We start from the raw sequence: 123846 nt of genomic DNA on the forward strand, positions 1-123846 counted from the left end.
GCCCATTTCGCTCCGTCTTCTCCGTTGTTATCTTTAAGTGTTCTGCACTCCTGGTATCATGTTGTGTTGTGTGATGTAACCATTGTAATGATGTACACAGAACATATAGTTGATTAACTACATAGATGATTTATTAATAAACACATGGAAAAGGTAACTAAGGAATTACTATACAGACGATTGCTACTAAATGAATTCAGTGAATTCTCCTGGAGCTACTCTAAGTGCGACTGCCAGCTTGTACATCTTCCTGCCAATGGGCAGATATGTTGAGTCACGCAATGGATCGCTTTCGCCACCATCTGGTAGAACGTCGCATGACTAACTATATGCAGAACTGTGCACAGGCATATCACAGACACATCACCACACTCTGTATCTAACCTGTTGCTGTACCTGTCTTGGGAGTGCTTGATGGGAACAGTGCAGTGGAAGCTTTACCTGTATCTAACCCATGCTGTACCTGTCCAGGAATTGTTTGTGGGGACAGTGTAGAGGGAGCTTTACTCTGTATCTAGCCACATGCTATACCTGTCTTGGTAGTGCTTGAGGGGACAGTGTAGCGGGAGCTTTAGTCTAACCCCTTGCTGTACCTGCCATTGGAGTGTTTGATGGGAACAGTGGAGAGGGAGTTTACTCTACATCTAACACTGTGCTTACCTGACCTGGGAGAGTTTGATGAGGACAGTGTAGAGGGAGCTTTACTATGTATCTAACCTCGTGCTGTACCTGTCCTGGGAGTGTTTGATGAGGACAGTGTAGAGGGAGCTTTACTATGTATCTAACCTCGTGCTGTACTTGTCTTGGGAGTGTTTGATGGGGACAGTGTATAGTGCTCTTCACTCTGGTTCTAACCCCGTGCTATACCTATCGGTGGGAGTGTTTGATGGGGCTGTGTAGAGGGAGCTTTACTCTGTATCTAACCACGTGCTGTACCTTTCTTGGGAGTGTTTGATGGGGACAGTGTAGCGGGAGCTTTACTCTGTATCTAACCCCGTGCTGTACCTGTCCTGGGTGAGTTTGATGGGGACAGTGTAGAGGGAGTTTTACTCTGTATCTAACCCCGTGCTGTACCTGTCCTGAGAGTGATTAATGGGGACAGTGTAGAGGGAGTTTTACTCTGTATCTAACCCCATGCTGTACCTGTCCTGGGAGTGTTTGATGGGTCAGTGTAGAGGAAGCTTTACTCTGTATCTAACCCCGTGCTGTACCTGTCTTGGGAGTGATTGGTGGGGACATTAGTGAGGTAGCTTTACTCTGTATCTAACCCCGTGCTGTACCTGTCTTGGGAGTGATTGGTGGGGACATTAGTGAGGTAGCTTTACGCTGTATTGGATTCAACAATTTTTCGGCGGTCCTTTAAGAGAATCAGCTAAAATATACTGGAAACTAAAATGATTCTTGAAAAATTACTGAGTCTTCAGAAATATGATTGAGTTATAAAAAATTGACTAAACTATTGAACCCTGACCATGACTGTCTATAGATGCTGACAAATGTTGCAAAACGATGTTCTGTACTACCATGTCCAGAGAAGGGATACTTGGGTACATTCAACAAATTTGCAACAACTTGTAACAATGGTGTAAGCAGAGACTAGACTTGATATAAGGAGTTTGATTGTGGGACAGAATGCATGAGAAGCATGCAATGTCAAAGGAAGGATAATTAATTTGGGGTAATTGATTAATGTCTAATCAACCAATCACCTGTTAATTGACTGACTCTTCCCTGAAAGGATCAAGGGTGGTCTCAGCAGAGAATTAGAAACAATGAAAGTAAATAAGGGGCTAAACCATAGATAAGAATTTCTTTAAGCATGTAATACGTATAACTGATTCGTAGAAGAATTATAGCCTTCTGAGGTTCTTGAAGCATCCATGAAAATTACTTTTGAAACCTTTGTTGAAATTACATTTATTTTGTAGCCTTTTCCAGAACTTCTGGCATGATAGCACAATGGTTAGCAGTGTTGCCTCAGCTCCAGGGTCCCAGATCGGATTCCCGGCTTGGGTCACTGTCTGTGCAGAATCTGCACATTCTCCCCGTGTCTGCGTGGGATTCCTCTGGGTGCTCCGGTTTCCACCCATAGTCCAAAGATGTGCAGATTAGGTGTATTTGCCATGCTAAATTGCCCTTAGTGCCCAAAAAGGTTTGGTGGGTTTACTGGGTTACGGGGATTAGGGTGGCATTTTGGGCCTAAATAGGATGCTCTTTCCAAGAGCCGGTGCAGACTCGATGGGCCGAATGGCCTCCTTCTGCACTGTAAATTCTATGATCCTATGATTTTGAAGCCTTTTCTTTTACTCTCCCGTATCTCACGGACTTTTCACTGTATTCTGAAAAGTTTTTCGATTTAATTTTGTGCAAACGTATGACGTGAATTCTTGACAAATGAAGATGGCTCTTCAACCGGACTGAGTACCTTATCCCGAGAAGAGATAAGATCTTACACTCTTCATGTGATCCTGTTGCATACATGTCCTGGGAGTGTTTGATGGGGACAGTGTAGAGGGAGCTTTACTTTGTATATAATCCTGTGCTATCTTTTTCCTGGGAGTGTTCGATGGGGAGAGTGCAGAGGGAGCTTGACTCTGCATCTAACCCTGTGCTGGAGCTGTGCTGGGAGTGTTTGATGGGGACAGTGTAGAGAAGGTTTTACACTGTATCTAACCATGTGCTGTACCTGTCCTGAGAGTGCTTGATGGGGACAGTTTAGAGTGAGCTTTACTCTGCATCTAACCCCATGCTGTATCTGTGCTGGGAGTGTTTGATGGGGACAGCGTAGAGAAAGCGTTTCTCTGTATCTAACCCTGTGCTGTACAGTCCTCGGAGTATTTGATGGGAGCAGTGTAGACGGAGGTTTATTCTGTAACTAACTGTGGTGATACCAGGTATTGCGGTACCTGAGAGGTACCATTGGCTAGACCCAGGAGTCTACCATTGGCTGATGTACATAGCTCCACCCTGAGAGGCGGAGTATAAGAACCGATGACGTCCCAGCAGCCTTCACTTTCTGTATCGAAGCTGCTGGGTACAGTTCTAGCTGATTAAAGCCTATTAGTTATGACTCACCGTGTCTTGAGAGTAATTGGTTGCGCATCACTAACACCGTGTTCTACCTGTCCTGGGAGTGTTCTACCTGTGATGGGGACAGTGTAGAGAGAGCTTTACTCTGTATCTATCTCCGTGCTGTACCTGTCCTGGGATTGTTTGATGGGGGCAGTGTAGAGGGAGCTTTACTCTGTATCTAATCCCATGCTGTACTTGTCCTGGGAGTGTTTGGTGGGAGCACTGTAGAGGGAGCTTTCCTCTGTATCTAACACCGTGTCCTAACTGACCTGTGAGTGTTTGATGGGGACAGTGTAGAGGGACTTTAATCTGTATCTAGTACCATGCTGCATCTGTCCTGGGAGTTTAAGATGGGTAGACTGTAGAGGGAGCTTTACTCTGTATCTAACTGTGGTAAACCACTCTGTTCCTATATTAAGGGTTGTACGGTAGAACCTGCACTACAGCTTCACCTGGGCCCCTGCGTGCTAGCTCCGCCCAGGAGCCGGGTTATAAATATGCGTGGCATTCAACTAGCAGCCATTTTGTCAGCTGCTGTCGGAGGCCACACTTCAGATACTAATAAAGCCTCAGTTTGAATTCAACTTCATCTCCAGCCAAATTGATCGTGCCTCAATTTATTAGTATCTGATTCAGAAGGTGGACCTCCGAATTAAACCAGATCGACTGCAGCTGGATCCACATGCAAGCGATGCCAGAAAGGACTTCCAGCACTGGCTCGCTTGTTTTGAAGCGTATATCAACGCGGCGCCGACCCCTGTTCCAGAGGCTCAGAAGATTCAAACCTTGTACTCCAGGCTCAGCTCTAAAATCTTCCCGCTGATCCAGGATGCGCCCAATTACGCTGACGCTATGACTCGACTCAAAGAGAGTTATGAGCAGAAGACGAACACGCTCTTCGCCAGACACGCGGTCGCAACGCGTACTCAACTACCTGGTGAGTCAATCGACAACTTCTGGAGCGCCTTGATCCCACTAGTTCGGGACTGTGACTGCCAGGAAGTTACGGCTAAGGAGTACTTAGATCTCCTTATGAGGGACGCTTTTGTAACTGGGATTGGGTCCGATGTTATCAGGCAGCGGCTCCTAGAAGGGGCCACGTGCGACCTCGCAGAGACTAAAACACCTGCGCTTTCCATGACGGTCGCCCTGCGCAATGTACAGTCTTACGCCCCCAACCGCGCGGCCCACTCCTCCTAAGCTTCATGGGCCCCACAGGCAGCCGCCCCAGTGGGGGCGCTACCCACCCAGTATGCCTGCGCTACGCACCAGCCAGTGATCTCCGGGGGGCCCCGATGCTATTTTTGCGGCCAACAAAGACACCCCTGCCAATGCTGCCCGGCCCGCGCTGCCCTTTGTAAGGCCTGCAGGAAGAAGGGCCACTATGCAGCGGTGTGCCAGCCCGCTCAACGGCAGCGGTCGCCCCCCCCACCCCACCCCCGGTCACAGACAATGGGCGCCGCAATCCTCCCCTCCTCCCAGGCTATGTACGAGCAATGGGCGCCGCCATCTTCTCCCTCGCACCAGGCCCGCTCAGCAGCAGCTGTCGCCCCGACACCCCCCCCCCGGTCACGGACAATGGGCGCCGCTATCCTCCCCTCCACCCAGGCCATGTGCGAGCAATGGGCGCCGCCATCTTCTCCCCCGCACAACACGTGCGTTTCATGGGCGGCGCCATCTTGCTCCACCCTGGCAACCTGTGTTCCATGGGCGCCGCCATTTTCTGACCCCCAGGATCACCGGGCACCGCCATCTTGTCCACCCCGCAGCACACGGAGACCAACGGCGTTTTAGGACCCCGACGCAGCGGCCGCCTCAACCATGACAATGAACCACGACTCGCATCCATGATAATCGACCAGTCCAGAACACACACTATGACCAACGCATCCACCAGCGTGAAAGTCAACGGCCACGTGACCTCCTGCCTACTGGACTCAGGGAGCACCGAGAGCTTTGTACATCCAATACGGTAGGGCGCTGCTCTCTTAAGGTACACCCTCCCAATCAAAGTATCTCCCTGGCCTCCGAATTCCATCGGGGGTACTGCACGGTCACGCTCACAGTCCAAGGCGTAGAGTTCCACGGTTTTCGCCTCTACATCCTCCCTAACCTCTGTGCTGCACTTATCCTTGGCCTGGATTTTCAGTGCAACCTCCAGAGCCTGACCATTAAATTAGGCGGACCCTTACCACCCCTCACTGTGTGCAGCCTCGCAACCCTAAAGGTCGATCGTCCTTGTTTCTGCCAATCACACACCAGATTGTAAACCGTCGCCACCAGGAGCAGACGGTACAGCACTCAGGATAAGGCCTTCATCAGGTCCGAGGTCCAGCGGTTGCTTCAGGAGGGAGTCATCGAGGCCAGCAACAGCCCCTGGAGAGCTCAAGTGGCAGTGGTTAAGTCTGGGGAGAAAGATCGAATGGTTGTGGACTACAGCCAGACCATCAACAGGTACATGCAGCTCGACGCGTACCCCCTCCCACACATATCTGACATGGTTAACCAGATTGCACAGTACCGGGTCTTCTCAACGGTGGATCTGTAATACGCTTACCACCAGCTCCCCATCCATAAATCGGACCGGCCATAAACCGCCTTTGAGGCAGACGGCCGGCTATATCACTTCCTTAGGGTCCCCTTCGGTGTCACCAATGGGGTTTCGGTCTTCCAAAGGGAGATGGACCGAATGGTCGATTGGTACGGCTTGCGGGCCATGTTTCTGTACCTAGACAATGCGACCATCTGCGGCCATGATCAGCAGGACCACGACGCCCACCTCGCTAAATTTCACCGCACCGCCACTCTCCTCAACCTCACGTACAACAAGGAGAAGTGTGTGTTCCGTACAAACCGCTTAGCCATCCTCGGCTACATGGTCCAGAACGGAGTTCTGGGGCCCGATCCCGAATGCATGCGCCCCCTCATGAAGCTTCCCCTCCCCAACTGCCCCAAGGCCTTCAAATGCTGCCTGGGGTTCTTCTCGTATTACGCTCAGTGGGTCCCAAACTATGCGGACAAGGCCCGCCCACTCATACAGTCCACTCATTTCCCCCTGACGGCCGAGGCCCAACAGGCCTCCGCCTGAATCAGAGCTGATATTGCCAAAGCTGGAATGCACGCTGTAGACGAAACACTTCCTTTCCAAGTAGAAAGCGATGCATCAGATGTCGCCCTTGCCGCCACCCTCAACCAGGCAGGCAGGCCGGTGGTATTCTTTTCCCACACCCTCCATGCCTCCGAAATTCGGCACTCATCCGTCGAAAAGGCAGCCCAGGCTATCGTTGAGGCTGTGCGACATTGGAGGCATTACCTGGCCGGCAGGAGATTCACTCTCCTCACTGACCAACGGTCAGTAGCCTTCATGTTCGACAACACGCAGCGGGGCAAGATCAAAAATGACAAAATCTTGCAGTGGAGAATCGAGCTCTCTACCTATAACTACGAGATTAAGTATCGCCCTGGCAAACTCAACGAGCCCCCAGATGCCCTATCCCGAGGTACATGTGCCAGCGCACAGGTCGACCGACTCCGGACCCTGCACGACAGCCTTTGTCACCCAGGGGTCACTCGGTTTTACCACTTCATTAAGGCACAAAATTTGCCCTACTCCGTCGAGGAAGGAAGGACGATCACCAAGGACTGCCAGGTCTGTGCGGAGGGCAAACCGCACTTCTACCTGCCGGACCTCGCGCACCTGATGAAGGCCTCCCGCCCCTTTGAACGCCTCAGCGTGGATTTAAAAGGCCCCCTCCCCTCCTCCGACCGACACACGTATTTCCTCAGTGTGATCGACGAATACTCCCGTTTTCCCTTCGCCATCCCATGCCCCAACATGACGTCTGCCACCGTCATTAATGCCCTTAATTCTATCTTCACACTGTTCGGCTTCCCCGCCGACATCCACAGTGACAGGGGGTCCTCATTCATGAGTGATGACCTACGCCAGTTCCTGCTCAGCAGGGGTATCGCCTCCAGCAGAACGACGAGCTTCAACCCCCGGGGAAACGGACAGGTAGAAAGGGAGAATGGGACGGTATGGAGGGCCGTCCAGCTGGCCCTACGATCCAGAAATCTCACAGCCTCCAACTGGCAAGAGGTCCTCCCTGATGCACTACACTCCATTCGCTCATTACTTTGCACTGCTACTAACAGTACACCGCATGAATACCGTTTTGCCTTCCCCAGGAAGTCCACATCCGGGGAATCACTCCCAACTTGGCTCACAGCTCCGGGAACCGTGCTTCTCCGTAAACCTGTGCAGCTCCACAAGGCGGACCAGTTGGTGGAAAGGGTGCACCTGCTCCACGCAAACCCACAGTACGCCTACGTGGCGTTCCCCGACGGCCGCCAGAATACCGTCTCCCTCAAGGACCTGGCACCAGCAGGTTCCGCACCCACACCACCCCCGTCGCCCCCGGTGCCAGCCTCCCCTCTCCCGCCACCCCCATCACCCCCCCTAGGACCGTCCATCCTCCCCCTGCCCACCCCCGTTGATGAAGAGGATTTTGGCACGCTCCCGGAGTCAACTTCGATCACGACAGCACCAACATCGCCGGCTCCACTTCGTCGATCCCGGAGGATGATCAAGGCGTTGGACCGGCTGAACCTCTGACCGGCCCACCGGATGACCAGAGACATTTTTTTTTCACTGTTCTGTAAATATTAAAGATTGCGAATTGTATATAGTTATCCACCACCCCCGCCGGACTCAATTTTAACAGGGGGTGAATGTGGTAAACCACTGTGTTCTTATATTAAGGGTTGCCCGGTAGAACCTGCACTACAGCTTCACCTGGGCCCTTGCATGCTAGCTCCACCCAGGAGCCCGGTTATAAATATGCGTGGCCTTCAGCTCGCAGCCATTTTGTCAGCTGCTGTCGGAGGCCACACTTCTGATACTAATACAGCCTCAGTTTGAATTCAACTTCGTCTCCAGCCAAATTGATCATGCCTCACTAACCCCATTTTGTATCTGTCCTGGGAGTGTTTGATGGGGACAGTGTAGAGGGAGCTTACTCTGTAACTAACCCCATGCTGTACCTGTCCTGGGAGTGTTTGATGGGGACAGTGTAGAAGGAGCTTTATTCTGTAACTAACCCCATGCTGTACCTGTCCTGGGAGTGTTTGAAGGGACAGTGTAGAGGGAGCTTTACTCTGTAACTAACCCCGTGCTGTATCAGTCCTGGGAGTGTTTGAAGGGACAGTGTAGAGGGAGCTTTACTCTGTAATTAACCCTGTGTTGTACCTTTCCTGGGAGTGTTTGATGGGGACAGTGTAGAGGGAGCTTTACTCTGTAACTAATCCCGTGCTGTACCTGTCCTGGGAGTGTTTGATGGGGACAGTGTAGAGGGAGCTTTGCTCTGTAACTAACCCCGTGCTGTACCTGTCCTGGGAGTGTTTGATGGGGACAGTGTAGAGGGAGCTATACTCTGTAACTAACCCCGTGCCCTTAATACCCATTCCAGCATTTGAGGAACCTTTTTCAAGGTTCAATTGATTGCGTAGGACCGCTTCCTAAAATGAATAATGGGAAGCAATATCTTTGACTGTAATGGATGTGTCTACTAGGTTTCCAGAGGCCATTCCAGTACGTAATATTACAGCTATAAAAATTGTGGGAGAATTACTTAAATTACTTTAATAACCCACAGAAAAACAATCGGATCAAGGATCAAATTTTACCACTTTTCATCCACCTGCATATGTAAAGGTCTCCATTTTCTCATCAGGTCATCACTTTTACGGTAATAACACTCTGGTATACACGCAGATTCCTCTTCCGTGTATGCTTTCTGATACATCTGGTTAATTTCTACATCTTTCTGTTGTAACTCCGCCAATTTTCCTGAACTAAAAGTATCCGCCACATCCTCCACCTGTTCTTGTTCTTTTTCAACCATCTAATCAAAAATCGTTTTTGATAATTGCACTTTAACTTCATCTTCACTCTTTGATTTTTCCTCTTGTCTTAACCTGTGACTTTGCGAGCTTGTTACTACACAATCCGGAAAAATCCCAGGATATTCGTCCTTCAACACTTCAGTTGTCTGATTTTCGAGGTTATTCAAAGAAGTTATGGATAGCTTCGGAATAAAACAATTTAAATCAACTGCGTACTATCCAGAATCGCAGGGTGTGTTAGAAAGGTGGCATCAGACATTAAAGACACTGTTGAGGGCTTATTGTCAAGGTTATCCAGAGGATTAGGATAAAGGAATTCCATTTGTACTGTTCACAATTAGGAATGCACCTAATGAGTCAACCAAATTCAGTCCTTTTGAACTAATTTTTGGTCATGAGGTCAGAGGACCACTTAAATTGATTAAGGAAAAATTGGTGAGTGAGAAATCGGAAATTACGTTATTGGATTACGTGTCAAATTTTAGGGAATGATTAAATAGAGCAGGTGAATTGGCTGGACAACATTTAAAAGTTGCTCAAAATGTGATGAAATGGGTAGCAGACAAGAAATCCAAAGTTCGTAGTTTTGCAAGTGGAGAAAAAGTTTTAGTATTGTTACCAGTGGTAGATGAGCCTTTAAAAGCAAGGGTTTTGTGGACCTTATCAAATTGAAAGGAAATTAAGTGAGGTGAATTATGTGGCAAAAAACACCAGATAGAAGGAAGACTCACCGAGTGTGTCATGTGAATATGCTTAAAAGGTACTTTGAAAGGGAAGGAGAGATAAAGGAGGAGGTTTAAATGATTCTAACTCAAAGTGACGAACCAAATCCAGATGACTGTGAATTTGACATAACACAAATTAAATTGAAAAACGAGGATGTTCTTAAAAATTGGGATAAATTGTTGAGTTACCTTCCAGAGGAAAAACGAACTGACCTTGAAGAGTTATTGATATCACATGGGCAAGTTTGTGGAGATAAATTGGGAACTACTAAAATGGCTATACATGATGTAGATGTGGGAAACGCTGTTCCAATCAAACAACATCCAGACAGACTTAACCCTTTAAAATTGGCACAGGTTAACAAAGAGATTGAAAGTATGCTTAAAAATGGCATAATTGTAGTGGGTTGCAGCCAATGGAGCTCACCCATAGTGATGGTACCAAAACCGGACGGTACCCAACGGTTGTATTAGGACTATAGAAAGGTTAATACAGTTACAAGAACGGACTCTTATCCTATCCCACGTTTGGAGGATTGCATTGAGAAAGTGGGACAATCAGCTTTTATTTCCAAACTGGATTTACTTAAAGGTTACTGGCTGGTATCTTTATCCGAAAGGGTGAAGGAGATTTCAGCTTTTGTCACTCCAGATGGTATATACTAATTCAAAGTTATGCCATTTGACATGAAAAACGCCCCAGCCACATTTCAACGGTTAACTAACAAAGTTGTTTCAGGATTACCCAATTGTGCGGTGTACATCGACGATCTGTTAATTTTCAGCCAGACATGGAAAGAACATTTACAACATCTGATGGAGTTATTCGATTGACTTCAAGAGGCGGATTTGGTGATAAACTTAGCCAAAAGTGAATTTGGAAAAGCCCAAGTCACTTTCCTTGAGGAGTTTCCGATACCTCAACTCGAAGGGAAATACTGCGATTTCTTGGCAGGAGTGGATTTGATCGAACATTTGTGAAAATGTTTTGTAGTGTGGTGGCTCCACTGATGGACTTGCTGAAGAAGAGTAAAAACTTTCAGTGGACGGTGGACTTTCAACAGGCATTTGAATGCCTGATTGCTGTGATAACCAATGCTCCTGTGTTGGAGAATTACAAGGGACACTGTGATCAGATTGAATTAAAGTATCTGACTTTAAAGAGAAATGCCGAGGCGTAGAGAAATGGACGGACCGTGCAGAGACCTTCTTGTTCAAAGAGACTGTCAATCGAGAAGGATTTCAGTTGGAGGAAGAAGAACGAAAAAAAATGGACTATATTATTATACCTTTTTGCGTCTGTTGTTCTTGAAACGAAAACGTATATTTGCTGTGTGCATTTCTTAAAGGATAGTGAAAAGGTGAAAAATGAAACCATCTTGAAGTTGATGGTTTCTTTTCTTTTCTTGGGGGGAGGTGTCATGTGAGAGTGCCTTTAAGAAATGGGTGTTTAAGAAATGTACCTTTAAGAAATAGGTGTTTATCAGTGATGTCAGAGTGTGGGTGGAGCTGGGCTGTCTGTCAGGTTTTTACTTTCATTTTAGACTGTTTGCTGCATGGTGTGCTTTAATTTCATTTTCAGTGTTGGAGCTGAAGCCATACAAAGCAGGTGTCCTGCTGTTCTCTCTGCCATGAAAAGACTATCTCGTGATCATTTGGTGAATTCAGAATTATAAATGTTCTCAGTAGTGAATGTAAACCTAATGTGCTTCTGTTAAAATGTGTTTCTTTTGTCTTCTGGATATTGTTTGGGAAGTTATTAAGGATTACTTAGTTTTGTATTCTTTAGGGGTTGTATTTCAATTGATGGTTGCTAAGATGTTCACTGTATGTTTTTAAAAAGTTAACTTGAGTTCTTAGAATAAACATTGTTTTGCTTTAAAAATTACTTTTCCATTTCTGCTGTACCACGCCTGTAGAGTGGGCCGTGTGCTCCCTATACCACAATCTATTAAAAGTTGTGGGTCAGGTGAACTCCATGATACACTTTGAGGTTCTCTAAACCCTGGCCCGTAACACATTCAAGTTTTTCTTGTCACTATTTTCAAAGCTAAATGAATTGAACAGTTCTATGGCTTCTTGCCCAGCCACAGTGTGAAACATCCCAACTTTTCTGCTGGTCACTGGCTGACCAAGAGCTGAAGCTGAGAGATATAATTGAAATTGTTGCTTAACCCCCGGGAAATGCCTTTAGATATATGCAGGTGAGGGCTTTTGTGAGGCAACAGGTGAGGGAATTCCCGTTGCTCCCGGCACAAGAAGTTCAAGATAGGGTGATCTCGAGTGTATGGGGCGGGGAGGGCAAGGTGTCGGAAATACACCAGGAGTTGAAAGAAGAGGGGGAAGCGCTGGTAGAAGAGTTGAAGGGTAAATGGGAGGAGGAGCTGGGGGAGGAGATCGAGGAAGGTCTGATGCCCTAGGTAGGGTTAATTCCTCTTCCTCCTGTGCCAGGCTCAGCCTGATACAATTTAAGGTGGTCCACAGAGCGCACTTGACGGGGGCGAGGTTGAGTAGGTTCTTTGGGGTAGAGGACAGATGTAGAAGGTGCTCAGGGAGCCCGGCGAACCATGTCCATATGTTTTGGTCATGCCCGGCACTGGAGGGGTTCTGGAGAGGAGTGGCGGGAGCAATATCTCAGGTGGTGAAAGTCCGGGTCAAGCCAAGCTGGGGGCTAGCAATATTTGGAGTAGTGGACGAGCCGGGAGTGCAGGAGGCGAAAGAGGCCGGCATTCTGGCCTTTGCGTCCCTAGTAGCCCGGCGAAGGATCTTGCTAATGTGGAAGGAGGCGAAGCCCCCCAGCCTGGAGGCCTGGATAAATGATATGGCTGGGTTCATAAAGTTGGAGAGGATTAAGTTCGCCTTGAGAGGGTCTGCGCAGGGGTTCTACAGGCGGTGGCAACCGTTCCTAGACTATCTCGCGGAGCGTCAGAGGAAGGTCGGTCAACAGCAGCAGCAACCTTGGGGGGGGGGGTGGAGGGGACGTCCTGGGAGGGGGGGGAGGGGGGGAAAGGGGGGACTGCCTGGGAGGGTGGATGAGCAAGAGATAACATGAAGGGTTGGGGAAACTGGCACGTACGGGTGAGGGCCAGTGTACAAAGCTGTGTAAATATATCATTTCGCCATGTATATATCTTGCTCTGCGCGATTTCTCGTTTTTTCTTGTTACGAGGGTGGGGGGGGGGGGGGGTTATTGTTTGTAAGGGAGAAAAATTGTGTGAAAAAACTTTAATAAATATATAGCTTTTTTTAAAAAAGAAATTGTTGCTTAAAACCTCTCCAATTCACACCTAGTTTACCAGAGGTTTTGAAGTGTTTGGGAGGCTGCAGATCTTCCATCTCTTCTTGTTTCACTCTGTGCTTCCAGCTGAGACTGGCTTGTAGAGTGCAATGTTTTTTTTTCGAAGATTATTTTGACAACGTTTTTTCCCCCACAATCTTCTCACTAATCTAACTAAACCTAACTAAAAACCCTTAGCAATCACTCCTAGTACCATGTTGTGTTCTTTGTTTTAGGTCTTTCACGATGGTGAAAGTTGGAGTGTTAACAAAGAACAGCAAGCTGAGTTTAAAAAGAAAACTAATTTATAACACCACACTGAATTAGATTCTGACATATTACTAAGGAATCAGTTAATTAAAGATTACACTACACAACTACAATTCTAAACTATGCTATCAGTTAAGCTATCACACGCTTACTCTGTCTTTACTTCTCTTGTTGTCTCTCACCCTCGCCCAAAAGACAAGGAGGCATGTGATATTTATATGGTTGCTCTGTAGCACCATCGAGTGACTGCAAGACAGCCATTTTCTGCACACCTCACTGACACCCACTGTGGCCTGTGGTTCTGCAGAGTGCCACTGGAATACAATGTGGATAAGTGTGAGGTTATGCACTTTGGAAGGAGAAATGGAGGCATAGACTATTTTCTAAATGGGAAGATGTTTAGGAAATCAGAAGCACAAAGGGACTTGGGAGTCCTTGTTCACTATTCTCTTAAGGTTAACGTGCAGGTTCAGTCGGCAGTTAGGAAGGCAAATGCAATGATAGCATTCATGTCAAGAGGGCTAGAATACAAGACCAGGGATGTCCTTCTGAGGCTGTACAAGGCTCTGGTTAGACCCCATTTGGAGTATTGTGAGCAGGATGTGCTGGCCTTGGAAAGGGATCAGAGGAGGTTCACAAGAATGATCCCTGGAATGAAGAGCTTGTCGTATGAGGAACAGTTGAGGACTCTGGGTCTGTACTCGTTGGAGTTTAGAAGGATGAGGGGGGATCTTATTGAAACTTACAGGATACTGCGAGGCCTGGATAGAGTGGACGTGGAGAGGATGTTTCCACCTGTAGGAAAAACTATAAGCAGAGGACACAATCTCAGACTAAAGTGACGATCCTTTAAAACAGAGATGAGGAGGAATTTCTTCAGCCAGAGGGTGGTGAATTTACGGAACCCTGCCGCAGAAGGCTGTGGAGGCCAATTCACTGAGTGTCTTTAAGGCAGAGATAGATAGGTTTTTGATCAATAAGGGGATTGGGGTTATGGGGAGAAGGCAGGAGAATGGGGATGAGAAAAATGTCAGCCATGATTGAATAATGGAGCAGACTCGATGGGCCGAGTGGCCTAATTCTGCTCCTGTGTCTTATGATCTTATGGCCGTATGGGTGGCCCCACCCCACCACCATGCACCCCAGGCCCACTCTCCACCCCATCACCTCCACACACAAGCTCCCACTCTCCACCCCACCACAATCACACTCCACCCCAACCCCCATCCCTGCACCCCACCTTCCTCCATACCACCCCCCCCAATCGACCACCACCTGCTGGTGGGGCAGCATGCGGTCCACCCAAGGGCAATGCCACAGTAGCCCCTACAGGGCGTCGCCATTGGGGACCATGGGCCGTACCGCTGGCAAGAGTGGCATCAGCCGACGGTAACCTTGCCAGCTGGGATGGGCGCCAGGGACATAGGCCCCCATGGCGCCGGGCACCAATGGGGCTAGGAGTGCGGGGAGGGGGGGGGGGGAGGGGGGGAACATTTGGGGGCAGGGGCAGCAGTGCAGGGGGCCACCTTGAAGCCCGGTGGACTTGGCTGGGCAATGGCGGAATGCGCCATGCTAACATATCGTCCTTTCACCCCTGCAGACAATGGATATTGGCATACAACCAGCAATGGTGGCCTTCCTCCCAGGTGTTGCAGTCCTGGGGGACGCACTGAGGCTGTATGAGCTGGAGCTGCTCGAGGAGGAGGAGGCTGCAGCAGCGGAGTCTGCCCCAGGGCAACACAAGGCAGCTGCTGAGGATTGAGAGTCGACCTCCCAAAAGGCCGAGGAACAGGAGTTGGGAAGCAGGCACCACATGAGGTCTTGTGTGTACTGGCAGCGCCTGTCATTCGAGGACCTGCTGGACCGGACATGCCATCGAAGATTCCGGCTGAGTCGAGGGACAGTGCGACATATCTGCCAGATCGCGGTGCACCTGGCACCGCGGGAGAATGGGGGAGGACACCTGCTATGAGTGATGGTCGCCTTCAATGTTTATACAACACGGTCCTTCCGGGCGCCGAGTGGGGATCTGTCTGGAATCTCACAGAGTTCAGTTCCCGATGCATCCGTACCATCACAGATGCCCTAAATGCCCAGTTGGCACAATAAATCCACCTAAATGTGGACCGAGCCTATCAGGATGCCGGGGCAGCAGGTTCACCGCCATTGCCGAGATACCCTGGATCCAGGGGGTGATTGATGGGATGAATGTCCCCCGATGAGTACCTGCAGATGACAGACCGGTCTTCACAAACCGAAAGGGGTTCCACTCGATGAACGTGTAACTGGCGTGTGACCATCAGCTGCGCATCATGCACCTCTGCGCCCAATACCCGGAGAGTGTGCATGACACCTTCATCCTGGCACACTCAACAGTTCCTGGCCTCTTCAAGGTGCCCCCCAACGACCAAGCTGGGGAATTGCCTCAAAGAAAAGTACAGCACGGGAACAGGCCCTCTGGCCCTCCAAGCCCGGAATATAATAATCGCTTATTGTCACAAGTAGGCTTCAATGACGCTACTGTGAAAAGCCCCTATCGCTAAATTCAGGGAGGCCGGTACGGGAATTGAACCCGTGCTGCTGGCATTGTTCTGCATTGCAAGCCAGCTGTTTAGCCCACTGTGCTAAACCAGCCCCTTGGCTAATTAGTAGGTCATCCGCGTAAAGCGAGACCCTGTGCTCCACCCTCCCCCTCACGATCCCCTGCCAGTCCTTCGACACTCTCAGCGCCATCACCAGTAGCTCTGTGAAATGAAACGAAAAGCCTCCTGGGTGACTGGGGCTATCCTCTGCGGTTGTGACTGATGACACCTATCTGGAGGCCGACATGGAAACCCGCTACAATGACGCCCATGCCATGACCAGGGGCATGATCGTGCGGTGTTTATGGCATCCTGAAGATGTGATTCAGGTGCCTGGACCGCTCTGGAGAGGCCCTCCAGTTTGGTGCTGGGGGAGGGTCGCCCGTATCATGGTGGCCTGCTGCATCCTTCACAACATCATGCAGCAGAGGGGCGACATACTGGAGGAGGAGGATGAACGTAGTCCTAGTCCGACGAGGTGGATGCCGGGGAGCCAAGGATGGGCAGGACATGGGGTCCGGGCAGGCACGAGAGGCCGCACAACGTGTACACCTGGGCCAAAGCGCACGGGACTCTCTGATCGCCTGCAGGTTCACCGGCGAGGGAGGGGACTAGCCAGGGGCACAGACACCAAATCCCAACTCCCGCCACTTGAAACTCCCCTCGTGATACGTACCTACCTCACTATGGGGTGTGGGCCCTGGGTTGACAGCAACAGCGGGTCTGGCTTATGGGATGGAGGATGATGACAACCCATTCTGGGGTGAGCTCTGGGACTCCACATCGTTTGACAATGTCTGACTCCTGTCCACGGTACCACTTTCCACCGTCCACGTGGGTGATCCCTGTTTGCGAGCTGGCCATTCCATCACATGGTCCTATCGGATCACTGGGATGGCAGAGGTAGGAACAGTGGTTGGGGAGGGGCGAGTTTGGTGTGGGGATGGGGTGGGACACCAGAGTGGTGACTGGTGGCTGAACTACGATCCCTACAAGCCCACACCACGTCTATTTCCCCCGCACTCCCCTGTTCTGCCTGCTGCCCACCAGATGTGCCAGGGACAGGTTTGGGGGGGGGGCGTGCGGGGAGTCCTAGGTGCTGCGGTGTTCTGGCACCTCCCCTGCAGGAGTCAACGACGCGGGCCCCATCACTTCCTACTCCCTCGGGGTGCCCGGTTGCTACCGGGAACAGGGGTGTGAGCAGAGCTCAGATCCCTGTGGCTCCCCCATCACCTGCCGCTGCCAGTCCTGGATGTCTGCTCTCATCTCGACCAGGGTCGGCACGCTCACGGCCATAGTGCACAGGGAGTGGGACCATCTCCGTCTGGGTCTCCACCACATCGCACTGCCACTGTGCCACCACCTTCTAGGTCTGTGCCACATCAGCCAGTGACTGCACCATCGCCCTCTGGCACTGGGCCACCTCTCTCCTTGTCTGTGCCATGACGGCTAGCGCCTGGGCAATGCCACCAATGCTCTCAGCCATGACGCTCACGACTGGGCCAAGCTCTGGAGCATCGCTGCAATGTCCAGGTGGCTCTGGTACGTTTGTGCATGTGAGAGGGCCTGTCCTGGGCCTTAGTCAACACCTGCACAGATTACCCCAGGCCTTGGACATCCTGACCCATGGCCGAAACGTTTTCCCCCAAGGCCTCCACTGTGGTACGCCACCCATGCGGTGTTGGCCTGGGTGGCACGCATGATTGGCACCATTTCCTGCTGCTGCATGTGGTTGGATTCGTCCAACTGCATCTGCAGGTGTTGGATACTCGCCGACAACACCTCATGTAGTCCCTGGCTCTGCGGCTGCATCTCCACTATGGATGGGACTGGCCATTCCATTTCAAGCCTCAAATCCATCGGGACAGCAGCTAGTCCCTGGGGTTGGCCCGCTCTCCGACCCCTCAAAGATTCCTACCTCCATCTATTGTACTGCAGCATATGTGTGGTGCGCACCAGATAGTTCCCCAGGAGCCTCTTCATTGAAGTGCCCAAGCGAGGAGAGTGTCCCTGGCAAAGTGGAGGGTGTTGGAGGTAGCCGTGGCGTAAAGTCGGTGTCTTCCCCGTACTCGACCCCGAGGAGTTTTGGCATGTGGGTCGATGGCTTCCATCCGTCGCGTCGTTGGCCAACACACGGGTTTCTGGCTGTGGCGAGGATCGGGGCGGTCCCTTCACCAGGAGCAACTGCAAGACACAAGACAGGACGTATGATTGTATCACGGGCGGGCTGTGGGGGGAGTTGGTTTATATTGGAGAGCTGGTGTGGAGGTGGTGGTGGTGGTGGTGGTGGAGAGGGAATGTGGGGTGGTGCTGGGTGTTGGGGTGGTGTGGGTGTGGGAGTGTTGGTGGAAGGGGTGACATGGAGAACCGCAACTTAGCGGAGTCTCACTGCCTCACCCCATGCCGACCTCTGCCTCGGTGACTGCCCTTTCTTTAGGCCCACCGACCACGTCCAGGGCCCTCTGCTCTGCTGCGGTGAGGGGACGCAGGTCCGGCGGTCCCTCTCCAGTCTTCCCTCGCTCCCGGCAGTTGTTCACTGGAGAGGGGGGGTGAACAGAAAACAGCAGTGTTAGACAGTCCGATGCATGCAGCCCAGGGGGTGGGTAGCTGGTGGCTCAAGTGGCCAGGGCACCCGGCCATGGGGTGCTCGCATGTGGTGCATGTGGAATGGGGGTTGGTGCTGGACCTGACTACACACTCTGGCCGTCCTAAGGAGGTTGTGCAGTTTTTAAGGCTCTGCTGGCAGGTCGGGTGATGTTGCCCACAACGCAGACTACCCCTGCCGCCTGCGTCCAGGTCCGGCGAACAGCGGCATCTGGCAGCCACCTCTCCTTCACAGTATCCAGCAGGATCTCCAGTTCCGCTTCGGTGGATCTCGGACCGCCAGTCCTGCTGCCATCGTGTTGGCTGGGATGGTGTGTGTGCTGAAGCTTGTCAGCCTCCTGTGTATCAATTCCGGAGCCAGCGAATTCAGCACCATTTGTCATTGGAATCTATTGTGTTCCACGTGGCATCGGTTCCAGACCCTTAACAATCATTGAATTGGTCCAGGTGGGGTGCCAGTTTTGCTGTCAGAGAACTCCACTAATCCTGACCTGGCGCCAACACTCTCAGGAATGGAGAATCCAGATGTATAATCCTCGGTCTGAACAAAGAACAAACAACAAAGAAAAGTACAGCACAGGAACAGGCCCTTCGGCCCTCCAGGTCTGCGCAAACCATGCTGGCCGTCTAAACTAAAATCTTCTACACTTCCGGAGTCCGTATCCCTCTATTCCCATCCTATTCATGTATTTGTCAAGATGCCCCTTAAATGTCACTATCGTCCCTGCTTCCACCACCTCCTCCGGTAGCGAGTTCCAGGCACCCACTACACTCTGTGTAAAAAACTTGCCTCGTACATCTACTCTAAACCTTGCCCCTCGCACCTTATCCTATGGCCCCTAGTAATTGACCCCTCTACCCTGGGGAAAAGCCTCTGACTATCCACTCTGTCTACGCCCCTCATAATTTTGTAGACCTCTATCAGGTCGCCTCTCAACCTCCGTCGTTCCAGTGAGAACAAACCGAGTTTATTCAACCTCTCCTCATAGCTAATGCCCTCCATACCAGGCAACATTCTGGTAAATCTCTTCTGCACCCTCTCTAAAGCCTCCACATCCTTCTGGTAGTGTGGCGACCAGAATTGAACACTATACTCCAAGTGTGGCCTAACTAAGGTTCTATACAGCTGCAACATGACTTGCCAATTCTTATACTCAATGCCCCGGCCAATGAAGGCAAGCATGCCGTATGCCTTCTTGACTACCTTCTCCACCTGTGTTGCCCCTTTCAGTGACCTGTGGACCTGTACTCCTAGATCTCTCTGATTGTCAATACTCTTGAGGGTTCTACCATTCACTGGATATTCCCTACCTGCATTAGACCTTCCAAAATGCATTACCTCACATTTGTCCGGATTAAACTCCATCTGCCATCTCTCCGCCCAAGTCTCCAAACGATCTAAATGCTGCTGTATCCTCTGACAGTCCTCATCACTATCCGCAATTCCACCAACCTTTGTGTCGTCCACAAACTTACTCATCAGACCAGTTACATTTTCCTCCAAATCATTTATATCTACTACGAACAGCAAAGGTCCCAGCACTGACCCCTGCGGAACACCACCACTCACAGCCCTCCAATTAGAAAAGCATCCTTCCATTGCTACTCTCTGCCTTCTGAATGGCTGGGAAGAACCCAAACTGAGAACTCTCTTGATAATGCAGCCCCTGATGTATGACTACTGGGCAGCGAATGTGGCGAAGGTGCGGAGCTGGGTCAGAGGGGTTGATTCCCAGTGGGTCAGAATGGAGGAGAGTTTGTGCTGGGGGTTAGGATTGAAAGCACTAGCAACAGCGCCGCTCCCGATAGCCCCGGGGAAGTACTCAGGGAGTCCGGGAATAATAGCTTCATTGAGAATTTGGAGGCAGTTTCGCCAACATTTCGGGTTGGGGGCAGGGTCAAGGGAAATGCCGATTTGGGGGAACCACAGATTTGAGCCAGGGAGGTGGGATGGAAATTTTCAGAAATGGGAGGAGAAGGGGATTAAGACACTAAAAGATTTGTTTCTTAGGGGTCGGTTTGCAGGATTGAAGGAGCTGGAAGCGAAGTCTGGGCTGGAGCAGGGAGGAATGTTTAGATACATGCAGGTTTGAGATTTTGCCAGAAAGGAGATACAGAGCTTCCCAGTGGAGTCGGCCTCCCCATTGCTGGAGGAGGTGCTGACGACAGGAGGACTGGAAAAGGGGGTCGTGTCAGCGGTGTACGGAGCTATTTTGGAAGAGGAGAAGGCACCACTGCAAGGGATCAATGCAAAGTGGGAGGAAGAGTTGGGAGGGGATATGGGGGAGGGGTTCTGGTGTGAGGTGTTCCGGAGAGTGAATGTCTCCACCTCGTGTGCGAGGTTGGGGCTGACACAGCTGAAGGTGGTATACAGAGCACACCTCATGAGGGTGAGACGGAGTAGAAGATGTGTGTGAACGTTGCGGGGGGGGGTGTGCCCGCTAATCACGTTCATATGTTTTGGTCCTGTCCAAAGCTAGAGGATGACTGAAAGGAGGTTTTTAGGGTAATTTCCAAGGTGGTGCATGTGAAACTGGACCCGGGCCCCCGGGTGGTCATATTCGGGGTGTCGGACCAGCCAGGATTGGAAACGGGTGCAGAGGCAGATGTTGTAGCCTTCGCCTCGTTGATCGCCCAGAGGCGGATCCTGATGGGTTGGAGAGCAGCCTCTCCACCCTGTGCCGTGGCGTGGCGGGGGGACCTGTTGGAATTCTTGACTCTTGAGAAGGTTAAGTTTGAACTGAGGGGAAGGATGGAGGGGTTCTACAATTCATGGGCATTATTCATAATGCACTTTCAAGAACTGGATAACAGGGAACATTAGTTGGAGGGGGGCATGGGAGAGTTGGGGGGAGGGGGGCTGTGTGTGTTGATGGTGACTCTGGGTGATTCCTGATTCCTTTTTGTCATTTGTTTATGTGAACATGCGGGCTAATGTTTGGGTCTGGTGGGAGGATGGGATCGTTGTTATTGACATGGGGATTGACATATTTGTTACTGATTATTGTTTATTGTTGGTGGGTGTAAATTTGGGAGAAAATGTGAAAAAGGAGGAGAATAAAAAATATTTATTTTAAAAAAGATAATGCAGCCAAAGTTTCTGCTCAGAGATCAGGTGAATGTAAAGGTCTGTGATTCCTCAGGTTTATAGCTCCAGTAATACCTCCAGGAGACAGGAGCTCCATCTGGTGATCGAAGGTCAGAATTGCACCAACCTGAATCTCCTGTGTATAGCTCCATCTGGTGGTCGAGGAACAGAATTGCACCAACCAGAATCTCTTGTATAAACCAATTCCCCAGAAGGGTGCATTCGGAGAAGACGGTGCCTATTGAGGCCATGACGGCAGCAGCAATGATACATCTTCAACATTTTCCTTCAATTCCCATGTTTTAATTCTTCCCCTCCCCTTATCATGTGTCTGTCTTGTGTGTGTCTGGGTGGAGGGTGGGACTGGATTTTGGGAATAGGTATTTCCTTTCTCAGTTCATCTTTTACTTTTAGAACATAGAACATAGAACCATACAGCACAGAACAGGCCCTTCGGCCCTCGATGTTGTGCCGAGCATTGTCCGAAACCAAGATCAAGCTATCCCACTCCCTGTCATTCTGGTGTGCTCCATGTGCCTATCCAATAACCGCTTGAAAGTTCCTAAAGTGTCCGACTCCACAGCAGGCAGTCCATTCCACACCCGAACCACTCTCTGAGTAAAGAACCTACCTCGGACATCCTTCCTATATCAACCACCCTGAACTTTATAGTTATGCCTCCTTGTAACAGCTACATCCACCCGAGGAAATAGTCTCTGAACGTCCACTCTATCTATCCCCCTCATCATCTTATAAACCTCTATTTTAAAAAATATATATATTTTATTCAAGTTTTTTGGCCAAACATAACAATACGTAATGTTTCTTTTACACAACAATGAAGCAATATAAATAACCGTGGCCAGTTTTAAACAAATAAATAAGTAATATATAAACAAAAAAAAAAAAACTAAATGGCAACTGCCTTGTCCAAAATAAATACTCTCCAAAAATACAATCCAACAATCCAATATACAACTACATATACCAAATACCTATACATATAGAATAACATCCCTGAGAGTCCGTCCGATTCCTCCCCCCCCCCCCCCCCCGCCCTTCCCCCCCCCCCCCCCCCCCTACCCCCTGGGTTGCTGCTGTTGTCTACTTCTTTTCCATTCCCTCTATCTTTCTGTGAGGTAGTCGACGAACGGTTGCCACTGCCTGGTGAACCCCTGAGCCGAACCCCTTAACACAAACTTAATCCGTTCTAACTTTATAAACCCTGCCATATCGTTTATCCAGGTCTCCACACCCGGGGGTTTGGCTTCCTTCCACATTAACAATATCCTGCGCCGGGCTACAAGGGACGCAAAGGCCAACACGTCAGCCTCTCTCGCCTCCTGCACTCCCGGCTCTTCTGCAACCCCAAACATAGCCAACCCCCAGCTTGGTTCGACCCGGACCCCCACCACCTTCGAAAGCACCCTTGCCACCCCCACCCAGAACCCCTGTAGTGCCGGACATGACCAAAACATGTGGGTGTGATTCGCTGGACCTCTCGAGCATCTCGCACACCTATCCTCTACCCCAAAAAATTTACGAAGCCGTGCTCCAGTCATATGCGCACTGTGTAGCACCTTAAATTGTATCAGGCTTAGCCTGGCACACGAGGACGATGAATTTACCCTACGTAGTGCATCAGCCCACAGCCCCTCCTCAATATCCTCCCCCAGCTCTTCCCATTTCCCTTTCAGCTCATCTACCATGATCCCCCCCTCGTCCCTCATCTCCCTGTATATGTCCGCCACCTTACCGTCCCCCACCCATGTCTCTGAGATCACTCTATCCTGCACTTCCTGCGTTGGGAGCTGCGGGAATTCCCTCACCTGTTGCCTCGCAAAAGCCCTCAATTGCATACACCGAAATGCATTCCCTTGGGGCAACCCATATTTCTCCGTCAGCGCTCCCAGACTCGCAAACGTCCCATCTACAAATAGATCTCTTAGTTGTACTACCCCAGCTCTTTGCCATGCTCCAAATCCCCCATCCATTCTCCCCGGAACGAACCTATGATTGTTTCTTATCGGGGACCGCACAGAAGCTCCCATCCCTCCCCTATGCCGTCTCCACTGCCCCCAGATTTTCAATGTAGCCACCACCACCGGGCTTGTGGTGTATTTCTTTGGTGAGAACGGCAACGGCGCCGTCACCATTGCTTGCAGGCTAGTCCCCCTGCAGGACGCCCTCTCCAATCTCTTCCACGCCGCTCCCTCCCCTTCTCCCATCCACTTACACACCATTGAAACATTGGCGGCCCAGTAGTACTCACTTAGGCTCGGTAGTGCCAGCCCCCCCCTGTCCCTACTATGCTGCAAGAATCCCCGCCTCACTCTCGGGGTCTTCCCAGCCCACACAAAACTCATAATGCTCTTCTCAATTCTTTTGAAAAAAGCCTTTGTGATCACCACCGGGAGGCACTGGAACACAAAAAGGAATCTCGGGAGGACCACCATTTTAACCGCCTGCACCCTACCTGCCAATGACAGGGACACCATGTCCCATCTCTTGAAATCCTCCTCCATCTGTTCAACCAACCGTGTTAAATTGAGCCTATGTAATGTACCCCAATTCTTGGCTATCTGGATCCCCAGGTACCGGAAGTCCCTTGTTACCTTCCTCAACAGTAAATCCTCTATCTCTCTGCTCTGCTCCCCCGGATGCACCACAAATAACTCACTTTTCCCCATGTTCAGTTTATACCCTGAAAAATCCCCAAACTCCCCAAGTATCCGCATTATCTCTGGCATCCCCTCCGCCGGGTCCGCCACATATAGCAACAAATCATCCGCATACAGAGATACCCGGTGTTCTTCTCCCCCCCTAAATACTCCCCTCCACTTCCTGGAACCCCTCAGTGCTGTGGCCAGGGGTTCAATCGCCAGTGCAAACAATAACGGGGACAGAGGACATCCCTGCCTCGTCCCTCTATGGAGCCGAAAATAGTCAGACCCCCGTCCATTCGTGACCACGCTCGCCATCGGGGCCCTATACAGCAACTGTACCCACCTGATATACCCGTCCCCAAAGCCAAATCTCCTCAACACCTCCCACAAATAATCCCACTCCACTCCATCAAATGCTTTCTCGGCATCCATCGCCACCACTATCTCCGCTTCCCCCTCTGGTGGGGGCATCATCATTCCCCCTAGCAGCCTCCGTATATTTGTATTTAGCTGTCTCCCCTTCACAAACCCAGTTTGGTCCTCATGGACCACCCCCTGGACACAGTCCTCTATCCTCATTGCCATTACCTTGGCCAGAATCTTAGCATCCACATTCAGGAGGGAAATGGGCCTGTATGACCCGCATTGCAACGGGTCTTTTTCCTTCTTTAGGAGGAGCGATATCGTTGCCTCTGACATAGTCGGGGGCAGCTGCCCCCTTTCCCTCGCCTCATTAAAGGTTCTCATCAGTAGCGGGGCCAGCAAGTCCAAATATTTCTTATAGAATTCAACTGGGAATCCGTCTGGTCCCGGGGCCTTCCCCGCCTGCATGCTCCCAATCCCTTTCACTACTTCTTCCGTCTCAATCTGTGCTCCCAGCCCCACTCTCTCCTGCTCCTCCACCTTAGGAAATTCCAGCTGATCCAGAAAGCACATCATTCTCTCCTTCCCGTCCGGGGGCTGCGCTTCATATAATCTTTCATAAAATGCCTTGAACACTCCATTCACTCTCTCCGCTCCCCGCTCCATCTCTCCCTCCTCATCTCTCACCCCCCCTATCTCCCTCGCTGCTCCCCTTTTCCTCAGTTGGTGGGCCAACAACCTACTCGCCTTCTGCCCATATTCGTACTGTACACCCTGTGCCTTCCTCCATTGTGCCTCTGCATTACCCGTAGTCAACAAGTCAAATTCTACATGTAGCCTTTGCCTTTCCCTGTACAGTCCCTCCTCCGGTGCCTCCGCGTATTGTCTGTCCACCCTCAGAAGTTCTTTCAACAACCGCTCCCTTTCCCTACCCTCCTGCTTTCCTTTATGTGCCCTAATAGATATCAGCTCCCCTCTAACCACTGCCTTCAGTGCTTCCCAGACCACTCCCACCTGTACCTCCCCATTATCATTAAGTTCCAAGTACCTTTCAAGACACCCCCTCACCCTTAAACACACACCCTCATCTGCCAATAATCCCATGTCCATTCTCCAGGGTGGAAGCTGTTGTTTTTCTTCCCCTATCTCCAGGTCCACCCAGTGTGGAGCATGATCCGAGATGGCTCTAGCCGTGTACTCCGTCCCCGTCACCTTTGGGATCAGTGCCCTTCCCAAAACAAAAAAATCTATTCGTGAAAATACTTTGTGTACATAGGAGAAAAACGAAAACTCCTTACTCCTAGGTCTACTAAATCTCCAGGGATCTACTCCTCCCATCTGCACCATAAAATCCTTAAGCACCCTAGCTGCAGCCGGCCTCCTTCCGGTCCTGGACCTCGATCTGTCCAGCCCTCGGTCCAGCACCGTATTAAAGCCTCCACCCATTACCAACTTCCCCACTTCTAGGTCCGGGATTCATCCTAACATACGCCTCATAAAATTGGCATCATCCCAGTTCGGGGCATACACGTTCACTAATACCACCGCCTCCCCTTGCAGTTTGCCACTCACCATCACGTATCTGCCCCCACTATCCGCCACTATAGCCTTTGCCTCAAACATTACCCGCTTCCCCACTAGTATGGCCACCCCCCTGTTTTTTGCATCTAGCCCCGAATGAAACACCTGCCCCACCCATCCTTTGCGAAGTCTAACCTGGTCTATCAGCTTCAGATGCGTCTCCTGAAGCATAACCACATCTGCCTTAAGTTTCTTTAGGTGTGCAAGTACCCGTGCCCTCTTAATCGGCCCGTTCAGCCCTCCCACATTCCACGTGATCAACCGGGTTGGGGGGCTCTTTACCCCCCCCCCCCTTGACGACTAGCCATTTCCTTTTTCAATCCAGCTCCTCACCCGGTTCCCACGTAGCTGTGTCCCCCCCAGGCGGCGCCCCCCTGCCCCGACACCCCCCTCCCGTACCAGCTCCCCCTTCTCCCCAGCAGCAGCAACCCAGTTAACCCCCCCCCCCCCGCTAGATCCCAAGCTAGCGTAATTGCACCCCCCATGTTGCTCCCAGAAGTCAGCAAACTCTGGCCAACCTCGACTTCCCCCCGTGACCTCGGCTCACACTGTGCGAGGCCCACTCCTTCCTGCTTCCCTGTTCCCGTCATGATTACCATAGCGCGGGAACCAAGCCCGCGCTTCCCTTTTGGCCCCGCCCCCAATGGCCGGCGCCCTCAGCTCCTCATCCTCCCTCACCCCTCCCCCATGACATGGGGGAGAGAGAGAAGTTACAGGGTCGCAGGTTTAACAACTTGGGAAGTCCTCTCTTCCCCCTTTTCCTCCCTTCATCCCACAAATTCACCCCCCCACTTTTGTCCCAAACGTTCTTTTTCTGGCCCGCTCACTCCAGCTTCTCCTCGACAATAAATCTCCACGCCTCATCTGCCGTTTCGAAGTAGTGGTGTTTCCCTAGATGTGTGACCCACAGTCTTGCCGGTTGCAGCATTCCGAATTTGACCTTCCTTTTATGCAACACCGCCTTGGCCCGATTAAAGCTTGCCCTCCTTCTCGCCACCTCCGCACTCCAATCTTGATATACGCGGATCACCGCATTCTCTCACCTACTGCTCCGAGTTTCCTTTGCCCATCTGAGGACCATCGCTCTTTCCTTATATCGGAGAAATCTCACCACTATTGCTCGAGGAATTTCTCCAGCCCTCGGTCTTCGCGCCATAACCCGATAGGCTCCCTCCACCTCCAGCGGACCCGTCGGGGCCTCCGATCCCATTAACGAGTGCAGGATCGAGCTCACATATGCCCCAACGTCCGCCCCTTCTGCACCTTCGGGAAGACCAAGAATCCTTAGGTTCTTCCTCCTCACATTATTCTCCAACACCTTCAGCCTTTCCACACATCTTTTGTGTTGTACCTCGTGGATCTCCATTTTCACCACCAGGCCCTGTATGTCATCCTCATTCTCAGCAGCCTTTGCCTTCACGACCCGAAGCTCCTGTTCCTGGGTCTTTTGCTCCTCCTTTAGCCCCTCAATCGCTTGTAATATCGGGGCCAACAGCTCCTTCTTCATCTTCTTTTTGAGTTCATCTACGCAACGCCGCAGGAACTCTTGTTGGTCAGGGCCCCATATTAAACTGCCTCCTTCCGACGCCATCTTGCTTTGTGCCTGCCTTCCTGGCCGCTGCTCTAGAGGATCCACCGCAATCCGGCTACTTTCCTCTCTTTTTTCCATCCATGTCCAGGGGGGATTCCCTTCTGGATTACCGCACAGTGTTATTTGCCATTAAAATTGCTGATGGGGCTCCTATTAAGAGACCAAAAGTCCGTTCCACCGGGAGCTGCCGAAACGTGCGACTCAGCTGGTCATTGCCGCACCCGGAAGTCCTATAAACCTCTATCAAGTTGCCTCTCATCCTCCTCCGCTCCAAAGAGAAAAGCCCTAGCTCCCTCAACCTTTCCTCATAAGGCCTATCCTGCAAACCAGGCAGCATCCTGGTAAATCTCCTTTGCACCCTTCCCAATGCTTCCCCATCCTTCCTATAATGAGGTGAGAAGAACTGCACACAATACTCCAAATGTGGTCTCATCAGGGTCATGTACAGTTGCAGCATAACCCCGCAGCTCTTAAACTCAAGCCCCCTGTTAATAAACGCTAACACACTATAAGCCTTCTTCACGGCTCTATTCACTTGAGTGGCAACCTTCAGAGATCTGTGGACATGAACCCCAACAACTCTCTGTTCCTCCACATTCCTCAGAACCCTGCCGTTGACCCTGGAATCCGCATTCAAATTTTTTCTACCTAAATGAATCACCTCACACTTATCAGGGTGAAACTCCATCTGCCATTTTTCGGCCCAGCTCTGCATCCTATCAATGTCTCTTTGCAGCCTACAACAGCCCTCCACTTCATCCACTACTCCACCAATCTTGGTGTCATCAGCAAATTTACTGACCCACCCTTCAGCCCCCTCCTCCAAGTCATTGATAAAAATCACAAATAGCAGAGGACCCAGCACTGATCCCTGTGGTACACCGCTGGTAACTGGTCTCCAGTCTGAACATTTTTCATCCACCACCACCCTCTGTCTTCTATGATAGCCAGTTACTTATCCAATTGGCCAAATTTCCCTCTATCCCACACCTCCTTACTTTCTTCATGAGCCGACCACGGGGAACCTTATCAAACGCCTTACTAAAATCCATGTATACGACATCAACTGCTCTACCTTCATCTACACACTTAGTTACCTCCTCAAAGAACTCAATCAAATTTGTGAGGCAAGACTTACCCTTCATGAATCCGTGTTGACTATCCCAGATTAAGCTGCATCTTTCCAAATGGTCATAAATCCTATCCTTCAGGACCTTTACCATTAATTTACCATGATGTGGAGATGCCGGCCATCGAAGTAAGACTAATCGGCCTATAATTGCCCGGGTCATTCCTATTCCCTTTCTTGAACAGAGGAACAACATTCGCCACTCTCCAGTCCTTTGGCACTATCCCCGTGGACAGTGAGGACCCAAAGATCAAAGCCAAAGGCTCTGCAATCCTCCCTTGCCTCGCAAAGGAGGCCCTTGCCTCCCAAAGAATCCTTCGATATATCCCATCTGGCCCAGGGGCCTTGTCAACCCTAAGATTTTTCAAAATTGCTAATACACCCTTCCTCAGAACATCTACCTCCTCCAGCCTACCCGCCTGTATCACACTCTCATCCTCAAAAACATGGCCCCTCTCATTGGTGAACACTGAAGAAAAGTATTCATTCAATGCCTCTCCTATTTCTTCTGACTCCATGCACAAGTTCCCACTACTGTCCTTGACCGGCCTTAACTTCACCCTGGTCATTTTTTTATTTCTCACATAAGAGTAAGAAGCCTTGGGGTTTTCCTTGATCCGACCCACCAAGGACTTCTCATGCCCCCTCCTAGCTCTCCTAAGCCCTTTTTTTTAGCTCATTCCTTGCTACCTTGTAACCCTCAAGCAACCCAACTGAACCTTGTTTTCTCATCCTTACATACATTTCCTTTTTCCTCTTGACAAGACATTCAACCTCTTTTGTGAACCATGGTTCCCTCACACAGCCATTTCCTCCCTGCCTGACATATCAAGGACACACAGTATTTGTTCCTTGAACAAGCTCCACTTTTCATTTTTGCCTTTCCCTGACAGTTTCTGTTCCCATCTTTTGCTCCTTAATTCTTGCCTAATCACATCATAATTACCCCTCCCCCAATTATAAACCTTGCCCTGCCGTATGGCCCTATCCCTCTCCATTGCAATAGTGAAAGACACCGAATTGTGGTCACTATCTCCAAAGTGCTCTCCCACAAGCAAATCTAACACTTGGCCCGGTTCATTACCCAGTACCAAATCCAATGTGGCCCCCCCTCTTGTCGGCCTATCCACATATTGTGTCAGGAAACCCTCCTGCACACACTATACAAAAACTGCCCCATCCGAACTGTTCGACCTATAGAGGTTCCAATCAATATTTGGAAAGTTAAAGTCACCCATGACAACTACCCTGAGACCTCCACACCTATCCATGATCTGTTTTGCAATTTCTTCCTCCACATCTCTATTCCTATTTGGGGGCCTATAGAAAACTCCTAACAATGTGACCGCGCCTTTCCTATTTCTAACATCGGCCTATATTACCTCAGTAGGCAGATCCCCTTCGAACTGCCTTTCTGCAGCCGTTAAACTATCCTTGATTAACAATGCTACTCCTCCATCTCTTTTACCACCTTCCCTACTCTTACTGAAACATCTAAACCCCGGAACCATGTCTCCGTAATGGCCACAACATCGTAGACCCAAGTACCAATCCACGCTCCAAGTTCACCTACCTTATTCCGGATGCATTGAAGTAGACACACTTCAACCCACCTTTCTGTCTGCCATACACTCCTGCTGTTGAACCCCAAATTTCTTTATCCGTCAGTCTGGCCTCAATAAAAGTCGAGATGGATTTGCAGGTATAACATTAGTTATTTTATTCAGCTTGCAAGCTACCTAGTCCACAGTGATACAGATAACATGTTGCTCTCTGCAGCCCCAGGAACTAAGTGAATGTCCCAGACAAAGAGATCAGTACTGATACATTCAAATGGCATCAAGTTTCACATACTCGACGCCCATAGGTCATCCTATGTCCCTCCTGACTTGTTTGATCTATTCTGATTGGCTCACTTCCAATCCCTTTCTCCGGCCCCTATCAATCCAGCATCACTCTCGTAGACACACCTCTTCCTGCTTTTTCCATGCGGTCTAAAATCCTTTGTCTCTACTTGCCAGAATCAAAGTGGCTTATTTCTACATTACATTAACTAATATCTCTAAAGTAACTATTTTATATCACATTCGTCATTCCCTCCTTTTATCATTCCATGATAACCGGACTATCCAATCCATAGCTACGGTTCCCCATCTAAAAAGATCCGTCGCTGCATTTCCAATTCCTGTCTTAGCCCCCCTTCATCTGCTTCACCCTCATGGATTTTAACAGTTAAATTTTTTGGGGCGGTGATCTGATCCAGTGCACCCCGCATTCTACCCATCACACATTTAAGGATGGCCAGGCCCACAAAGATGCAGCCGATAGCTACCACTAGATACATGGCCATATTTATCAACCAGTCCTTCCAACCTCCAAATCCCCAGTTACCCCAAGAGCCAGGATCCTGCATCCCGTCCAAGTGATCCCGTATGCGATCCATAAATTTAGTGATGTTAGCGGTCAAGTCTTGAACTCCCATGATACACTTGCCCTGCACTATGGCGCATACCCCACCCTCACGGGCCAGAAGATAGTCAAGAGCATACCGGTTCTGCATTGCAAACAACCGTAGCTGAGACAACTCCTTGGTTATTGCCCCGAGGGCTCCCAAGGTTCCATTTCCCAAGATGGTAAGGCCGCAAATAAAATAATTCCTATCACTGACAGCCAAGGAACCCCCCACACCTCCCAGTGTCAATACGCTCAGAATCCCCCACCCGGCTGAGGGGCCCCGGTTGGGTGCAAGAACCTGGGTTTTTTTTCCAGTTCGCGCAAAATTCAGCAGAGACTGCCCAGCGTGCTAACTGATTATGCAGGTTCCACGCCGAAGGGCAGGGGACTGTGGTAGGGACTAGAGTCCCTATAGCAATTCGGCGGGGAAATGGGGGTGACAAAACGTTGGTCGCTGTACCATTAAATAAAAAGTAGTATCCTTGCTCCGTGTGCAGGCTAGCATCACAATCAGCATATCGGTTGCGTAAGGACCCCCCAGTAGCCCAGTTTATCCAACTTTGAAACACCCATTCGGGCCGCCTAGCAATGCGGAAAGCCCTAGTCCCAACAGTGATACGAGAGACATTCGCCCAGCCACAAAGGAGCTGGAGGCCGGCGTTCAATGGAACGCAAGTGGTGTTGTAACAAACGCATTGGCCAGACGCCTGGGTGATATGGCACCTCCTGTCCGTACAGGTGGGAAACAGACATGTTATATTTGTGTCCACCTCTACCAGCAAACAGCCGTATCCTTCACTGCTGAAGCAATTCTCGTACGACCGGGAATCCCTATTGGGAGTGAAGTGGCTAGGTATGTACGCCCTCCACCGTCGCAGCCTATCGTACTGTGAATGGGAATTATCCCGAGGAAGGGGAAGGCAAATAGCCGGTGGTGCTGAACCCGGATCGTAAGGAAGAGTGACCTGATTGGGCAGTGGCTCGGAATGCTGACAATGAACCACCGTTTGGGGAGTGCCCCAAAGCGGTGAAACAGAAAATAACCTAGACACCGCTGCGGGGTTTGGGTAGCAGACAACCCGTCCCTGGCCATACAAGCGGTGGTAAATCTGGTAGAAGAGATTCATACTACCCGGGTTTTCCTCAGTTTGGCCTTTAACTAACTTAAGTGTATCTCCCGGTAACCTACGTTCTAGCTGTACTTCCCTTCTCATACGCCCCGTCCTCTCTCTAGTCCCTTTCACTTTCTCATAGCCTCTTCCTACGCTCTTCTGACAGCCTGATTTTACCTTTATTGCACCACTCTTAACACATCCAAAATCGAATTTACATGTATTCCAAAAACAAGGCAATGTCCATATAATGTTCCCTTCCCATCGCCGGGACCGGTGCAACTGCTTCATGACTCCTGCATTCTCCTTAACTTTGATGACCTTCCATGAGTCGATACCATGTCCTCGTATATGGGGGCAGCGAAGAACATCACCTTTGCATAGGTGATGTATCCTTGTAGATTGGTTGGGGCTACACAGATACATAATATTCCCCTTTTCTATGTCCATCGCCAATAACACGCCAAGCGAAGTGAGACCAAATATCATACAGACGATGCGTAGCCACTCCATCATGTTCCACACCTGTAAAATAGCACTGGAGAAGGGAGGCAGGTTAGTATCCGACCTTTTACAGTAGTGGAGGTGGACTCAATTTACAGTTATGTAGGTGGACCCAAGCACTTTGCCCCTCCACTTTAACTGCTGTGGGGGTGGTAATGAGAACTTGGAAGGGCCCGTCTCATCGCGGCTCCGATCCCTTCCTAGTCCAATTTTTGACCATGACATAACTACCGGGCTGGACTGAAAGTGAGCTAGGTACTGGGGGCGATGGCTGGTGAGCTGCGCGGACCTGGCCATGGAGTTCCTTGAGCACTTGCGTGAGGGCTAGAACATAGGTGGTCATCTCTTCAGTCATCTGATGAAACTGAACCAGTCTGGGAACCTGCAGGCTCCAGGGAGTTCTAAGAGGCCTGCCATAAAGAATCACGGCGAGAGAGAGCCGGGCCGGTCCCGCAGGTGTAACCCGCAGCTGGAAGAGGGCAACGGGGAGCAACTTAAGCCATGTCAGTCCCGTGTCTGCTCTTAATTTAGCCAATTTAGTTTTGAGGGTCTGATTGTGTCTCTCAACCAACCCGGCCGCCTGCGGTCTATAAGCACAGTGTAACTGCTGGCGTATGCCAAACTGGGAGCAAAACTCCTTGCTAATTTGTCCAATAAAATAAGGCCCATTATCAGAACTTAACTGAGCTGGTATACCGTACCGGGGAATGATTTCCCTCATCAAGACTTTAACCACAGTAGCAGCTTTATTATCGATAGTCGGATACGCCTCGACCCATCTGCTGAACACATCCACAATGACCAAAACATATTTATAACATTGACACCTTTCCAACTCAATGTAATCCATTTGGAGCGTCTCAAAGGGACCACTGGGCAACGGGGTTTGCCCCATCCCACAAGGGATACCTTTTCCGGTGTTATATTGCTGACAAATCAAACACCGATTACTGATACTTTGGCCCAACCCCTGCATTTTAGGGTGCCACCAAGTGTCCAGCAACAAATCACTAGTCCCTCGAGCCCTACAATGAGTTGCAAAGTGTACACATTCAATGACCCATAAAGCCAGCACATCAGACATACAAGTCTGATGTGCAGGCGTGGTCCATAAAGAGGAAACAGAATCATATGTACAACCTAACCATTTCCACATTTGTTTATCACTCTCAGGAGCGTCCTCCTGTAATCTTATGACGTCTTGGATGGTTGGCATTGACTTGTCAGAAGCAGACATATTTATAGTAGATCGTTTAGTCTGACTTAACATCTTAGGCACCATCACTTGCTGAATTTGCGCGGCTGTTCGCGCTGCACAATCTGCTCGTTCATTACCAACGTCAACTGGGGTTGTACCATTCGTGTGGGCAGCGCATTTAATAACGGAAATCTGCGCGGGCATAAGGAGGGCCTGCAGTAAGTCATTAACTAAACCCCGGTTGGATATTTCTGTGCCTGCCGAGATAAGGAATCCCCTATTCTTCCAGAGTTGTCCGAAGTCATGAACTACCCCGAAAGCATATCGGGAGTCAGTGTAGATATTTACCCGGCGATCTCCCCCAAGTATACATGCACGGGTGAGGGCAAAAAGTTTGGCTTGTTGTGCTGAGTAAGGGGTCTGGAAAGCTGCCGCTTCTAGAGTCAGACCATCCTGATCTATGATTGCATAACTGGACAGTCTCCGGCCAGTGGGGCTTACTAATGCACTGCCATCAACATACATAATCATGTCAGGTTGTTCTAACGGAATATCACTCAGATCGTCCCTTATTGTTGTAGTTTCCTGAATCAAGGCTAAACAGTCGTGACCAGGCGCGTCCTCATTGACAGGGGGACCGCTAAGAAAACAGGCTGGATTGATAGTGGTACAGTATTTAAATGTCAGACGTGGATTGTTCAAAAGGTATATCTCATACCTATTCTGACGAGCTGCGGTAAGATGCTGAGTCTGCAGTTGCCCCAATAGTGCGATTACCGAGTGGGAGCTATACACCGTAATATCCTGTTGGAGAGTGATGTTGGCAGCAGCCTGCAAACTATTGTATATCGCTGCCAAGATCTGGGTGCAAACAGGGTGGCCCAACGCCACTGGGTCGAGTTTGGAAGAGTAATATGCTACGGGCCGGTGCTTGTCCCCATGTTGCTGGGTGAGTACCGCTGTTGAACATCCTTCCAGAACAGTACAGTATATCTGGAATGATCGGTCGTATAGGGGCCTACCGAGGGCCGGTGCTTGTAGCAAGGCCTGCTTCAGGCAACGGAAGGCCTCGAGTGCCTCGGTGGTGAGAGTAAAGTTCCCCTCTTCACTAGTGTAAGGCATCAGCAGCTTTGTATAGACAGCGATGTTTGGTATCCACTGCCGACTATAATTCATCATACCCAGCCAATGACGAACCTCCTTGGCTATTGTAGGGGCGGGGAATTGGCATATTGGTTCAATCCTACTGGGTTCGAGACTTCTTTCTGTGGCTGTAAGTAAAACTCCTAAGAACTTAACTTTTCTCTGAGCCACCAAGACCTTTGCTTGTAAAACAACATAACCCAACGAGGATAGGTGGTTTAATAACTGGATCACATCATCCCTATTACTGGGCTCGTCAGGACTTGCCACCAATATGTAATCTACATACTGCACTAGAGTGGAACCATGCTCCAATGTCAAGGCCTGGAGTTGGGTCTGCAGACATCTGGAGAAGAGTGTAGGTGAGTTGACGAACCCCTGTGGCAGTCGGGTCCAGGTATACTGCTGTCCATTGTAAGTGAAGGCAAACAAATATTGACTTTCAGTCGCAAGTGGGAAGGCAAAGAAGGCGTGCTGAAGGTCAATTACGGCGAAGACCCGGGCTTGAGCTGGAATTTGAGCCAGTATGTGGGCAGGGTTAGGGACGAGAGCATGTAACGGCTGTACAATGGCATTAATTGAACGTAAATCCTGTACTAATCGGTACTGGTCTGGTTTGGCTGGTTTAGGCACAGCAAGTATGGGGGTGTTACATTCTGATTGGCAAGGGACCAAAATACCCTGTTTCAACAGCTCTTGAATTAATTTATCTATTGATGGAGCAGCTTGAGATTTCAGGGGGTATTGTCGAATGGAAGGTAGCTTTACATGATCCTTAATCATCACCTTAATAGGTGTAACATTTGTCTTTCCCACTTGTGATGGGTATTCCGCCCAGACCTGTGGATTGACATATTCCAACACATCATGTCCCCGGTGATGCTGCAGTCGAGTGTTAATCGTTTCAGGGACCTCAAAATATTTTATGGTAGTGCCGTCCGGCATGACTTGAAGTGCGTAGTCTGTTGGATCCGAATGATCCACTGCCCTCCTGACCATTCGTCCCATATCCCTGGCATGTAACCTTGACTGGCCATTCGGTCTCAAGTAATGGCCGGTATTTGTCCTCCAACTCCCTGTTTCGTCCAGTTCTGTCATAGGCCAGGGTAACGTGGTGCAGTGACTGTTCAACGTCTAACGTCCACCACTGGGGGGTGATAGAAATATAGCACTGTTGTCTCATCCTCCATGATGTAACCGTTACCCCCTCATCTCCGCACTCTAGCTGTAGCTGGAAGATACACAGTAAATCTCGGGCCAACAAGTTACAGTCCAATCCAGTAGTCACTACAAACTGATGCTCCGCAGACTTATTCTCGTAAGTGACTGTCACAGGTTCAGAAATAGGATACTCACACACCTGTCCTTGGAACCCTGACAATTGCTGCGTGTGGTCGGATAATGGTAATTTAAGTGCTGATTGCACAGAAGACATGGCTGCCCCGGTGTCGATTACAAATGAGTGATGTTGATCTCCTATCTGCAGAGAGATAATAGGTTCCCTTTCCGATTGGAGAGTCCTTATGGCTAAATTAGCTAGTCAATCCTGTGTTGGGAAAGGGTTTTCCTGGGAGAAGTCAGTGTATCTCGTCTGTCCTCCCCTTGGTGGGTACCCTCTCCTTTGGGTCGAATAATCTCCTTCTACTGCCTGTCTTTTAAAGGGGCATTCCTGTTGCCAGTGATCTACACGGCCGCAATTAAAACATGCATTGCTCCCTCTATTTCTGCCCTGTCCTCTTCTTCCAGTAGACCAATGGCCCCTCAGAGGGGGCTGCGGTTGTAGAGCTGTTGATTCGTTTGGTGGGCCATAAAAAGGGGGTGAGGGTCCCTTTGGGTGGGTTTGGTATCCTCCTCTTCGCTGATCCACCCACCCAAAGTCACTATATTGGGGCTCCTGCTGGTAAACTACCATTTCTGCCGCTTGTTGGGATCGCCAATCATCCTTTTTCATTACATACTCAGTCTTAACCTTTGTAACTGAGCCTCCTTCTTGGCCTACACCCTCCTTCCAATAAAATCTGACTGCCCTTGCCATCTGGGAAGGGTCGTTCTCTGTCCAATTCATGTTATTACATTTCACAGCAGTAACCACAGAAGGTGGTAGGCAATGCATTAACATAGCACAATATTGAGGGGAATTCTGACCATTTTGATACAGCAAGTTGCCTGATTGCCCACGGTAGATTTCATTAAAATGCTCCAGAAATTCCTCTGGCTCTTCAATCTTCTTAGGTTTTAGGTCTAAGATAACAGAAAGATTTATGGGCCTTTGAAATGTGCTATTCAACGCATTCAGGATCTGTGTCCTTCTATCGTCGTCTAACGCATAGGCCTGCTGAAGTGCGGCATGACTAGCATAATTCAGGTGGTTAAGATAATTGCGGTACTCTGCTGGGGTTAAAATCTGCTGGACTAGGGCCCGGAGGTCCCTTGAATCAGCTTGAAAAATTGAGATGGTAGTTCTCAAGGAATCCACGAAGGCAGCAGGAGATTTCTTTCTATCTGGGATTGTAGACATAATAGCCATCATCTCACTGGGTGTCGATGGGAAGTAAACGTCTATCGTGGGGTTCGCTCCCGCAGTCACTGCGTCAGGGTTTCACATCTTCCTAATCGGTAACTGTCTCCGAATGTCACCAGGGGGCACTCTAGCTATTTCCCCTGGTTGTTCCAGGATTTCAACATCTCTCCCTGTCACTAGGGGGAGTTCTTTCTCTTCAAAAGAACTTGTTTCAGCTTCCTTTGTTCCGGAACCTTGTGGTTTCTCCTTAGTTTGGAGAGACTTAGGTGATATGCTTAATTGTTTCTGGTGAGGGTCAAGCCCCTCTCTCGCTGTCCGAGATCTTGTCCTAGAGCTAACTGGGCTTGTGGGACAGAGTTCCTTTTGTTCTTCTGGTCGTGAAGTTGGTAAATCAGGACCCACACTATCACCCAAAAGGGCTTGAGTTACTGGCATATTTGGAATCTGGGGAGCAATGACTGGGTATATATTATTATACTCTGGTGGTTCTGGAATGAGCGCAGACCATGCTACGGGTGCTGACGGAATTTTTACTGACTTTTCCAAATTATTGAATTTTTCTTTTTCTGTCAATTCAAAGCCAGCCATTGAACTACGTAGCTCATCTCTTGTTTGACCCGCGTCTTTCCTGTCTCTACTTGCGCTTTTTTTAAATGCACATTCCTTTTTCAAGATCTGTAATGTTTTTAGGTTACCCTGTTCACTAATTGGAATCCCCATTTTAAGGGCATTGTCCTGCCAGCTAGACAACATAATCTTATCTCTTTCCTCTTGACAATATTGCCTCCATAATCCAATTAATTCTTTAGCTTTCATACTTTGACTTTTTCTCCAAATTTGTCCCTGGATTTTCTTAACCATTTCTAGGTCTTTGGTGCCCCCTAGTGGCCATTCATCTCCCATTTTAGTTCTTAACTGTGCTGACAATTTTCCAAAATCCTTCGCTTTGTCCGGATACTTATCACATAATATTTGCAGTGGCATGCCTGGATCATTTGTGCTATCCAAGGAATTCCCCATAATCTCAACTAGTCCTCGGAACTGCGTTTTTCGCCACTACAGTCCAAGGAGACAATTTTAGCTTAATCAACTATATTTTTAACACACGCACACATGGAGGTGAACCATTTTCAATTTCAAATGTCGCATCGACATCCCATAACCTAACCCAACCGAATTAACTCACAAATGAAGTTGAACCATTTATAGTTTTAAATGTCCCATCAACAACATAGCCTACCCCAGCCGAATTAACAATATGAAATCCCATCAATTAAAATGCTAATCCCCAGACTGACCTGTGATTTCGTCGAGGCGGTCTTTCTGTGCCAACCGCGAGTGACCAGACTAATCAGACGATAAGAAGAGGGGAACAATCAATGCGCGGTCATTTTCCAGTTCTACATCGAGGGCCCTTGTTCCCCATCCTCCTGTTCATAATCAGTCTAATTCTGATTTCGCAGTTGGACCAGGATCGCCCTGAGAAATCCCGGTTTTCGGCACCAAATGTTGAATCCCAAATTTCTTTATCCGTCAGTCTGGCCTCAATAAAAGTCGAGATGGATTTGCAGGTATAACATTAGTTATTTTATTCAGCTTGCAAGCTACCTAGTCCACAGTGATACAGATAACGTGTTGCTCTCTGCAGCCCTGGGAACTAAGTGAATGTCCCAGACAAAGAGATCAGTACTGATACATTCAAATGGCATCAAGTTTCACATACTCGACGCCCATAGGTCATCCTATGTCCCTCCTGACTTGTTTGATCTATTCTGATTGGCTCACTTCCAATCCCTTTCTCCGGCCCCTATCAATCCAGCATCACTCTCGTAGACACACCTCTTCCTGCTTTTTCCATGCGGTCTAAAATCCTTTGTCTCTACTTGCCAGAATCAAAGTGGCTTATTTCTACATTACATTAACTAATATCTCTAAAGTAACTATTTTATATCACATTCGTCACTGCGACCTTGATACCCTCCTCAGTACCTCACTACTCTCAACACTGGCTTCTGGACTACAGCTCGTTTTCCCATCCCCCTGACAAATTAATTTAAACCCCCCCGAAGAGCCGTAGCAAATTTCCCTCCCAGGATATTGGTGCCCCTCTGGTTCAGGTGCAAACCATCCTGTCTGTGCAGGTCCCACCTTCCCCAGAATGTGCTCCAAATATCCACGTACCTGAAACCCTCTCTCCTACACCATCCCTGCAGCCACGTGTTTATCTGCACTCTCTCCCTGTTCCTCACCTCACAAGCACGTGGCGCCGGCAACAAACCAGAGATGACAACATGGTTTGTCCTGGCTCTCAGCTTCCACCCGAGCTCCCTAAATTCCTGTTTAAAATCCCCGTCCCTTCACTTACCTATGTCATTGGTACCGATGTGTACCACGACTTGTGACTGCTCCCCCTCCCCTTCAAGGATTCTGACAACACGGTCCGAGACGTCACGGACCCTGGCACCCGGGAGGCAACATACCATCCGTGAGTCTCTTTCGCTGCCACAGAACCGTCTACCTGCACCTCTAACTATCGAGTCCCCAATAACTATTGCTCTCCTGCTCTCCTTCCTTCCCTTCTGAGCAACAGGGACGGACGCAGTGCTGGAGATCCATTCACCGTGGCTTACCCCTGGTAGGTCGTCCCCCTAAGCAGTATCCAAAGCGGTATACTTGTTACTGAGGGGAAAGACCACAGAGGATCCCTGCACTGATTGCTTCCTCCTAGCTCTCTCACCGTCACCCTCTATCTTGATTCTTTGGAGTAACTACATCCCTGAAGCTACTGTCTATGACCACCTCTGCCTCCCGAATGATCCAAAGTTCATCCAGCTCCAGTTCCAGTTCCCTAACGCGGTTTCTGAGGAGCTGGAGATGGGTGCACTTCCCACAGGTGAAATTAGCAGGGACACTGACGGCGCCCTCACCTCCAACATTCTGCAGGAGGAACATTGCACTGCCTTCCCTGCCATCCCCTCTGGATAAAACAAGAAAAAGAAAGAAAGAGCTTACTTGTTACTCACTCTACCCCTTAGGTTAGAGGAGGTGGAAGGGTGGGGGACACTACAAGTGTATTGTCTAGAGTTTAGGAACCGCCCAACTTAAATACAGGTAAAAATAAAACACTTAACTAGCAACTATTGCCCCTCGCACGAGAACAGTAATCAGCTGTTATGGGCCCACGGACAACAGCTTCTCCACAAACCACCTTTTAGATACAGTGACCGCAATGAACTGATGCAAATTATCCCCACAACAGCCAATCAGCATCTCCACTCTGCTGCCCTCTGCTGGATGCTTGCCTTCACTTGAACATGAAGGGTGTCTTGCTCAGGTCCATGTTCTGGATACAATGACCACAATGCACTGATGCAAATTCTCCCCGCAATAGCCAATCAGCAGCTCCGCTCTGCTGCCCTCTGTTTAGTTAGAAATAAATAGTTTGTTAATATTTGACTTATAACTCTGGTGTCTGTTGTTATGGGCCAGGGTTTAGAGAACCCCAAAATGTATCATGGAGTTCAACTGACCCACGACTTTTCCGAGATTGTGGTATGGGGAGCACACACCCCACTCTACAGGTATGGTGCAGCAGACATCTAGCAGTATTTTTTAAAGCAAAACAATGTTTTTTCTATGAACTCAAGTTAACTTTTTTAAAACATACAGTGAACATTTTAGCAACCATTAATTCAAATACAACGCCCAAAGAATACAACACTAAGTAATCCTTAAACTTTCTTTTTAACATCCATAAGACTTTAAAAAAAAACTTTTAACAGAAGCACATCTGGTTTAAATTCACTACTGAGAACAGTTATCACTCTGAACTTACCAAATGATCAAGAGATAGTCTTTACATGGCAGAGAGAACAACATTACACCTTCTGTGGCTGACTGCAGCTCCAACACTGAAAAAAACCCAAAAATACACAGACACACCAAAGCGTTTCTCAAAGTGAAACTAAAAAGCTGACAGACAGCCCAGCTCCACCCACACTCTGACATCACTGCAGTAATTTGAGCAGACAAACATTTCTTAAAGTGACATTCTCATGACACTGTAACTCATTGGAGCAGTCAGGGGTTAACTATCTTAGGAAAACACAAATTATTGCTAATTCACTTATGTTGGGACTCCGGGGTCTGTGGAGCTGGAACTGACCGCATACACGCTCAGGGTGCCGTACCACAATGTAGAGGTCTATATCTAACCCCGTGCTGTATCTGTCCTGGGAGTGTTAGATGGGGACAGTGTAGAGGGAGGTTTACTCTATATCTAACCCTGTGCTGTACCTGTCCTGGGAGTGTTTGATGGGGACAGTGTAGAGGGAGCTTTACTCTATATCTAACCCCGTGCTGTACCTGTCCTGGGAGTGTTTGATGGGGACAGTGTAGAGGGAGCTTTACTCTATATCTAACCCCGTGCTGTATCTGTCCTGAGAGTGTTTGATAGGGACAGTGTAGAGGGAGCTTTACTCTATATCTAACCCCGTGCTGTACCTGTCCTGGGAGTGTTTGATAGGGTCAGTGTAGAGAGAGCTTTACTCTATATCTAACCCCGTGCTGTACCTGTCCTGGGAGTGTTTGATGGGGACAGTGTAGAGGGAGCTTTACTCTATATCTAACCCCGTGCTGTACCTGTCCTGGGAGTGTTTGATAGGGACAGTGTAGAGGGAGCTTTACTCTATATCTAACCCCGTGCTGTATCTGTCCTGGGAGTGTTTGATGGGGACAGTGTGGAGGGAGCTTTACTCTATATCTAACCCCGTGCTGTACCTGTCCTGGGAGTGTTTGATGGGGACAGTGTATAGGTCACTTTACTCTATATCTAACCCCGTGCTGTATCTGTACTGGAAGTGTTTGATGGGAATAGCGTAGAGTGAGTTTTACTCTGTACCTGTCCTGGGAGTGTTTGATGGGGACAGTGCAGAGGGAGTTTTACTCTGTACCTGTCCTGGGAGTGTTTGATGGGAACAGTGCAGAGGCGATTTAATCTGTATCTCACCCCGTGGGGGGAGTGTTTCTAAATTTTTATATTTTTTATATCAAGAAAATAATATCACACTATTCCACCAATACAGAAAGGCACAATGCAAATATAACGCTGTCGATACTCAACAACCCACTGAACCCAGCCCTTGAAACATAAATCTAACATCTCCAAAAGCTGATGGTGACTAACTCTCTGAAAATGGAAAAATAAGTCTGCCACCTCGAGTAGAACCCCTCTACCGACCCCTGAATGGTTTACTTGACCTTCTCCAAGAGTAGGCCAAGGGCATTGATCGGAACACAGGGACATAAGACATCGGAATTAGGAGCTGAAGTAGACAATTCAGCCCTTTGAGCCTGCTTCCCAATTAAATCAGAAATATATCTATTTCTTTCTTGAAGTCATTTAATGACTCAGGTTCTACCGCTCTATGGACTAGCGATTTCAACAAATTTACCACTCTCTGTGAAAAGTAGTTCCTCCTCATCTCAGTTCTAAATCTACCACCTCTCAACCGATATCTGTGACCTCTAATCCTAGATTTCCCCACAAGGGGGAACATTTGGACTACGTTTACTTTATAAATCTCATTTAGTATTTTATCAGGAGGAGTCAGAAGGGCTAGAAGGGGTCACGAAAAGTAATTGGCAAATAGGGTTAAATAAAATCCCAAGGCTTTTAACACGTACATAAAAAGCAAGAGGGTAGCCAGGGAAAGGGTTGGCCCACTGAAGGATAGGCAAGGGAATCTATGTGTGGAGCCAGAGGAAATGGGCGAGGTATTAAATGAATACTTTGCATCAGTATTCCCCAAAGAGAAGGAATTGGTGGATATTGAGTCTGGAGAAGGGTGTGTAGATAGCCTGGGTCACATTGAGATCCAAAAAGACGAGGGTCGTTTAGGTGTCTGGTGACAGTGGGGAAGAAGCTGTTTTTGAGTCTGTTCGTGCGTGTTCTCAGACTTGTGTATCTCCTGCCCGATGGAAGAAGTTGGAAGAGTGAGTAAGCTGGGTGGGAGGGATCTTTGATTATGCTGCCCGCTTTCCCCAGGCAGCGGGAGGTGTAGATGGAGTAAATGGATGGGAGGCAGGTTCGTGTGATGGACTGGGCGGTGTTCACGACTCTCTGAAGTTTCTTGCGGTCCTGGACCGAGCAGTTGCCATACCAGGCTGTAATGCAGCCTGATAGGATGCTTTCTATGGTGCATCTGTAAAAGTTGGTAAGAGTCAATGTGGACATGCCAAATTTCCTTAGTTTCCTGAGGAAGTATAGGCGCTGTTGTGCTTTCTTGGTGGTAGCGTCGACGTGGGTGGACCAGGACAGATTTTTGGAAATTTGAAACTGCTAACCATCTCCACCTCGGCCCCGTTGATGCTGACAGGGGTGTGTACAGTACTTTGCTTCCTGAAGTCAATTACCAGCTCTTTAGTTTTGCTGGCATTGAGGGAGAGATTGTTGTCGCTACACCACTCCACTAGGTTCTCTATCTCCCTCCTGTATTCGGACTCTTCATTATTCGAGATCCGGCCCACTATGGTCGTATCGTCAGCAAACTTGTAGATGGAGTTGGAACCAAGTTTTGCCACGCAGTCGTGTGTGTACAGGGAGTAGAGTAGGGGGCTAAGTACGCAGCCTTGCGGGGCCCCGGTGTTGAGGACTATTGTGGAGGAAGTGTTGTTGTTCATTCTTACTGATTGTGGTCTGTTGGTCAGAAAATCGAGGATCCAGTTGCAGAGTGGGGAGCCAAGTCCTAGGTTTTGGAGCTTTGATATGAGCTTGGCTGGGATTATGGTGTTGAAGGCGGAGCTGTAGTCAATAAATAGGAGTCTAATGTAGGAGTCCTTGTTTTCGAGATGCTCTAGGGATGAGTGTAGGGCCAGGGAAATGGTGTCCGATGTGGACCGGTTGCAGCGGTATGCGAATTGCAGTGGATCAAGGCGTTCTGGGAGTATGGAGGTGATGCGCTTCATGATCAACCTCTCGAAGCACTTCATTACGACTGAAGTCAGGGCCACTGGTCGGTAGTCATTGAGGCACGTTGCCTGGTTCTTCTTTGGTACCAGTATGATGGTGGTCTTCTTGAAGTAGGTGGGGACCTCGGAGTGGAGTAGGGACAGGTTAAAGATGTCCGTGAATACCTCTGCCAGCTGGTCCGCGTAGGCTCTGAGTGCACGACCAGGGATCCCGTCGCCTTCCGAGGGTTCACTTTCAGGAAGGCCAATCTGACTTTGGAAGCTGTGATGGTGGGTATGGGTGAATTATGGGCTGCTGGGGCACTCGCCAGCGGATTGTTGGTTACCTGCTCGAACCGAGCATAGAATGCATCGAGTTCATCAGGGAGTGGTGCGCTGCTGCCAGAGATACTGTTCGGCTTCGCTTTGTAGCCCATTATGTTGTTTAGTCCTTGCCACAACCGCCGAGAGTCTGTCTGTGACTCTAGCTTGGTTTGATATTCTCTTGGCATTCCGGATGGCTTTGCGGAGGTCGTACCTGGATTTCTTGTATAGGTCAGGGTCGTCTGCCTTGAACGCCTCAGATCTGTCCTTCAGTAGGGAGTCAATCTCGCGATTGAGCCATGGTTTCCGGTTGGGGAACGCACGTACTGCTTTCTTTGGCACGCAGTCGTCCACACATTTGCTGATGAAGTCTGTGACGGTGGTGGCATACTCATTTAAGTTGGTCGCTGAGTTCTTAAATATGGACCAGTCCACTGTCTCTAAGCAGTCACGTAAGAGCTCTTCTGTCTCCTCGGACCAGCACTGCACAACCTTCTTCGCTGGATTCTCCCGTTTGAGTTTCTGCTTGTATGCCGGGAGAAGGAGCACCGTCTTATGGTCTGATTTCCAAGGTGCGGTCGGGGGATGGAACGGTAGGCGCCCTTGATTTTTGAGTAGCAGTGGTCAAGAGTGTTGTCGCCCCTGGTGGGACAGGAGATGTACTGGTGGAATTTTGGCAGTACACTCTTGAGGTTGGCCTTGTTGAACACGATGAACAAGGCCTCCGGGTGTTCTGTTTCGTAGTTGTTTATTACTGTGTATAGTTCGTCCAGCGCCTTCCTCACTACTGCCTGGGGTGGGATGTAGACCGCTGTGATAATGGCTGAAGTGAACTCACGTGGAAGATAATATGGGCGGCACTTCACGGTAAGGTATTCCAGGTCCGGGGAGCAGTAGGTCGCCAGAGTCGCCACATCCAAGCACCAGGAGGAGTTGAGGAGGCAAACCCCTCCACCCTTCGGTTTGCCTGATGATGCCGTGCGGTCCGCCCGGTGAATTGAGAAGCCTTCAGGTTGTATGGCACAGTCCGGTGAAGCAGGGGTGAGCCATGTCTCTGTGAAGCAGAGCACACAGCAGTCTCTTACTTCCCTCTGAGAGATAAGTCTGGCGTTAAGTTCATCCAGCTTGTTTTCGATCGCTTGGACGTTTGCCAGGAGTATGCTGGGGAGAGGGGTCTTGAAACCGCGTTGCTACATAATACTAAATCTAAAATAGCTTGCTCCCTGGTTGGCTCCATAACATATTGCTCTAAGAAACAATCTTTCATACACCCCTCAAGGCTACCCTTGCCAATTTGATTAATCCAATCAATATGCATATTAAAATCACGCATGATAACTGTTGTGCCCTTCTCACAAGCCCTTATTGGAATAGGAGACCTCCATCCCAGCAGAACTCACCTCCGGCCTATTAACAAGGCAAAGGTGAGGACGTCCATCTTCACCCCTGTCTGCAACCCCGGCTAGTTCGAAACCTGTAAATGACCACCAGAGGACAAGGCTCCAGCTCAAGAGTGGACACCATTACCGGAACCAAGGTATATTTTGGGCAGCACGATAGCTCAAGTGACTAGCACTGTGGCTTCACAGCACCAGGGTCCCAGGTTCGATTCCCCGCTGGGTCACTGTCTGTGCGGAGTCTGCACGTTCTCCCCGTGTCTGAGTGGGTTTCCTCCGGGTGCTCCGGTGACGGTCGCATATCAGCTGCACGGGTGCTCCGGTTTCCTCCCACAGTCCAAAGACATGCAGGTGAGGTGGATTGGCCATGTTAAATTGCACTTCGTGTCCAAAAGGTTAGGTGGGGTTATTGGGTTATGGGGATAGGGTGGAAGTGAGAGCTTAAGTGGGTTGGTGCAGACTCGATGGGCCGAATGGTCTCCTTCTGCACGTACTATGATATCAAGAATCTCTGACATGGAAATGCAACTAAAGGCTTGACCAAAAACCACAGGTGCAGGACAAATGTGAACAGAGCCAGGTAGGCCCAGCTGGCCACTCCCAAATGTTCTGGTCCTGTCCCAGACTTGTTGGGTAAAGGACCACCTTTTTCGAGGCCATGTCGAGGGTTGTTGGGGTGAGGGTGGAGCCGTGCCCACCAGTGCCGGTCTTTGTGGTGTCAGAACAACCAGAACTCCTAACAGAGAGAGGGGCAAATGCCTGAGTCTTTGTCTCCCTGATTGCCAACCGGAGACGCCTGCTCAGCTGGAGATCGCAGCGCCACCCAAGGCAGACTGACTGACCGACTTTGTGGAATTCCTGAATGGAAAGGATAAAATTCTCCATCGAGGATCGGAGGGAGGCTTTCAGCGCACATGGAAACAATTCACCAGCCTGTTCCAAGACCTGTTTGTGACCAGCAGCCAATAAGGGAAGTGGGTAGGGGGGGAAAGGGGGGGGGGGCCATGATAGAAACAGACAATGGAGCAAGACTAGAGGGTGGGGGGGAATGGGGAGTGGGGGGAGAGGAGGGTGGGGGGGAGGGGTGGGTAAGCAGCAACCAGGCCCAGGACAGGAAAGGCAGGGGAGCCTGGGGGGGTAAAGGGCAAGGAAACACATGAGAGCGATCACAACAACGCCAAAAAGGCACGCTCAGGTGGAACCAAACACGTCCGTGGTACGTTTTAATCCCAGGAGGCAACATGCATAAAGTTAATACGGTGCAGTTGTGGCAACCACTCTCTGGGGGCCCAAAGTGAGGGCCCCACATCTGTACAAACATTACCTTTGTATACAAACCTGTTTATATTCCAATTTTAAAATTTTCTTTCTGCCTCATATACCCACTATAGGACAGAGGTCAGAGGTAGGTTCTTTACGCAAAGAGTAGTGAGGCTGTGGAATGCCCTACCTGCTACAGTAGTGAACTCGCCAACATTGAGGGCATTTAAAAGTTTATTGGATAAACATATGGATGATAATGGCATAGTGTAGGTTAGATGGCTTTTGTTTCGGTGCAACATCGTGGGCCGAAGGGCCTGTACTGCGCTGTATTGTTCTATGTTCTATGTTCTATCTTTGCTTCTGAGCAGACCGTCGATGAAGAAAGCACACATGAAACTGGATATGGAACAGGATAAGGCAACAGATTTTGTAAAGACGGTGGACTTACAATTTACACAGTCGGGACACTATTGTATTCCATTACTGACAAATAATATTTCAAGTAGAGTGGTTAAGGATGTGTTAATGGCAGTTGAAAATGGGACTTTAGCAGGTAAAAAGCTTGTGGTATTAAAACTGCATAGGCAATTTGCACATCCGTCTCCTCGGAGGCTGAAAAATGTATTAAAGGATGCAGGGGTAAGGGATGCCGACTATACTAAACTGATAGAACAGGTTAGTGACCGCTGTGAAGTTTGTAGGAAGTACAGAAGGACACCAGCACGACCGATAGTAACCCTACCTTTGGCCAGGGATTTTAACAACATTGTGGCCATGGACCTTAAGATCTGGGATAAAGCAAATAATATATTTATTTTGCATTTTGTAGATTTAGCAACCAGATTTAGTCAATCAACGATTGTACGAAGTAAAGAAAAGGGAGTAATTCTGGATCAAATCGTGGAAAAATGATAGGGACAGGAATGGGTCCACCGGCAAAATGGGTGGTACATGCAAATAATTCATTGCAGATAGTTGGGGGCTACAGTCCCTATCAATTAGTGTTTTGTAGAAATCCTAAAATTCCGTCCATGTTGGATGACCAGCCTCCAGCTTGGGAGGGGACTACAATTAGCTCTGGTTTTGCTGAACATTTAAATGCATTACATAGCAGTAGAAAAGCTTTTTTGGAAGCAGAACTCTCTGGAATAATTCGAAAATTTTCAAATTAAGACAGAGCAGACAGACATGACGAGGAACCAGAGTCATCTAGTATGCATGTATTACAGAACTGTGAGGACCAGTTAACTGATATAGACAGGGTTTCTGTAGAGCAACACAACACTTCTGATGAATTAGAACAGGCCATTTTTCTGAAAGGGCAACTGCCAAAAGTTGGTACAAAAGTGACATACTTGCCTGAAGGGTCTAGTCAATGGAAGGATGCAACTGTTATTAGTCGAGCAGGGAAGGCCACTGGAAAGTATAAACATTGGTTGAATGTACAGCATTCAGGGGAAGGAGTCAAGACAATGGATTGGGAAAACGAAGTTCAAAAATGGAGGGCACAGAAACGCAGTGCCAGTTCAGATAGTACATCGGATAGTGAACAGGTCCGCAGGAAAAGGTCGAGAACTATTGAAAGGACATCCCACAGAACGAGATACCAGGCGGGAGAGGGGACGTAGTTTATCAAGATCTCGGAACATGAGTAAGACTAGGAAACTACGAAAAGACTAGAAGTGGAAGCCCACATGCACGTGAGATTTTGGTGGCTTCAAATAAATTAGATGAAAAAGTAATCAAAGAAGCTAAACAGCAAGAATTGCATAGTTGGAGTGAATTTGGGGTATACTCGGAAGTACCGGATAGGGGACAAAGAGCTCTATCCCACAGATGGATTTGCACAGAAAAGGTTCTTTCAGATGGAACTTATAAGGCAAAGGCCAGGCTTGTAGCAAGGGGATTTGAAGAAAACTGAGAAGATCAGGATTTAAGGGTAGATTCACCTACAGCAGGAAAGGTTATTTTAAAGATCTTCTTGGCTCTATTAGCCACAAAGGCATGGGAATGCAAACCTATAGATATAAAAGCTGCCTTTTTGCAGGGGCATCAGCTCCAGAGAGACATTTTTCTCTGTCCTCCGAAAGAAGCACCTAACACAGAAGGGGTACTCTGGAAGTTGAACAAATGTGTATCTGGATTAAATGATGCATCTAGAGTCTGGTATTTTTCTGTAAGGTCAGTTTGTTAAAGTTAGGCTGTTGCCAGTTGAAAGCAGATCGTGCAATGTTTTACTGGCACTATAAAGGAAATCTTTCTGGCATTTTTATGATGCATGTCGATGATTTTTTGTGGGGTGGGACTAGTGATTTTGAAGCTATTGTCATCTCTGGTTTGAGGAAAGAATTCAGGGTTGGAAGTCAGGCTACCGGTGCATTTAAATATATTGGACTGGAAATTGGACAGACTAAGTTTGGGGCAACTTTACGTCAGCAATCTTATTTGGAAAGCATCAGCCCAATAGCAATTAGTCGTGGCCGAGTTTCACAAAAAGACACAATGGTTTCAAAGATAGAAAAAGAGCAACTGCGAAGTTTAATTGGGCAACTGACTGCACCGGACGTGAGTTTTGATGTCTTAGAGTTGAGTACAAAAATGAATGATCCCTAAGTGGAAGACATAATAAGAGCAAATAAAGCGTTGGCCAAACTAAAAATGCAGGAGTGTGTTTTGAAGTTCCCGGTTTTAGGTGACCTTAGGCACTTGAAACTGATAGTTTATAGTGACGCGTCCTACGCAAATTTATGTGATGGGGTTTCAAGCGCAGGAGGTTTTATAATTTTCCTTTTGGGGAACAATGGTAAATGTTGCCCGCTTGTGTCGTCTAACAACCTGGGTCCCCTTTGGGCCAACCGGGCTTGGATGGCCCGGCTGCTGCTCGGGTGTTCCAGGAGGCATGGTACCGCCCTGTTCTGGCCACTGCCCACCAGGGACAGGAGGGGGGAGTCCGAGGTGCTGCATTGTTCCGGCACCTCCCCTGCGGGAATCCACCAGCACGAGCTCCAGCACCTCCTCCTTCCTCGGGGTGCTCGATGGCCCCACTTGCACCACATCATGCTGCAACTCAGCCACCACCTTCTGGGTTTGTTCCACATCAGCTAGTGACTGCGCCATCTCCCGTTGTGTCTGCGCCACGTCGGCCTGTGCCTGGGAAATGCCGCCAGTGTTCTCAGCCATGGCCCGCTGGTCCACCCTTAGGAGCACCACTGCAATGTGCAGGTGGTTCTGGCACATGGCTGCCTGTGATGGGGCAGCCCTGTCCCGGGCCTCGGCCACCGCCTGCACAGATTACCCCAGGCCTTGGACAAGCCAATCCATTGCGAAAACCGTCACCCCAATGCCTCCACTGCGGACGTTACCCCTGCGGTGTTGGCCTGCGTACCGCACATGGTTGGTACCATCTCCTGCTCCCGCACGCAGTTGGACTCCTCCAGCTGGATGCTCGCCGACAACTCTTCTTGTAGTCCCTGGCTCTGCGATTACATCTCCACTATGGATGGGATCATAGAAGCCCGAGACCCGTCTGGACGGCAGCTAGTTCCTCGGCTCGGCCTACCCTCCGACTGTTCGCCTCTCGGTTGTTCCTACTTCCACCTGCTGAAGCGGAGCAGCTGTGTGATGCGCATCAGATAGTGTCCCAACCGAGGTGAGTATCTCTGGGATGGTGGAGGGTGTTGGACGGGAAATCAATGTTAATCCTTGGACTCGAGCTCCAGGGTGTCTTGGCTCTCATGTTGAGGACTGCCGCCCGTGCTGCTCTCCTCATCATCTGGTCGGCACACCGTGGGGGGGGGGGGGGGGGGGGGGGGGGTGTAGGGGGTTAATCCGGCTGTGGCACTGGCTCGGGCAGGGACACCAGATGGGCTCACCCCATCACCAGCGGGTCCTGCGAGACACAGGAGAAGATGCATGATTAGGCCGCGGGCTGGGATGGGAGAAGTGGGGTTGGTGGGGGTGAGGGTGGTGGGTGTGGGGGTGGAAGGAATGACACACGTGGCATGCGGAACCATAACTCAGCAGGGTCTCACTTCCTAGCTCATAGCCTATCTCCACCCCGGCGACCTTCCTTTCCTCGGGGCTGCCAACCATGTGCAGGGTGCTCTGCTCAGCCACAGTGAGGTGCCACAGAACCAGGGGTCCCCCTCTAGTTTTCTTTTCTCCCGCTTCAGACGTTTATTGGCAGCCTTCTCCTGGGGGTGGGGTGGGAACAGAAAATGCCAGTGTTATACAGTCCGACGTACGCAGCCCAGGGTGTGGGTGGCTGGTGGCCTCAATGGCCATGGCAGCTGGTATGGGTGCCAGCATGTGGTGTAGGGTGGGGGTTCTGCTGCACTCTGGATGGGGAGGGCAGCGGGACGGGGGTTGCTACCAGGGGCACAGCGCTGCCTACTCACCCTGGCCACCCTGAGGAGGTTGTGCAGTTTTTTACTGCAATGCTGGCCAGTCTGGACGGTGTTGCTGGAGGCGCTGACCACCTCTGCCACCTACTCCCAGACGCGATAGACAGAGGCAGCTGGTCGCCTCCTTCCTGGGCCAGAGTACAGGGTCGCCCGTATCTCCTCCACTGCGTCCAGAAGGGTCTCCAGATTAACGTCGCTGAAATGGGGTGCCACTCCCCTTGCTGCCATCTTGTTGGCTGGGATGTGTGTACGTGGGGGGTGCAGTGTATATAGGCAGCTGCAGCTTGTCAGCCTCCTGAGTGTCAATCACAGACCTGGCGAATCCAGCACCATTTCTCATTGGAATAGATTGTGTTCCACATGGCGTCAGTGCTAGCCCCTTGACAGTTGCTGAATTTGTCCAGGTGCGGCACCAATTTTGCTGCCGTAGAACTCCGCGAATCCTGTCCCAACATCAACACTTTGTCTCAGGAACGAGCAAATACCCTCAACCATTTCGCTGGTCCATTCAACCCCTTACATTCCAGGTGACCAACCGAATTAGGGGCTTTCAACCTCCCCCAACCACCAACTTGATCCGGAGTCAGCCATTTCCACCAAAAGGTGAACAAAGACACCTATACCCTACCTCAACTACCTCTAACCACAGACAAAACAAAAATGGTAAGATCATCATCAGGAAGGACAGAATGGATGGTAAGGGAGGTGATGTAGCTCTGTTATTTAAGGATGACATCCAGGCAACAGTAAGGGATGACATCGGTGCTATGGAGGATAAGGTTGAATCCATTTGGGTGGAAATCAGGAATAGTAAGGCGAAAAAGTCACTGATAGGAATAGTCTAAAGGCCACCAAATAGTAACATTATGGTGGGGCAGGCAATAATCAAAGAAATAACTGATGCATGTAGAAATGGTACAGCAGTTATCATGGGGGATTTTAATCTACATGTCGATTGGTTTAACCAGGTCGGTCAAGGCAGCCTTGAGGAGGAGTTTATAGAATGTATCCGCGATAGTTTCCTAGAACAGTATGTAATGGAACCTACGAGGGAACAAGCGGTCCTAGATCGGGTCCTGTGTAATGAGACAGGATTGATTCAGGATCTCATAGTTAGGGATCCTCTTGGAAGGAGCGATCACAATATGGTGGAATTTAAAATACAGATGGAGGGTGAGAAGGTAAAATCAAGCACTAGTGTTTTGTGCTTAAACAAAGGAGATTACAATGGGATGAGAGAAGAAATAGCTAAGGTAGGCTGGGAGCAAAGACTTTATGGTGAAACAGTTGAGGAACAGTGGAGAACCTTCCAAGCGATTTTTCACAGTGCTCAGCAAAGGTTTATACCAACAAAAAGGAAGGACGGTAGAAAGAGGGAAAATCGACCGTGGATATCGAAGGAAATAAGGGAGAGTATCAAATTGAAGGAAAAGGCATACAAAGTAGCAAAGATTAGTGGGAGATTAGAGGACTGGGAAATCTTTATGGGGCAACAGATAGATTAAAAGAGTAAACTTGCTCAGAATATAAAAACAGATGGTAAAAGTTTCTACAAATATATAAAACAAAAAAGAGTGGCTAAGGTAAATATTGGTCCTTTAGAGGATGAGAAGGGAGATTTAATAATGGGAGTTGAGGAAATGGCTGAGGAACTGAACAGGTTTTTTGGGACGGTCTTCACAATGGAAGACACAAATAACATGCCAGTGACTGATGGAAATGAGGCTATGACAGGTGAGGACCTTGAGAGGATTGTTATCACCAAGGAGGTAGTGATGGGCAAGCTAATGGGGCTAAAGGTAGACAAGTCTCCTGGCCCTGATGGAATGCATCCCAGGGTGCTAAAAGAGATGGCTAGGGAAATTGCAAATGCACTAGTGATAATTTACCAAAATTCTCTAGACTCTGGGGTGGTCCCGGCGGATAGGAAATTAGCAAACGTGACACCACTGTTTAAAAAAGGAGGTAGGCAGAAAGCGGGTAACTATAGGCCAGTGAGCTTAACTTCGGTAGTAGGGAAGATGCAGGAATCTATCATCAAGGAAGAAATAGCGAGGCATCTGGATGGAAATTGTCCCATTGGGCAGATGCAGCATAGGTTCATAAAGGGCAGGTCGTGCCTAGCTAATTTAGTGGAATTTTTTGAGGACATTACCAGAGCGGTAGATAACGGGGAGCCAATGGATGTGGTATATCTGGATTTCCAGAAAGCCTTTGACAAGGTGCCACACAAAAGGTTGTTGCATAAAATAAAGATACATGGCATTAAGGGATTTGGATAGGCTAAGTGAATGTGCTAGGGTCTGGCAGATGGAATACCATGTTGACAAATGTGAGGTTATCCATTTTGGTAGGAATAACAACAAAAGGGGTTATTATTTAAATGACAAAATATTTAAAAATGCTGCTGTGCAGAGAGACCTGGGTGTGCTAGTGCATGAGTCGCAAATAGTTGGTTTACAGGTGCAACAGGTGATTAAGAAGGCAAATGGAATTTTGTCCTTCATTGCTAGAGGGATGGAGTTTAAGACTAGGGAGGTTATGCTGCAATTGTATAAGGTGTTAGTGAGGCCACACCTGGAGTATTGTGTTCAGTTTTGGTCTCCTTACCTGAGAAAGGACATACTGGCACTGGAGGGTGTGCAGAGGAGATTCACTAGGTTAATCCCAGAGCTGAAGGGGTTGGATTACGAGGAGAGGTTGAGTAGACTGGGACTGTACTCGTTGGAATTTAGAAGGATGAGGGGGGATCTTATAGAAACATATAAAATTATGAAGGGAATAGATAGCATAGATGCGGGCAGGTTGTTTCCACTGGTGTGTGAAAGCAGAACTAGGGGGCTTAGCCTCAAAATAAGGGGAAGTAGATTTAGGACTGAGTTTAGGAGGAACGTTTTCACCCAAAGGGTTGTGAATCTATGGAATTCCTTGCCCAGTGAAGCAGTAGAGGCTCCTTCATTAAATATTTTTAAGATAAAGATAGATAGTTTTTTGAAGAATAAAGGGATTAAGGTTTATGGTGTTCGGGCCGGAAAGTGGAGCTGAGTCCACAAAAGATCAGCCATGATCTCATTGAATGGTGGAGCAGGCTCGAGGGGCCAGATGGCCTACTCCTGCTTCTAGTTCTTATGTTCTTATTATCTAAAACTACAATAAAATAATGAGCTATAGTTACCCCACCACTCCGTTCCGTCAGCTATTTCTTCAGCTGGGCGACCCTACCTAGATTAAAGACAAAGAAACAGCCATAATCATTTTTGTTCTCCATTTTGGTAGGAAGAACAGCAAAAGGGTTTATTATTTAAAATATAAAATATTAAAACTGCTGTGCAGAGGGACGTGGGTGTCCTGGTACATGAGTCGCAAAAAGTTGGTTTGCAGGTGCAGCAGGTGATTATGAAGGCGAATGGAGTTTTGTCCTTCATTGCAAGAGGGATGGAGTTTAAGATAAGGGAGGTTATGCTGCAACTGTTTAAGGTGTTAGTGAGGCCACACCTGGAGTATTGTGTTCAGTTTTGGTCTCCTTACCTGAGAAAGGACGTACTGGCACTGGAGGGTGTGCAGAGGAGATTCACTAACTTAATCCCAGAGCTGAAGGGGTTGGATTACGAGGAGAGGTTGAGTAGACTGGGACTGTACTCATTGGAATTTAGAAGGATGAGGGGGGATCTTATAGAAATATATAAAATTATGAAGGGAATAGATAGGATAGATGCGGGCAGGTTGTTTCCACTGGCGGGTGAAAGCAGAACTAGGGGGCATAGCCTCAAAATGAGGGGAAGTAGATTTAGGACTGAGTTTAGGAGGAACTTCTTCACCTAAAGGTTTGTGAATCTCTGGAATTCCTTGCCCAGAGAAGCAATTGAGGCTCCTTCATTGAATGTTTCAAGATAAAGATAGATAGTGTTTTGAAGAATAAGGGAATAAACGGTATAGTGTTCGGGTGGGAAAGTGGAGCTGAGTCCACGAAAGATCAGCCATGATCTCAGTGAATGACCGAGCAGGCTCGAAGGGTCAGATGGCCTAGTCCTGCTCCTAGTTCTTATGTTCTTATCACCAGGCCCCCTTGCCCAAGTCCAACTTTAATAAAAAAAAATAATATCCGTCTGACAAAGGAAGAAAAAAATATAAACTTGCACAAGAAACTCCAACAAATGCCCGTAACCACATGCCCTCCCAAAAAATATAAAGGCCTCGAGAATATTATGAATAACTCGCACACGCCCATGCTTCTGATAGTCACTCTTTTGGATTGGATTGGATTTGTTTATTGTCATGTATACCGAAGTACAGTGAAAAGTATTTTTCTGCGAGCAGCTCAACAGATCATTAAGTACATGAAAAGAAATGGAAATTAAAGAAAATACATAATAGGGCAACACAAGGTACACAATGAAACTACATAAACACCGACATCGGGTGAAGCCTACAGGGGTGTAGTGTTAATGAGGTCAGTCCATAAGAGGGTCGTTTAGGTGTCTGGTAACATAGAACATAGAACAATACAGCGCAGTACAGGCCCTTCGGCCCACGATGTTGCACCGAAACAAAAGCCATCTAACCTACACTATGCCATTATCATCCATATGTTTATCCAATAAACTTTTAAATGCCCTCAATGTTGGCGAGTTCACTACTGTAGCAGGTAGGGCATTCCACGGCCTCACTACTCTTTGCGTAGAGAACCTACCTCTGACCTCTGTCCTATATCTATTACCCCTCAGTTTAAAGTTATGTCCCCTCGTGCCAGCCATATCCATCCGCGGGAGAAGGCTCTCACTGTCCACCCTATCCAACCCCCTGATCATTTTGTATGCCTCTATTAAGTCTCCTCTTAATCTTCTTCTCTCCAACGAAAACAACCTCAAGTCCATCAGCCTTTCCTCATAAGATTTTCCCTCCATACCAGGCAACATCCTGGTAAATCTCCTCTGCACCCGCTCCAAAGCCTCCACGTCCTTCCTATAATGCGGTGACCAGAACTGTACGCAATACTCCAAATGCGGCCGTACCAGAGTTCTGTACAGCTGCAACATGACCTCCCGACTCCGGAACTCAATCCCTCTACCAATAAAGGCCAACACTCCATAGGCCTTCTTCACAACCCTATCAACCTGGGTGGCAACTTTCAGGGATCTATGTACATGGAAACCTAGATCCCTCTGCTCATCCACACTTTCAAGAACTTTACCATTCGCCAAATATTCCGCATTCCTGTTATTCCTTCCAAAGTGAATCACCTCACACTTCTCTACATTAAACTCCATTTGCCACCTCTCAGCCCAGCTCTGCAGCTTATCTATATCCCTCTGTAACCTGCTACATCCTTCCACACTATCGACAACACCACCGACTTTAGTATCGTCTGCAAATTTACTCACCCACCCTTCTGCGCCTTCCTCTAGGTCATTGATAAAAATGACAAACAGCAACGGCCCCAGAACAGATCCTTGTGGTACTCCACTTGTGACTGTACTCCATTCTGAACATTTCCCATCAACCACCACCCTCTGTCTTCTTTCAGCTAGCCAATTTCTGATCCACATCTCTAAATCACCCTCAATCCCCAGCCTCCGTATTTTCTGCAATAGCCTACCATGGGGAACCTTATCAAACGCTTTGCTGAAATCCATATACATCACATCAACTGCTCTACCCTCATCTACCTGTTCAGTCACCTTCTCAAAGAACTCAATAAGGTTTGTGAGGCATGACCTACCCTTCACAAAGCCATGCTGACTATCCCTGATCATATTATTCCTATCTAGAATATTATAAATCTTGTCTCTTATAATCCCCTCCAAGACTTTACCCACTACAGACGTGAGGCTCACCGGTCTATAGTTGCCGGGGTTGTCTCTGCTCCCCTTTTTGAACAAAGGGACCACATTTGCTGTCCTCCAGTCCTCTGGCACTATTCCTGTAGCCAATGATGACATAAAAATCAAAGCCAAAGGTCCAGCAATCTCTTCCCTGGCCTCCCAGAGAATCCTAGGATAAATCCCATCAGGTCCCGGGGACTTATCTATTTTCAGCCTGTCCAGAATTGCCAACACCTCTTCCCTACGTACCTCAATGCCATCTATTCTATTAGCCTGGGGCTCAGCATTCTCCTCCACAACATTATCTTTTTCCTGAGTGAATACTGACGAAAAATATTCATTTAGTATCTCGCCTATCTCTTCAGACTCCACACACAATTTCCCATCCCTGTCCTTGACTGGTCCTACTCTTTCCCTAGTCATTCGCTTATTCCTGACATACCTATAGAAAGCTTTTGGGTTTTCCTTGATCCAGACAAGTCCAGACCTCATGGAGAAACTGCGAACTCTGAAACAGTTCCGAACTTCAGGTAAAATTGATGTAAATTGGAAAATATTAAAGCAGCAATTTCAACTGTACCTCTCTGCCTCAGATTTAGATACCGCTAGTGATAACAGAAAACTTGTGTTATTTTTAACAATGGTTGGACCACAGGCTATTGAACTATATAACTCTTTTCAATTCTCCACGGAAGATGATAAAATAAATTTGATAAAGTTATTAACAAATTTGATCTTCATTGCAAAGTTCAAATTAATGAAACGTATGAACGGTTTGTCTTTAAAACGAGAGTGCAGAAAGATGGAGAATCCATAAATTGCTTCATTACTGATTTAAGATTAAAGTCACACACCTGTAATTTCTTAATTTCGTCAGACTCAATGATCAAGGATCAAATCATTTTTGGCATCAAAGATGAGAAACTCAGAGAACGTTTATGAAGGCAAAAAGAATTAAAATTGGAAGATGCAATTGAAATGTGTAGAGCGAACGAAACATCCAAAAATCAGTATTCAGAAATGCTAATTCAGGGAAAGGGTGCAAAAACGCACCTCTGGGCCGAATGCGTTGGATCTGTGGCGCAGTTGAGAAAAATTTGCACATGCGCACTTCAACAAACTACGCGAATTGGATGAAGACCATTCTGCGCATGCACGCAACCAATTTGCGCATGACAAAAGCAACGTCATGACGTGTGGACGTTGTGGACACGCCCACCCACATAAAAAATGTCCAGCACATGGAAAAACGTGCTCCAAACATGGCTGACCGAATCACTTTGCTGTTCAATGCAGAACTGCATTGAAAGGGACACACTTCAAAACTTCAAATTTATGAAGAAACACTTGTATGTTCACAGTGTTAATACAAGTGCAGACACCTCCAAAATGGATAACCCTAATGTTAATATAGATGCTTATTGGCTTGAAGATTCTTTATTTGTGGGAATTGTTGAGAAGTTCCAGACAACTGTAAAGAACACTTTGTATCCACAGATACTGCATCCCATGCAATCGATTAACACGGAACCTGAATGGAATACTCCATTACAAGTCAATGGTTCTGAGATTGTGTTCAAACTGGACCCTGGAGCATCTGCAAATTTAATTAATACTCTTGATTTATCACAACTTTGTCATAGTCCTATGATTCAGAAAGCCGACTGCCACTTACGTAACTACAATGGTAACACGATTACTTCTTTAGGGTCATGCTATCCCTTAGTGACAGACAACACTGTGAAATCATTGAAGTTCGAGATTGTAGAAGCCAAATGATCTTCACTATTAGAAGCACAAGCCTGTCAAGACTTACACCTTGTGAAACAAACCTAAAGCACAGCCAAACCTCTTCCATCTGTGCAGAAAGATATTGAAAGCATCCTCACTAAATTTCCTCAGGTATTTGAAGGTATGAGTACTCTTCCTTTTCAATACAATATTCAACTAAAAGCAAATGCTAAACCAGTGGGACACTCTCCAAGATGAGTTCCTGCTCCGTTACCTGACCGCATCAAGCAAGAACTGGAACGAATGCAGCACCTTGGAATCATTTCCAAGATCACAGAACCTACTGATTGGGTCAGCTCAGTGCGTTAAGAAACCCAATGGTGACCTCAGGATTTGTATTGATCCGAAGGATCTGAATACAAACAGCAGACGTGAACACTATCATCTCTTCCAATTTGGTCTACTGCATTCGCTGCTCCCAATGTGGTCTCCTCTATATCGAAGAGACCAAACGCAGACTGGGTGATCGCTTTGCTGAGCATCTTCGGTCTGTGCGCATTCAGGACCCTGACCTTCCTGTTGCTTGCCATTTTAACAAAAGACCCTGCTCCCATACCCACATGTCTGTTCTTGGCCTGCTGCAATGTTCCAGTGAACGCAACGCAAACTGGGGGAACAACATCTCATCTTCCGGTTAGGCACGCTACAGCCTTCCGGCCTGAACATCGAATTCAACAACTTCAGATGATCAGCTCTACCCCACCTCGACCCATTTGTTTTCATTTCATTTTAACTGTCTTTTATACCATTTCTTTCTTTCTTAATATACATTTAATTTCCACCCCCACCCCCAATCTTATCCACCTTTCCTTTACCTTTCTCCTCTTTGCTTCCCCCTTCCCCTCCCCCCACATCTACAGTTCATCCTCTGATGTTAGTTTCCCTGCTGTTTGACCCTTCACATCTTTTGTTCTCTCTAGGGACTGCCATTAGCACTCTTTTCCCTTGGTTTCTGTGGCCACTAGCACCCGGTTTCCCTGGGTTTCTGTGGCTATGACTCATCTTTCATTCTCACTCCACAGTATAAATATTTCCCAATTTCGCTGTCTGTTAGGTTTGACAAAGAGTCATCAGATTCGAAACGTTAGCTCTTTTCCCTCCCTACAGATGCTGCCAGACTTGCTGAGATTTTTCAGAACTTTCTCTTTCGTTTCAGATTCCAGCATCTGCAGTCATTTGCTTTTAACCAGTGAGCACTCTGCTAATTAATCATGATGTAGACATAAGAAACTCTGAACGAATAAAGCCACATCCATCTTAATTAAAACCATGGAGACTGGCTCAGTTAGAGACTGAAGTACAATGCATGTTGTACATGTTGCAGCAACAAGTGAAAACACTGTTGTCCACAGTACGCCAAGTAGGGTCTGAGAGATTGATGGCCATACTAGTGGACAAACTGGTGTTGGCCACTCTGGACTTTTCCAGACCATTTAAAATGGTCACAGATGCCAGTGACCTGGGGTGGGGGCAGCGTTACTACAAGGTGATGATACAGGAATAGAGAGGCCAGTGGGATATTTTTTGGAAAAGCTAAATCCGTGACAAAGAACAGATTTCACCATTGAGAAGGCAGCTTTAGCTTTGCTGCTAGCTCTGCAGCACTTTGAGTGTATGTCCACCATGGCAATCAACAAAGCTTGGTTTATATAGACCACAATCCACTTGCATTTATCGAGAAGGTTAAAACCCGGAACACAAGTGAGGTATGTATGGGGTGAGAGGTGTATGGGGGTGAGGGATGTATTAAGTGTGGGGTGTATGGGGTGAAAGGGTATTGAGTGAGGGGTGTGTTGAGTGAGAGGAGGCATTTAGTGAGGGGGGCAATGAGTGAGGGGTGTATGGACTGAGCGGATTTTGTGGAACATTTTGTGACTGGGAGTATTTTGTGACTGGTGTATTGAGTGAGGGGTGTATTTAATGAGGCGTATATGGGGTGAGGTGGGATTGAATTGAGGCATGAATGAGTTGATGCGTATTGAGGGAGGGATGCATGGGGTGAGGGCAAATTGAGTGAGGGTGTTTTGAGTGAGGGGTGTATTGAATGAAGGGTGTTTGGGCTGAGAGGTATATTTGAGTGAGAGATTGAGGGATTTTGGGGTGACGGGATATTTATTGCAGGGTATGTGGTGTGAGGGGGTTAGGAATGAGGGGTTAAGGGATGAGGGGATAAATTGTGAGCGGGGTATTGCGTGAGGGGTATATAGTGTGGGAGATATGGGGTGAGGAGGCTATGGAATGAGGGGGGTATTGAGAGAGGGGTTTATCAAGTGAGGGGCAATGCGCTGAGGGGTGTAAGTGGTGCGGGATGTATTAAGTGTGGGGTGTATGGGGTGAAGGGGTATTTAGTGAGGGGTGTATGAGGTGAGGGTGTATTGAGTGAAGGTGTACAGTGGGGGATATTGAGTGAGGGTGTGTTGAGAGAGGGATTTAGCGAGTGAGGAATGTATGTGCTGTGGGGTGTATGTAGTGAGGAGTATATTGAGTGAGGGGTGTATTGGGGTATATGGTGTGAGGGGGTGTATGGTGTGAGGAGGGATTGAGTGAGAAGGTATTGAGGGAGGGGGTTGAGTGAGGGATATATGGGTTTGAGGGGGTATTTAGTAAGGGTGTATTGAGTGAGGGGGTATTGAGTGAGGGGGTATTGAGTGAGGTATGTATAGTGTGAGGTATTTAGTGAGGGGGTATTGAGTGAGGGATGATTAGGGTATACGGTGTGAGGAGGTAATGAATGAGGGGGTATTGAGTGAGGGATGTCTGATGTGAAGTATTTAGCGAGGGGTATTGAGTGAGGAGGCATTGAGTGATGGGGTATTGAGTGAGGGACGTATGGGTGTGAGGTATTGAGTGAGGGGTATTGAGTGAGGGATGTATGGTGTGAGGCCCTGAGTGAGGAGGTATTGAGTGAGGGAGTATTGAGTGAGGGATGTATGATGTGAGATATTTAGTGAGGGGTTATGTTATGGGCCAGGGTTTAGAGAACCCCAAAGTGTATCATGAAGTTCACCTAATAGATTGTGGTGTGGGGAGCACACGGCCCACTCTACAGGCGTGGTACAGCAGAAATGGAAAAGTAATTTTTTATGCAAAACGATGTTTATTCTATGAACTCAAGTTAACCTTTTTAAAACATACAGTGAACATCTTAGCAACCATCAATTCAAATACAGCCCTCAAAGAATACAACACTAAGTAATCCTTAATAACTTCCAAAACAACATCCAGAAGACAGAAGAAACACCTTTTACCAGAAGCACATCAGGTTTACATTCACTACTGAAAACATTTATAATTCTGAATTCACCAAATGATCAAGAGATAGTCTTTTCATGGCAGAGAGATCAACAGTACACCTGCTCTGTCTGGCTTCAGCTCCAACACTGAAAACAAAACTAAAACACACCCTGCAGCAAAGAGCCTAAAACGAAAGTAAAAAGCTGAAAGACAGCCCAGCTCCACCCACACTCTGACATCACTAACAAACACCCATTTCTTAAAGGTGCCCATTTCTTAAAGGTACTCTCACATGACACCTCCCCCAAAGAAAAAAACAAACCATCAACTTCAAGATGGTTTCATTTTTCACCTTTTCACCATTCTTTAAGAATGCACACAGTAAATATACTTTTTCATTTCAAAAAACAACACACGCAAACAGATATAATAATATAGTCCATTTCTGTTCTTCTTCCTCCAACTGAAATCCTTCTCGGTTGACAGTCTCTTTGAACAAGAAGGTCCTTGCACGATCCGTCCATTTCTCTACGCCTCGGCATTTCTCTTTAAAGTCAGATACTTTAGTTCAATCTCATCACAGTGTCCCTTGTAATTCTCCAATACATGAGCATTGGTTATCACAGCTTTCAGGCAGTCAAATGTCGGTTGAAACTCAGCTGTCCATTGAAATTTTCGACGTTTCTTCAGCAAGTCCATCGGTGGAGCAATCACGCTACAAAACGTTTGCACAAATGTTCGATCAAATCCACTAATGCCAAGAAAACGCATTATTTCCCTTCGTCTTGAGGGTATCGGAAACTCCTCAATAACTGTTGGTTTCACATCCCGTGTGACCATTCGACCCTGTCCGATTTTATGGCCAAGGAAAGTGACTTGGGCTTTTCCAAATTCACTTTTGGCTAGGTTTATCACCAAACCTGCCTCCTGAAGTTGATCAAATAACTCCATCAGGTGTTTTAAATGTTCTGTCCATGTCTGGCCGAAAATTACCAGATCGTCGATGTATACCGCACAATTGGGTAATCCTGAAACAACTTTTTTAATTAACCGTTGAAATGTGGCTGGGACATTTTTCATGCCAAGTGGCATAACTTTGAATTGGTATATACCATCTGGAATCACAAAAGCTGAAATCTCCTTCGCCCTTTCGGATAAAGGAAGCTGCCAGTTAACTTTAAGAAAATCCAGTTTGGAAATAAAAGCTGATTGTCCCACTTTCTCAATGTAATCCTTGAAACGTGGGCTAGGATAAGAGTCCGTTCTTGTAACTGCATTAACCTTTCTAGAGTCCATACACAACCGTTGGGTACCATCTGGTTTAGGTACCATCACTTTGGGTGAGCTCCATTGGCTGCAACCCACTACAATTATGCCATTGTTAAGCATACTCTCAATCTCTTTGTTAACCTGTGCCAATTTTAAAGGGTTAAGTCTGTATGGATGTTGTTTGGTTGGAACAGCATTTCCCACATCTACATCATGTATAGCCATTTTAGTACTTCCCAATTTATCTCCACAAACTTGCCAATGTGATATCAATAACTCTTTCAGGTCAGTCCGTTTTTCCTCTGGAAGGTAACTCAACAATTTATCCCAATTTTTAAGAACATCCTCGTTTTCCAATTTAATTTGAAGTATATCAAATTTACATTCATCTGGATTTGGTTCATCACTTTGAGTTAGAATCATTTAAACCTCCTCTTTTTCTCTCCTTCCCTTTCAAAGTACCTTTTAAGCATATTCACATGACACGCTCGGTGTGTTTTCCTTCTATCTGGTGTTTTACCACATAATTCACCTCACTTAATTTATTTTCAATCTGATAAGGTTCACAAAAACTTGCTTTTAACGGTTCACCTACCATTGGTAACAATACTAAAACTTTATCTCCACAGGCAAAACTACGAACTTTGGATTTCCTGTCCGCTACCCGTTTCATCACATTTTGTGCAACTTTTAAATGTTGTCCGGCCATTTCACCTGCTCTATTTAATCATTCCCTAAAATTTGACATGTAATCCAATAATGTAATTTCTGATTTCTCATTCACCAATTTTTCCTCAATCAATTTAAGTGGTCTTCTTACCTCATGACCAAAAATTAGTTCAAAAGGACTAAATTTGGTTGACTCATTAGGTGCATCCCTAATTGCAAACAGTATAAAATGAATTCCTTTATCCCAATCCTCTGGATAATCTTGACAATCAGCCCTCAACATTGTCTGTAATGTCTGATGCCACCTTTCCAACGCTCCCTGCGATTCTGGATGGTACGCAGTTGATTTAAATTGTTTTATTCCTAAACTATCCATTACTTCTTTGAATAACCTTGAGGTAAAATTTGATCCTTGATCCAATTGTACATCTGTGGGTAGTCCATATCTAGTAAATACTTTAAGTAACTCCTTCACAATCTTTTTAGTTGTAATATTACGTACTGGAATGGGTATTAAGGGCGCTGGTTTTATCACTGCTTGAGGTTTCCCTATCACTTGACCTGTGTGACATGATTGACAAAATTCAACAACATCTTTATGTAGTCCAGGTCAATAAAAATGTTTTTGTATTTCAGCTTGAGTTTTCCTTATTCCCAAATGACCTCCCACTGGTTCCTCAATACTGGCAATACTACTTGATGAACTTCTGCCCACTTTTCTTCCGCTGCACATGTAAAGGTCTCCATTTTCTCAGCAACACATCACTTACGGTAATAACACTCTGGTATACACTCAGATTCCTCTTCCGCATATGCTTTCTGAAACATCCGTTTTATTTCTATATCCATTTGTTGTAACTCCGCCAATTTGCCTGAACTAAAAATATCCACCTCATCCTCCACCTGTTCTTGTTCTTTTTCAACCATCTGATCAAAAATCGTTACTGATAATTGCAATTCCACTTCATCTTCACTCTTCGATATCTCCTCTTGTCTTAACCTGTGACTTTGCGACCTTGTTACCACACAATCCGGAAGAATCCCAGTATATTCGTCCTTCAACACTTCAATTGTCTGATTTTCCACTGGCTTATCAACCGCAGTAGGCATCACTCCCACCTGCAATCCAGCTATTTCATTACCAAGACAAACTGTATTCCTGGACAAGATAGTTTATCTATTACTCTCCTACCACTTCATCACTCTTCACTGGACTTTCCAACCTTACCTTATATAATTGAACACTACACCTCTCACCATGAATTCCACTTATTACCACCTTTTCGGGCAACATTCTTCCCAAACTACATAACTCCACATCTCTTACTATTAAAGATTGACTAGCTCCCGTGTCTCTTAAAATTGTGACTTCTTTACCTGCTCCACCTGATACACATGAGTAAACTTTACCCACACAAGTAAATTCTTTAAAGACATCTGGCATCTTCTTATCAACCACCTCTTGATCTTTTGCACCTCCTTCGCTTCACTTGGGCTTTCCTTTACCGCTTTCACAAATCCCACTGTCTTATCCTGTTTTACCACATCAGCCTTCCCAGTGCTTTTCTTCAACCAACAACACTGACTTTACATGGCCTAGTTTATTACAGTGAAAACATTTGAAACTTTTCATGTTTCTTCCACCTTCCTGGATTTCTTTTTTAGTCTGACGTACACTCTCCTTATTATCTCCCATCAGGTCACCTTTCCCACTTGAGTATTTTTCATCTCCCCAGTTTCTATCCCACACAGGCTGAAACTGATGTCGGAAACCAAGCTTTGATTTATGAACTAATTCATAATCATCTTCCATTTCCGCTGCTAATCTCGCAGTTTTAACCCTCTGCTCTTTCACATGAGTTCTCACTACATCAGGTATTGAATTTTTAAACTCCTCCAAAAGTATAATTTCTCTGAGAGCTTCATACGTTTGGTCTATTTTCAAAGCCCTTATCAACCTATCAAAATTATCCTGTTTGGTCCTTTCAAACTCCATGTATGTTTGACCAAATTCTTTCCTTACATTTCTAAACCTTTGTCTGTAAACTTCAGGCACCAGATCATATACACCTAAGATGGATTTTTTCACCTACTCATACGTCCCAGATACCTCTTCCGGTAGTGATGCAAACACTTCACTAGCTCTACCTACCAGCTTTGTTTGAATCAGTAATACCCACATGTCCTGTGGCCATTTCCTTTGTTTAGCTACCTTCTCAAATGAAATCAAAAAGGCTTCTACCTCTGTCATGTGAGAGTACCTTTAAGACATGGATGTTTAAGCAATGTACCTTTAAGAAACCAGTGATGTCAGAGAGTGGGTGGAATGGGCTTTAGATCAGCCATTTTGCAGATTTTAGTTTCAGTTTGAAAAAGAGCTTGTGTGTGTCTGTGTGTTTCCAGAGAGCTGCAGTTTGGAGGAAATTAACTGGGTGTTTGTCTGTGTTTTGCAGTGAGCTGGATTTGCTGTGATATCTGCCATGAAAGTTTATCTCTGGATCATTTGGGTGATTTAAACTCATAATTGTAAAGCCTTTAACCTGATGTGATTCTGTTTAAAGCTGTTAAGTCTCTTGGAAGTTTGAAGGAACATTTTGAGGAATTGTTTACTGTTGCAATATTTTCTGAGTTATCTTTGAAGTAAGGGGTGTTAAGAGAGCCAATGTTTATTTAAGATGTTAAGTTGAGTTCATGGAATAAAAATTGTTTTGTGTTTAAAAACCCACGTGTCCATAATTGTAATCCCACGCCTAGGGAACAAGCCGTGTGCTAGGAAAAGCAACAAATACATTAAAGGGGGAGGTTGGCTGAACTCCATGATACATTTTGGGGTTCTGAAAATGCCTCGCCCATAACACCTCCTTATCATCAAACCTTGGCAATGCTTGGACATATTTAAATAGATTTCCACCAAGCCTTTGACTGTTACGGTCTTTCTCACTATCCTCATCACCGTCATCCAACTGTACATTTCCCTTTACGCCTGCCAATTTTAACTGGCTGTCATGTTTCATGGCCATTTTCTGAAGTTCAACTCTCTCTCTTTATCTTTTCCCCTGATCTGTATCTCCCTTTCTCTTTGTTCTGCTTGGGCTATTCTTTCTTTTCTCCTTTCTTCTCTCTCTTTCGTATTCAAGCTGCTTTAATTCTTTCTCATGTTACATTTGTTTAATTTGTAACTGAATTTTTGCCATTTCTAAAGAGTCAAATTGTATGTCAGGCAACTTTAAATGCTTAGCCACCGCCATAATTACCTCATCTTTTCACATTTTGTCAGGGAATGTTAACTGCAATGTTTTTGCCAAATCTTACAGTCTGCTTTTAGTCTCTGTCCGTAAGGTACTGCGTGTGACCGTCTCCACCCCCAAAAACATCAGAGCTTCTGAAAGAGCCATTGTCCACAACACACTCCCCACTTAAACTAGAATACCACACCTGAAAAGCAACCACAATATGCTCACCCTTCACTGTCTTTAAGTTCACTCAGCCAATCCAATAGATAGACTTTTATCCCTGATGAGCCACCAGTTTGTTATGGGCCAGGGTTTAGAGAACCCCAGAGTGTATCATGGAGTTCACCTGACCCGCAACTTTTAATAGATTGTGGTATGGGGAGCACACGGCCCACTCTACAGGTGTGGTACAGCAGAAATGGAAAAGTAATTTTTTATACAAAACTATGTTTATTCTATGAACTCAAGTTAACCTTTTTAAAACATAACAGTGAATATCTTAGCAACCATCAATTCAAATACAACCCCCAAAAAATACAACATTAAGTAATCCTTAATAACTTCCCAAATAACATCAAGCAGACAGAAGAAACACCTTTTAGCAGAAGCACATCAGGTTTATATTCACTACTGAAAACATTTATAATTCTGAATTCACTAGATGATCAAGAGATAGTCTTTTCATGGCAGAGAGATCAACAGCACACCTGCTCTGTCTGGCGTCAGCTCCAACACTGAAAACGAAACTAAAGCACACCCTGCAGCAAGCTGCCTAAAATGAAAGTAAAAAGCTGACAGACAGCCCAGCTCCACCCACACTCTGACATCACTAATAAACACCCATTTTGTAAAGGTACTCTCACATGACAGGTATTGAGTGAGGGGGTATTGAGTGAGGGATGTATGGTGTGAGGAAGTATTGAGAGAGGGAGTATAGAGTGAAGGGGTATTGAGTGAGGGGGTATTGAGTGAGGGGGTGTTGAGTGAGGTGGTATTTAGTGAAGAGGTGTTGAGTGAGGGATGTATGGGGTGTATTGAGTGAGGGGGTATTGAGTGAGGGGATATTGAGTGAGGTATGTATGGGGTGTGTGGTGTGAGGGAGTATTGAGTGAGGAGGTGTTGACTGAGGAATGTATGGGGTGTATTGAGTGAGGGAGTATTGAGTGAGGGGGTATTAAGTGAGGGATGTATGGGGTGTATGGTGTGAGGATGTATTGAGTGAGGAGGTGTTGAGTGAGGGATGTATGGGGTGAATAGAGTGAGGGGCTATTGAGTAAGGGATGTATGGGGTGTATGGTGTGAGGACGTATTGAGTGAGGGATGTATGGGGTGTATGGTGTGAGAAGGTATTGAGTGAGGAGATATTGAGTGAGGGATGTATGGCTGTGAGGTACTGAGTGAGGGTATTGAGTGGATATTCAGTGAGGGATTGAGTGAGGAGGTACTGAGTGAGGGGCTATTGAGTGAGGGATGTATGGGATGTATTGAGAGAGGGGGTATTGAGTGAGGGATGTATGTGGTGTATTGAGTGAGGGGTATTGAATGAAGGATGTATGAGGTGTATTGAGGAAGGGGGTATTGAGTGAGGGATGTATGGGGTGCATTGAGGGAGGGGGTATTGAGTGAGGGATGTATGTGGTGTATTGAGTGAGGGTATTGAGTAAAGGATGTATGGGGTGTATTGAGGGAGGGAGAATTGAGTGAGGGATGTATGGGATGTATTGAGGGAGGTGGTATTGAGTGAGGGATGTATGGGGTGTATTGAGGGAGGGGGTATTGAGTGAGGGATGTATGTGGTATTGAATGAGGGATGTATGGGTGTGAGGAGGTATTATTGAGCGAGGGGGTATTGAGTGAGGGGGTATTGAGTGAGGGATGTATGGGTGTGAGGAGGTATTATTGAGTGAGTGGGTATTGAGTGAGGGATGTATGGGTGTGAGGAGGTATTATTGAGTGAGGGGGTATTGAGTGAGGGACGTATGGGTGTGACGAGGTATTATTGGGTGAGGGGGTATTGAGTGAGGAGGTGTTGAATGAGGGATGTATGGGTGTGAGGAGGTATTATTGAGTGAGGGGGTTTTGAGTGAGGGATGTATGGGTGTGATGAGGTATTATTGAGTGAGGGGGTATTGAGTGAGGGATGTATGGGTGTGAGGAGGCATTATTGAGTGAGGGGGTATTGAGTGAGGGATGTATGGGTGTGAGGAGGTATTATTGAGTGAGGGGGTAATGAGTGACAGATGTATGGGTGTGAGGAGGTATTATTGAGTGAGGGGGTATTGAGTGAGGAGGTATTGAATGAGGGATGTATGGGTGTGAGGAGGTATTGTTGAGTGAGGGGGTATTGAGTGAGGGTTGTATGGGTGTGAGGAGGTATTAGTGAGTGAGGAGATATTGAGTGAGGGATCTATGGGGTGTATTGAGTGAGGAGGTATTGAGTGAGGAGGTATTGACTGAGGGATGTATGGGTGTGAGGAGGTATTAGTGAGTGAGGAGATATTGAGTGAGGGATCTATGGGGTGTATTGAGTGAGGAGGTATTGAGTGAGGAGATATTGAATGAGGGACGTATGGGTGTGAGGAGCTATTATTGAGTGAGGGGGTATTGAGTGAGGGATGTATGGATGTGAGGAGGTATTATTGAGTGAGGGGGTATTGAGTGAGGGATGTATGGGTGTGAGGAGGTATTATTGAGTGAGGGGGTATTGAGTGACGGATGTATGGATGTGAGGAGGTATTATTGAGTGAGGGGGTATTATTGAGTGAGGGGGTATTGAATGAGGGACGTATGGGTGTGAGGAGGTATTATTGAGTGAGGGGGTATTGAGTGAGGAGGTATTGAATGAGGGATGTATGGGTGTGAGGAGGTATTATTGAGTGAGGGGGTATTGAGTGAGGGGGTATTGAATGAGGGATGTATGGGTGTGAGGAGGTATTATTGAGTGAGGGGGTTTTGAGTGAGGGATGTATGGGTGTGAGGAGGTATTATTGAGTGAGGGGGTATTGAGTGAGGGATGTATGGGTGTGAGAGAGGTATTATTGAGTGAGGGGGTATTGAGTGAGGGATGTATGGGTGTGAGGAGGTATTATTGAGTGAGGGGGTATTGAGTGACGGATGTATGGGTGTGAGGAGGTATTATTGAGTGAGGGGGTATTGAGTGAGGGATGTATGGGTGTGAGGAGGTATTATTGAGTGAGGGGGTATTGAGTGATGGATGTATGGGTGTGAGGAGGTATTGAGTGAGGGGGTATTGAGTGAGGGATGTATGGGTGTGAGGAGGTATTATTGAGTGAGGGGGTATTGAGTGACGGATGTATGGGTGTGAGGAGGTATTATTGAGTGAGGGGGTATTGAGTGACGGATGTATGGGTGTGAGGAGGTATTATTGAGTGAGGGGGTATTGAGTGAGGGATGTATGGGTGTGAGGAGGTATTATTGAGTGAGGGGGTATTGAGTGACGGATGTATGGGTGTGAGGAGGTATTATTGAGTGAGGGGGTATTGAGTGAGGGATGTGTTGGTGTGAGGAGGTATTAGTGAGTGAGGGGGTATTGAGTGAGGGATGTGTGGTGTGAGGAGGTATTAGTGAGTGAGGTGGTATTGAGTGATGGATGTGTGGGTGTGAGGAGTTATTAGTGAGTGAGGGGGTATTGAGTGAGGGATGTGTGGGTGTGAGGAGGTATTATTGAGTGAGGGGGTATTGAGTGAGGGATGTGTGGGTGTGAGGAGGTATTATTGAGTGAGGGGGTATTGAGTGAGGGATGTATGGGTGTGAGGAGGTATTATTGGGTGAGGAGGTATTGAGTGAGGGACGTATGAGTGTGAGGAGGTATTATTGAGTGAGGGGGTATTGAGTGAGGGATGTATGGGTGTGAGGAGGTATTATTCAGTGAGGGGGTATTGAGTGAGGGATGTATGGGTGTGAGGAGGTATTATTGAGTGAGGGGGTATTGAGTGTGGGATGTATGGGTGTGAGGAGGCATTATTGAGTGAGGGGGTATTGAGTGAGGGATGTGTGGGTGTGAGGAGGTATTATTGAGTGAGGGGGTATTGAGTGAGGGATGTATGGGTGTGAGGAGGTATTATTGAGTGAGGGGGTATTGAGGGATGTGTGGGTGTGAGGAGGTATTATTGAGTGAGGGGGTATTGAGTGTGGGATGTATGGGTGTGAGGAGGTATTATTGAGTGAGGGGGTATTGAGTGAGGGATGTATGGGTGTGAGGAGGCATTATTGAGTGAGGGGGTATTGAGTGAGGGATGTATGGGTGTGAGGAGGTATTATTGAGTGAGGGGGTATTGAGTGAGGGATGTATGGGTGTGAGGAGGTATTATTGAGTGAGGGGGTATTGAGTGAGGGATGTATGGGTGTGAGGGGACATGGGCTCTTATCTGGAGGAGGGTGAAGTTGGGCTCTGTTTGAAAAGGGGAGATGATAAACTGTAAGTTGGTCTTTGGGGCGGTTGTGTAATTTTTATGTTTTGTTTAACATATATTTCCGAAAAAAATTGTGACTCATGGCTGGAGAATGTGACATTGACACAGGGCCAGTTTCCCTGCCCCCCTCCACGAGGGTGTGTAACCCCTGCGAGCTTTACCCCCCTCACCTCGGCGCCCAGCTCGGGCAGGACATGGGGGGTCTCTGACCTCCAGCTTAGCTGCTCTCTCCCACCCGCACAGCGACCCCCATCCATCGCCCACTCTCTCCGGGAAATCACACGGCTCTCCCATCGCACTTCCTCAATCGCTCGACAGCTCGCCCAGCAATTGCGCAAGATCCCCTCCTTCTGTCAAAATGAAGCGCCCCGGACAAAAAGTACTCTCCTCGCTCTGTCTCCTCGGGATCTCTGTGAGTGTTTTCCAACATTTAATGTCGTCTAGGAGATCGTTCGGGTGGGCTTGGAGGGATTGAGAGGGAGGTGGGTCGGTGAGGGATTGAAGAATTGAGAGGGGGAGGTTGGTGGTGGGGGAGGGAGAGGGAATGATGAAACTCTGAGGAAGAGGCTGTGGGAATGGTGAGTGTGTGTGTGAGGGAGAAGACTGTGAGTGAGAATGTGAGAGAGGGAATGTGTGTGTGGGAGGGAGAGAGACCGTGTGTGTTTGAGGCAGACAGATTGTGAGTGAGTGTGAGAGGGAATGTATGTGTGAGGGAGAGAGACTGAGTGTGAGGGAGACATTGTGAGTAAGAGAGTATGAGAGGGAATGTGTGTGTGAGGGAGAGAGACTGTGTGTGAGGGAGACATTGTGAGTAAGAGTGTGAGAGGGAATGTGTGTGTGAGGGAGAGATACTGTGAGGGAGACAGATTGTGAGTGAGAAAGTGTGAGTGTGTGTGTGTGAGAGAGAGACTGTGTGGGAGAGGGGGAGACAGAGAGTGTGTGTGTGAGAATGTGTGGGGTAGAGATTGTGTTTGTGGGAGGGAGGGGGAGAGATTGTGTTTGTGGGAGAGGGGGAGAGATTGTGTTTGGGAGAGGGGAGAGATTGTGTTTGTGGGAGAGAGGGGGAGAGATTGTGTGTGTGCGAGAGAGTGGGAGAGATTGTGTGTGGGAGAGAGAGGGGAAGAGATTGTGTTTGTGGGAGAGAGGGGTAGAGATTGTGTGTGTGGGGGAGAGAAGAGATTGTGCTTGTGGGAGAGAGGGGGAGAGATTGTGTGTGAGAGAGGGGAAGAGAGACCGGGAGAGAGTGTGTGGGAGAGAGTGAGGGAGAGTGTGTGGGAGAGAGTGAGGGGGAGAGATTGTGTGTGTGGGAGAAGGGGAGAGATTGTGTGTGTGGGAGAGGAGAGTGAGGGAGAGATTGTGTGTGTGGGAGAGAGTGAGGGGGAGAGATTGTGTTTGTGGGAGAGTGAGGGAGAGATTGTGTGCGGGAGAGGAGAGTGAGGGAGAGATTGTGTTTGTGGGAGAAAGTGAGGGGGAGAGATTGTGTGTGTGGGAGAGAGTGAGGGGGAGAGATCATGTTTGTGGGAGAGAATGAGGGGGAAAGATTGTGTTTGTGAGAGAGAGTGAGGGGGAGAGATTGTGTTTGTGGGAGTGAGAGGGAGAGAGATTGTGTTTGTGTGGGAGAGGGGGAGAGATTGTGTTTGTGGGAGAGGGGGAGAGATTGTGTATGTGGGAGACGGGGAGAGATTGTGTTTGTGGGAGAGGGGGAGAGATTGTGTTTGTGGGAGAGGGGGAGAGATTGTGTTTGGGAGAGAGTGAGGGGGAGAGATTGTGGATGGGAGAGAGGGAGATATTGTGCGTGTATGAGAGGGGGAGAGATTGTGTTTGTGAGAGAGAATGAGGGGGAGAGATTGTGTTTGTGAGAGAGAGTGAGCGGGAGAGATTGCGTTTGTGGGAGTGAGAGGGAGAGAGATTGTGGTTGTGTGGGAGAGGGGAAGAGATTGTGTTTGTGGGAGAGAGGGGGAAAGATTGTGTGTGTGGGAGAGGAGAGTGAGGGAGAGATTGTGTGTGTGGGAGAGAGGGGGAGAGATTGTGTGTGTGGGAGAGGAGAGTGAGGGAGAGATTGTGTGTGTGGGAGAAGGGGAGAGATTGTGTGTGTGGGAGAGGAGAGTGAGGGAGAGATTGTGTGTGTGGGAGAGAGTGAGGGGGAGAGATTGTGTGTGTGGGAGAGTGAGGGAGAGATTGTGTGTGTGGGAGAGGAGAGTGAGGGAGAGATTGTGTTTGTGGGAGAAAGTGAGGGGGAGAGATCGTGTGTGTGGGAGAGAGTGAGGGGGAGAGATTGTGTGTGTGGGAGAGTGAGGGAGAGAGATTGTGTGTGTGAGAGAGGAGAGTGAGGGAGAGATTGTGTGTGTGGGAGAGGAGAGTGAGGGAGAGATTGTGTGTGTGAGAGAGGAGCGTGAGGGAGAGATTGTGTTTGGGAGAAAGTGAGGGAGAGATCGTGTGTGTGGGAGAGAGTGAGGGGGAGAGATTGTGTGTGTGAGAGAGGAGAGTGAGGGAGAGATTGTGTGTGTGAGAGAGGAGAGTGAGGGAGAGATTGTGTTTGTGGGAGAAAGTGAGGGGGAGAGATCGTGTGTGTGAGAGAGAGTGAGGGGGAGAGATTGTGTGTGTGGGAGAGGAGAGTGAGGGAGAGATCGTGTGTGTGGGAGAGAGTGAGGGGGAGAGATTGTGTGTGTGGGAGAGTGAGGGAGAGATCGTGTGTGTGGGAGAGACTGAGGGGGAGAGATTGTGTGTGTGGGAGAGAGTGAGGGGGAGAGATTGTGTGTGTGGGAGAGGAGAGTGAGGGAGAGATCGTGTGTGTGGTAGAGAGTGAGGGGAGAGATTGTGTGTGTGAGAGAGGAGAGTGAGGGAGAGATCGTGTGTGTGGGAGAGGAGACTGAGGGAGAGATTGTGTGTGTGAGAGAGGAGAGTGAGGGAGAGATTGTGTGTGTGGGAGAGGAGACTGAGGGTGAGATTGTGTTTGTGGGAGAAAGTGAGGGGGAGAGATTGTGTGTGTGGGAGAGAGTGAGGGGGAGAGATTGTGTGTGGGAGAGGAGAGTGAGGGAGAGATCGTGTGTGTGGGAGAGAGTGAGGGGGAGAGATTGTGTGTGTGAGAGAGGAGAGTGAGGGAGAGATTGTGTGTGTGAGAGAGGAGAGTGAGGGAGAGATTGTGTGTGTGGGAGAGGAGAGTGAGGGAGAGATTGTGTTTGTGGGAGAAAGTGAGGGGGAGAGATTGTGTGTGTGGGAGAGAGTGAGGGGGAGAGATTGTGTGTGTGGGAGAGGAGAGTGAGGGAGAGATCATGTGTGTGGGAGAGAGTGAGGGGGAGATTGTGTGTGTGGGAGAGAGTGAGGGGGAGAGATTGTGTGTGTGTGAGAGTGAGGGAGAGATTGTGTGTGTGGGAGAGAGTGAGGGGGAGATTGTGTGTGTGGGAGAGAGTGAGGGGGAGAGATTGTGTGTGTGGGAGAGGAGAGTGAGGGAGAGATCGTGTGTGTGGGAGAGAGTGAGGGAGAGATCGTGTGTGTGGGAGAGTGAGGGAGAGATTGTGTGTGTGGGAGAGGAGAGTGAGGGAGAGATCGTGTGTGTGGGAGAGAGTGAGGGGGAGAGATTGTGTGTGTGGGAGAGGAGAGTGAGGGAGAGATCGTGTGTGTGGGAGAGAGTGAGGGAGAGATCGTGTGTGTGGGAGAGTGAGGGAGAGATTGTGTGTGTGGGAGAGGAGAGTGAGGGAGAGATCGTGTGTGTGGGAGAGAGTGAGGGGGAGAGATTGTGTGTGTGGGAGAGGAGAGTGAGGGAGAGATCGTGTGTGTGGGAGAGAGTGAGGGAGAGATCGTGTGTGTGGGAGAGTGAGGGAGAGATTGTGTGTGTGGGAGAGGAGAGTGAGGGAGAGATTGTGTGTGTGGGAGAGTGAGGGAGAGATTGTGTGTGTGGGAGAGAGTGAGGGGGAGATTGTGTGTGTGGGAGAGAGTGAGGGAGAGATTGTGTGTGTGGGAGAGGAGAGTGAGGGAGAGATTGTGTGTGTGGGAGAGTGAGGGAGAGATTGTGTGTGTGGGAGAGTGAGGGAGAGATTGTGTGTGTGGGAGAGAGTGAGGGAGAGATTGTGTGTGTGGGAGAGGAGAGTGAGGGAGAGATCGTGTGTGTGGGAGAGTGAGGGAGAGATCGTGTGTGTGGGAGAGTGAAGGAGAGATTGTGTGTGTGGGAGAGGAGAGTGAGGGAGAGATCGTGTGTGTGGGAGAGTGAGGGAGAGATCGTGTGTGTGGGAGAGTGAGGGAGAGATTGAGTGTGTGGGAGAGGAGACTGAGGGTGAGATTGTGTTTGTGGGAGAAAGTGAGGGGGAGAGATTGTGTGTGTGGGAGAGAGTGAGGGGGAGAGATTGTGTGTGTGGGAGAGGAGAGTGAGGGAGAGATCGTGTGTGTGGGAGAGAGTGAAGGGGAGAGATTGTGTGTGTGAGAGAGGAGAGTGAGGGAGAGATTGTGTGTGTGAGAGAGGAGAGTGAGGGAGAGATTGTGTGTGTGGGAGAGGAGAGTGAGGGAGAGATTGTGTTTGTGGGAGAAAGTGAGGGGAGAGATTGTGTGTGTGGGAGAGAGTGAGGGGGAGAGATTGTGTGTGTGGGAGAGGAGAGTGAGGGAGAGATCATGTGTGTGGGAGAGAGTGAGGGGGAGATTGTGTGTGTGGGAGAGAGTGAGGGGAGAGATTGTGTGTGTGTGAGAGTGAGGGAGAGATTGTGTGTGTGGGAGAGAGTGAGGGGGAGATTGTGTGTGTGGGAGAGAGTGAGGGGGAGAGATTGTGTGTGTGGGAGAGGAGAGTGAGGGAGAGATCGTGTGTGTGGGAGAGAGTGAGGGAGAGATCGTGTGTGTGGGAGAGTGAGGGAGAGATTGTGTGTGTGGGAGAGGAGAGTGAGGGAGAGATCGTGTGTGTGGGAGAGAGTGAGGGGGAGAGATTGTGTGTGTGGGAGAGGAGAGTGAGGGAGAGATCGTGTGTGTGGGAGAGAGTGAGGGAGAGATCGTGTGTGTGGGAGAGTGAGGGAGAGATTGTGTGTGTGGGAGAGGAGAGTGAGGGAGAGATCGTGTGTGTGGGAGAGAGTGAGGGGGAGAGATTGTGTGTGTGGGAGAGGAGAGTGAGGGAGAGATCGTGTGTGTGGGAGAGAGTGAGGGAGAGATCGTGTGTGTGGGAGAGTGAGGGAGAGATTGTGTGTGTGGGAGAGGAGAGTGAGGGAGAGATTGTGTGTGTGGGAGAGTGAGGGAGAGATTGTGTGTGTGGGAGAGAGTGAGGGGGAGATTGTGTGTGTGGGAGAGAGTGAGGGAGAGATTGTGTGTGTGGGAGAGGAGAGTGAGGGAGAGATTGTGTGTGTGGGAGAGTGAGGGAGAGATTGTGTGTGTGGCAGAGTGAGGGAGAGATTGTGTGTGTGGGAGAGAGTGAGGGAGAGATTGTGTGTGTGGGAGAGGAGAGTGAGGGAGAGATCGTGTGTGTGGGAGAGTGAGGGAGAGATCGTGTGTGTGGGAGAGTGAAGGAGAGATTGTGTGTGTGGGAGAGGAGAGTGAGGGAGAGATCGTGTGTGTGGGAGAGTGAGGGAGAGATTGTGTGTGTGGGAGAGTGAGGGAGAGATTGTGTGTGTGGGAGAGGAGAGTGAGGGGGAGAGATTGTGTGTGTGGGAGAGGAGAGTGAGGGAGAGATTGTGTGTGTGGGAGAGTGAGGGAGAGATTGTGTGTGTGGGAGAGTGAGGGAGAGATTGTGTGTATGGGAGAGAGTGAGGGGGAGAGATTGTGTGTGTGGGAGAGTGAGGGAGAGATCGTGTGTGTGGGAGAGACTGAGGGGGAGAGATTGTGTGTGTGGGAGAGTGAGGGAGAGATTGTGTGTGTGGGAGAGGAGAGTGAGGGAGAGATCGTGTGTGTGGCAGAGTGAGGGAGAGATTGTGTGTGTGGGAGAGAGTGAGGGAGAGATCGTGTGTGTGGGAGAGTGAGGGAGAGATTGTGTGTGTGGGAGAGTGAGGGAGAGATTGTGTGTGTGGGAGAGTGAGGGAGAGATTGTGTGTGTGGGAGAGGAGAGTGAGGGGGAGAGATTGTGTGTGGGAGAGAGTGAGGGGGAGAGATTGTGTGTGTGGGAGAGAGTGAGGGGGAGAGAATGTGTGTGGGAGAGAGTGAGGGGGAGAGATCGTGTGTGTGGGAGAGAGTGAGGGGGAGATTGTGTGTGTGGGAGAGGAGAGTGAGGGGGAGAGATTGTGTGTGGGAGAGAGTGAGGGGGAGAGATTGTGTGTGTGGGAGAGTGAGGGAGAGATTGTGTGTGTGGGAGAGTGAGGGGGAGAGATTGTGTGTGGGAGAGAGTGAGGGGGAGAGATTGTGTGTGTGGGAGAGAGTGAGGGGGAGAGATTGTGTGTGGGAGAGAGTGAGGGGGAGAGATCGTGTGTGTGGGAGAGAGTGAGGGGGAGATTGTGTGTGTGGGAGAGGAGAGTGAGGGGGAGAGATTGTGTGTGGGAGAGAGTGAGGGGGAGAGATTGTGTGTGTGGGAGAGTGAGGGAGAGATTGTGTGTGTGGGAGAGGAGAGTGAGGGGGAGAGATTGTGTGTGGGAGAGAGTGAGGGGGAGAGATCGTGTGTGTGGGAGAGAGTGAGGGGGAGAGATTGTGTGTGTGGGAGAGTGAGGGAGAGATTGTGTGTGTGAGAGAGGAGAGTGAGGGGGAGAGATTGTGTGTGTGGGGAGCGGAGAATCGGTGCCGGCGCGTTTGGCGTGTCGCGGGGCGCTCGATGCGGCCTTCTGCCGATTCTCCGGCCCGGATGTGCCGAGCGTCCGCTCTAAAAAGGCAGAGACCCACCGGCGCCGTCCACACCTGGTCGCAGCCGACGGGAACTCTGCGCGCAGGGTCGGGGGCGGCCTGTGGGGGGGCGGCCCGACTCCGGGGGGGGGGGCCTCCGATGGGGCTTGGCCCACGATCGGGGCCCACTGATCAGTGGGCCAGCCTCTCGCTCCCCGGGCCTATTTTCTTACGCGCCGGCCCCTGAACTCCCGCACTATTTTGCGTCGGGGCCGGCACGTTGAGGGAGGCCACCGTGCACGCGCAGGTTGGCGTGCCACACAGTTTGCGCCGGGATGGTTTACGACAGAATCGGAGCGGCGCCGCCTTTGCGATGCTCTGCCCCCTCCAAAGCGGTGTACTCGCACGCCACGTATCGATGGCCTCAGGACATTGCCTGAGGCCCGCCCCCGATGCTCCGCCCCCGACCGGCAGAGTTCCAGACGGCGTGGGTCTCTGATGGTCTCATCCGTCTGGAACTCGGCATGGCAGCTGTGGACTCAGTCCAGCGCCGCCACAGTCGGGGAAGGGCCGACCGGGGGGGAACATTGTCCGGGACTGGGGGCACTGAGATGGTCCAGGGCGCGTGAGCCGGCTGCAGTGGGAACTATTTCGCGTGCCAGGTCCGCGAATGGCAACCATGTAGCACGGCATGGCCACTGCAAGCCACCGCCGTGCGCATGCGCGGCCACGGACCTGGCAATTCTCCAGGGCGTATCGGCAGTTAGAGCCGGGTGCTCTGCGCTGCCGTCCTGCTAGCCCCCAGCAAAACGGGGAATCGCTGGTCGTTTTGCGCCAGTTTTTCTGACGTAAAATGCCACTGTTCCCATGCCAGACTGGGGACATGGCCCCAGAATCGGATATTCCAGCCCATTGTGTGTGAGAGAGAGAAACATTCGGCGGGATTCTCCAATCCCGCAGCAGAGCGTTTACGATGGCGCGAATGGGCTGCTCCCAGGACTAATTCTGGCCCCTACAGGGGGCCAGTACAGTGCTGGAGTGGTTCACGAACTGTGTGCCGCGGGATCTGCGCATGCGCAGTGGCCTCCTTCAGGAAAGGAGGCCCCCAGCCACCCAGGCCGGCCCGCCGATCGGTGGGCCCCAATCGCGGGCCAGGCCACATCGGAGGCCCCCCTGGGGTCGGAGCACCCTCCCCCCTCCCCCCCCCCACCCCCACAGGTCGCCACCTGACCCTTCAACGCCGAGGCCCCGCTGGCCCAGAGCAGGTTAGAACTCCGCCGGCGGGACTGAATTCTTTTCTTACGGCCGCGAGGCCTTTCCGGGCCGGAGATTCGGCAGGCCGGCCGCGTAGAGCAGCCCGCGACCGGCGCTGCGCCAATCACGTTGGCGCCACGCCAACCACGCCGGTGCCACTGCCGCCGATTCTCTGCGGAGAATCGCGTGCCGGCGCGGGGCGGGGTCGGCTGTTCGCCGGGTTTCTACGTCCCGGCCCAGGGCTGGGAGAATTCCCTCCATTTGGTGTGAGAGAGAGGCTGAGAGATTGTGGGTGGGATGCTCCGACCCCCCCCGCCGGGTCGGGGAATCGCTGGGGGGGGGCGGGTTGAATCCCACCCCGCCGCTCCGCCGCCATCTGTCGAATTCTCCGGTGCCGGTTTTCGGGTGGGGATCATGGGGCGTTGGCAGCGGCTCCGGGCTCCGATGGGCCGAGCAGCCACCCGTTTTCAGCCAGTCCCGCCGGCGTAAAATGGACATGGTCCATCCCGGCAGGACCTGGCTTGGGGGGGCAGCTACCGGAGTCCTCGGGGGGGAGGGGGGGGGGAGGATCTGGTCCCGGTGGGGGCCTCCTATGGGGGCCTGGCCTCCGATCGGGGCCCACCGATCTGCAGGCGGGCCTGTGCCGTGGGGGCACTCTTTCCCTCCGCGCCGGCCTCTGTAAGGAGTGGAGCGCCATGGCCGGCGCAGAGAAGAATCCCCCTGCGCATGCGCAGGAAACATGCTGCCAGTTTTGCGCATGCACCAGAACACGCTGGCGGTTCCGCGCATGCGCCAACCCCGCCGGCGCCCGGAAATGCAGAGGCTTCCGCAACTTCGGGGCAGCCCGACGCCGGAGTAGTTTGCGCCGCCCTTGGTGCCGGTGTCGGGCCATCCGGCCAGTTGCGGGAGAATCCCGCCCTGTGTGTGGGAGAGAGAGTAATTATGTGAGAGGGGGAGAGAGAGATTGTGTATGAGAGAAAGAGTGTGAGGGAGAGGTGTGAAAGAGAGGGTGGGAGAGAGTGTGACAGAGAGGATGTGAGAGAGAGGGAGAGAGAAGGTGTGAGCAAGGGGGAGAGGGATAGAAGGTGTGAGAGCGAGGGGAGAGAGAGAGGGGGAGAGAAGGTGTGTGTGTGAGAGAGGGAGAAGGTGTGGGGGAGGGTATGAGGGAGAGGAAGAGAGAGAGAGGGGAGAGAGATTGTGTGAGAGGGGGTGTCAGAGGGAGGGTGTGAGAGAGGGTGTGAGAGAGAGAGGGGGAGAGATAATATGAGGGAGGGTGTGAGAGAGAGGGGGTGAGAGAGGATGTGAGAGAGAGAGAGGGGGGGGGAGAGAGAATGTGAGGGAGAGAGAGGGAGGGTGTGAGAGAGAGAGGGGAGAGAGAATGTGAGAGGGAGGGCGAGAGAGAGAGAGGGCGAGAGAGAGAGAGAGCAAGAGAGAGAAAGAGCGGGCAAAATTATGTGTGAGAGAGAATGTGAGAAAGTGTGTGAGAGAGAGAGGTGTGAGAGAGGGGGAGAGAGATTGTGCGTATGAGAGAGGGGGGTGTGAGAAACAGGGGGAGAGAGGGTGTGAGAGACAGAGGGGGAGAGAGAGAGGGGGAGAGAGGGTGTGAGGGGGGAGAGAGAGAGAGGGGGAGAGAGATTGTGTGTGAGAGAGCGGGGGGGTGAGAGACAGAGGGGGAGAGAGGGTGTGAGAGACAGGGGGAGAGAGGGTGTGAGGGGGGAGAGAGAGAGAGGGGGAGAGAGATTGTGTGTGAGAGAGCGGGGGGGTGAGAGACAGAGGGGGAGAGAGGGTGTGAGAGGGGAGAAAGAGAGAGGGGGAGAGAGATTGTGTGTGTGAGAGCGGGGGGGTGAGAGACAGAGGGGGAGAGAGGGTGTGAGAGACAGAGGGGGAGAGAGGGTGTGAGAGGGGGAGAGAGATTGTGTGTGTGAGAGCGGGGGGGTGAGAGACAGAGGGGAGAGAGGGTGTGAGAGACAGGGGGAGAGAGGGTGTGAGAGAGAGGAGGAGGGAGAGATTGTGTGTGTGAGAGAGACTAGGCGGACTCACCGGTCCCGCAGCCGCATGTTTCTCGGTGACACACCGTTCGCTGGCGGGGTGATTCTATCTTCCCACCGCTTGTCAATGGGGTTTCCCGTTGTAACCTCCCACACCGCCAGGAAACCTGCTATCGGAGGTTCCCACTGCCGGTGGGAACAGGGAATCGCAACGATTTGAGAATTCGTCCCACTGTGTGGGGGAGGGAGAGAGATTATGGGTGCGACCAGGACCTGCCGGAATCGGGACAGGACCCAGCTGGTAGATCCCACGAGAGGCCTCTCCCAGGATTCCCGATGGTTGTTCCAGGTTGTGATCCGGATCCCGCCCACAATAGGCGGGACCCAGACTTGCAGTGTTCAGTGAGTTTCAAAACTTATTTAACTCTGCCAACGCCAGATCGAACCGGCTCCCGGGATCTACCAACATCGCCAAGGAGACCCCAGCCAGGCGCCATTTAATACTCGTCCGCACACAAGCAGGCACCAGGTGGAACAGCACTTGGGGGGGGGGTCTCCGAGGCGATCGGAGGTATCTGCGCAGCATGGCACCCTGGCACTGCTGATGCCACCCAGGCACCTTGGCATTGTTGGGGTGCTCAGGTGGCACTGCCAGGCTTGTCAGGGTGCTAGATTGGCAGTGCCACAGTGCCAATCTGGTATTGTGTTGCGTCAGGGATCAGGATGTGGGTGCCCTGCCCATGTGAGGTGGGGTGCGGGGGACTCGATGACCCCCTTATAGGTCAGTTGGGGAAGGACCTGGAGGTTGTGTCAGAATGTCGAGAGATCGGGGCGCCATTTAAAAATTATGCTAAGTAAATTACAGAGTGTCAAAGAACAAAGAAAGGTACAGCACAGGAACGGGCCCTTCGGCCCTCCAAGCCTGCGCTGACCATGCTGCCTGTTGAACCTAAAGGGCGGGATTCTCCGACCCCCCCGCCGGGTCGGAGAATCGCCGAGGGGGGGCGTGAATCCCGCCCCCGCCGGTTGCCGAATTCTCCGGCACCGGATATTCGGCGGGGGTGGGAATCGCGCCGATTGGCGGGCCCCCCCCCCGCGATTCTCCGGCCCGCGATGGGCCGAAGTCCCGCTGCTGGAATGCCTGTCCCGCCGGCGAGAATCAAACCACCTTTTGAACGGCGGGACAAGGCGGCGTGGGCAGGCTCCGGGGTCCTGGGGGTGGGGGGGCGCGGGGCGATCTGGCCCCGGGGGGTGCCCCCACGGTGGCCTGGCCCGCGATAGGGGCCAACCGATCTGCGGGCGGGCCTGTGCCGTGGGGCACTCTTTTCCTTCCGCCTTCGCCATGGTCTCCACTATGGCGGAGGTGGAAGAGACCCCCCTCCACTGCGCATGCGCGGTGATGCCGTGAGAGGCCGCTGACGCTCCCACGCATGCGCCGCACGGCAAAGTCATTTCCGCGCCAGCTGGGGGGGCACCAGAGGCCTTTCTCGCCAGTTGGCGGGGCGGAAGTCAGTCTGGCGCGGGCCTAGCCACTCAAGGTGAGGGCTCGGCCCCTCAAGATGCGGAGGATTCCGCACCTTTGGGGCGGCGCGATGCCGGACTGATTCGCGCCATTTTTGGCGCCGGTCGGCGGACATCGCGCCGATTGTGGAGAATCCCGCCCAAAAGCATCAACATTTCCGGGGTCCGTATCCCTCTATTCGCATCCGATTCATCTGTTTGTCAAGACCCCACCTAAAAGTTATTATTGTACCTGCTTCCAACACCTCCTCCAACAGCGAGGTCCAGGCACCCACTACCCTTTGTGTTAAAAACGTAACAACTGAATTAGATTGTTATCCCACTCAGAACGGAATCTGTTTTTTCTTCCGTTAAATCATGCCCTATGTGTGTGTGAGAGAGAGAGGGAACTTTACTAACCCTGTGCTGTACCTATCCTCGGAATGTTTGATGGGGAGAGTGTAGAGGGAGCTTTACTCTGTATCTAACCCCGTGCTGTACATGTCCTGGGAGTGTTTGATGGGGACAGTGTAGAGGGAGCTTTACTCTGTATCTAACCCCGTGCTGTACCTGTCCTGGGAGTGTTTGATGGGGACAGTGTAGAGGGATCTTTACTCTGTATCTAACCCCGTGCTGTCCCTGTCCTGGGAGTGTTTGATGGGGACAGTGTAGAGAGAGCTTTACTCAGTATCTAAACCCGTGTTGTACCTGTCCTGGTAGTGTTTGATGGAGGACAGCGTAGAGGGAGCTTGACTCATTATATAATCCTGTGCTGTATCTGTCCTGGGAGTGTTTGATGGGGGATTGTGTTGAGGGAGCTTTACTCTGTATCTAACCCCGTGCTGTACATATCCTGGGAATGTTTGATGGGCAGTGCACTGGGAGCTTTACTCTGTTTGTTACCCATTTCTTGGGTCTGGGAACGGAACTTTGATAACACAATCTCTCGGATGTAGGTCACTGCGGATGATGTATATCATGTGCCTTGCCATCTTGCTGCTTAGCAACCGCACCAACCACAGGCAGGCTTTGCGGCCTATTTTTTTTGACATCTTTCGAGGTCATCCTGTGTGATGTGACCCCATTACATGTTGCGGAGTTCTAAGCAAGGGTTGATGTTTTTGTCGGTAGGTTAGCTCACTGCCTGTTGTTCGCTGCGAGTTTTGACCTTGAGTATCCTGTTTTCTTCTTGATACATCAGAATCTCAAAAAGTGATTGAAAGTGTGCTCGCTGTAATATCCAGCATGGAACTTACGGGGTGGGAATGCTTGTCCTTCCTGTGTGCCTTTCGGAGTACGAGCTCTCCCGCTAGGGGCAGAGTATCTCAATTACCCAGTGTATATAAAAATGGCCATGAAGGCACCGAACAGAAGGAACCTATTGGAGTCTACCGGATAGTGCATATATCGTTTATGTCAATAAAACTTAGTTTCTTATTTTATTCAGTGTCGTATCCCCGTGACCTCATTAAACTCGCCTTCTCTGCGTGTCCGAGTGATGAATAAGGCGAAGGTATTACCTCAGAGTAAAGGCCCAGTTTGGTGGACAGCTTCCTCCTTGACAATATGGCAATAAACAGCAAAGGCTAGATATCTAGGCCGCAATCCTTATTACATGCTGGGAACTAATCAAAGGTTTTGGTGTCATTTATATATATATCATAGTATTCCTCCAGTGTAGAAGAAGGCCATTCAGCTCATTGAGTCTCCACCTGACCCTTGGAAAGAGCACCCTACTTAAGCTTAAGCCCAAGACTCCACCGAACGTTTTGGACACTAAGGGGCAATTTAGCATGACCAATCATTTTCACAGGAACTTCATTGCAGTGCTAATGTAAGCCTACTTGTGACACTAATAAAGAGTATTATTATACCTGCACATCTTTGGATTGTGGGAGGAAACCCATGAAGATGAGGGGAGAAAGTGCAAAATCCACACAGACAGTCACCTGAGGCAGGAATTGAAACCGGGACCCTAGAGCTGTGAGGCAGCAGCGTGACCCACTGTGTCACACCGTGCCGACCTACATAGAATAACAGATACCCGGGAGTGGGTTACAGACTGGAATCTAATCGAGGGGTTTGGGGTGGTTTATATATAGAATAACAGATACCCGGGAGTGAGTTACAGACTGGAATCTGATCGAGGGGTTCGGGGTGGTTTATATATAGAATGATGTGGAGATGCCGGCGTTGGACTGGGTTGAGCACAGTACGAAGTCTTACAACACCAGGTTAAAGTCCAACAGGTTTGTTTCGATGTCACTAGCTTTCGGAGCGCTGCTCCTTCCTCAGGTGAATCCTGAGGAAGGAGCAGCGCTCCGAAAGCTTGTGACATCGAAACAAACCAGTTGGACTTTAACCTGGTGTTGTAAGACTTCGTACTATATATAGAATAACAGATACCCGGGAGTGAGTTACAGACTGGAATCTAATCGAGGGGTTCTGGGTGGTTTATATATAGAATAACAGATACCCGGGAGTGAGTTACAGACTGGAATCTAATCGAGGGGTTTGGGGTGGTTTATATATAGAATAACAGATACTCGGGAGTGAGTTACAGACTGGAATCTAAATGAGGGGTTCAGGGTGGTTTATATACAGAATAACAGGTACCCGGGAGTGAGTTACAGACTGGAACCTAATAGAGGGGTTCTGGGTGGTTTATATACAGAATAACAGATACCAGGGAGTGAGTTACAGACTGGAATCCAAACGAGGGGTTCGGGTGGTTTATATCTAGAATACCAGATACCCGGGAGTGAGTTACAGACTGGAATCTAATCGAGGGGTTTGGGGTGGTTTCTATATGGAATAACAGATACCCGGGAGTGAGTTACAGACTGGAACCTAATAGAATGGTTCTGGGTGGTTTACTGCAACATCATCGGGTGCAGCACCCCTCTATCCCTTGCCTCATTAAAAACCTTGACCAGCACTGGCCCTAATATCCCTGGGACTTTTTTCCTTGGAGCGTAGGAGGCTTAGGGGTGATCTTATAGAGGTCTATAAAATAATGAGGGGCGTAGATAGTCAACATCTTTTCCCAAAGGTAGGGGAGTCTAAAACTAGAGGGCATAGGTTTAAGGTGAGAGGGGAGAGATTCAGAAGGGCCCAGAGGGGCAATTTCTTCACTCAGAGGGTAGTGAGTGTCTGGAATGTGCTGCCAGAGGTAGTAGTAGAGGCGGGTACAATTGTGTCTTTTAAAAAGCATTTAGATAGTTACATGGGTAAGATGGGTATAGAGGGTTATGGGCCAAGTGCGGGCAACTGGGACTAGCTTAATGGGAAAAACTGGGCGGCATGGACTGGTTGGGCCGAAGGGGCTGTTTCCATGCTGTAAACTTCTATGATTCTATGATTCTATATCTAGATTAACAGATACCCGGGAGTGAGTTACAGACTGGAATCTAATAGAAGGGTTCGGGATGGCTTATATATAGATTAACAGATACCCGGGAGTGAGTTACAGACTGGAATCTAATAGAGGGGTTCGGGATGGTTTATGTATAGAATAACAGATACCCGGCAGTGAGTTACAGGCTGGAATCATATCCTTTATAAGATAAATCTATTTAATTCCATCCTAATACATTCAATGATTGGGCCTCCACAGCTTTCTGTGATAGGGAATTCCACAGTTACCCACGTTTGTCCTCATCTCAGTGCCAAAAGACCGACTCTGTATTCTGAGATTGTGAGCCCTTGTTCTGGACCCCTCCAGCCAGAGGAAACAACATCCTTGCCTCCTGTATGTCCAGCCCTGGCAGCACCTTTGAATGAGAGCCCCTCTCATTCTTCTAAATTCCAGTGAATACAGACCCAGTCGAACCAATCTCTCCTTATACTGCACTCATGCCATCTCAGCAATCAGTCTGGTGAATCTTCGCTGCTCTCCCTCTCTGGCAAGTATATCCTTTCTTAGATGAGGAGACCAAAACTGTACACAATACTCCAGGTGTGGTCTCTCCAAGGCCCTGTGCAGCTCTAAGACATTCTTGCTCTGGTACTCAAGTCCTCTTGCAATGAAGCCAACACGCCTTGAGTTATCCCAACTGTCTGTTAACATATGGGATACTTGCCTTTATTCGCCAAGGCAGAGAATATGAGAGCAGGGAGATTATTTTTTTTAAAAATATTTTTTATTCTCCTTTTTCATATTTTCTCCCAAATTTACACCCACCAACAATAATCAGTAACAAATATGTCAATCCCCATGTCAATAACAACGATCCCATCCTCCCACCAAACCCCAAACATTGGCCCGCATGTTCACATAAACAAATGACAAAAAGGAATCAGGAATCACCCATAGTCACCATCAACACCCACCGCTCCTTCCCCCCAACCCTCCCACCCACCCCCCCCAACTAATGTTCGATGTAATCCAGTTGTTGAAAGTGCATGATGAATAATGCCCATGAATTGTAGAACCCCTTCATCCTTCCCCTCAGTTCAAACTTAACCTTCTCAAGAGTCAAGAATTCCAACAGGTCCCCCCGCCACGCCACGGCACAGGGTGGAGAGGCTGCTCTCCAACCCATCAGGATCCTCCTTCGGGTGATCAACGAGGCGAAGGCTACGATATCTGCCTCCACACCCGTTTCCAATCCTGGCTGGTCCGACACCCCGAATATGGCCACCCGGGGGCCCGGGTCCAGTTTCACGTGCACCACCTTGGAAATTACCCTAAAAACCTCCTTCCAGTCATCCTCTAGCTTTAGACAGGAGCAAAACATATGAACGTGATTAGCGGGCCCCTCCCCCGCAACGTTCACACACATCTTCTACTCCTTCAAAGAATCGGCTCATCCTCGCCCTCGTGATGTGTGCTCTGTATACCACTTTCAGGTATATCAGTCCAACCTCGCGCACGAGGTGGAGGCATTCACTCTCCAGAGCACCTCACACCAGAACCCCTCCTCTATAACCTCTCCCAACTCTTCCTCCCACTTTGCTTTGACCCCTTCCAGTGGTGCCTTCTCCTCTTCCAAAATAGCTCAGTAAACTGCTGGCACTACCCACTTCTCCAGTCCCCCTGTCGTCAGCACCTCCTCCAGCAATGTGGAGGCCGGCTCCACCGGGAAGCTCTGTATCTCCTTTCTGGCAAAATCTCAAACCTGCATGTTTCTAAACATTTCCCCCTGCTCCAGCCCCTACTTCGCTTCCAGCTGCTTCAATCCTGCAAACCGACCCCTAAGAAACAAATCTTTCAGTGTCTTAATCCCCTTCTCCTCCCATTTCCGAAAATTTCCATCCCACCTCCCTGGCTCAAATCTGTGGTTCCCCCGGATCGGCATTTCCTTTGACCCTGCCCCCAACCCGAAGTGTTGGCGAAACTGCCTCCAAATTCTCAATGAAGCTATTATTCCCGGACTCCCTGAGTATTTCCCCGGGGCTATCGGGAGCGGCGCTGTTGCTAGTGCTTTCAGTCCCGACCCCCTGCACAAACTCTCCTCCACTCTGACCCACTGGGAATCAACCCCTCTGACCCAGCTCCGCACCTTCTCCACATTCGCCGCCCAGTAGCAATACATCAGGTTCGGAAGACCCAAACCCCCTGCCTGCCTTCCCCTCTGTAGGAGCATCTTTCTAACTCTGGCCACCTTCCCTCCTCATATGAACGAAGTAATCCTTCCCTCAATCTCTCTGAAAAAATCCTCTGGCAGGAAATTCGGCAGGCATTGAAAAATAAACAGAAATCGCGGCAGCACGTTCATTTTAACCGACTGTACCCGACCCGCCAGCAACAGAAGGAGACCATCCCACCTTGCCAGATCAGCTTTCACTCTCCCCACCAAACTTGAAATGTTGTACCTGCGGAGCCCCCCCACTCCCGGGCAACCTGCACCCCCAGGTACCTAAAGTGAGTCCCTGCTCTACAGAATGGAAGCCCCCCCCACCCCTCCCCCCACCCCCGGCCGAGACACCACAAAATACTCACTCTTGTCTAGATTCAGCTTGTACCCCGAGAAAGACCCAAACACTCAAAGCAACTCCAATATTCCCCCTATCGACACACTCGGTTCCGACACGTATAACAGCAAGTTGTCGGCATATAAGGACACCCTATGCTCTATCCCCCACCCGCACTATTCCTTTACACACCCCTGAACTTCTTAATGCGATGGCCAATGGCACAATCGCAAGTGCAAACAGCAGGGGGGACATAGGACATCCCTGCCTCGTCCCACGGTGGAGAGAAAGGTATCTCGAGCTGATGTTGTTTGTGCGGACACTCACCCTCGGCTCCTTATATAGTAGCTTTACCCAGTTCACAAATCTTGGTCCAATCCCAAACCGCTCCAGAACTGCCATCTCGTATCCCCATTCTACCCGGTCAAACGCCTCCTCAGCGTCCAGTTCCACAACCACCTGTTTCCTTCCCCTCTGCCGGTGCCACAACGACGTTCAATACCCTTCTAACGTTTGAAAAGAGCTGCCTCCCTCTCACGAACCCTGTCTGATCTTCACCTATCACCTTCGGGAGGCACTCCTCCAGCCTACCAGCCAGTACCTTCGCCAATACTTTTGCGTCCACATTCAGAAGCGATATGTGCCTATACGACCCACACTCCGTCGGATCCTTATCTTTTTTCGCAACTGGGAAATCGATGCCTGTCCTAAAGTTTGTGGCAACACCCCCTTCCCTATCGCCTCTTCAAACATCCCCACCATCAGGGGTGCCAGCTTATCCTTGAATTTTTTATAATATTCCACCGGAAACCCATCCGGCCCTGCCACCTTCCCCGACTGCATCCACCCAATCGCATCCTTTATCTCCTGCTCCACTGTCGCTCCTTCTAATGTAGCCCTGTCCCCCTCCCCTCGCCTCGGGTACTCCAACCCATCGAGAAATTCCTGCATCTCACGGTCTCCCCCAGGTGGCTCTGACCTGTACAACCTCTCATAAAATTCCTCAAAAACCTTGTTAATCAGATCCGGAGCCACCACCAACTTCTCTGCCCTATCCCTCACCTGAACAATTTCCCTTGCCGCTGCTTCCCTCTGGAGCTGACCTGCTAACATGGCCTTATCTCCATGTTCATAAACTGCACCCCTTGCTCGTCTCAGTTGGCGCACCACCTTCCTGGTAGGTAGCCGGTCAAAGCTCGCCTGTAGTTCCTTCCTCTTTTCCAGCTTCGCTGGGTCCCCATCTTCTGCATAACTCCTATCTACCTCCAACATCTCATCTATTACCCTCTGCCGCTCCAACCTCTCCTCTATGTCCATCCTGGCCTTAAACGAAATCACCTCAACCCTCACCACCGCCTTTAGAGCCTCCCAGACAACTGCCTTTGAAACCTCACCCGTACAGTTGAAACCTACATATTCCTTAATTAACTTTTCAATTTTGTCACAGGACACTTGGTCCCCCAAAAGTCCCACATCTAATTCCCACCCTGGTCTCTGCGCTACCCCCTTCTCCAGCACCATATCCACCCAATGCGGAGCATGATCTGACACTGCAATTGCCGAGTATTCCGACCCCTTAACCCCAGCCAGCAAAGCCTACCCCACCACGAAAAAGTCGATCCGCGAGTATACCTCATGGACTGCTGAGAAAAACGAGTACTCCCGTTTCCTCGGGTGCAGAAACCTCCAAGGGTCCACCCCACCCATTTCCACCATTAGCCCAGCCATGCCTTCGCCCCCCCTGATGGGACCAGCGAGCGCGGCCGTGACCTGTCCAACCTTGGCTCCTGCACCAAGTTCCAGTCCCCACCCACTATCAGTTTGTGTGTGTCCAAGTCAGGGATGGCCCCAATCACCTTCTTTGCGAATCCCACATCATCCCAATTGGGACCGTATAGACTTAACAGCGCCACTAACCTCCCCTCCAGCGTCCCTGTCACAATCACATATCTACCCCCCTGATCTGCCACCACCTTCTCCATCTGGAAGCGTACTTTTTTGCTGCCCATTATCGCTACCCCCTCGAGCCCTTCTGTCAAATCCAGATTGAAACACCTGACTCACCCAGCCCTTTTTAAGTCTCACCTGGTCCTTCACCCTCAAGTGAGTCTCCTGTGGGCAGCACGGTGGTACAGTGGGTTAGCCCTGCTGCCTCACAGCGCCGAGGTCCCAGATTCGATCCAGGCTCTGGGTCACTGTCCGTGTGGAGTTTGCACATTCTCCCCGTGTTTGCGTGGGTTTCGGCCCCACAACCCGAAGATGTGCAGGGTAGGTGGATTGGCTAAATTGCCCCTTAATTGGAAAAAATGAATTGGGTACTCTAAATTTATTTTAAAAATGTTTTTTAAAAAACTGAGTCTCCTGCAGCATTGCTACATCGGCTTTCAAACTTTTAAGATGCGCAAGCACCCTTGACCTCTTGACCGGACCTCCTAACCCCCTCACGTTCCACGTGACTATCCTAACTGGAGGTCTCTCACCACCCCACCCTTCTTATCCACCATTATCATACCATTGGGTCCTGCCCCATGAGCTTGACCCACCCCTATCCATTATTAACATTGAACCCCTTCCCCCCCCTCCTAAAACCCCCCCTACATTTCCTCTCAAAAAAACACCTCCCAGCACCAATCCCCCCCCCCCCCCCACCCCCCCCCCCCCCACCCCCACTCGCTCGCCTCGTAGACCCATCAAAACCTGCTAACCAGACTCCAATGTCCACAGCCCTACTCTCACTTCACCTCCATTCACTATCCGACTTTAGTTAGGGAACGCGGGTGTCTCCCCCCGCCAAGATATACCGTCCCCTCCCACCCAGTCCCAGAGAAAGAAAAAACAAAAACAACAATCCAATCCATACAATTCACTAAAATAAGATATAACCGTCGCAACACAAAATGCCAATCAACCCAACCATTAACTTGAACTCTGTAACAATGTGAAGAGAAGTAAATTACAATACACGTCAGTAAAAAGAAAGTTGTAGCACTTATACATTTTCCAGCTCCCCAATCACAGTCCACAATCTCTCTTCCAGCTCCGCTCCTCACGTCTGTCCCAAGCCTTTTGCTCTCACAAACGCCTCAGCCGCCTCCACTGTCTCAAAATAAAAGTCTGTGGCATCATACGTCACCCTCAGCTTCGCCGGGTATACCATACCAAATCGCGCCCCGTTTTTTTTTACAGTGCCGCCTTCACTCGCCCGAACGCCGCTCGTCTTTTTGCCAACTCCACCGTCAGGTCCTGGTAGATCCGAACTCCAGCACCATCCCACTGCACCTCGCGCTTCTGCTTCGCCCAGCTTAACACCTTCTTCTCCTTCGTGCAGTACTTATGGAAGCAGAAAATTACTGCTCTTGGCGGCTTATTCACTTTGGGCTTCGGCCCTAATGATCGATGAGCTCGGTCTAGCTCGTATCGGGAGGGGTTCTCACCCTCCCCCATCAGCTCTGCAAAGTACTCCATTGGCCTTGGACCCTTTGCCCTTTCGGGCAAGCCCACAATTCTCAGATTGTGCCGCCTCGAGTGGTTCGCCAAGTCCTCGCGCTTTGCTCGGAGTCCTCTGTTGACCTCCACCGCCCTCCGCAGCTCATCCCCCATCGAGGTGAACTGGTCGCTGTGATGCGACACGGCCTCCTCCATTTCCTTCATCTTCTCGCCCTGCTCTCTCACCTCGACCAACGTCTTTGCCACAGCTACCCTCACCGGGGCGATTGCCTCCTCCACCAATTACTTCAATGCGACCGCCGTCTCCTTCCTCAAAGCCTCCATGTGCCTCGCAAAATGCTTTTCCAGCTCCACCGCCATCACCTCGGTCATCTTCTCCACCATAAGTAGTGCGGCCCCACCATGCAGTCTGGCATCCACCATTTTGTCAGCACTTTTGCTCGTCCTCTAATTCAATGACGAGCCTGCGTTTCCTCCCTTCTCCGACGCTGCTCTTCTCATCCTTTAAAGGCTTATTATTTTTCCTTTTTTTCCCACCCTTCTTTCCTTCTTCAATCTTTTTTTTCTTATTTATTTTTATAGAAAAAAAAATGTTTCCTTCCTTCAAAACAAAAGGGGAAAAAATACTTTCACCAAATTTCTTTAAAACTTCTTTCTCTTCTTTTTTGTATTCCTCCAGAGTTTCCCTGGGACCGGACTTCAACCTTCTTACCACATTCTAGGCGGGAGCCATCCGATGTAGATGATTCTCACCTACATCGCGCCCTGGCTTCGGTCCTGCCGCCTCGGCCTCCGTTTGGCTCCGCCCCCCCGCTGCTCCGACCTCCGTGCGCGCTGGGCCCAACTCCTCAGCACCAGCCGCCAGACACCCGCGCAGGGTTCCTCGGCGGTCTTCAAACCAGCCCCGCTTGCTACCTGGGACGGCCTCAAAGGCCGGCAATAATCAGGGGGGGGGGGGGGCGAAGGATCGGGGAAACCCCCGAAAGCACCGCAAATAGTGGCCACCAGCGGGAGCTCCTCTCGATGCGGCCGACCCACTCGCAAACGCCACCGGAAGTCCGAGAGTAGGGAGGTTATGATGGAGCCATACAAAACACTGGTTAGGCCACAGATGGAGTACTGTGTGCAGTTCTGGTCACCACACTATAGGAAGGATGTGATTGCACTGGAGAGGGTGCAGAGGAGTTTCACCAGGGTGTTGCTGGAGCGTTGCGGATATGAAGAGAGGCTGGATAGGCGGGGATTGATTCTGTGGAACCGTCTGTACCTACCCTCATGCTGTACCTGTCCTGGGAGTCTTTGGTAGTAGAGGGGTCAATAACAAGGAGGCATACATTTAAGGTAAGGGACAGGGGATTTGAGGAAAAACATTTTCACGTAGAGGGTGATGGAAATTTGGAACTTGCTGCCTGAAAGGGTGGTGGAGGCGGGAACCCTCACAACATTTAAGGAGGATTTAGATTTCATAGAATTTACAGTGCAGAAGGTGAGCACTTAAATGCCAGATCATACAAGGCTACGGACCAAATGCTAAAAGTGGGATTAGAACAGATAGGTGCAGATGGGCCGAAGGGCCTCTTTCTATGCTGTCGAACTCTATGACTATCTACCACCCATTTTCGTGCCAACCGTGAACTTCTTGATCATAGAACATAGAACATACAGTGCAGAAGGAGGCCATTCAGCCCATCGAGTCTGCACCAACCCACTTAAGCCCTCAATTCCACCCTATCCCTGTAACCCAATAACCCTTCCTAACCTTGTTGGTCACTGAGGGCAATTTGTCATGGCCAATCCACCTAACCTGCACGTCTTTGGACTGTGGGAGGAAACCGGAGCACCCGGAGGAAACCCACACAGACACGGGGAGAACGTGCAGACTCCGCACAGACAGTGACCCAATGGGGAGCGGTACGAATCGTATCCTCTATGTTTAAGTCCTAATCATTAGCCTATGTCAAAAATTGCAAGGGCACCAGGCCTTACAGAACCCCACTGGAGACAGACTTGGAATTACAGATATATCACTCTACCATCAGCCTCTACTTCCTGCCGCCCAGCTAATTTTAGATTTAATGTGCCACTTCGATGCCAAGGGCCCTCATTTTCTTGACCAGTCAGCCAGAGAGACCTTATCAAAAGCCTTGCTGGAGTCTCTATAGATCTAACCAATTGCATTGCCCTCATCAACACTCTGCCTCTCTGTACCTCCTATCAAAGTGGATAACTCCCCAAGGTTCATTCCACGTTCGAGTGTATCCAACCTGTTCCTGCCCACGCATTTGGCCAGTCCAAGTCCCCTTGATGCGCCGTCCCATTCAGACGCCCGCACTCTTCACATTCCCAACTAGTTTTATGTCAACAGAAAACTTGGAGCTATGACACCAGGACCTACACATGCAAATCATTGTGGATCTGTATTAGAGGTTACAGAACCAAAGGTAGCTGGAGTTAAGCTAGAGATCAGCCGGGGTGTAGTATGATGGCATGACAGGCTCGAGAGGGGCTGAATGGGCCTCCTCCTATTCCTGTGTAACAGTTTTGAGAGGAGCTGAATGGGCCTTTTCCTGTTCCTGTGTAACAGGCTCAAGAGCGGCTGAATGGGCCTCTTCCTGTTCCTGTGTAACAGGCTCGCGAGGGACTCAATGGCTCTTCCTGTTATATACGGAAACAATTAGAGTTTGGCACTATAATTTCAATGGTGGTTGGACGGGTTGGGAATTATATCCGTATCTCAGTCCTTGATTGATGAATGTTACTGACCCATGAACGTTTTGCTCTCTGACCCTCACCCTTGCTCCCTAGCTCCAGCTGTTCAGGTCAAACCCGTTATCCCCATTGGGTAGCAGTTGTGACAGCGAAAGGCAATATTACGATGAGGAGCTGAGAGAGTGCTGTGGAAAATGTCCTCCAGGTAGGAAGCACTTCAATGTGGTGGTGGGAACTTTACTCTGTGTCTAACCCCATGCTGTACCTGTCCTGGGAGTGTTTGATGGGTCAGTGTAGAGGGAGCTTTACTCTGTATCGAACCCCGTGCTGTACCTGTCCTGGGAGTGTTTGATGGGGACAGTGTAGAGGGAGCTTTACTCTGTGTCTAACCCCATGCTGTACCTGTCCTGGGAGTGTTTGATGGGGACAGTGTAGAGGGAGATTTACTCTGTATCTAACCCCGTGCTGTACCTGTCCTGGGAGTGTTTGATGGGGACAGTGTAGAGGGAGCTTTACTCTGTATCTAACCCGTGCTGTACCTGTCCTGGGAGTGTTTGATGGAGACAGTGTAGAGGGAACTTTACTCTGTACCTGACTGTTACAACCTGCCTGATTTTTACTGGCTGCGGACTATTGCCTATCCCACAATCCTCAGTGAGCATGAGCTCCCCCAATGAAGAGGGCGGAGAAATCATTAGCAGAGCCACCTGCATAAATATAGCTGGCCAGTGTGGAACCAGCTAGAGAGGGGAGAGCAGTGGTCGAGTACTGCTGCTGTTGTATAAATATGTAATCGTAAATAAAGTTATTTCTTTCGATTCTACAAACTCATGCTGGATTCTTCGTGGCCCTCACAAAACTGACCCAATGCTGTACCTGTCCTTGGAGTGTATGATAGAGACAGTATAAAGGAAGCATTACTCTGTATCTAACCTCGTGCTCTACATGTCCTGGGGGTGTTTTTTTAGGGGACAGTGTAGAAGGAGCTTTACTCTGTATCTAACCCCGTTTGTATCTGTCCTGGGAGTGTTTGATGGGGACAGTGTAGAGGGAGATTTACTCTGTATCTAGCCCCGTGCTCTACCAGTCCTGGGAGTGTTTGGTGGGGACAGTGTAGAGGGAGCTTAACTCTGTATCTAACCCCGTGCTGTACCTGTCCTGGGAGTGTTTGGTGGGGACAGTGTAGAGGCAGTTTCCGTCTGTATCTACCCTCATACTGTACCTGTCCTGGGAGTCTTTGATAAGGACAGTTCAGAGGGAGCTTTATTCTGTATCTAACCCCATCCTGGGAGTGTTTAATGGAGACAATGTATAGTTAAATTGTTCATGTGATTGTGTAAGGTATTAAGTGGATGGGTAGAGTCAGTAATGAGGGAAATTGTAGTGTACATGGAGAGGGAAGGTGTTGGCCTGTTATTGTCTATTGATGATCCTGTTGAATCCGATGTGATTCTGTGAGTAATATGTGTTGTTTTTGGGTTCCCTCGAGACAGGATCCTTTGCCATGAGGAGATGTTCAAAGCTGTCAGCAACGCAGTGCGAATCTTGTCCTCCAGGGGAGTTCACCGCCTACTGGAATTATATCCGGAAATGCAACCTGTGCCCTTCCTGTGATCACCGTATGTTCGGCCTAGAATTCATCTTCACTTCCCAGTGTGAATGGGGTAGGAGTTAATGTGAGGCATAGCCGAGAAAATAGAATTTAGATTGGGATCAGGAGTGAATGAACCTATTAGCTGAGATGCAGCAGGTGAGGTTGAATAGGCGAGCTCCTATTCCTGTATAACAATGGGCTCATTGGGCCTCATCCTGTTCCTGTGTTATACGCTCGACAAGGGCTCAATGGCCCCACTCATTTTCCTGTAACAGGCTCGAGAGGGGCGAATGGGCCTCCCCCTGTTCCGGCAATAGGTTCAAGACGGGCTGAAGGGGCCTTCTCATGTTCCTTTAATGGGCCCAACAGGGCTTCCTCCTGTTCCTGTGTAACAGGCTCGAGAAGTGCTGAATTGGCCTCCTCCTGAACCTGTGTAACAGGCTTAAGAAGGCTGAATGGCATCTCTTCTGTTCCTATGTAAGGGCTCGACAGGGGCTGAATGGGCCTCCCCCTGTTCCTCTGTAACGGGTTCAACAGGGGTTGAATGGGCCCCTCCTGGTCCTGTGTAACAGGCTTAAGAAGGCTGAATGGCATTTCTTCTGTTCCTATGTAAGGGCTTGACAGGGGCTGAATGGGCCTCATCCTGTTCCTGCATAACAGACTTGAGAAGGGCTGATTGACTTCCTCCTGCTCCTGTGTATCAGGTTCGAGACATGTGCCCTGATGCTAAGGAATGAGGAGAGCTGTGGCGTTGATGGAGGGTGGGGCGGATTTACACAGGGGTTAGGAATGCTGGGTAGGGCTGGCCACCATTATTCCCTCCAACTGCCCTGAGTTGAGGAGCGGCTATGAATGTGAGAGTTTGCCCCAGGACAGGGGACAGGAGCATGAACCAATAATTTAGTCACCTTCCATCCCACATCTTTCCCACAGGCAGGGGCCTGGAAGTGAGCAGGAACTGCACCAGCCAAAGAAAAACCGAGTGTCAGTGTCGCGAGGGATATCACTGTCTGCAGGGACTGGAGTGTACCGAGTGCGAGATGCACACAGAGTGTCCTGCTGGTTATCAGGTGGCACAGCCAGGTACTGTACCATCCAATCACACCACACACCTCAGCTCTTCATTAGATTCATTAGAACGCCTCGATTGGATTCCAGTCTGTAACTCACTCCCGGGTATCTCTTATTCTATATATAAACCATCCCAAACCCCTCGATTAGATTCCAGTCTGTAACTCACTCCCGGGTATCTGTTATTCTATATATAAACCACCCTGAACCCCTCGATTAGATTCCAGTCTGTAACTCACTCACGGGTATCTGTTAATCTATATATAAACCACCCCGAACCCCTCGATTAGATTCCAGTCTGTAACTCACTCCCGGGTATCTGTTATTCTATATATAAACCACCCTGAACCCCTCGATTAGATTCCAGTCTGTAACTCACTCCCAGGTATCTGTTATTCTATATATAAACCACCCTGAACCCCTCGATTAGATTCCAGTCTGTAACTCACTCCCGGGTATCTGTTATTCTATATATAAACCACCCCAGAACCCCTCGATTAGATTCCAGTCTGTAACTCACTCCCGGGTATCTGTTATTCTATATATAAACCACCCCAATCCCCTCGATTAGATTCCAGTCTGTAACTCACTCCCGGGTATCTGGTATTCTTTCTAGAAACCACCCATAAGACATAGGAGCAGAATTAGGGAACTCGGCCGATCGAGTCTGCTCTGCCATTCAATCATGGCTGATATGTTCTTATTCCCGTTCTCCTGCCTTCTCCCCGTAACCCCTGATCCCCTTATTGATCAAGAATCCCGAATCCATCGATTAGATTCCAGTCTGTAACTCACTCCCGGGTATCTGTTATTCTATATATAAACCATCCCAAACCCCTCGATTAGATTCCAGTCTGTAACTCACTCCCGGGTATCTGTTATTCTATATATAAACCACCCTGAACCCCTCGATTAGATTCCAGTGTGTAACTCACTCCCGGGTATCTGTTATTCTATATCTAAACCACCCCGAACCCCTCGATTAGATTCCAGTCTGTAACTCACTCCCGGGTATCTGTTATTCTAGATATAAACCACCCCAAACCCCTCGATTAGATTCCAGACTGTAACTCACTCCCGGGTATCTGTTATTCTAGATATAAACCACCCAGAACCCCTCGATTAGATTCCAGACTGTAACTCACTCCCGGGTATCTGTTATTCTATATATAAACCACCCCTGAACCCCTCGATTAGATTCCAGTCTGTAACTCACTCCCGGGTATCTGTTATTCTATATATAAACCATCCCGAACCCCTCGATTAGATTCCAGTCTGTAACTCACTCCCAGGTATCTGTTATTCTATATATAAACCACCCCGAACCCCTCGATTAGATTCCAGTCTGTAACTCACTCCCGGGTATCTGTTATTCTATATATAAACCACACCGAACCCCTCGATTAGATTCCATTCTGTAACTCACTCCCGGGTATCTGTTATTCTATATATAAACCACCCCGAACCCCTCGATTAGATTCCATTCTGTAACTCACTCCCGGGTATCTGTTATTCTATATATAAACCACACCGAACCCCTCGATTAGATTCCATTCTGTAACTCACTCCCGGATATCTGTTATTCTATATAAAAAACACGCCAAAGCCCTTGATTAGATTCCAGTCTGTAACTCACTCCCGGGTATCTGTTATTCTATATATAAACCACCCAGAACCCCTCGATTAGATTCCATTCTGTAACTCACTCCCGGATATCTGTTATTCTATATAAAAAACACGCCAAAGCCCTTGATTAGATTCCAGTCTGTAACTCACTCCCGGGTATCTGTTATTCTATATATAAACCACCCAGAACCCCTCGATTAGATTCCAGTCTGTAACTCACTCCCGGGTATCAGTTATTCTATATATAAACCACCCCGAACCCCTTGATTAGATTCCAGTCTGTAACTCACTCCCGGGTATCTGTTATTCTATATATAAACCACCCCGAACCCCTCGATTAAATTCCAGTCTGCAACTCACACCCGGGTATCTGTTATTCTATATATAAACCACACTGAACCCCTCGATTAGATTCCAATCTGTAACTCACTCCCAGGTACCTGTTATTCTATATATAAACCACCCGGAACCCCTCTATTAGATTCCAATCTGTAACTCACTCCCAGCTATCTGTTATTCTAGATATAAACCACGCTGAACCCCTCGATTAGATTCCAGTCTGTAACTCACTCCCGGGTATTTGTTATTCTATATATAAACCAACTTGAACCCCTCGATTAGATTCCAGTCTGTAACTCACTTCCGGCTATCTGTTATTCTAGATATAAACCACCCCGAACCCCTCGATTAGATTCCAGTCTGTAACTCACTCCCGGGCATCTGTTATTCTATATATAAACCCCCCTGAACCCCTCGATTAGATTCCAGTCTGTAACTCACTCCCGGGTATCTGTTATTCTATATATAAACCACCCAGAACCCCTCGATTAGATTCCAGTCTGTAACTCACTCCCGGGTATTTGTTATTCTATATATAAACCAACTTGAACCCCTCGATTAGATTCCAGTCTGTAACTCACTTCCGGCTATCTGTTATTCTAGATATAAACCACGCTGAACCCCTCGATTAGATTCCAGTCTGTAACTCACTCCCGGGTATTTGTTATTCTATATATAAACCAACTTGAACCCCTCGATTAGATTCCAGTCTGTAACTCACTTCCGGCTATCTGTTATTCTAGATATAAACCACCCCGAACCCCTCGATTAGATTCCAGTCTGTAACTCACTCCCGGGTATCTGTTATTCTATATATAAACCACACCGAACCCCTCGATTAGATTCCAGACTGTAACTCACTCCCGGGTATCTGTTATTCTGTATATAAACCATCCTGAACTCCTCGATTAGATTCCAGTCTGTAACTCACTCCCGGGTATCTGGTATTCTTTCTAGAAACCACCCCGAACCCCTCGATTAGATTCCAGTCTGTAACTCACTCCCGGGTATCTGTTATTCTATATATAAACCACACCGAACCCCTCGATTAGATTCCAGTCTGTAACTCACTCCCGGGTATCTGTTATTCTATATATAAACCACACCGAACCCCTCGATTAGATTCCAGTCTGTAACTCACTCCCGGGTATCTGTTATTCTATATATAAACCCCCCTGAACCCCTCGATTAGATTCCAGTCTGTAACTCACTCCCGGGTATCTGTTATTCTATATATAAACCCCCCCGAACCCCTCGATTAGATTCCAGTCTGTAACTCACTCCCGGGTATCTGTTATTCTATATATAAACCACCCGAATCCCTCGATTAGATTCCAGTCTGTAACTCACTCCTGGGTATCTGTTATTCTATATATAAACCCCCCCGAACCCCTCGATTAGATTCCAGTCTGTAACTCACTCCCGGGTATCTGTTATTCTATATATAAACCACCCGAATCCCTCGATTAGATTCCAGTCTGTAACTCACTCCTGGGTATCTGTTATTCTATATATAAACCCCCCCGAACCCCTCGATTAGATTCCAGTCTGTAACTCACTCCCGGGTATCTGTTATTCTATATATAAACCACACCGAACCCCTCGATTAGATTCCATTCTGTAACTCACTCCCGGGTATCTGTTATTCTATATATAAACCACCCCGAACCCCTCGATTAGATTCCATTCTGTAACTCACTCCCGGATATCTGTTATTCTATATAAAAAACACGCCAAAGCCCTTGATTAGATTCCAGTCTGTAACTCACTCCCGGGTATCTGTTATTCTATATATAAACCACCCCGAACCCCTCGATTAGATTCCAGTCTGTAACTCACTCCCGGGTATCTGTTATTCTATATATAAACCACCCGAATCCCTCGATTAGATTCCAGTCTGTAACTCACTCCTGGGTATCTGTTATTCTATATATAAACCACCCGAATCCCTCGATTAGATTCCAGTCTGTAACTCACTCCCGGGTATCTGTTATTCTATATATAAACCACCCGAATCCCTCGATTAGATTCCAGTCTGTAACTCACTCCCGGGTATCTGTTATTCTATATATAAACCACCCGAATCCCTCGATTAGATTCCAGTCTGTAACTCACTCCCGGGTATCTGTTATTCTATATATAAACCACCCGAATCCCTCGATTAGATTCCAGTCTGTAACTCACTCCCGGGTATCTGTTATTCTACATATAAACCACCCCAGAACCCCTCGATTAGATTCCAGTCTGTAACTCACTCCCGGCTATCTGTTATTCTATATATAAACCACCCCAATCCCCTCGATTAGATTCCAGTCTGTAACTCACTCCCGGGTATCTGGTATTCTTTCTAGAAACCACCCATAAGACATAGGAGCAGAATTAGGGAACTCGGCCGATCGAGTCTGCTCTGCCATTCAATCATGGCTGATATGTTCTTATTCCCGTTCTCCTGCCTTCTCCCCGTAACCCCTGATCCCCTTATTGATCAAGAATCCCGAATCCATCGATTAGATTCCATTCTGTAACTCACTCCCGGATATCTGTTATTCTATATAAAAAACACGCCAAAGCCCTTGATTAGATTCCAGTGTGTAACTCACTCCCGGGTATCTGTTATTCTATATATAAACCCCCCCGAACCCCTCGATTAGATTCCAGTCTGTAACTCACTCCCGGGTATCTGTTATTCTATATATAAACCACCCAGAACCCCTCGATTAGATTCCAGTCTGTAACTCACTCCCGGGTATCTGTTATTCTATATATAAACCACCCCGAACCCCTCGATTAGATTCCAGTCTGTAACTCACTCCCGGGTATCTGTTATTCTATATATAAACCACACCGAACCCCTCGATTAGATTCCATTCTGTAACTCACTCCCGGATATCTGTTATTCTATATAAAAAACACGCCAAAGCCCTTGATTAGATTCCAGTCTGTAACTCACTCCCGGGTATCTGTTATTCTATATATAAACCACCCCGAACCCCTCGATTAGATTCCAGTCTGTAACTCACTCCTGGGTATCTGTTATTCTATATATAAACCACCCGAATCCCTCGATTAGATTCCAGTCTGTAACTCACTCCCGGGTATCTGTTATTCTATCTATAAACCACCCGAATCCCTCGATTAGATTCCAGTCTGTAACTCACTCCCGGGTATCTGTTATTCTATATATAAACCACCCGAATCCCTCGATTAGATTCCAGACTGTAACTCACTCCCGGGTATCTGTTATTCTATATATAAACCACCCCAGAACCCCTCGATTAGATTCCAGTCTGTAACTCACTCCCGGCTATCTGTTATTCTATATATAAACCACCCCAATCCCCTCGATTAGATTCCAGTCTGTAACTCACTCCCGGGTATCTGTTATTCTATATATAAACCACCCCAATCCCCTTGATTAGATTCCAGTCTGTAACTCACTCCCGGGTATCTGTTATTCTATATATAAACCACCCCAGAACCCCTCGATTAGATTCCAGTCTGTAACTCACTCCCGGCTATCTGTTATTCTATATATAAACCACCCCAATCCCCTCGATTAGATTCCAGTCTGTAACTCACTCCCGGGTATCTGGTATTCTTTCTAGAAACCACCCATAAGACATAGGAGCAGAATTAGGGAACTCGGCCGATCGAGTCTGCTCTGCCATTCAATCATGGCTGATATGTTCTTATTCCCGTTCTCCTGCCTTCTCCCCGTAACCCCTGATCCCCTTATTGATCAAGAATCCCGAATCCATCGATTAGATTCCATTCTGTAACTCACTCCCGGATATCTGTTATTCTATATAAAAAACACGCCAAAGCCCTTGATTAGATTCCAGTCTGTAACTCACTCCCGGGTATCTGTTATTCTAGATATAAACCACCCAGAACCCCTCGATTAGATTCCAGTCTGTAACTCACTCCCGGGTATCTGTTATTCTATATATAAACCACCCAAACTCCTCGATTAGATTCCAGTCTGTAACTCACTCCCGGGTATCTGTTATTCTATATATAAACCACCCAGAACCCCTCGATTAGATTCCAGTCTGTAACTCACTCCCGGGTATCTGTTATTCTATATATAAACCACCCAAACTCCTCGATTAGATTCCAGTCTGTAACTCACTCCCAGGTATCTGTTATTCTATATATAAACCACCCTGAACCCCTCGATTAGATTCCAGTCTGTAACTCACTCCCGGGTATCTGTTATTCTATATATAAACCACCCCGAACCCCTCGATTAGATTCCAGTCTGTAACTCACTCCCGGGTATCTGTTATTCTATATATAAACCACACCGAACCCCTCGATTAGATTCCATTCTGTAACTCACTCCCGGGTATCTGTTATTCTATATATAAACCACCCCGAACCCCTCGATTAGATTCCATTCTGTAACTCACTCCCGGATATCTGTTATTCTATATAAAAAACACGCCAAAGCCCTTGATTAGATTCCAGTCTGTAACTCACTCCCGGGTATCTGTTATTCTATATATAAACCACCCCGAACCCCTCGATTAGATTCCAGTCTGTAACTCACTCCCGGGTATCTGTTATTCTATATATAAACCACCCGAATCCCTCGATTAGATTCCAGTCTGTAACTCACTCCTGGGTATCTGTTATTCTATATATAAACCACCCGAATCCCTCGATTAGATTCCAGTCTGTAACTCACTCCCGGGTATCTGTTATTCTATATATAAACCACCCGAATCCCTCGATTAGATTCCAGTCTGTAACTCACTCCCGGGTATCTGTTATTCTATATATAAACCACCCGAATCCCTCGATTAGATTCCAGTCTGTAACTCACTCCCGGGTATCTGTTATTCTATATATAAACCACCCGAATCCCTCGATTAGATTCCAGTCTGTAACTCACTCCCGGGTATCTGTTATTCTATATATAAACCACCCCAGAACCCCTCGATTAGATTCCAGTCTGTAACTCACTCCCGGCTATCTGTTATTCTATATATAAACCACCCCAATCCCCTCGATTAGATTCCAGTCTGTAACTCACTCCCGGGTATCTGGTATTCTTTCTAGAAACCACCCATAAGACATAGGAGCAGAATTAGGGAACTCGGCCGATCGAGTCTGCTCTGCCATTCAATCATGGCTGATATGTTCTTATTCCCGTTCTCCTGCCTTCTCCCCGTAACCCCTGATCCCCTTATTGATCAAGAATCCCGAATCCATCGATTAGATTCCATTCTGTAACTCACTCCCGGATATCTGTTATTCTATATATAAACCACCCTGAACCCCTCGATTAGATTCCAGTCTGTAACTCACTCCCGGGTATCTGTTATTCTATATATAAACCACCCAGAACCCCTCGATTAGATTCCAGTCTGTAACTCACTCCTGGGTATCTGTTATTCTATATATAAACCCCCCTGAACCCCTCGATTAGATTCCATTCTGTAACTCACTCCCGGATATCTGTTATTCTATATAAAAAACACGCCAAAGCCCTTGATTAGATTCCAGTCTGTAACTCACTCCCGGGTATCTGTTATTCTATATATAAACCACCCAGAACCCCTCGATTAGATTCCAGTCTGTAACTCACTCCCGGGTAACTGTTATTCTATATATAAACCCCTCTGAACCCCTCGATTAGATTCCAGTCTGTAACTCATTCCCGGGTATTTGTTATTCGAGATATAAACCAAACTGAACCCCTCGATTAGATTCCAGTCTGTAACTCACTCCCGGGTATCTGTTATTCTATATATAAACCACCCAGAACCCCTCGATTAGATTCCAGTCTGTAACTCACTCCCGGCTATCTGTTACTCTATATATAAACCACCCTGGACCCCTCGATTAGATTCCAGTCTGTAACTCACTCCCGGGTATCTGCTATTCTATATATAAACCACCCAGAACCCCTTGATTAGATTCCAGTCTGTAACTCACTCCCGGATATCTGTTATTCTATATATAAACCACCCCGAACCCCTCGATCATATTCCAGTCTGTAACTCACTCCCGGGTATCTGTTATTCTATATATAAACCACCCGGAACCCCTCTATTAGATTCCAGTCTGTAACTCACTCCCGGGTATCTGTTATTCTAGATATAAACCACCACGATCCTCTCGATTAGATTCCAGTGTGGAACTCACTCCCGGGTATCTGTTATTCTATATATAAACCACCCTGAATCCCTCGATTAGATTCCAGTCTGTAACTCACTCCTGGGTATCTGTTATTCTATACATAAACCACACCAAACCCCTCGATTAGATTCCAGTCTGTAACTCACTCCTGGGTATCTGTTACTCTATATATAAACCACCCTGAACCCCTCGATTAGATTCCAGTCTGTAACTCACTCCCGGGTATCTGTTATTCTATATATAAACCACCCCGAACACCTTGATTATATTCCAGTCTGTAACTCACTGCCGGGTATCTGTTATTCTATTTTTAAACCACCCCAAACCCCTCGATTAGATTCCAGTGTGTAACTCACATCCGAGTATCTGTTATTCTAGATATAAACCACCCTGAACCCCTCGATTAGATTCCAGTCTGTAACTCACTCCCAGGTTTCTGGTACATGTATTATATACACTGTGAACAAATATTTTGATCTGCCCTTACAGGTTCGCATAGGGTTAACACAATGTGCAGCAAATGCCCTCCTGGAACATTCCAGAATGAAAAATCACTCAGCAAATGCAGAAAACAAACAATGTAAGTGTTTTTTTCTGCTGGTTAATGGATTAGTGGTACGGCATTCGATAGGAGATTAGGGGGATGACCATCAATCGGAGAGTTAGAGAGATTAGAGGGATAGTCTTCAATGGAGAGTTAGGGGATTTGAGGGATGGTCTTCGATTGATAGTTAGGGGACTAGAGGGATGGCCTTTGATGGTGAGCTAAGGGACTAGTGGGAAGGTCATTGATAGGAGAGTTAGGGGGATTAAAGGGATAGTCGTCAATGGGAGTGTTAGGGAATGAGAGGAATGGTCTTTGATGGTGAGTTAGGGGGATTAGAGGGATAATCTTCGAAAGGAGAGTTGGGGAATTAGAGGGATGAACTTCGACGGGAAGGTTAAGGGATTAGAGAGATGGTCTTTGATATAAGAGTTGGGGGATTAGAGTTATGGTCGTCATTGGGAGGGTTAGTGGGATTGCAGGGATGGTCTTCGATGGAAGAGTACTGAACCTATGACAGTGCAGCACCCCCTTAATACTGACTCTCTGATATGTGGCACTCCCTCAGTACTGATCCTCCGACAGCGCGGCACTCCCTCAGTACTGAGTCTCTGACAGTGCGGCACTCCCTTATTACAGACCCTCTGATAGTGCAGTACTCCCTCAGTACTGACCCTCTGACAGTGTGGCGCTCCCTCAGCACTGACCCTCCGACAGTGTGGCACTCCCTCAGTACTGACCCTCTGACAGTGCGGCACACCCTCAGTACTGACCCTCTGACAGTGCGGCACTCCCTCAGTACTGACCCTCTGACAGAGCAGCACTCCCTCAGCACTGACCCTCCGACAGTGTGGCACTCCCTCAGTACTGACCCTCTGACAGTGCAGCACTCCCTCAGTACTGACCCTCTGACAGTGCGGCACTCCCTCAGTCCTGACCCTACGACAGTGTGGCACTCCCTCAGTACGGACCCTCCGAAAGTACAGCACTCCCTCAGAACTGACTCTCTGACAGTGCGGCGCTCCCTCAGTACTGATCCTCTGACAGTGCGGCACTCCCTCAGTCCTGACCCTACGACAGTGTGGCACTCCCTCAGTACGGACCCTCCGAAAGTACAGCACTCCCCCAGTACAGACCCTCTGACAGTGCGGCACTCCCTCAGAACTGACTCTCTGAAAGTGAGGCACTCCATCAGTATTGACACTGTGACAGTGCAGCACTCCCTCAGTACTGACTCTCTGATTATCATGGAATTTACAGTGCAGAAGGAAGCCATTCGGCCCATTGAGTCTGCACCGGCTCTTGGAAAGAGCACCCTACCCAAGGTCAACACCTCCACCCTATCCCCAGAACCCAGCAACCCCACCCAACACTAAGGGCAATTTTGGACACTAAGGGCAATTTATCATGGCCAATCCACCTAACCTGCACATCTTTGGACTGTGGGAGGAAACCGGAGCACCCGGAGGAAACCCACGCACACACGTGGAGGATGTGCAGACTCCGCACAGACAGTGACCTAAGCCGGAATCGAAACTCGGACCCTTGAGCTGTGAAGCAATTGTGCTATCCACAATGCTACCGTGCTGAGATGAGGCACTCCCTCTGTACTGACACTCTGACAATGCAGCACTCCCTCAGTACTGACCCTCTTGACAGTGCAGCACTCCCTCAGTACTGACCCTCTGACAGTGCAGCACTCCCTCAGTACTGACCCTCAGACAGTGCAGCACTCCCTCAGCACTGACCCTCTGACAGTGCAGCACTCCCTCAGTACTGACCCTCTGACAGTGCAGCACTCCCTCAGTACTGACCCTCTGACAGTGCAGCACTCCCTCAGTACCAACCCTCAGACAGTGCGGCACTCCCTCAGTACTGACCCTCTGACAGTGCAGCACCCCCTCAGTACTGACCCTCTGACAGTGCAGCACTCCCTCAATACTCACCCTGCAACAGTGCAGCACTACCTCAGCACTGACCCTCTAACAGTGCAGTGCTCCCTCAGTACTGACCCTCTGACAGTGCGGCACTCCTTCAGTACTGACCCTCCGACAGTGCAGCACTCGCACAGTACTGACCCTCCGACAGTGCAGCACTCCCTCAGTGCTGACCCCCTAACAGTGCAGCGCTCCCTCAGTGCTGACCCTCTGACAGTGTAGCACTCGCTCAGTACTGACCCTCCAACAGTGCAGCACTCTCTCAGTACTGATCCTCTGACAGTGCAGCACTCCCTCAGTACTGACCCTCTGATATGAGGCACTCCCCCTGTACTGACAGTGCAGTGTTCCCTCAGGACTGACCGTCTGACAGTGCGGCACTCCCTCAATACTGACCCTCTGACAGTGCAGCACTCCTTCAGTACTGACCCTCTGACAGTGCGTCACTCCCTCAGTACTGACCCTGTGACAATGCGGCAGCCCCTCAGTACTGACCCTCTGACAGTGTGGCACTCCCTCAGTACTGACCCTCCGACAGTGCAGCACTCGCTCAGTACTGACCCTCTGGCAGTGTAGCACTCGCTCAGTACTAACCCTCCGACAGTGCAGCACTCCCTCAGTACTGACCCTCTGACAGTGCAGCACTCCCTCAGTGCTGACCCTCTGACAGTGCGGCACTCCCTCAGTACTGACCCTCCAACAGTGCAGCACTCGCTCAGTACTGACCCTCTGGCAGTGCAGCACTCGCTCAGTACTGACCCTCCGACAGTGCAGCACTCCCTCAGTACTGACCCTCTGACAGTGCGGCACTCCCTCAGTACTGACCCTCCAACAGTGCAGCACTCGCTCAGTACTGACCCTCTGGCAGTGTAGCACTCGCTCAGTACTGACCCTCCGACAGTGCAGCACTCCCTCAGTACTGACCCTCTGACAGTGCAGAACTCCCTCAGTACTGACCCTCTGATATGAGGCACTCCCTCTGTACTGACAGTGCAGTGTTCCCTCAGGACTGACCGTCTGACAGTGCGGCACTCCCTCAATACTGACCCTCTGACAGTGCAGCACTCCTTCAGTACTGACCCTCCGACAGTGCGTCACTCCCTCAGTCCTGATCCTCCGACAGTGCGTCACTCCCTCAGTACTGACCCTGTGACAGTACGGCAGTCCCTCAGTACTGACCCTCTGACAGTGTGGCACTCCCTCAGTACTGACCTTCCGACAGTGCAGTACTCCCTCAGTACTGACCCTCTGACAGTGCAGCACTCCCTCAGTACTGACCCTCTGACAGTGCAGCACTCCCTCAGCACTCACCCTTCGACAGTGCAGCACTACCTCAGCACTGACCCTATAACAGTGCAGCGCTCCCTCAGTACTGACCCTCTGACAGTGCAGCACTCCCTCAGTGCTGACCCTCTGACAGTGCGGCACTCCCTCAGTACTGACCCTCCAACAGTGCAGCACTCGCTCAGTACTGACCCTCCGACAGTGCAGCACTCCCTCAGTGCTGACCACCTAACAGTGCAGCGCTCCCTCAGTGCTGACCCTCTGACAGTGCAGCACTCCCTCTGTACTGACCCTCCGACAGTGCGGCACTCGCTCAGTACTGACCCTCTGGCAGTGTAGCACTCGCTCAGTACTGATGCTCCGACAGTGCAGCACTCCCTCAGTACTGACCCTCCGACAGTGCAGCACTCCCTCAGTACTGACCCTCTGACAGTGCAGCACTCCCTCAGTACTGACCCTCTGATATGAGGCACTCCCTCTGTACTGACAGTGCAGTGTTCCCTCAGGACTGACCGTCTGACAGTGCGGCACTCCCTCAATACTGACCCTCTGACAGTGCAGCTATCCTTCAGTACTGACCCTCCGACAGTGCGTCACTCCCTCCGTCCTGATCCTCCGACAGTGCGTCACTCCCTCAGTACTGACCCTCTGACAGTGTGGCACTCCCTCAGTACTGATCTTCCGACAGTGCAGTACTACCTCAGTACTGAACCTTTAACAGTGTGGCACTCCCTCTGAACTGAATCTCTGATAGTGAGGCACTCCCTCAGCACTGAATATCTTAGACTACACTTTCATTTATTGATATAAATGCTAAACTCTGGTATTTCTTTCCTTTAATCTCTCTCGCTTCAACTTAATTTCCTGTGTAGTATCTGTCTATTCTTCACTTTCCTCCTTTGTTTCATCCTCTCTCTCTCTCTCTCAATAACTCTCATTGCATCTCTCGCTCTCTCAATCTCTGCAGCTGTGCCGAGCTTGGTTTGACTGAGCTCCAACCTGGATCTCGTGAATCAGACAGTGTTTGTGGGGGGTCCACGTGGATGCTGGGTACCACACAAGTCAATGATCTTCTCACCACATCCATCAACCAACAGACCAACAGTAAGTATCTGATTGACTGAAAACCCATCCTGTCCAACATGCACATCAGTGGGTGTGGAGAGAGCTTTACTCTGTATCTAACCCTATGCTGTACCTGTCCTGGGAGTGTTTGATGGGGACAGTGTAGAGGGAGCTTTACTCTGTATCTAACCCCGTGCTGTACCTGCCCTGGGTGTGTTTGATGGGGACAGTGTAGAGGGAGCTTTACTCTGTATCTAACCCTGTGCTGTACCTGTCCTGGGAGTGTTTGATGGGGACAGTGGAGAGGGAGCTTTACTCTGTATCTAACCCCGTGCTGTACCTGTCCTGGGAGTGTTGATGGGGACAGTGTAGAGGGACCTTTACTCTGTATCTAACCCTGTGCTGTACCTATCCTGGGAGTGTTTGATGGAGACAGTGTAGAGGGAGCTTTACTCTGCATCTAACCCCGTACTGTACCTGTGCTGTGCGAGTTTAAGGGGGTCAATGTAGAGGGAGATTTACTCTGTATCTATCTTGGTGTTGTTCCAGTCCTGTGAATGTTTGATGGGGACAGTATAGAGGGAGCTTGACTCTGTATCTAACTCCTTGATGTTCCTCTCCTGGGAGTGGTTGATGGGGACAGTGTCGAGGGAGATTTACTTTGTATCTAACCCCGTGATGTTCCTCTCCTGGGAGTGGTTGATGGGGACAGTGTAGAGGGAGATTTACTTTGTATCTAACCCCGTGATGTTCCTCTCCTGGGAGTGTTTGATGGGGACAGTGTAGAGAGAGATTTACTCTGTATCTAACACCGTGATGTTCCTCTCCTGGGAGTGGTTGATGGGGACAGTGTTAGAGGGAGCTTTACTCTGTATCTAACCCCGTGATGTTCCTCTCCTGGGAGTGGTTGATGGGGACAGTGTAGAGAGAGATTTACTCTGTATCTAACCCCGTGATGTTCCTCTCCTGGGAGTGGTTGATGGGGACAGTGTAGAGGGAGCTTGACTTTGTATCTAACCCCGTGATGTTCCTCTCCTGGGAGTGGTTGATGGGGACAGTATAGAGGGAGCTTGACTTTGTATCTAACCCCGTGATGTTCCTCTCCTGGGAGTGTTTGATGGGGACAGTGTAGAGTGAGATTTACTCTGTATCTAACCCCGTGATGTTCCTCTCCTGGGAGTGGTTGATGGGGACAGTGTAGAGGGAGCTTTACTCTGTATCTAACCCTGTGCTGTACCTGTCCTGGGAGTGTTTGATGGGGACAGTGTAGAGGGAGCTTCACTCTGTATCTAACCCTGTGCTGTACCTGTCCTGGGAGGGTTTGATGGGGACAGTGTAGAGGGAGCTTTACTCTGTATCTAACCCCATGCTGTACCTGTCCTGGGAGAGTTTGATGGGGACAGTGTAGAGGGAGCTTTACTCTGTATCTAACCCTGTGCTGTACCTGTCCTGGGAGTGTTGATGGGGACAGTGTAGAGGGAGCTTTACTCTGTATCTAACCCTGTGCTGTACCTATCCTGGGAGTGTTTGATGGAGACAGTGTAGAGGGAGCTTTACTCTGCATCTAACCCCGTACTGTACCTGTGCTGTGCGAGTTTAAGGGGGTCAATGTAGAGGGAGATTTACTCTGTATCTATCTTCGTGTTGTTCCAGTCCTGTGAATGTTTGATGGGGACAGTATAGAGGGAGCTTGACTCTGTATCTAAATCCTTGATGTTCCTCTCCTGGGAGTGGTTGATGGGGACAGTGTCGAGGGAGATTTACTTTGTATCTAACCCCGTGATGTTCCTCTCCTGGGAGTGGTTGATGGGGACAGTGTAGAGGGAGATTTACTTTGTATCTAACCCCGTGATGTTCCTCTCCTGGGAGTGTTTGATGGGGACAGTGTAGAGAGAGATTTACTCTGTATCTAACACCGTGATGTTCCTCTCCTGGGAGTGGTTGATGGGGACAGTGTTAGAGGGAGCTTTACTCTGTATCTAACCCCGTGATGTTCCTCTCCTGGGAGTGGTTGATGGGGACAGTGTAGAGAGAGATTTACTCTGTATCTAACCCCGTGATGTTCCTCTCCTGGGAGTGGTTGATGGGGACAGTGTAGAGGGAGCTTGACTTTGTATCTAACCCCGTGATGTTCCTCTCCTGGGAGTGGTTGATGGGGACAGTATAGAGGGAGCTTGACTTTGTATCTAACCCCGTGATGTTCCTCTCCTGGGAGTGTTTGATGGGGACAGTGTAGAGTGAGATTTACTCTGTATCTAACCCCGTGATGTTCCTCTCCTGGGAGTGGTTGATGGGGACAGTGTAGAGGGAGCTTTACTCTGTATCTAACCCCGTGCTGTACCTGTCCTGGGAGTGTTTGATGGGGACAGTGTAGAGGCAGCTTTACTCTGTATCTAACCCTGTGCTGTACCTGTCCTGGGAGTGTTTAATGGGGACAGTGTAGATGGAGCTTTACTCTGTATCTAACCCCATGCTGTACCTGTCCTGGGAGTGTTTCATGGGGACAGTGTAGAGGGAGCTTTACTCTGTATCTAACCCTGTACTGTACCTTTCCTGGGAGTGTTTAATGGGGACAGTGTAGAGGGAGCTTTACTCTGTATCTAACCCCGTGCTGTACCTGTCCTGGGAGTGTTTGATGGGGACAGTGTCGAGGGAGCTTTACTCTGTATCTAACCCTGTGCTGTACCTGTCCTGGGAGTGTTTAATGGGGACAGTGTAGAGGGAGCTTTACTCTGTATCTAACCCTGTGCTGTACCTGTCCTGGGAGTGTTTGATGGGGACAGTGTAGAGGGAGCTTCACTCTGTATCTAACCCTGTGCTGTACCTGTCCTGGGAGGGTTTGATGGGGACAGTGTAGAGGGAGCTTTACTCTGTATCTAACCCCATGCTGTACCTGTCCTGGGAGAGTTTGATGGGGACAGTGTAGAGGGAGCTTTACTCTGTATCTAACCCTGTGCTGTACCTGTCCTGGGAGTGTTTGATGGGGACAGTGTAGAGGGAGCTTTTCTCTGTATCTAACCCCGTGATGTTCCTCTCCTGGGAGTGTTTCATGGGGGCAGTGTTGGCGGAGCTTTACTCTGTATCTAACCCCGTGCTGTACCTGTCCTGGGAGTGTTTGATGGGGACAGTGTAGAGGGAGAGTTACTCAATATCTAACACTCTATATTATGTTTCAGGTTTGCATTTTTCCTATGTGTTGATCATTGTTTTATTGCTCACCATCCTCTCCTGTGGATTCTTGGCTGGGTTCCTCGCCTTCGTCCGGAGTGACAGACATTGTAGAGGTCAGTCCTGCTTCACGAAGAGACCCCCTGGAGTACTGAGGTCAACTCTAGCCCTCGCGCACCCTCTCCCCTCACCCTCCCCTCGAGGCAGCCGACGCCCTGCCGAGACGAGGTCGCAACCTGCCTCTGGAGTGAGGGTAGAGGTCACAGGCGCTGCTCGGTCTCCGAGGGTCTAAAGGATTGGAATATAAAGATGCAGAGGTTATGCTGCAGCTATACAAAACCCTGGTTAGACCCCACTTGGAGTCACTGTGAGCAATTCTGGGCACCACACCTTAGGAAGGATATTTTGACCTTGGAGGGAGTGCAACGTTGATTCACTAAAGTGATGCCCGGATGACGGGTTGAGCTACGAGGAGAGATTACTCAAATTAGACCAATTTTCGCCAGAATTTAGAAGGTTACTGGATGATCTGATCGAAGTATTCAATATGTTAACAGGGAAAGACGGGGTGGATGAAGATAAACTATTTCCACTGGTTGGAGATTCTAAAACTAGGGGGCATAGTCTAAAAATTAGGGCCAGACCGTTTTGGAGAGATGTTCGGAAGACCATCTCCACTCAAAGGGTGGTAGAGGTTTGGAACTCTCTCCCACAAACAGCAGTTGAAGCGAGATCAGTTGTTAATTTTAAACCCGAGATAGATTTTTGTTAAGCAAAGATATTAAGGGATACGGGCCAAAGGCAGGTCTATGGAGTTAGGCCAAAGATCAGCCATGATTGGTGGGGCAGGCTCGAGGGGCTGTTCCTATGTCGCTTCTACCCCCTCACTCACCCCACCCCAGTTTAGGAGAGGCTGGGAGGTTCGGGGCCCTCGCCATGAGCTGCCACCCCTCATTGGCTCTTTGCCAGACAGCATCACAAATATCTGGAGGTCTAAGCCTCTCGGCGAGAGGGGATCCAGGTATTTTGTCAGGGGCTCGAAAAGTGTGAGTTGCGGGAGGGCAATGGTCGGAGAGGTTGGTCTTTGCCATAGTTTCATACGATGATGAGGCGATGCCGGTGTTGGACTGGGGCGAGCACAGTAAGAAGTCTTACAACACCAGGTTAAAATCCAACAGGTTTGTTTCAAATCACTAGCTTTCGGAGCACTGCTCCTTCCTCAGGTGAATGACGAGGACCTCCTTCCGTCCGCGGCCCCGCAAGATCCTACCCCCATCTTCTTGCGGGGCGGACTGAGAGAGGACGGCAACCACGCATGCGGGCGACAAGGCCTGGCGCGTGTGAATGGCGTGGCCCCGATCCTGGCCCATTGTCAGGGCCTGAATCGGTCGGGACCGGGGCCGTTCCGCACCGTCGTGAACCTCGACGGCGTTCACGACGGCGCGGCCACTTCGGTGTGGGAGTGGAGAATCGCGCCCCCTGTCTCTCACCTTAAAATGATAGCCCTCGTTGTTGACCGTTTGTTATTGATTCCTCCCGAGGCTCGGTTTGCCCCTCGTTGAACTTATACTCTGTCACTAACCCCCCCTCTCTCTCTCTACCTCCCTCTCTCCCCATTACAGGATCGAAGGAGCATGCAGAGAGCCAGGTACGTAGAGAACGACATGGGAATGAGGAGAGGGAGAGGAGAGGGGGGCGGGAATGTAGAGGAGGATGGAGGGGAACTAAGTGAAGCAGGAGGCATCATAGAATTTACAGTGCAGAAGTAGGCCATTCGGCCCATCGAGTCTGCACCGGCTCTTGGAAAGAGCACCCTACCCAAGGTCAACACCTCCACCCTATCCCCATAACCCAGTAACCCCACCCAACACGAAGGGAAACTTTGGACACTAAGAGCAATTTATCATGGCCAATCCACCTAACCTGCACATCTTTGGACTGTGGGAGGAAACCGGAGCACCCGGAGGAAACCCACGCACACACGGGGAGGATGTGCAGACTCCGCACAGACAGTGACCCAAGCCGGAATCGAACCTGGGACCCTGGAGCTGTGAAGCAATTGTGCTAACCACACAAGCTGAGGCTGGAATGAGGGAGGGCCGTGGATCACAAAGCAAGGAAGGAGGGAGGGAGAAGAGAGTGAGGGAGGAGAGAGTGAAGGAAATAGAGGGAGGCGAGAGGGAGGGTGGGATAGAGAGGAGGGAATGCTGGAGGGAAGGAGGACGGAATAGATGAGGGAGGAGGGGAGGGAAGATGGATGGAGGGAGGGTTGAGGGAAAGGGGAGCTTAGAGGGAAGATGGAGGGAGATCAATGCGGGGAACCTCAGACCCTCAGCAACCTCCTCTATTCTTGTTCCAGAACTCGGGAGAGGACAGGAGCAGTCTGGAGTCGAAAGTACCCCTTTTGGCATCAGGAAAGCGAGTGGCTGACTGCAGAGACCCCCACATCCAGGCCCAGCCACATCCCCGTCTAGACAATGAATGTTTGGGGCAGATGACCGCTGGCCTCCAGCAGGAGAGAGAGGTTTTAACTCAGCATCCAGCACATTCCTCATCCTCACCCTCAGACAGATGGGGAGAGCAGAACGAGCTCAGACCAAGTCTCTCCCCACAGCCGGCAGACCCTGAGCCTGGGCCCAGGCCGCAGCAGCACAGCACCTTTGGGGAGCAACCGGGTGGGGTCTGCGGAGCTCACGGACTTGTGGGTCTACAAGGTAGGACACTGAGAAACATATCTCTCCCTTTCTCCTCTGGCTCTCTCTATTTCTGTGCCTCTCTCTGTCTCTCTCCCTGTCTCTCTCTCTCTCGGTGTCCATCTCTGCGTCTCTCTCTGTCTCTTTCACTCTGTCCCTCAGCCTCTCTCTGTCTCTCTACTTCCTAACTCATATTCTATTTTTCATTCCCTGCCACAGGCTGCCAAGTCCAGTCCTTCGAGTCAAATCTCACTGTCAATGGGCCCCTCTACATATACAATGGACAGATGTTCCCGGGGCCCACCGGGGCTGGACACCAGCAGCAGGAGGATCAGCACGACCCTCACAGAGGCCACCAGGAGACTGGGAGTGCGCCAGGCCACGCCTCAGTGCCCGAGGAGGCAGCTCCGTACCATGTTCGGACTCCTGTGGCTGAGGAGAACTCGGGGCATGTAGACACCCAGCCTGTGCAGGAGGATGGCTGCAGGCCCGGCGTTGGGCAGGAGGCTTCGAACCTGGTGAAGGCTGAGCAGGAGGAAGGGAAGGAGAGTCACGGGCCAGCCCAGGAAGAACCGTCCTGGAGGAGGTCAAGGAGACTGGACGGTGGGCGGGGCGGAGGGGGAGGAGCCTGGACTTTGGGAGAACCAGAGACTTGAAGTGAGTCTTTGAGGCCTGAACCAGAGAGTGAGGCTTTGAGGCCTAGTGGAGCCTTACTGTGGGCAAGAGGTCCGGTTCGCCAGGGTGAGGCATTATGCCTGGATGGAACTAACTGTGGGGGGCGGGGGGGGGAGTGATGTGAGGCCCTGGTTGCCAAGTATGAGGACCAGGCGACTGAGCCTGAGGCCTATGAGGACCGAAATGTGGGTGGGTGGGTGGGGTTGATGAGGCCCGATTCACTGGGGAGCCGGGCCTGAGAGCTAGATGGACCTAACTGTACATGGGGGGATAGTGAGGGGAGCGGGGGGTGGTGATGTGGCCTTGTTGCCGGATAAGAGGCCTGATTCACGAGGGCACCAGGCCTGAGGCCTTGATGGCCCTCACCATGGACAGGAGGCCTGGACATGGCTGAGGACAGGCCTGATTTGGGCCTTCCCGAGCAGCAACAAAATGGGAATTAAGTGACTTTCTCCTTCCCCCTCCATTTCCTCACGTCAACACTGTGGCGATTCAGATGTAAATCTCAGGATTTTAACTCCAGTTTAACACTATGGTCCTACGCTGATGTAAATAATTGTGCTAATTTATAAAAATTTATGTTGAATTACTGATCACCCTGACTTGCCTCTTCTTTCCATCCTCTTTCCAGAGGCTTCCCAACCTCCAGCGAGTCTGCAATAAAGCCTTTGGTCAGCTTCCCAAGATATTACAACTTTCCCTTTTCTAAACAACGTCGATTTTTATAAAGATAGTTTCTTTTTTTCTTCTAATTATTTCATATGTGGGGATCGCTGACCAGCCCAGCATTTATTACCCACGCATAATTGCCCTCTGAGAATGTGGTGGTGATGAGCCACCATCTTGAACCATCAACAGTCCGTGTGGTGTAGGTACACCCACGGTGCTGTTAGGGAGTGAGTTCTAGGATTCTGACCCAGCGACAGTGAAGGACTGGCCAATATATTTCCAAGTCGGGATGGTGAGTGACTCGGAGGGGAACTTACAGGTGGGGGTATTCCTCATGTGTCTGCTGCCCCTTGTCCTTCTAGATTGCAGAGGTTGTGGGTTTGGAAGGTGCTGTCGAAGGAGCCTTGGTGAGTCGCTGCGGTGCGTTTTGTAGACAGTACACACAGCTGCGTCAATGGTGGAAGGAGTGAATGTAGTTACTGTGCCGATCGAGCGGAGCTGCTCTATTCTGGATGGTGTTGAATTTCTTGTGCGCTGCTGGAGCTGCGTGTGTGCCGTGAATGTAACTTGCCACTTGTCAGCCCAAGCCTGGATATTGTCCAGGTCTTGCTGCATTTGCACACGGACTGCTTCAGTGTCTGAGGAACATTCCTACTTCTAACCTTGGAAGGAAGGTCAATTATGAAGCAACTGAAGATGGTTGGGTCTCAGGGGCGAGATTCTCCGACCCCCCGCCGGGTCGGAGAATCGCCGGGGGCTGGCGTGAATCCCGCCTGTGCCGGTTGCCGAAGTCTCCGGCACCGGAGATTCGGCGGGGGCGGGAATCGCGCCGCGCCGGTTGGCGGGCGCCCCCGAGCGATTCTCCGGCCCGGATGGGCCGAAGTCCCGCCGCTAAAATGCCTGTCCCGCCGGCGTAGATTAAACCACCTACCTTACCGGCGGGACAAGGCGGGCTCCGGGGTCCTGGGGGGGCGCGGGGCGATCTGGCCCCGGGGGGGGCCCCCACGGTGGCCTGGCCCGCGATCGGGGCCCACCGATCCGATGGGCGGGCCTGTGCCGTGGGGGCACTCTTTCCCTTCCGCCTCCGCCACGGTCTCCACCATGGCGGAGGCAGAAGAGACTCCCTCCACTGCACATGCGCGGGAATGCTGTCAGCAGCCGCTGGAGATGTCATTTCCGCGCCAGCTGGCGGGGCACCAAAGGCCTTTTCCGCCAGCTGGCGGGGTGGAAATTCGTCCGGCGCCGACCTAGCCCCTTAAGGTTGGGGCGCGGCCCCCAAAGATGCGGAGCATTCCGCACCTTTGGGGCGGCGCGATGCCCGTCTGATTTGCGCCGTTTTGGCCGCCAGTCGGCGGACATCGTGCCGTTTCCGGAGAATTTCGCCCCAGACACTACCCTGAGGAACTCCTGCAGTGATGTCCTGTGACTGAGATGATTAACCTCCAATCACCACAACGATCGTCCTAGGTGCTGGGTATGACTCCAATCAGCAGTTTTCCCCGATTCCTATTGACTCTTGCGAGAGGGTTAATCCCTCATCCCTACTCCGAAATGGCGTGTGTAACTGGTAGGAGGTGGGTGAGAGGGTTAATCCCCCCCCTCTGATAGGGTAAGGGGCTGCCTGGTGTGTGTAACTGGGAGGAGGTGGGTGAGAGGGTTAATCCCTCCCCCTCTGATAGGGGAAGGGGCTGCCTGGTGTGTGTAATTGGGAGGAGGTGGGTGAGAGGGTTAATCCCCCCCCCTCTGATAGGGGAAGGGGCTGCCTGGTGTGTGTAATTGGGAGGAGGTGGGTGAGAGGGTTACTCCCACCCTCTGATAGGGGAAGGGGCTGCCCAGTGTGTGTAACTGGGAGGAGGTGGGTGAGAGGGTTAATCCCCCCTCTGATAGGGGAAGGGGCTGCCTAGTGTGTGTAACTGGGAGGAGGTGGGTGAGAGGGTTAATCCCCCCTCTCTCTGATAGGGGAAGGGGCTGCCTAGTGTGTGTAACTGGGAGGAGGTGGGTGAGAGGGTTAATCCCACCCTTACCATTGCATGTCGGTGGTGGAGAGTGAATTTGCGAAGATGTGGCCGGTGTGGGGGGGTTGTGGTGACAGGTTTAAAAAACAGAACAATTTGTTTAAATCAAAGGCGCGGAACAAGGGAATGCCGGTCTTCTGCAAGGAATCCCGAGACACAGTCCAACCAAGGAGCAATTAGGGTTGGGTAAGAAATGCTGGGCCTGTAGCCAGCGACACCCACATCCTGTGGAGAGATATATATACACACACAACACAGGCACAATCTGCAAACACTTACTGACACCAAGGGCAGGCTGACCTTTACTGCAATGTTGAGGGTGGGGTTGGATTCTGAGAATGAGGATGTCTTGTGACTGTGTAGGGTTCTGAGATGGTGCCTGGAATACTGTTCAGCTCCCCTTGAGCAGGGAAGGATATACCAGCCTTCGATAGGCTGCAACCAATGTATGGCTAGATTGATTGGGTAGATTGGGAATAAGATGGATTGTTCAATCAGTGTGTGTCTCCCTGTCCGTGTGTCTGTGAGTGCCAGTGTCTGTGAGTGCCGGTGTCTGTGTTTCTGTCTGTGTCTGTATCAGTGTGTGTATGTGTGTGAGACTGTGTGTCCGTGTCAGTATAAGTGCCCGTGTGTGTTTGTCTGTGTCAGAGTGTGTGTGAGTGAGTGCCTGTGTCAGTGCATGTGCGGGTTTCTGTATGAGTGAGTGATTGAGCGCCTGTTTACGTGCTGGGATCAGTGCTGGGACCTTTGCTGTTTGTAGTATATATAAATGATTTGGAGGAAAATGTAACTGGTCTGATTAGTAAGTTTGCAGACGACACAAAGGTTGGTGGAATTGCGGATAGCGATGAGGACTGTCAGAGGATACAGCAGGATTTAGATTGTTTGGAGACTTGGGCGGAGAGATGGCAGATGGAGTTTAATCCGGACAAATGTGAGGTAATGCATTTTGGAAGGTCTAATGCAGGTAGGGAATATACAGTGAATGGTAGAACCCTCAAGAGTATTGAAACTCAAAGAGTTCTAGGAGTACATGTCCACAGGTCACTGAAAGGGGCAACACAGGTGGAGAAGGTAGTCAAGAAGGCATACGGCATGCTTGCCTTCATTGGCCGGGGCATTGAGTATAAGAATTGGCAAGTCATGTTGCAGCTGTATAGAACCTTAGTTAGGCCACACTTGGAGTATAATGTTCAATTCTGGTCGCCACACTACCAGAAGGATGTGGAGGCTTTAGAGAGGGTGCAGAAGAGATTTACCAGAATGTTGCCTGGTATGGAGGGCATTAGCTATGAGGAGCGGTTGAATAAACTCGGTTTGTTCTCACTGGAACGAAGGAGGTTGAGGGGCGACCTGATAGAGGTCTTCCCCGGGGTAGAGGAGTCAATTACTAGGGGGCATAGGTTTAAGGTGAGAGGGGCAAGGTTTAGAGTAGATGTACGAGGCAAGTTTTTTACGCAGAGGGTAGTGGGTGCCTGGAACTCGTTACCGGAGGAGGTGGTGGAAGCAGGGACGATAGTGACATTTAAGGGGCATCTTGACAAATACATGAATAGGATGGGAATAGAGGGATACGGACCCAGGAAGTGTAGAAGATTGTAGTTTAGTCGGGCAGCATGGTAGGCACGGGCTTGGAGGGCCGAAGGGCCTGTTCCCGGGCTGTACATTTCTTTGTTCTTTGTTTGTTTGTTCTTTGTGTGTGTGTGTGTCAGTGTCTGTGTGTGTGTGTGTGTGTCTGTCAGTGTGAGTGTGTGTGTCTGTGTGTGTGTCTTGTCAGTGTGTGTGTGTCGGTGTATGTGCAGTTATGTGTATAAGAGTGATTGAGCGCCTGTGTATCTGTATGTGTGTGTGTCTGTCTGTGTGTGAGTGAGTGCCTGTGGCGTGTATGTGAGTGAGTGTGTATGTTACACAGATATATCCAGCTCTTTTTGAATTTACAGCATAGTCTCCACACACAGGATGTGGCAGTTAACAGAATTGAAACTACATGTTACAGGAATTGGCAATTTCCAGAAACCCTCACAGACCCACAACTTCCCGACAAATTAAACCAGGCGGTTTCTTCCCCGAGCAGAGGGAGATTAACCCTCAGCCTCCCAGTTACACGCACCAGGCAGCCACTTCCCCTATAGGAGAGAGGGAGGGGGATTAACCCTCTCACCCACCTTGAATGTTTTCCTGTTTGTGAGTGCATGTCAGTTTCTGCATCTCTCTCTCAGTGGGACACTGTATTTGAAGCCATAATGAAGACCTCGCAGACACTTGTGTTTATTCTTTAATGAAAACGTTTATTGTACTGATATATAAAATGAGGGAAAGGCAGATTATCGCGCCGTTGTCGGTCGGAGAAGAAATTCCCGTGTCCACTTTCAAAAGGCGCAGATCCTCTTCCAGGTACATCACACACCAAATCCTGACAAATTGGTCTGTGTTTAGTCGAGCGATTGAAGGAAGCAAGGATGAGGCGGAGTGTGTGTGTGCGTGGGGGGGTGGGAAGGATTACATCCCTCCTCCCAAACGGAAACTCTGGCTTTGAAATGATGTGGGGTTCGGTGGAGGTGATGAAAGGGGCTCCTTGCCGCCCCCCACGGAGGGTCACACATGTTTCCCAGGTGTTGTTGCATCTGGATTCACCATTTATCTGGTAAAGCCAGCCCCACTCTCTTGCCCCCCTCCCCGCCGCCTCTGGGGTGCAGTTAGGAGTTGAAAGGTTACAGTCTATAAAGAAACTCAAACATTTCATTGGTACAAAAAGGGAAGCCTGGGCAGGTTGGGCAGGGGCCATTGGCCGGGTTCACCCCACATTCTTTTGTTCATGTGATCACGCTTATCTCAACCGCAAACATCAAATTTCCGCCCGATCCCCTCTGACATCTCAATGCCACACACACGAGTACACAGTTCTGGCCACGGCACTTGCA

The 123846-nt window shown here is 49.4% G+C and overlaps 1 protein-coding gene and 1 long non-coding RNA gene across 6 annotated transcripts; one reads left to right on the top strand and one right to left on the bottom strand.

Annotated features, from left to right (window-relative positions):
• Window positions 1–32729: 32729 nt before the first annotated feature.
• Window positions 32730–72845, bottom strand: LOC140392872 (uncharacterized). The gene is made up of 3 exons (XR_011935445.1): window positions 72741–72845; window positions 55295–55341; window positions 32730–32956 (listed from the first exon to the last, which is right to left on the bottom strand). It is a non-coding gene; the product is annotated as an uncharacterized lncRNA (long non-coding RNA).
• LOC140392871 (uncharacterized) lies at window positions 72829–118835 on the top strand. Of its 5 annotated transcripts, none has more exons than XM_072478613.1 (10): window positions 72829–72982; window positions 96195–96303; window positions 97592–97762; window positions 98626–98775; window positions 107365–107455; window positions 111608–111744; window positions 114882–114989; window positions 116496–116521; window positions 117233–117587; window positions 117786–118835. In XM_072478613.1, the coding sequence occupies exons 1-10, from the start codon at window positions 72929–72931 to the stop codon at window positions 118220–118222; spliced, it is 1638 nt and encodes a 545-aa protein (XP_072334714.1). In that variant the 5' UTR covers window positions 72829–72928; the 3' UTR covers window positions 118223–118835. The 5 variants fall into 5 exon arrangements, with proteins under 5 accessions (XP_072334714.1, XP_072334713.1, XP_072334715.1 ...); XM_072478612.1 differs by lacking the exon at window positions 72829–72982 and adding an exon at window positions 82814–82928; XM_072478614.1 differs by lacking the exon at window positions 72829–72982 and adding an exon at window positions 82824–82928 and having other exon boundaries at window positions 97592–97717.
• The last annotated feature ends 5011 nt before the right edge of the window (window positions 118836–123846 follow it).

The sequence above is a fragment of the Scyliorhinus torazame genome, chromosome 16 (assembly GCF_047496885.1).
Source record: "Scyliorhinus torazame isolate Kashiwa2021f chromosome 16, sScyTor2.1, whole genome shotgun sequence".
NCBI lineage: Eukaryota > Metazoa > Chordata > Chondrichthyes > Carcharhiniformes > Scyliorhinidae > Scyliorhinus > Scyliorhinus torazame.

What these genes read in the sequence shown, in the direction of transcription:
- LOC140392871 (XM_072478612.1), top strand. Translation starts at nt 82,863, where the DNA reads ATGGTTGTTCCAGGTTGTGATCCGGATCCCGCCCACAATAGGCGGGAC. An exon ending in ACCCAGACTTGCAGTGTTCA is followed by an intron (nt 82,929 to 96,194) that starts GTGAGTTTCAAA and finishes CTTGCTCCCTAG; the next exon opens with CTCCAGCTGTTCAGGTCAAA. An exon ending in AGGAGCATGCAGAGAGCCAG is followed by an intron (nt 116,522 to 117,232) that starts GTACGTAGAGAA and finishes TTCTTGTTCCAG; the next exon opens with AACTCGGGAGAGGACAGGAG.